General features: G+C 35.9%; 1 protein-coding gene across 1 annotated transcript; it reads left to right on the top strand.

Annotated features, from left to right (window-relative positions):
* Positions 1–31,694: 31,694 nt before the first annotated feature.
* Positions 31,695–101,260, top strand: LOC128497297 (cadherin-10-like). Its single transcript, XM_053467283.1, has 11 exons — positions 31,695–32,053; positions 61,754–62,048; positions 64,295–64,414; positions 66,127–66,294; positions 67,240–67,427; positions 75,730–75,983; positions 81,311–81,447; positions 92,654–92,775; positions 98,051–98,159; positions 98,409–98,660; positions 100,168–101,260. The coding sequence occupies exons 1-11, from the start codon at positions 31,826–31,828 to the stop codon at positions 100,656–100,658; spliced, it is 2,364 nt and encodes a 787-aa protein (XP_053323258.1). The 5' UTR covers positions 31,695–31,825; the 3' UTR covers positions 100,659–101,260.
* Positions 101,261–144,179: the final 42,919 nt, after the last annotated feature.

Genomic DNA, 144,179 nt, shown 5'->3' on the forward strand with positions numbered 1-144,179 from the left:
AATGGAAAAAAAAGCATTTCCTTTGCTGCCAGTTAGAAGCTCTGCATATATGACATTGTTTGCTTGTGTTTTGTTTATTACCTGTGGCTGCGTTCCATTTGCTATGCCATTTGCTATGCCGTGTTTAGAACTTCTGAGCAACATTATTATTGCACCAACTTTCAAACATAATTTATTCGGCGGCATGCCTGAAGCTGTCAATGTATTTAAACATTCATTCGGAAAAAATTATCCTTTTCCTGCTCATCATCAGTCACGATGGTATCCATGCTACGGTAAACCAAAGTGTCCCCTTCTGGTTTATTGCGTACACCTTTGTTTTTGGGGCAAAGTATTGCACGGTCTGAGAACAGCCGCGTAAAGGAGATGCCAAATATTTTCTCTACCAAACAGCCATTACAAATGAAATTTTTCTGGGATTTCTATAGTCCCTTCTGAAAGACGGTCATCACCAAAAAGTTTTCTATTACCTAGCCTTAATAGCCAAGTCACAAAACTATTTTCTTAATTTAGTTTTTTGCCAGCTTTATTGCATTTCAAACTGTTTTAAACAGTTGTAACTTTGTTGACATGTTTAGTTTAGCAGTTACTGTAGCTTTAAAAAGCTGTTAAAGTCTTTAACGAGCTTTTTCTGCCTGAAAACAATCCATTAACATCCTGCGTTACTTACTTAGTTACCCAAGTCTGTCTGCTGGACACCCAGGCTGCTGGATATTGTTCAGTCATGATGCTTATTAAAACTGCATGTATTCTGTTCATGTTCATCTCTGTACACAGAGGTCTCATTACACCAGATGTGATTTGATGCACCAGGCATCTTCTCTGCCTGACAACTATTTTTTGGTCATAGGTAAAGGTCACTTGTCAGACCTGACAATGCAACTTGTTATAGTAGATAAAGATCACAGATCCCACAATGGGACACGCTTTGTCTTGTATTGTGTTGAATCTGGACACCTGTGTATGTGTTTGAGAAATAAAAAAAGCTCAATCTCAGTGATACTCTACAAAAGTACACTTTGATGTATTTTTCAACATATATAAAGGATTGCCCCCACAAAGTACTTCCTCCCTTTTTGAATCACTTAAACAATGTTTAAATCTATGCTACAATTTTTAGAATGCCAGAAAACACTACATTATACAAGATTTGTACACAAGAACATTTATAATGTATGGCCAAAACACATAAACTAAGTTTCTAAATCACCTCTAAGCTTACCTGTACAGCATAGGAAGTGCGTGGTAGTTAAGTAGAAAACTTTCCTGGCAGAAGTGGTAGAGGCTAATACAGTGAGAATAAACTATAAAATTATCCTGAATCTAAGGAAAAAAGATTAGATGGGTTTAATGGTTCGTAACTGCCATCAAGCAGGGCAAGACTGGGAATGAAAAGTAGACCTGGAAATATTTGGACACCATCTCCATATATTTTATTGCGTGGTCAAGGTCACGTGTGAAAATTCCCCCGGGGCACCCCAACATGTCCCACAGTGCCACCTTTACCCCCAAACCTTGGCCCTGCCATTGAGTTCTATATCATTAACTCTAAGTATGAACAATTCATAAGCTATAGAAGCTTGGTGTAACCATGTTTCTTAATGTTTTGGGTTGTGAGCAAGCATTGGGTTGCTCACTTTGTAAAGAACATTGTAAACATTCCAGTAAGCAACATAGATTTTAAGTCTAGTTGTTGTTAACGTTGTTAATATGCCACACTGGCAACCTTAACAGACTCAATTTGCATTTTTTCAGATTAAGCATGTTGTCTGTATACCTTGTTGCCAATATCTGACATAAATAATTAAATGTGCTAATCCTCTTACTTGAATGTTTAAGACATAACTACATATTTAATATTTTTTTAGCCAGTATGACATTGGTTCAAGAATTGCTTTACATAAAAACAAGTATTGACCGCCATTAACAAGATGTTTCCTACGGTAATAACAATACATCATTTCAAAAGCTCGAGTAACACAAATGATCACTTGTTACAAAAATCAGTGAGCCAGCTCAATATCCTGTAACACTGCACCCAAAGAAAAGCTAACAACAATAAAATGTCACGACACTATGAGAAATGCATGTCAAGCATGCCTTTGCATTTAAACATTGAAATTTAGCCACAATAGACAATACAATCCAGGCATCCATTATACACAAGCAGTATATCTCTGCCCTTCTTATGTGAAGTTTATACACAATATGAATGTTTTATTAGCCATTTATAATCAATAGTCAACCAAATTTTTGAATAAAGTAATATACAGTAGTTAATATAGATGATAAGGACTATTACTGAAATCCCTTAAATCATTCTTCATAAAGCATAAACTACTACTTGTAGTAAATTCAATATGGGCTTATAATTCTTTAATTCAATAATTATTTAAATGGCATGCTTCATATATAGTTGCTTATTATTGTAATCTCCCCAACCGGCCCATTTATGCTAAGCCGGCATAGCCTCAGGTGATGATGTCATACCCTAGCGCTCCGCAGCAAGGATGGTGGTTGTGAAGGAGTATTTTTTGTTGTTGCGTATATTCCCTGTGTGTGTGTGCTTGGTATTCTAATGAAAATGGGATTTCTGTTAAAATGTTTAAAACGATTTATTGATAGTACTTAATTGTTTAACAATTTAATACCACCAATCTGGCTTGCTTAATTAGTATTCTGCTTAAAATGGATTGCTGTGACATTATGTCCATTAGTTAAGTATATGCATTACCATTTTTTCCATGCTAGAATATTGGGTTTGATTTCTATCTTTCTTCACAGATTCAAATTGATACTAGTGTAATTCCTTCTGTGTTTTTCTTTTTGTATTTGTTTTAAATCTCAACTAACTAACTAACTTTTCACTAATCTTTTATATTGCACATTCATTTGAAAGTGATCCTCCAAATAGAAGTTGAGGGATTTTCCTTTTGCGTTAATGCCCAAGAATTGGAATTAAGGGCTACTTTCCTATGTTCCATGAAATCCCTTAGAATATTACATGTAACATAAAATTACACATATAATTAAAAGCCATTATTTCCTATAATGCTGTAGAGATAATGTTCTAATGTTTATGGCCATGCTAATTATTCTTTTAAAAACACACCAGTCCACCTTGTCAAAACTAAAACAGTCTTCTTAAATGCAAAAAAATACTAGCACACTCTGGCCGTATACTTTAAAAGAGTAGAAATATGAAATATTATTATTACGATGAACAAGTGCACAGTTCAGTAAAAATTACCTGCCAAGAAAATTCCGATTTATAAATCCCTTTTATATGAACGTGACACAGATAAGGTGCAAGCATATTTTATATTTTACAGCTTATAAATTGCTTTTTCCCTCTACATTTGTTAACAGTGGACAATTTTATATAAGTCTATATTTTTATTGGCAACAATGACCACTTCTAATATTACAAACAGAAAGGAACAACTAAAGAATTTTAACACTAAAAAAAGAATTGATATTTCTGTAATGCTATATGTAGTTATAATATGTACTGTGAAGGTATGTTCCATACCACCTAAGTTTTATTTGATAACTCTTATCGGGCCAACTGAGGTCTCTTCTTCAAGATGAAAATCTGATTCCATCTGAAGAAGAGACCTCTGTGTACCAACTTCAACTAAAAACTAAATTTTTAGCGAATGCAGTTATAGTATATTGTACCTCATCAAGAACTAATTATGTAAGTTAAAAGGCACACATGTATCCACTATATGGCCAAAAGTATGTGGACGCCCCTTCTAATTATTGAGTATAGGTGTTTCAACCACACCCATTGTATTGTGTATAAGGTCAAGCACATAGGCAGCCATCTCCACGAACATTGGCAGTAGAATTTTTTGTACTGAAGAGCTCAGTAACTTTAAACATGGCCTTGTGATAGGATGCTACCTTTGCTAAAAGTCAGTTTGTGAAACTTCGGCCCAGCTAGGTCTTCACTGGTCCACTGACCACTGGTGGTATTGTAGCTTCACTTACTACAGAGTTGCAAACTGGTTCCAAAAGCAACATCAGCACAATCACTGTGTGTAGGGAACTTTATGAAATGGGTTTACATGCACAAGCAGCTGCACACATGTAAAAGATCCAATGCCAAGCATCAGCTGAAGTGATGTTAAACACACCCTCACAGGAAACATATTCTCTGGAATGATAAATTATGTCTCAGTATCTACAATACTTGGAATACAAGCTTGGTGCAGAAGGGATAATGATCAGGGGCTAGGCTCATTAGTTCCAGTGAAGGGTAATGTTAATTCTACAGTATACAAATACATTTTAGACCATTGTATGCTTCCAACTATGTGGTGCCAGTTTGGGGCAGGCCCTTTCTTGTTCCAGCATTACTGTGCCTCACTGTTGCACAAAGCAATGTTTATAAAGACAGTTTGATGAGCTTGGTGTGGAGAAACTCAACTGGCCTGCACAGAGCACTGACTTCAACCTCACTATACACCCTTAGAAGTAATTGAAATATTGATTGCGAGCTAGGCCTTTTCGTACAACAATAGTGCTTGATCTCACAAATTCTGTTTTGGCTAAATGGGCACAAATTCCCCAGACACACTCCAAAATCTTATTAAAAGCCTTCCTAGAAAAGTATAATAGCCGTAAAGAGGGGACCAACTCAATTTTAATGCCTATGATTTGATATGGGATGTCCAAAATAGGGTTGATGGTCACAGGTGATCACATACCTTTGGTCATACAGTTGATTATATATATATATATATATATATATATATATATATATATATAATGAATATTTGTTTAAGTACATTTCTTAACTGATTATGAGGAGCAACTGAAGAACACAGTAATTATATCACACGGACTAGTGCAAACCCCATGCCAGGACATTAAGTAGTCAAATATCACTTATCTTACAAATTTAATATTGTTTGTTTTGTAATGTTTTCTGCAACTCTTGGTAGAACTCTCACAGGTACTATAATCCAATTACTATTGCATTTGATCAACAGGCATATATCTCCTCCATATTAAGGTGATGTTTTCCCCAAATCCTATATTTTACATTTTTGTATACATTTTTGTACACTAAATGTACTTCTGTAGTGGTGGGTATGGTCAAAATATGCTGAATATGATGGTGCTATATAAAACAAATGTATAAATATATACGTTAAATCTAAAATCCATATGTTAAATGTATAACCCATCCTTTTGTGTATAACAACAGAACCACCATCTCTATATGGAGGCTATGCTGGCTCAGCGTGAGTCAGTGTGTTTTAGCATATGATGTTATATATTATATATATACTTTAGAGTGAGGCTGTGTGTTAATGCATGGTGTTAGTGTGTGCGTGCGTGCATGTATGTGCATGGTAGTATGCGTTAGTCTGTGTGTAAGTGTGTGTGCTACTTGCAGGGAGGGGGTGCCAAGGAAACCCTAGGTGCCAATAACAAAGCCTCACCCCTGCTGGGGAAGCTCTCCTGGGTTTAGCCAAGGCCAGCGCCTCTGCTTGTTGCTGTAGATTTGTTAGCAATCAACATGTGTTATAAGAGTGGGAAGTTGAAACAAAAAGGGGATATCATGATACAAAATCAATAACTAATGCTATTTTTGCTTACTGAAGTTAAAACAGGAATCGATTGGATGAAATAGCAGCCAACATAAAAGCAGCACCTACAAAAACTAATTTGAAGTTAAGTGAAACTGTCAAATATTTGGATGTTTGGGTCTATTTTAGGTATTATGCAAAAAAGTAGTTACATATTATGATAGAAATTGCTGGCATTTATATACCAGTTTATTATCATGCTGGTTGTATGTAGAGTTTTTATCTGTTTGCAAATTCTATATGACATTTTTGCTTTGTGAGATAACTTTTGTCATAAATGTATACACCATTTGCACCTTTTTCATAAAAAAATCATTGTTTTGAAATGACAGGTATACTTTAAGCTTTGTCCATGTAAATGAGCTTTTCTATGCTTTCTACATATAATAAGTATAATATAAAATGATTTCTGTACTGTATTTTTCAATTAAGTATGTTTAAAATACTAATATCTAATGGGAGATTTTCCTGACTTTAGATTGTTTAAGCACTGCATTTGTTACGCATTACAAAGTACAACTAAACCGTGAGAAATGCAAAATCTACCCTCTGGCAAAATAAGACTGCATCTTATAATTTCCCAACTTTGATAAGCATTAACATACTTTCCAGGATTTCCATGCTACAGCCACATAACAGCGGTTAGATGAGATTAACTAACCAGCTTGGTGATGTCAAATGTTTAGAGTGCAGATGCTTTAGTCCAACGTATTGCTTTGCTAAACTAAATGTCATCTACAGTTCAGACTTTGCAGATTTGCAGAAATGGTTAATAAATATGTGGATGGATAGACAGGCAGGTAAAAACAGATAGATAGATAGATAGATAGATAGATAGATAGATAGAGGACTGTGTGGCCAATTGGTGATTCCGGGCCTGGGTAGATACATCAAGCACACTCAAGTTTTTATCGTATTTGATCTTACCATACTGAATTTCTTTATCTTAATAACTAAGGCAGATCCACTGAAGATCTGTGGGGAAAGGGTCTTCATTATAATAAGCAGGACTTCATTAGTGCTGCCACAATCAATTAGCTCACTGTGTTTTTTAAGTAGGAATTGTCACATGGCTGCCTTTGATTAAAAAAAAAAATACCTAGAGAATCTTCTTTATAAATCATTATATTAGGTGTGTAAAAGAACAACTTCAGTGCATTGTTTGAAAATAATTTTATCAGACATTCAAATGGACCATTTTGTCTTTGCAGGAAATACTTTTATACTCCTTAATGTAGCTAGGCCCTAATCCTTTACATTACCCATGTATAAAAACAAAGCACTTCTGCTTCAAAAATTTGTTTTTCACCTCATATCTACTCAACAGAACTTGGTATGTTACTTTATAGATATACATTGTGCATTTAATGCACTCAGGAATAATACCAATGCAGGTAATCCCAGTATTTTTTACATTATAATGTAAAAACATAGTAAAACCATTTTGAATTTGAATATCACACACAAACTACCAGCGCTCTGGAGCAGTCAGCACAATAATAATAATATAAACTCCTTACTGTATTATAATTATTATTATTTGTAGTAGTGGTAGTAGAAGTAGAAGTAGTAGTAGTATAACAAAAGTATTAATCTTGAATATATTATGTTTCTGTAAGACATACTGCATTCTTGGGAGATTAAGAGGCACAGAGAATTCTGAGGTCGGGAGTTCTGAAGGTCAGTGTTTTCATACACATTCACTGGCCACAGATCAATGACATTTGATGTTAGAATGGCCTTGGAGGTAATAGAGTGTTCTTTTACATTTACTGTTAATTTCATGGAGTAAAATCCCTTTTAAATGACAAACAGTAGTTTTCTGTTTATAACAATCTCATTCCATCCAATCCTACAGAACACATTGCATACCTGATAATGATTATATTCTTGGTTTATTTTTGTATGTCTTATTGAATATTGACCTGATAAAGTGGCTCCTGCCAACTATAATTGTGCAGCTTTATTCATTGCATAGTTAAGGCTAGTGATCAGTGCCAGTGGCAATGAAACACAATGCATTTGAAAAGCTTGTCAACTAGACCTTGCTTTCTACCCTGTTTGAGTTCTCTGCCTCCTTAAATCCATACAGCCACCTTTTTCCTATAAAGGGCAGATGAGGGAGACGTCTGAGGGATGCATTTTAAAGTATGGAGATACTTATCTTGGTATCCCAACTGATGTTAAAATGTAACCCTGTTGTTGAAAGAGAAAAATCAGTGGACCAAAAATCCAGTGCTTTCTCAGATGGAAAAGGGGAATTAAAAAAGTATGGTTTCCCCTTTTTGGCTATGTAAAGGTGAGCAGAGCATGCTTAAAGACATTCATCTATTATTTCAGTGCAGATGTGATTATGTGATATACAATGGCAGACTATCACAGGCCCGCTACCAGACACACAGGATATATATATATATATATATATATATATATATATATTAATACCCTAAAAAGACAGAAAGGGAAGAACTGTGAATATTAGATGTTATATAAAAAAAATATCCTTCAACTACACATACAAAACAGAATGTTAACCATACATGGCAGACCAATTTTTCTGGGGGGACAATCCAGACAACCCTAACTTTAACCCAAATTGAAATATTTTTTGCAATTATATTTTTATTACACATGCTCCTACAAACGTTAAGCCCTGTCTGACAACCATACTTAATGATTGGTGGAAATGGGAAAAACTTCCTCCAAATATGCAATTTGCACTTGCTGCCCTAAAAGAAGGGAAAGAAGACTACAGTTCAATCATCATTTCTTTTAAATAAAGATGTTAAAATACTTACTATAATATTAGCTACTGCTTAAACCCCACATTGTCTGGCTTTGCCCACTCTAACCAAGTAGCCTTTTTTTTTTTTTTTTTTTTTTTTTTTTACATAAATGCATTTCCAAGTCTTATAAATAGCTGTCAATAGATTACAAAGTCTCATAAATGGTCCTTCTTTGGCCATTTTACAGATGCAGAAACATTCCTGAGCTGGCAGTTCATTAAGCATCATGCACGTAGGATGCATCATCCACTAACTACCATAATCGCAATAGCAAAAGGGTCACTCCAGGATAACAAAGGGCTGCAGTTTGAAAGGCATGATGAGAGAATAGGGGAGCAAAAGGCATAGAGAGAAATTACATTGCTGCATTGCGACTTTATAAATGTCTTACCATGGTAAGACTTTAATGGTTAGTTACATGAATATTCTACTTCAAAAAGGTGCACTTTAATAGTTTTATTTTTTTTGAACCAATATTCTTGTACTAATCTGTTTTCCAAAAAAAAAAAAAAAAATGGGTCAATCCATTTTGTATCTTATTTGTCTTGCCTGGAAAGTAATTGTGTGATTATTGTTGTATGTCTCCATTCTGCAGTCGCAGGAACTAGCATGAATGCAGCGTGCTGACATAAATGAACATTTCATCAAATCACACAGTCTCCTGAGCAGGCACAATTCCTCAATTCAGTAACGTTTCATGCTCTGCTGCATTGTCTCTCTCCGTTCTACCCAGCTGCACGTCTCCAACCTTAATTCAACAGATAAGTGTCTGATGGAAGATGCACAAGCCCTGTCACTTATGCCTAAAGAGAGACACGATATGAAAGGGTTAGTGTTAAATGTGCTATATGTTAACCTTTATTCACAGAGGTTTGTTGAATGTAATAGCTTTATTAGATTAGAAGAAACAAAGCAATCTGATGTCTATAACGTTCAAGGTAAATCAAAATAAATGAGAGAAATAGGCCAAATGGCTTTAACTGATAAATTAACTAGGGAAATAGTCAGTCCCTGGGGTACTGTTGCGGTAACTCTTATTTCATTTAGAATTGACTAGCTGCTTATTTTTAAGTGTGTTGTGTTCAATTAGTAGTGAAGTGGATCACACTCAAGTATAGATTGCGGTGACAGATGAGAACTCAATGAGTCATTTAGTCTGTCTATTGTGATATCTTGTTTGCCTTATATGTTGTTTTGTATGCATTCATCTTTCACATTCTTGAATGAATTTATTGTATTAACCCATATATTTTCTACATGAAATAAACACACATGAGCTCTTTATGATAGGATTTACTCACATTGCATCCAGACACCTTTCCTAAGGCAAGTTCTTAACAAGACTAAAGCTTACAGTTGACGCGCATGCATAAATATTTACATATACTCCTATGCATACTGTACTATGAGTTCACCTGTTGATTATATTCTTGCTCTTTATCTTTAATATGCCCCCTTTTGCAACGCTAGTTGAATACAAAAGCAACTCTGCCTCTTTCCAAATTATGTAAGTGGTCTTTAAATATGTGAAATGGAAATATTTAGAAATCTGGTATTAATTAAACATTTTATAGAAATATAGTTAATATTGTATTGTTTTTCAACTAACTCTCTAACCCTGCAAATGTATTCTGAAGAACTTTAAACAATAAATGAAGTCTTGTGTTGAGGATTTATAGCCCTCTTTTTATCTGTTAAAATTTCAGCAACGGTACATGAAGCTCATATTAGTAAGAAGAAAAGATACATTTTGTATGTTCAACTTTTTCACGCTTGACATACAAAGACCACTTCTAGAGGTGACTGAACAGCTCATCACAAAGTAAATTGCAGACGCACTCAACTAGCTATAATAAATAAATGACGCTATGCGGCTTGCCATGACACAGATCATAGGTTTAGAGGACTGAGCTCATGTAAATATAATTTATTCAAATGAAGTTTCTCTCCATGAGCCATATCAGGAGGTACATGATAATAAGTGCATATAATAAGAAGAAGCAAACATCAGGCAAAACAAATGTAGTTGTTTTTCCCAACAGATTAAGCTAAGGCTAAATAGCATTTTGTTGCCTGAAATGGTTCTTGTTATCCTTCCTTCCATTTTGTCTTACAAAAATAAGAAAATAAAAATTGCTTTTTTTACCAGTACCTAGAAAAGCTTTTTGGGGACTTCAGAAATATTGTCTTCAGATTAAAAGAATGAATAGGGGAGCTGCAGGAAAATGGCTGTGAGAGGGTGAGAGCTGATGGAGAATGAAGGCTAAGACAAAGATGAACTGTGTGAGAGAGCGAATGACAGAGTGTATGTATCTGATGCATGGTGTTAGTGTATGTTGTTAGCGGGTAGTGTTAGCATGTGTGCATGTTAGTGTGTGGTGTTAAAATATGTGTGTTTATGTCTAGTGTGAGTGTGTATGTGTGTTAGCATGTGATGTTAGTTTATTTACATGTTACTGTATAGTGTTGTCATGAGTGTGTCAGGGTTGAGCTTAGGGTTACTGAAGCCTAGGAGATTGGGAGAGAGAGAGAAGGGGAGATAGTTTGTGTATTTGTAAGGATATGGTGTTAAAAGTCCATGTTCTTGTTAGTGTGAGTGTTAGTGTATAGTGGAGTGTTAGGATATTTGAGGGTATAATGCTAGTGTGAGTGGGTGTTAGAGCAACTGAGGACAGCAATCTTTAGGGGGAGCATATTCACCCCCCCCTTTCAGCTGCACAAGTCACAACAGATATAGGGACCCTGGGTGCTCCTGCAGGCTACCCATGATACAAGTGGCCCTTTTTTGATTTGAGGACAGAAGCCACACAAGTAAGTTTAAAAACAGTTGGGTGAAGGTATAATATCACATGTATATATAAAGCAATAGCAGAAACAGCAAGATGATTACATGATGTTTTAAATGGGGGCCTTGCAAAAGTCATGTCATGTCATCCTGTGCCTCGTACCTCAATAGGGACGGACCTGTCCACCAATATAGCAAGAGCTGGTCCAAAAAATGCACCAAACATTATGGTTTGGTCCATATGCCATCTCTTTTACTACAGTTAGGTTGTATGATTCAGGAGAAAACCTATGATTTTTATGTTGGAAAAGATAACTGAAGGAAAATGTTTTAAATTGGTCAAACAGTAATCTGCATGTCTGATAGTTTTCATTTGGTCCCAGTAAGACATTTGTGAACACTCATTTCATGCTTTCTTAACAAAAAAAGAACAAACTGTGCTGGGTTCACTTTTTGTTGATGTCGGTTACTAATCCTAAGGGCTTTAACAAACAACTGAATTACTCTTGTTTCATAATACTTCTAGAAGAGTAATGTAAGCAGAAACAGCATTCACTAGAATTGATTTGTTATGTTGGTTTAATTGATGCAGGTCATGACACACAATCTCAGCAAACTAATCAATTACATTTTGAGAAGCCTCCTTACAAATGTTCATTATGCCTTTCACTAGAAGGTTCAATTGCTATTTCCTGGGTACAAATTTAAAATGATAACATATTCTTACTTGCAAAGGTATCCGGTTTTCTCAACATGGTGTTGCTGTATTTATATAAATACTTAACTGTGGCAATTTTTGATGAACTGCGTGCTTTTTAAATACGGTAAATCAAAAGCATTCCATTGTACAAAAGACAGCAAGCAAAATAAAATACACTTATGCCAACCTTGGCATGTCTAAGATACACTCACAAAGACACGTGAGGCCTGATTCAAAGAACTGAAGCAAAGAACAAGTGGTACTCATTGTTACTCATTAGTCAGCAACTCAGATCATGGAACACATAGTCAACTAACATGCACAAGTAATAGCTTAAAGCGTGAATGGAAGCAAGAGTATGTTTTTGACCTAACACTTTTCCAAGAAACTGGGGAAGGCAAAGAGGTAAATGAACATGGATAGTTCTACAGAATATCCCCAATGCATTTTGCTACACAAAAACATAAAGGGACTACTCCGCTATCAAATGCATCTAAAGTTCATATGATGGTTGAAACGTCCCTTAATCTTTCTACCTTTCGTCAGTAGTAATTAAAAAATACTCTGAAGAAAAACATTTTTCTTTTCAAAATAGTGTTTGTATATCAATCATTATTATAATGTGTATTGTTATTATTATTATTATCAATAATCAGTATTCAATTAATTTATATACATATGCAATACGTACACTATACCATTCTGTATTGCAAAGCATTGATTACATGTATTCTGGCAATGAAGGATAATTTGGCAGTGGTACATTATAATTAAACAACTCTGTGCATGTGCAGTATGTTGAGTTTATCCTTTTAACCTTTGGTTGTTTGAGCATCTAAAAACTCTACCGAAATCTTCTAAAATGTATCTATTTAATATTCTGTTTTTCTACAGACTCTATTGAATCTCTCAAGTGCAGATGGTTCCATTTTCTTTACATGTAGCATTTTTAGTGGTCTTCTAGTTTCTCTGCTTGATTTCAGACAGGTCATTGAGTTGCAAACCATGCGTTATTCACCTCCATTAAAGCCAATTAAAGTTTAGACAGGTCATTGAATGAAAAAAAGTGATACAGTTTATCTCAGTTATTGTTATCCAATTGTTATTCAATTACTTATGATAGAACAGGACATGTGCATAGAAGAGTTAGACAGACAAATACTGTATAGCTCTACTACCATCTGTGTGTGATATATATATGTACTATATATATATATATATATATATATATATATATACATATATATATATATATATATATATATATATATAGATATATATAGAATACATATATATATATATATGTATTCTATATATATCTATATATATATATATATATAGGGTATATATATATATATATATATAGATATATATCTATCTATCTATCTATATATAGATATAGATATATATATATATATATATATATATATATAGATATATATTCGTAAAACCTTTCCTCACAAGAGAACTCATTGGAAATAACAATTGGCTATCTTTTCGAGGATCCTAATCGCACAGTTGCTTTAGACAATTGCTTTATATTCGCCATATACCGATGTATTATCTGAAGCTGTGATGTAGCTGGTCATGAATGCTGACTGATTTTATCTTCCCCAACACAGTGTTTTGCCATAGGCAGCTTAAAGTAATAATTAATCATTGTGCTGTGTAAAAGATGCTATCCACCTGGGGACATTCAGTCAGTTAGCAACAGAAGCTAATTTTATTAACCCCTTAATGACAAAGCCCGTACATGTACGGGCTCAAAATGCATTGTTTTCAATGGGTTTAGGGACCGCCCATTGTCCTTAAGGGGTTAAAAAAAAAATTGAACGGAATGTTGCGAAAGCTCTTAAGACTGGTATGGTAGATTCACTTAGAAGCCAATAAAAGTAATACACTGGAATATAGCAATTTATGATGCAGCCATAATCGCATGGACTGAGGTTTTTTTTCTTGTGTTAGAAAAGGCACATTAAAAGGAATATTCTTGCTCCTTCAATGAACAGAAATAAATAAAAGAACAGCACCAAAAGAAGCAACTTCGAATAAGAATGCTGACCATAGCATTAAAAAAAACAGTGATTTCTGGCAGATCGGTGGTGTTGACGGTAGCCAGAAGTGTATTAGTAGTTACTTATTTATTTTTTATGGATTATGCATGGTCAGCAAACAATTATTTCTCAGGAAAAGCTGCAGGGAGGCTGAAGATGAAGAGCTTCCTTTCAACATTACATCTCACACTTTACTGAAATTCTGGTTATTACCTCCAGTGTAGTATTCATTTTGATGTCACTTAGTGTAGAATTACTGGTTTAATTAATCTTACATAAATGAATGCTTGTCGACATTACTATTTCAGATGCTTGAAATTATGAATAAAAAACATATATAATATATATATATATATATATATATATATATATATATATATGTGCAACAAACCCCTTTTGATCTGAAGGTTTGGGAAAAATTGAATATTTAATGAAATATGTATTCATATTTATATTCGAATGAAGACATCAGTGATCCATTTTAACTATATGTTTCATAAGTGAACATACTTGTATATTTCATGTACTCCCCAATTCCCCAACTGAGCACAAAATCTCTTTTATTGTGTTTCTTCACTGTTGGAAATCCAAAGTGGTATTTGATGAAAGGCAATTAACTCATACTATTGAGAATGCTATTGATCGATATGTTCAGAATTTGATCTGTATACTATATTCTGTATCAGTGGGCAGCATTGTGGGTTTTTAAACAGACATTTGAGAGGGAGTGTGTAAAAACACGGGCTGCCGCATGCAAAGATCGTAAATCAATAATACATAGTACCTATTTTTGCATCAAGGCCAAGTTGCCTGTCACTTACATTTTAAACATGATCCATTATTGGTGCCCTTTAAACCATCCCAGAAAATGTTACATGTTTTGTTGACCTTCTGTTTATTTCCCAGTTGTTTAACAGAACAATGAGTTATTTCTTTTTCTTATTTTCTTATAAAAGTGTTGCTATTTTTAAATACTAATGGCCTTATAGTTTATATATGTGTGTGTGTGTGTGTGTGTGTGTGTTTATACTAGAAAAGAAAACCAGAATGCAAAGTGAATATTTTCTTTCTGCTATTGAGACAATTATTTGTCCAGCGTATTCAGAAGTCAAGGACAAGGCCATAGAGATCTTTTCTATCTACATCACCTCTTTTAATATTTGTTTTTATTTATTTCCATGCTGATAAAACTCTTACCTATGTGTCCCCTTGCCCTCTATTGTAATTTGCACCACAAACTGCCCTTTAAAAAATGGAATAACTCTAAAGGTGAATATCTCAAAAACTGGGATACTGACAATACCCCCTCTATCCCCAATTCTTAATATTGCCATCATATGTTGAGATTTCCACAACATACCTTTGCTTTTTTGTCTTAGTTAATTACTCAGTTCCTTCCTTCATCGTCAATCAATTATGCCACATGCAAAATATATTTGAAATGTGTCTTTTTTGATACCAAAATGCCTTCTCATTTCCCATCTGCATTATTACAACTTTTTACTAACTAGACTCCCCTCTCCAGCCTTTCACATCCAATCCAAATATATTTTCTCATCCTTTACCAGATGCTGCATTGTGTAAGGCCTCCACTGGGTCCTTGTATCCTCCAGAATAATTTTAAACTATTTATCTTTACTTAACAGCCATGCATCCCCTATATATGTACTTATCTCCAAATGCTTTCCTAAATGTCACAACGGTGACAACGGTCTTCATGATTTAACCTCTGCTAGATCTATTCTCTTTAATTTTCCATATCTTGTTCTCTAAGACTCTATACTATTTACTCCATCTTGAATTACTCATGTAAACATACATCCACAACATGTAATCTATCCTCTTACTACCCTAAAACCTGCCTTATGAGTTTCTAAGATCTCTGGCCCACTGACTTCTGCATGTGAGCTTTGCTACAATCAAGTAATCCTTGCGCTATCAAGACTTAGAATAGTCACAAAGATACAGTATAGTGTTTTGTGCATCTAGCCAATGGCATTTAAATGTGCATACACAGTAAATATTCTAAAATTTACATTTTGTGACAAACCATTCTTTTAGAATAAATATAAATTTTAATGTTCTACTATAAATGTAATCAACCATAACGCTTTCTGCTCTTATAAAAAAAATGTTCAGACCTATAAAAAAATTCCAGGGGTCAATGAATTTAAAAAAAGGTCAATGAAAGTAATTTTGATCATTCAGTCTATTTTATAGTCTAAAGACTTGATTGTCAAATATGATTATGTCTCTTGATTATTTTTACAAGCCAGCATGAATATAGGTACCTTATTTTAATGTTTATGTGCGTGTATAACAAAATCTAGAATATACTTTTAAACAATATATTTAATTGCAAGTATATAATCTTTTTGCAATTATGTATTGTCTCATAGCAACTGATAGGTATGTATGGTTGGTATGCATGGCTACATATGATCAGGGATGTCAGAAAATGTATGTGTTGTACACACTTAGCAGTATACCACATTCATAAATTTACAGCGAGTAAAACAATACTGTTTGTGTGAAAAAGAAAATACATCTTCTGAATTCTATGGTTTTACATTTCAGGACATACTACTAATCCTATATTCCTTATCAGGTCTAATTATTAGGTAAATGCAACCTCAGATGAACAACACGTGACATATTACACCGTATCATGTTTCTTCAATAAAAAAACACCCTTACTGCTTCCATGGGCATTAGGGTGCTAAGTAGCAGACAGGTCAAATTCCCTTGATCAATTGATCATCAGCAAGTGTAACCACCTCTATAAAAGCTATAATTTCAGCAGTTTGCGATTCTGGAGCATTCACATGTGTGTTAGCACAATGGCAAGGATGAAATATATCAGCAACGATCCTAGAGAAGCAATTGTTGCTACTCATCAATCTAGGAAGGGTTATAAGGAGATTTCCTAACAATTTAAAGTCCATCATTCAGCAGTGAGAAAGATTATTCAAAAGTAGAAAAGATTCAAGAAAGTTGACAATCTTCCAATGAGTGGATGTCCCAGCAAATTCACCCCAGACCATGGAATGCTCAGAGAAATTGCAACTCTCAGACTCTACAGTCCTCAGCATGTTAAATGTTAAAGTTCATGACAGTACAATTAGCAAGTGTCTGAACAAACATGTTTTTTTTGGAAGGGTTACCAGGAGAAAGATTATTCTCTCTAAAAAAAAAAAAACATGGCAGCACAGCTTAGGTTTGCAAAGTTTCATCTGAACAAACCACAAGGCTTCTGAAACAATGTTCTTTGGACAGACAAGACCAATGTGGAGATATTTGGACATAAGGCACGGCTCCACATTTGGTGAAAACCAAACACAGCATATCAGCACAAACACTTCATACCAACTGTTAAACACGGAGGTGACGGGGTGATGATTTGGGCTTGTTTTACAGCCACAGGAATCTTGCAGTCATTGAGTGGACCATGAGCTTCTCTCTATACCAAAGTATTTTAGAGTCAAATGTGAAGCCATCTGTCTCACAGCTAAAGTTTGGCTGAAATTAGGTCATGCAACAGGACAATAATCCTAAGCACACTAGCAAATCTACCGAATAGCTAGAAAAAAAGAATCAAGGTGTTGCAATGGCCCAGTCAGGACTTTAAGAGAGCTGTACATAAACAAATGCCTACCAACCTCAATAAACTGAAGCGTTGTAAAGAAGAATGGGCCAAAGTTCCTCCACGATGATGTGAGAGACTGATAAAGTCATACAGAAAACAATTACTTCAAGTTATTGGTGCTAAAGGTTGTTCTACAAGCTATTGAATCAGAAGGTGTACTTAGTTTTTCAAATATAGCTTCTCCATTTTGGCTTTATTTTTGTTGAATAAATCATGACTCGGTGTAACATGTCACGTGTTGTTTTTCATAAGAGGTTTTTTTTATGTAATTTTTAAACCTGATAAGGAACATTCTCCCTACCTCAAACTGAGGCCTCTGTTTACAAAATATTTTAGTACTTGGAAGTTTTCCATGAAACCTCACTAAATATTAAATATATTTAGAAATCTTGCTTATTGTCTTGGATGAAATGCCATGGGATACCACAAAAAAGTAGCGAGCATTGTACAAATCATATCATTTCCTGTTGAATTTTAAGCATTTATACTCATTTAACACATGATCCCCCCTCAGTGCTGATATACATTATTTGTCTGAGCCTCTATTGTTACCCAATGTTGAGAACTGAGTATAAAACTGTTTTTCATATTTCTAAATTGTATTTTTGTACTAAATTATATTATAAAGTATGGATTATTCATGATTTTTAAGTTCACAATTTCACAATGAAAGTGCACACATACACATATATATTTATATATATATATACTGTATATATTCTATATATAAATATATATATATATATATATATATATATATATATATATATATATATGTTGTGCTTTGTATTCCTGTTTTGTTAGTCTGCAGTGCATCTTTCCATTTAAAAAGTTTGTCCTTTACTTGTAAACTTTTTAAGTACCTACCAGCATCTGCATAATTGAAGGCCACCGTAAATATGTATGCGTATGCCCGGAGCATTCTAAAGGCAAAGCTGTTTCAAAATCCCCCATTAAGGCTTATTACACAGAAAGTAAGACATAAATCATGTTGTAGGCATCTTCAATGTTTGAAGAAGTTTGAAGTATAAGACTTTAATATAAGCTAGATTTAAAACTGTACTTTTTGTTTCTTAAGGAACATGTTTTCTTCCCTTTGATGTTTTACAGGCAAACTTTAAATTCAGATCATTTCCAATAAAGAGAAAATTGCGTAATAGGCTATGTGCAAGCTATGCATTTTTCAGTACCAGCAAAACAAATATTTGAAATGTGGTTTTCATGGTATTTTTAGATAACTACCTTTTTTCTTTTATACTAAAGAATTGGTGATATATCATTTTCAGTATCTCAGAACCTGTCCTTCAGGGCTACAATGTGCTAAAGTGTTTCATTTACACTTATATCATTGTGTCACTGTCTTAAATTTGAATTCCTCTTAAATGGATGGAGTTAAATCTATGACTGAAGTAACTGAAAAACAATCCTTGAATAGATTGCAATAGAAAAGGTATTTTGGTTTTTTTAATCTAATTTTTCCTTTGCAATCTATGTGAGGAATACTTTTCAATACATTGAATCCTGCTCAGTGTGATCAATAATGGAAATATAAACTACGTGATGCAGGAAAATTGGGGGCTTTATATTAAGTAAGAGCTTTTCATTGTTGTTTTTTAACGTTGACATATTTTCTATATATGAACTTTTCTTACTCTGCAAACTATATGCTAATGAATGAAAGCTGCATATGTGTAGCAAATACATCCAAAATGTTTAGACGTCATATATTAAAAAGAAAAAAATATCCTAAACCATTATTATTATTATTATTATAGTGGAAATATATATTAAAGTATACATCTGGGGACGTCACAAACTCACTAAAGTAATGTTCAAAAAATAAATATAATAAACTGTCTACGATACCTGCCTTTATGTAGTTATGTCTAAGGTTTTTTTTTTTCAATTTATGCAACATTCATATGTTGACACAGATTGATTTTACATTACAGTTTATATGCTCCTGCCAGTGCCATGGTGTTACCAAATGATCTTTACTATATTGATGATGGAGAATTGTCCATTATCATGTAAAATAAATTATGACAATAGGTTACAGGTAGTAGTTCATAACGAACATAACGAAAGAGAACGTTGGAACAATATATTCCATTCCAGATTAATTCTACTGAAATTATTGAAGTACTAAGTTAGTCACTAATATATATATATATATATATATATATATATATATATATATATATATATATATATTTTCCTTCTTATGAATATTGGAGTCCATTTTGCATGAAATTGGTAAATCTATTCTTTATCTAGTTATTGGAGTTAAAAATTGCACTTCTGTTTCATTTAACTCCACTCCCTGCTGCCTCTGGTACACATGCTTTATAGTATTCCCTTAGGAATCAATAGAAGCTGAGCTGCTGTTGAAATCAATAAGAGTAGTGGCAGCCAAACACAAGTATGCTGCATGTGATTAGCTGTCACTAATCCCATTTCCCATTAAAGAAGCTCAGTGACTATAATGAGAGTTCTACTGAGCATGTTCGGGAAGCATACTTAAGTATGCCTACTGCTTTTAGTAGTGGTAGGAAGAGTAGCGTTAAATGAAGCAGTCTGTTATTCCTACTCAAATAACTAAAGAGTGCATGCATTAATGTGCTGTGATCAAATGTGTTACTGTCTATATAACATGGACTCCGATATGCATTTCATTTGAAAACAGGAGTAATCCTTTAAAGGATGGTCAGAAATATAGGGGTATTGCATGAAAGCAAAAGACTAGCAGACTTCAACAATAGACTGCCCACGGAAAAGAACAAACCAGTAAAAGGGATTCGATGATGCTGTTTTAAAGAACAAATGAGTAGACATCTAAAAATGGGCATATTAAATTGGCTAATAAGGATTTACCTGCCATGGCATTTTATTGACCTGTTCGTGGTTTAGCATTTTTTTTTCCAAACTTATTTTTTCCAAGTTCATATGGTTCAAGAATACATTTCCATCAGGCGTGGTAAAAAGAGCCTCGAAAAAAATCATAGAACATTATGTTGTTCCACGATACTGTTTTTGCTGTCGCTGGGCAAGAGGTATAGTCTGAGTGAAAAGATCATCAACGGCATTTCATTTCACCACTACAAAGCCAGATGCACATTTTTAATCCTGTCTCTAATGGATTCTGGTGAGGATTAAAAAAAAAATACATCAGTGACCTGCTTGGTGCCTATTTATTGACACTTATATGTTACTTCTATGTCAACCTAAAATGTCTACAGAAAAAAAATGAAATAAGCTAACTAAATAGTGGCTAGTTAACAAAGAAATGGTCTACCTATGAAAGGACATGTCCCCCTGCAATGGGGTTATTCTCTGTGTAGAGAGGTGATTTCATATGTGAATTATGTTATCTGTTTTTTCTGCCCTTATTAAGACATGTGACGTACTATTACAAATTCTTAATTTACATGTAATTAAGTAAAAAGGAAGCATTTTTTAAACATATGCATCTTTATGAATTAATAATTTTGCTGTCAGCCTGGTTGTTTAATGTAACTGAAATGTCATTACTTATTGACTAACTACTAAAGCTTACATATATATTTTGCACAAAATGTTTAATTTCTCATTTCATATGCTGGTCAGCTAAGCAAATTTGCAGGTTTTTTTAATGTAAGTAATCTAAGTATCCCATATGAAAAAAAAATGTTCAAGTTTAAATATCCTGAAATCGTAAAGCCTAAATTTGCGGTTATGACCTTTCCATTTTAAGATACTACTATACATAAACCTTTTAGCCCGCTGTGACAAAATACATTTGACATTTCCTAAAACCAAGGATCAAAAGAAGAAATAAAAGCTAATAAAAACCTCCCCCAATTACTTTAAAGTTGCTACATCCATTAGCTTGTTAGTATGGTATAGAGTAAGAATGATGTATATTAAAAAGTTTGCATCTGTCATGTTACATTTCATCTGATTCGTGTGATGCACTCTCTTGCCATTTAAAGTACCCGGGGGAACTACTCTTTCAGTATTTCAGTGGTTTGTAAAACTACTTTGCATTAGCTTTCAGGTCTCATGGTAGGAAGATTAATAAAACACTGGATTACTTGTAAATCAAATCAGGCAGAAATATAGCAGTAAAGGATGAACTATTAAATATGTAAGCACTGTTCCCATAAAATTAATCCCATACTCTTTGTGTGTATTCGTAAAGTTTTTAAAACCCAAAACTTCTACAATGCACGTTAATGAGTTCTAGAATTTATTCCCACACTTTATGTATTTTATATCCAAGTCTCCTGAAGCTAGTGTTAATTTATATATGATTTCAGTTAACTCAGGCACATAGTTAATTTGTAATGACTGGAAGAAATATTGCACAGAATAGCCCAAAGATGTACCCCTTTGTCGCTTGTGTAAAGTTAATTATACATTGTCATAGCATATCATTTAAAATATTGTTATCTACCACAAATGTATCCTTGCATTATAGTTACATAGTTACATAGTTACATAGTTATATAGGCTGAAAAAAGACATGCGTCCATCAAGTTCAGCCTTTCCTATATCTGTTAATTTGTGGCTGTTTGATCCAAAAGAAGGCAAAAAACCCCAGTTTCACTCTTTCCAATTTTGCACTAACCAGCAAAAAAAAACCTTCTTGACCCCAAAATGGCAGTCAGATTTCTCCTTGGATCAATAAGCTGTCTCCCCATAATTAAAGATTATATCCCCGAATATTATGTTTTTCCAAGTATTCTTCCAGTTGCTGTTTAAACGTCTGTACAGACTCTGATAAAACTACCTCTGCAGGCAGAGAATTCCACATCCTTATTGTCTTTACTGTAAAAACCCCTTTCCTCTGCCTTAGACTAAATCTCCTTTCTTCCAGTCTGAACGCGTGACCACGTGTCCTATGCATAGTCCCGTTTATGAACAGATTTCCACACAATGGTTTGTATTGGCCTGAAATAACAGATTGTGTTTTCGTTTTTGATATTGACTTAAAGGTTTATTTATGTAATATGTATTCTACTGTCATTTCCATTTGGCACAAAAAAAAGATTGGTAATTATCAACCCTTTAAGTTTGGGGGGAAAAGAAAAACATACCTACTTTAGGAAGAAAGGGCAACTGCAGCATTCCCTTTGTGTGTTTTGTGCCAATGATAGAAAGCATCTCCAGCACAGAAAATAGCTGGGTGCAGGGTGAATGTATATGGAGGTATTCTGCTAGCTAGGGGTCTCTTTAAAGAGTCAGATGAGGTAGTGATGAAAGAGAGAGCTAAAATACTGAATATTTGTTCTCCCCTGTTTACACAAATGAAATAACCTCGTTCTTGCTAGGTAAAAAGCTAACTCAAGAAAAAAGGGTAAATCAAAAACTACGATTTATAAGGCATCAGGTGCTGGTGACATTAGCCCAAGGGTTCTTCAAGCGGTCAGCGAAGTTATCGCAAACCCTTCATTTATAGTATTCAGGGATTCTGTATCCTCGAGGTTATTGTCACAGAACTCATACCAGGACGGATAACTGGTTTTAAAAAAGGGAGCAAAAAGTTGTTTTAAATGGATACATGTAAATGACACTAAATTTAGAAGGAATATGTTATGTTTGCAATCATTGCCTATTTTCTAGATAGCAGGAAGACATGTAAAAGAGCCAAATTTAAAAACAAAGAAGGACAAATTGCAAACCTCAGATCCAAGCCTACACATTTGTATTTCAATAAACTTGGCCTAATTTAGAAGGGTTAAAAATTAAGCTCATGGTGGAAAATGGACTGAGAAAATGGGAGGTGGTAATTCATCATTGTAAAGTATTGGGTTGTGAAAAAAAACAAATGCTAACTGTAAGTTAACCCCTTCATGACCAATGATGTACCAGGTATGTCATGAGAAACGGTCCCTATGGGACCAGTGACTTACCTGGTACATCATGAGTAAGAAAATGTCCCCACCTTACCGCCATAAATGGAAAATCACTGATAAATAAAGACATAGAAAAAACATTTAAAAAATGCTGCTGTCATGTATTTCAAAAGTCGTAAATTAAACCTGGTACTGATGGGGTTAAGTGTGGTCAAATTGTGAAAAATATTTTGGGGTTCTAATTGTTTGTTGTTTGTGGCCTTTGTAATACTTTATCAAGTAAATTTATTAGTTTACCTTCTACATGGAATAGGTTATTATTTTGGCCATGTACAATGAAAATGGAAAATATTTAAAAATATTTGGGTGCACATCATTTTATAAATACCTGATAAATTCAGTTTGGGCTTTATTTTTATGTGACTATTTTATAATGTTATTGCCCTTCTACTTATGTATTTATTTTTTATTTTGTTATTTTAATTGGAATTATTCAAATTCCAAACAATGATTTACATTCTAAGGCGTACGTGTGTGAGTAAACTTGCCCGCAATGGAAGGAAAGCATCCTTGCTGACAATAGTAATGACCAGCATATTGACAATAATTTTGTGCTGACTTGGTTCCACTTCATACACCTTCCATCTTCATTAAAAAGGAACGGGGCAGGTATTGGACTGGGAATTAGCCAGGAAACCTTACAGCCAGTGGCTGATAAATAAAGTAAAAATAGATAAAGTGCGACTGCTAGCTGGACAAGTCGTGGCCACCTTCTTGAGCTGTCAGTGGAACATTGGGGGACTGGATCTGCTGCATTAGCTGTAGTAAAAGTAAGTGAGTGTGGCCTTTGGGCACAGGCCCATACATGGCATTTGCTAAGTAATGGCTTGTTGGGCCTGGACCATCACCAGCTTGCCCAGCTGTTGATATGTTTTGCACCTCAGTACTTCCCAAGCTGATGGCATTTGTATATTTCACCAGTAATTGGTTAAGTTGCTGTAAATTGTCTGTTGAAACAACTAAAGAAGATCACACGAATAGGCGCTCTTAACATGTGAAAACCTATGAATTGGTCTCAATGTCAACAAATGGAAGACAAGGCCCAGTTCGGGTTTTAAAAGTTTTGATTAAAAATATTATTTCTATATTGTGCTAGTCAATTCACCCGTAAATGTGTGTTTATATCTATATATAGAAAGATACAGATGGATATCTCCTTACTATGGTTTCTAAGACTTCTGTGACAGTATTTATCTGTGATTATCCTCCCCAATCTGTAAAGACATTGCATGAAACTGAAAATATATATGAGAATCAGGCATTTTAACAATACATGGAATAAGTAGGTGGTTAAATTAGCTATAATCTGTTACAGCTGCAGAAACAGCATTTTAATAACCCAGAATTCAGGTACAATTACAAACTCCCTACTATTCAATGTTAACCAGCAGCTAGAAAATAATAATGGTCATAAAAATACCCTTAACAGGATAAAGTTCATTAACACAAATCGGTTTAGTCATGTCTAGTCATGAGACTGGAAATGTAGTCATGTAATATAGGATAATGCAGCAACTCCGTCCTTACCCATTACAAGTGGTGTGATTGTGCTACAGATATCTGTACAAAACTATATGTCCTGTCATCCTGAATCAAACAGGGCGAATTGCTTGCATTCTCTATTTAAATGGTTGGTTCCAAGCAATGGTATGTTCCAAGCAAGATCTACTAAGATTAAGTGGGTTATGCCCTCATATCAAAATCCCAAAAAGTGCAGGTTATTGAACACTGACCATTTATAGGAGTAGAAATGAGACATGGAGGAAAGTTTCTGAAGAAGCTACAGATCAGTGAAGAAACATGTCAAATAAATCTTTCTTCTAGAATACTTTGGCCAGGTGTTTATTTCTGAGAGCATGTAACAATTCAATCTATGTGTTTAAATAGCCAGGTCAACAAGTTTTAAGAAAAACTATGAATTCTTCTGGTTTTTTTTGTTTAATAATTTATGTGAATAATATTTCGGTGTGACTTATTAATTTCGAGTTAAACTACTAAGAGAAGATAACTTATCTCACCTGCTAAAAAGATTGCATGATATCATATAATTGGAATGAGCATTTGATAAGTAACATTTAGATCTCAGTGTTTTTTATAAATATTTCCCATTTGACCTGTAGTGAATAAAGGTGATTTTGCACAAATAATCTAAAGCTTATATTGAAATACTAGTAGCATGCAGCAAAGTTTCAACCCATTTTCCTCTCCTCCTGAACTCTGATTACTGAGATATTGAAACACCTCAGGTCTTCCAGTGGCCCAGATTGCATATTGCACGGGATAGTGCGCAACAGAGATGTTTTCTTATTTGCACAGCTCAATTAACTTGTCCCCATGCTGATTTACTAAGCCGCGAGGAAGAAACAGATGTGCATCAATGAGTGATAAGGGTGAATGCTATATATAATTAATGTATTTTTATATAAAACCAAAAATAACCCGCAGTTGCACTCAGCAGCAGTGCACCTGGGAGTCCATTATAATGATTACAAAAAATTCCTGCCCCAGAAAAAGTGCAATGTTTAATTAACCAAATTACAATTATTTTCTATTGTGAATAAGTAAATGCATAACAATTCATGGCCGCTGCTTCAAATGCTGCACTATTCTTTGTCTGAACCTGTTGTTTGCCTCTTTGCAAGAGTAGTTTTAACAATCATCCCTAGAGAGATTATCATATGTTTTAGTACCTTCAAAGTGTGTCATTGTCAAATGCCACGAAAAATATATATCTAGGGATATATGTGTTATATTGGACCAGTGCAAGTTCGGTTATCCTAAAACCTAAAAGCAGTTTCCATCAATTGGGACTGTATTGGTATTGAGTCTATATTGGTTCAAGGCCTTGACCATTAAATAGCATATGTGGCCACCACTACACTGTACACACATTTTTTCAGAGTGTAGTCACGTGTATCCGTCCAGCTGGACTACATGAAATGGCGGGATCTGTTAGGTTAGTTTAAGCGTGATAAGATATATATATTTAACCCCTTAATGACAAAGCCTGTGCATGTATGGGCTCAAAATGCATTGTTTTCAATGGGTTTAGGAACCGCCCATTGTCCTTAAGGGGATAAAGACATATTATAATGCCTTGCTGTCGTATGATACGCTACAACTACTACTGACAATTTTATCCAATTCCGGATAAAATCCATCAGAGAGGCAAAGTCCAGTGTGCGTGTCTATGGTATTTGTAGTGTGTGTGTTACGTGACTGTATAGTGTTTGTGCTGTGAATATACAGCGTTCATGTGGAATCCTTATTCAGTGCATGTGCTGTGAAAGTTCTGACAAAGCCAGACATTTTGGCCCAGGTACCAACATTTATTTGAAAACAGTACTTTTACATCAAACTTAAAGTGCAGCCTTCTAGTGTTCTAGTGTCGCTTTAAAAATACTTTTCGTTTATTGAGATCATATTAATATGTGTTCGTTTTCCATTTCGTAATCCCTCTGATCAAAGAGATTTAAGGGTTATTAGCCGTTTCATTACATATCGTATTAATAAGAGTATGTGCCATCTAGTTAGTGATCCTTGAATTATCTCAAAATTATCTCAAGTGGCTTGGGGATTTGGTTGGCACTGTCAAGTTTCTACGGCAAGAAGGACTGATCCGGCCCTCCATAATGCACTGCTCGAAGAGTGAGGAAACTTTGAAAAATAAGAATGCTATTGTTTGCTGAGATGTTCTTTGGGTCGGGTTATCACAAAATGCTCTAATTAGTAATTATGCCCTCTTTTGCTTTTGCTAATAACGAGTAACAGAGGCCTCAGTTGAGAGCTATAAGCATGATATGAAGTAGGACTTCTCTGCTGAGGCTATACCTTCACGATGTTTCTTAATGTCTCAATTTCTTTAAAGAATTTATAATGCAATTAGTATTTCTCAGTGATTTAAAGAGTATGAAATCTATCTTAGTTTATGCAAACTTTTTTTGCTTCACTCTTAAGACGGCTAACACAAGCTTCCACAGTTGAGGGATGTTCCAGGCAGTATTCAAACAGAAAATCAGGTTATAAGCTTCTTAGACTCTTTTAGGTAATTTGGTCATTTTAATCTATTTTAGTAGTCCTCCATTAAAAATCGTTTAATCTATTTTAGTAGTTTTAGCAATCAGCCCTAAAGAGATTATCATATACTTTAGTACCTTCAAAGCGTGTCATTATGGAACACCACAAAAAAGGAAAAAGGCTGTTTTAGGGGAATTAGAAAGTTTGCAATATCTACGTATATATATATATATATATATATATATATATATATATATATATATATATATATATTTATTTATATATATATATTCCTTTTAAAACATATCTCAGACCAATGCAGATTTAGTCAACTAAAAGTTAAAAGCTGTTTCCATCAATTGTGGTATCCAAATTATTTTAGACATGTCTATTCCAAAGTAATATGACATTTTTTGCTATGTGTTTGCTGAATTATGAATCACATTTTTAATATTTATTGCACCAATGTATTTTTTTGCAGAACAGAAAATGTTTTCTTCAAATATCTTATTTATATACTTGAACATCAGCAAAGATCAGTGCGTAAATCGCATAGATTGTGCAGATTCCTAAAACTAAACCCCTATTCTACCCCAAATGTAAAAAAAAAAATATTTAAATAACTATAAAATAGAAAAAAATACTCACTCTTTCCTCGCTTCACGATCAGAGGTATAATCACTAGTTTGCATTCCTAATGATGTTCCATGTCATCATGAATTTCATGTCACGCTATATCCATCGTAACAACATAAAACATACGAACATGGCAACCTGAGACCTGTAAATGTTAAATGCTATTAGCACTATATCAAAACTTGGTGGACAGGGAATATGCATATTCCATATCATATTCCAAAGTAGAATACAAGATCATTCTTTGAGTTTCGGTTAGACCCTGCGATTCATACAAATATTATATGATGAATTGAATAGATAATTGTGCTGTAACGCTATTGTCTATTACTGCTTAACGCAGCAATGAAATGGCATTCTGACATCACCTGACGCCTCACACGTTGACATGCAGTTGAGAGAGCCGAGTGTTAAGCACAATCTTGGCAAATCTGTTCTAGCTAATATGTTAGTGCAAATGATGCCAACACTTTAAAATAGGTAATATATCATCCCAATAAAAGAGATTTGTCATTGCCAGATAGAGCTATAAAAGCCTTACTGACGTATAATGTTGCAGAGACTACACTCGTAACAATCACTGCATCTGACTTATGCATACCAATGTAGCTGTCAGATATTTGACGAGTGGTGAGAACAGTTGATAAATTATCTGGATAACAAATCCAGATCTTCTGTCACTTTCCAAGTGTTATCAACTATTATCTCCTCCATATCAAATAAGGTGCAATCCAAAATCAGAATTCTAAGTTCCGCATAACGACAGAGCTTGAGCTAAAGCATTTTACTTTCTGCTCTTTCAGTTTGGTGCAGTGCATATAACATTTGGTAAGCTGATTCCTCCAGAGCAAATAGAGCTAATGAATGCATTTTTCAGTTTAAAATATATGGGATATTCGATGGGTTTTCAACCATTTTTTTCAAGATCAGTGAACTGTGTTTTGTGTGTTCAAGAATTTCATCAGCGGGTATAAAACAAAGGAATAGGACCAAAAAGCACCCAAAAGACTCTGTACCTAGTCCTCTTTTCTTTTTAGACTTGGTCTATTAAACTGGGATTTTGTGGGTTAAAAATGTCAACAGGCAACTTCATGCATTATGATGAGCCACGATATAGGAGCCTCTGCAAGAAGAACAGACTGGCGACACATGGCTGGCTTTAATCATGAGAATGATTTGTTCTATTACACTAGAATGGGTTATCCTTTCTGAATCAGACTGCAAGAACACTCAAGATGCTAATGGAATCAGGAGACAGTTCAATTTCCCAAAAGGCAGTAGTTGCTGTTAGATATTTGACTAGGTTGAAATGCCCTGATGCAAGTCTCATACAAGTGTTTGTGTGATTATTTACTGTATGTTCTTTCATTTCACATAGCTTTTTAGGCTGTGGATTACATGACAATTAGCATAAAGTTAGCTGTTTTTATGGAAAGCTAGGGCATTTGTAACTGTCCTAACATAATTTTCTAATGATCTATTAGCGTTCTGAAATGATAAACTTAGATAAGCCAACAAAACGTGCAATTGGAACACAGGCATGATGGTTGCTGATAAAGGGTCTCTGAAGGAAGATATTCCATTAAAAATCAGCCGTTTTTTAAATAGTCATTTACAACACTAACAATGTCTAACATCTAATTGATGTTAACTAGACAAAGTTTGCACAAACTTGGACAATTCTAAGTGATCCTAGACTTTTGAACAGTAGTGTGTATCTTGACAAACACTGCAGTCTACACTTAGAGAAAAGATTTAAGATTCAACGACTGGGATGTCAGTTCAGGCATGGGCACACCCGGCAAATACGCAGACTCTGACCAAAGGACACCTTGGGCTCGGATATTATTGAAAATTATGGAAGAGCAGCTAGTTCTGAACAATAGCTTCCTCTGCTGCCTGTTAGCAAGAGTCTATTCAAAGTTCGAGCAGTATATTTCTAGGGTTTTTAACAAGAGATTTCTCAAAAAACAAATAAGGCACAACACATTCATGAATATTTCACTTTTCATCCTTCTTTATTATTGACAGGTAAGATATCAGACTACCATTTGGGAAGTAGTTGGAATCAGTCTTATGAACTGTTTGGTTTCTACACATTTTTAGGTGATTTGTACAACACAACAGAGTAAATTTAAAACTTAATTATTTAAATAGCTAAAAGACTATCAATTTTTCATTTGGAACAAGTAAATACCACCACTGATTTGCATTTCTGCACTCAGATATCCATTGATTAATGTCTATTGACCTAAATGTTTGGCTATCTGCCAAGGTATTTAACAGATTACTATGTGCATATTATGCTTCGGTGCGCTGATATCTCTATTTCTGATGTATATTATTTTATGTTAATACAATAATATAAGACATTTTTGGGTACTGGATATCTTTGTTTTATTGACTTATCTATATTTTTGGGAAAACTGAGAGCACCCTCCTGCTGTTTTGTTCTAATTATGGCAATTTTGTGTTTGGAACGCTGATTATTGTACCCATGATTATTGACCTTATTTAATTGAATCAGACCTGCCTACTTTGTCAGATCAAACATGAGATATATACATACATGGGGAGTCTCTGGGTATGACTTGCTCCCAAGATCTGGGTCATCGTGCTTTTTCTCCTCCTTACAGTCCATTTAAGGTTAGCTGTGTCTTGTGCACAGCTACCGCCCCCCCCCCAACGCATGCCTCCTCACAAAGCTACTGCACCAAAAGTGGGGTGCCTATCCTGGGAAATTCCTATGTATGGATATGTGCAATATAAGGGTAAAATTCAGGTAGCCAACAAGAGCTATGCACAATACAATTACTGTATTTTATGAAATGCAAGTATATTCATGTCATCCAAGTCATCAGAGCATCATTATTATACGTGTAAAATGTCTATAATCTTACATTAGTGAAAAGGACAAATGTACAAATTGCACGACAGCCGCAATTCTCATTTTTCCTGTTGAAAAACATGTATGTATACACACTACCATTCAAAAGTTTGTGGTCACTTCAAAGTTTTCCTATTTTTGAAAGAAAGCAACCATCACTCCAACAGCACATTGTGTTAAGAAATTCAAGTTTTAGTTTAAAAGGCTAATTGATCGTTAGAAAGCCCTTTTGCAACTATGTTAGCACAGCTAGAGATGTCTTTGTTTTCCCCAAAACAGCTAAGTGACCCCAAACTTTTGAACAGTAGGGTATACAGTATATATATATATATATATATATATATATATATATATATATATATATATATGTATTAGCACTATAAGACAAAAAAGCATTTATCTTTAAGTATAAAAATACAGAATCCCGCAAAGCTAAGCCTCTATCAACCTTGAAATTGTACCCTTTCTGATAAAAAAAGAAACATAGCAAATCCTTTAATGGCATCAATCATGTTAAATTGTTTAAAGTGCCAGGGCCAGCTCATCATTGCCAATCTGGCCCTGGTATCTTTGTTTATATCTATCTTTCTAGATCAATAAATATATATTGTGCTATTTACTTTATCCATTTATTATTCTGTGTGCTTATATACTAATTCCCTTTTTATTTTGATTTTAACAGATGTTTGAGACCATGGGAGAAACAAAGATGAATAAAATTGGTGCCAACTTTAACTGATGAGATATAATAGCAACCCCAATATAAATAACTACGTTCATTACTTGTACACATTGGTGAAACCCCTCTACAACTATGTTATCACATTCACTTCTAGTACTTCTTCTCTGGATTTCCAAACCAAACCCTTGCCATACTGAACTTTACTTTAAGAGGACTCCTGGTGATCAACCTAAAGAAATCTTGCCACATTTTTCAGTGAATGATGGTAAGCTACTTAGTCGGCACAAGCGGGGCTGGATGTGGAATCAGTTCTTCTTGTTAGAAGAGTATACTGGATTTGATAACCAATATGTTGGAAAGGTATGTTATCGATGCATGCATATTTAATTAAAAAACTGGTATCTTTATACAAATATTACATAGATATACCATCATAAATTTTATTATATATATATATATATATATATATATATATATATATATTATAGTCTTATATACGTGTTATGTAAGGTCAGTCACAAATGAAACTATGATGCGCAGCCTGGTGCAAAGCTAAATATGTACAATTGTCTAAGTGATATATTTTAACCTAAACAAGCACAGTTAAGGGATGTAGCTATGGAATTTAAAATGTCAACGGGCATTCTTCTTCATACATCCTGCAACCATTGTTAGCCCCTTCAAGACCGGGACGTACCTGGTACTTCCGGGTCAAAGGTCACCGGCAGACCAGGAGGTACCAGGTACGTCATCGATGATGCACGATCCAGCGTGGCTATGGACGCTGGAATCGCGAGGGTCGGCTGCTACTGACTGCTGGGTGTCCCCAGCGATCCGTAGCAGCCACTCCCCCTCAATTCCGTGCACGCGATCGCTTTGCAGCGAATCACGAGCACGGAATTTAAATATTTTAAAAAAAACTGCGGTCTTCAAGGGAAGATGCAGTTTGCCAACGCCGGTCCTGAAGGGGTTAATATGTGAACAATTGTTTGTCTTTCATTGTGAAAAAACATATTGATACTTATGAATTCACTTTTTTTTTTTTAAAAAAAAAAAGGGCAATAAATCTGGTAACTAAATTAAAGGGCAGTCTAAACCATTTGTGTCAGAGACATAAACTGATTCATGTCTTACAACTAACCAGGAAGTGTCTTATGTGGATCAATGGTACAAAAAGGGTTAACGGAGCATCTTGCCTGTCCATGTAGATATGTAAACACATGGTTATATGTGTAAAATGTTTATAATCTTAAATTAGTGAAAAGGGCAAATGTACAAATTGTGCAACAGTCATCTAAACCCCATCGCTAATCTTAAATTAATGAAAAAGGAAAACTGACCAAATAGTATTGTAAAGCCAATTTCCAAGACTGGAGGTTTTTTTTTTATATATGTATTTTACCATCTGTTTGTTAAACCATAGTTCCCCTTTTCCATACTTCAAGTACCCACAAAAAATGTGTTTTGTGAAAATCATAGAAATACATAAACTAGAATTATAAGTGATAATAGGTTAAAAACCCTATGCTAAAATGCTTTTTTAGAATTTATATTTAGAATTTAATATATATATATATATATATATATATATATATATTTCTTTTATGTTGAAAAGGGCCACATCTATCCATACTTCATATATAATTTTATTTTTTATTTTTAATACTACTGGCTTCAGGGGGTTAAGGATAGTATTTTTTTAAAAAAAAATAATAATTTTATACTTGCAGGGCTAAACATTTTAATGAAAAAAAACCCATTTTTTTAGCATTTTTCTTTTCTTTTGCACTGTAAATAAGACTGACCAGTACTGCCTCATTTTACTAATTGGTTATGTTTCTGATCACTAAAGGAAAAAAATAAAAGTTGGAAGGTTGGGAGGGAAATTTTTTCATCAAGAATGGGAATTATATTAAAGAACATACCATACTGTATGTGTAAAGTACATGTACGTTGCATTTTTTAGATATTTCTAATTTATTTCTCATTTTTTGTCGATTTAAATTATATTTTTCATTTATAAGTAAACATGAGCAACTAGAAAAAAAAAGTAAGCAAGGAAAGCAAACATTGAAAAAAGTAGCCTGAAACATTAAAAGTCAAGGGAATTGTTTGACAGGTTTACTATCATATAACTTTTAGAACAATGAAGAATAGAGGGAGGTAAATATTAAGCATATTAAATGAACGACCTTGTATTGTTCTCACAGTTTAAAGAATCTATTATTGTTTTACTGGCATTGAAATCTGTTGTGCAAACTTCTCAGAGTTTGATTATTAGCAACAGAGTGTTCAACTAAATTTAATGAATAATACATATGTGGCAAAAATGATAAATATAATTTTACCAAAATACACAAAATAATCTATTGTACTATGTGATAAAAGAAAACCTAAGCTATACTCATAGAGATATACTGTGAAACTGATAATTTTTTTTTATCTTTTATCTCTTGTTAAGCTTCTTTCTATGCATATATAATTCCTGCACAATCTAAGACTTTCAATTTCCATATTAATAATTGCAGTCATTAAAACATTATCAATGTTAGTATAGTAAGAGCTGATCATAGTATCATGCATCCCAAGCAGCTGCCTAGGGTACCTGAACCAGTCCCAATAATGGAGGACTATACCTGTCAATAGCTTAGAAACACATTCACTGCTTCCATAATTTTAATGGTGCTATTCCACCCACACTGCCTAATTTAACACTTTTATAACTAAATGTAGCATTAGAAACATCATCCCTAGTGCCCAGACCCTTTCCGAGAATAATTCTTTAATCGTGTAAAATTTTTGTCTTATTCATATTTTTTGCTTCTGTTAGGTTGTTGCCATAGAAACCATATAAATCTAAAATGTAATATAAGTATGTAAAAACATGAAAAAAAAATGACAAGGAGGGACCAGACAGTATTATTTTCTGGGGCGCCATTTGATTATTGACTGGCTCTACCAACCCCATTACCTCTTGATCTGCTCCACATTGGAGGGTGCTCCTTGCACACCTTGATTCAGATTAGAGCCAGTGTAAGGTGGAATACAATGGAGATCTGCATACTCCAAAAGATTGAGGGTGTGACCAGACTTCTCCTCTCCCTCCAACAAAGTAATATAAATTCATGGAAAAGAATCAGATTACCAATCAAGCAACCAACCTTTATCCATGTGGTAGAAGCTACTGCTTTTTGTTATTCCTTTTTAAATTCTTGCCCATTTCTTTAGTGTCAAAATTCAAGTCGTCTGGTAATTGTAATGTTAAGAGCACCTAAAATAATATTAATTTAAAGTTGTTATGCATACCCTGCAGTGCATTTTAAAGTATCTAGGGCAAAAATACATTTTGGCACCCGTCCATTTTTGATAGCATTGTGGTTTTAACACATTGTTGCCTTACTATTTTGTCTAAACATTATTGTAACTTTAAGGGCTATAGAACCCTATGATATACTTACACTCACCAAACATTCTCACATCTTAGAAATAAGGGACATCAAGGAAAGAAATAGGGGCACAGGGGTATGGTCCCAAATGGGACATCTAGGAAATTGTGCCAGGGGCTGCCACCACTTTGGATATATCTCTTTAGGAAGAATAAGCTGCTGTTGCCTGGGGTGCCTGGTGTTAAAACCGACCATGGCATTAAGCATAGCGTTAATTCTTCATGTATATGGATGACTTGCATTAAAATGATTGGGGAATTAATCCATGATTCAAAATTTAAATGACGGCAACTCACAAGAGTAAGCACCCATTTAAAAGGGAACTTTATTTCTTATTACTAAGAGACAACTCAAAAGCTACAACATGAGCTAAAATATACTAGAGGCACATGCACACAAAGTGTTAAAAGTACACTACATGCTTCTGTAAAGATAGCAAGGGGAGAAATGCATAATGATTAGAAGGTAAAACGGACGCCAAAGTGAAGCAAATCATAAATAATCTATATTTAGGGGACTGTACTATCAAAAGAAAAATCAATTTAGCCATACCCAATATCGTTACAATTTGACGCTATAAAAAGCTATAAATTATTACTTAGAGGAGAGGAGGATGTCATATACTGATTATTTTTTCTTCCAGTCGCAGTAATAATAGCAAACACCCAAACAGAAATTTGTAACACATGGGAAAAAAAATCCGTGTTATTTAGCAATAAAGACCACCAAATTAAATAGTACCTAGGTACTAGCTTTGTATTACCATCATAAAATAGCAGAGTTAAATTGGTATCTTTTTTGATTAGATCTGTATTTCAAGACAATAATCTAACTCAAGGGACATACGCAATCGAAATAAAAACCTCGCAATAGAAAGGAAATTGTAAGGGAAATGTTAAAAGTCCTCAGGTCCATACTATTATAAAAGACGATGCTTAGGGGAAGACACATAGTAATGGCTTCTTATTTTGTATCCATCACTAGACCCATTTAATCATTCAGGTAAGGCTGTTGTAAACCATGTTTGTAATTTATTGCTGCTGTGTTTCAGTAAAGCACTTTGATCGCCGTGCCTGGTGACACTTTCATTGACTTACCATTGTATGTGACCTCTACTTCTTTTTCTGGGTTCTGCAGCACATTGAAGTCAAAGTAAAGCTACTTAAACAATATGTTCTACTAAAGTTCCTAATCTATTAAAAAAAGAAAAAAAAATGTTACAGTCACTAAAGATTCAATTATCACTTGATTTCCGGAAGAACAATTTGGTGCAATTTGCTGTTGTCAGCTTGAATCACAACATACAGTATAAGTTCAAGGAGGGATGATAGACCATGAGTTAAATTGAATTGTTGCATTTTTCAATTGACACATTGTTGAGAACATGTTATCTTTAAAAACATCCCTCTCCCCCAATTAGAGTTTCAAATAAGTGAATGGATATAAATAATAATAATTATTATTATTATTAATATTTACAAAAAGGGATACCTAGTAACAAAATGGATTTATCTGGTTGATTCAATGCATTCATTTGGAAACGGTGAGTGGAGAAAGATGCTTTGCACTTGTTTTTTTATTATGAACCTGTCCTACCTTCCTTGATCTGAAAGCTGTCTGACCATCAGTCTACTGTGCCCCTTTGTTATGTTTCTTTTAGACGTTGCCTGTGATTTTGCTTAGACCTAGATTTTGCTGAATGGTTCTTTCATTCCTGCCATTGGGATCCTTATAATTCTGAGCCATTACAGGGACCTGATTTCTTTAAATCTTACTTTACCCTATGTACGTAAGGTCCCAAACCAGCCAGTCTTCAAGTTGATCTCATATTGCTAAATGCTGGGGTGCCGGTGCCACAACTAGGTGTGGTACACGTGGCCTACTAGGCTGTGGGCTTCAGGGAATTAAAATTGGCTGATTTGGAGTTAGTTTGCTAACAAAGCACCAGTTAGTGGTTAGTGCGGTTAACATGATTGTGTGTCTTTCCCACAAAAGCTTCTTGATGTTGCTTGTAATTTTTTTCATGCTCGGTGACCTATGCATGTTTTCTGCTTCCTTGATTTCTGACATTCTTTTTGTGCTGGAGACCCATCAGTTCGGTATCTTCACATTCTCTTAAAGATTTATTATCCAGCTCAAATATTTATACTTATGCTGGCACAGCTGTAGATATTGATCGTTTATCTTCACATGCTCCTGGTACTCAGATTTGTCCAAAGAAAGCCCTCAGACATTCTACAACATTAATAAAGTAAGTGAAAAATGCTTTTGTAGTAAATGCCAGCGGTGATGTTAAAATGGTTTAAAAGAACAGTTTTATTGTATAATAATATCCATTTTGCTCTGGTAACCAGAAAGAACTTCAAACTTTTTATTTTTTTTAACTGTACCGTGAAAGGAGGTCTATCATATTCTAGAACCAAGCCCACTCTGCTTTGTGTGGAAGAGGATAACTCATAAAAAACTGATGCTTAAGAGGTCAACATACAACAACTTTTTCGTTGTATAATGAAATGTAATTGTCTAATTACTGCTTTTGCAGCACTGACCTCAATCACAGCTCCCACATGACTTACTAGTCTTCATTTTGACACACTGCAGTAAGGTAAGTGCATGGCCCACCCAAATTTCCACCTGCATCTAACAATGCCCTTCTACAAAGGAGTCCAACTTTGGGCACCTAAATGTTGGGAGTATGTGCTTATATTGTAGCACCAACCCTGAGTGCTACAAAGACATGCAGGTACACAGCTGGTTTAGATTAGCTCAATTATGAACAGGGAGACATTTTAATAGCCTATACTACAGTGTATCTCTGCTCAGGAGAGTCTCACATTTTAGCCCACTTAGAGAAAATGCCATTGCAGGGAAAAAAAATCTCCTTCACCATATCAGTTTAATTCTACTCACACATTCAATACACAAGTGAAAGGGGCAACCCCCAAGATAGACAGCGGCATGCCCGAGACTTGGCTTTACCTCTTTATATTTTCAAGAGGAGGCGTAGTTGATTGGGGACACAGAATGTTGCACTGTATGACCCCAAAGATGGGTTGGGCTTTCCATGCTAAGTGTGTTTCTTTTGTGTGGGGATGTATGTGTGTCTGTCTGGGTATGTTAGTGTGTGGGTATGTTAGTGTGTGGGTATGTCAGTGTGTGAACATGTGTCTTTGGGTATTGTGTGTGTCTGGGTATGGTAGTGTATGAACATTTGTCTTTGTCTGGGTATGTTAGTGTAAGTGCCTGGAGTTGTTAGTGTTAGTGCCTCGGTACGTTAGTGTGTGTGTATAGTATCTTAGTGTGTGAGCATGTCTTTGTTTGGGATGTAATCATGTGTGTCTGGGTATGTTAGAGAACGTGTTTGTCTGGGTATGTTAGTGAACGTGTGTATGTGTGTTAGTGAACGTGTTAGGGTATGATAGTGAACGTGTGTGTGTACAGTATGTCTGTGTGTATGCTAGTATGTAAGTGTGTGCCTGGGTATGTTAGTATGTGTGTGAGTGTCTGGTTATATTTGTGAGTGTTTGGGGGTATTTTAGTGTATGAACACTTCTTTCGATATGTTAGTGTGTGTTTCTGGGTATGTTAGAATGTGTGTTCATCTGGGTATGTTAGTATGTGTGTGGGTATATTTGTGGGTGTGTGGGTATGTAGATAATATAACTTATGTAGGTTTCATGTGCAAAAGGAAGGGTCAGAGGTGTATTGTTTAGTATCTAGTATGTATGTGCATAGGGTAATGTGACTGTATAGTATTGTATAGATGTTTATAGTCTTGTGTGACTACACATGTATTGTGTAGTGTAACTGTAAATTGTATATAGAGTGACTGTGTATAGGGTATTGTTATTGTGTATTGCTTAGTATGCTTGTTGCTAGGGTAGGACTGAATTCTGTACTTGTTATAATGTATTGTATAGTGTATTGTGTAGAGGGTAGTTCAACTATGTACAGAGTGGGAGGTATGGGCACAAGGTAGTGTCACTGTGAATTGTTTGGGACATATGTCTTTAAGGTAGTGTGATTGTGTGTAGAGTAGTACGCATGTATATAAGGTAGGGTCCATTTTTTAATATGCTTGTATAGGTGACTACATTGTGTGGTTTGTATGTGTTTAGGGTCGAGAAACTACAGGGTAGTATACATGTTCACAAAGGGAGAAAGGGTGAGAATATCGCCCCCACATTTTTTTCAGACTGAAAGCTCAGGAAATTCAATTTGCTTTCTGAAAATGAATGCAGAAAAAAACCCAGACATACATAGATTTTAGCTTTCAACCGCCTCATCAGTGGAAAGCAATTGATATCCTTCTAGTCGCATTCATGCAAGGACTCACCATGACACTTGAAGAGTGATTCATATTTTTTTTCTGGACCGCCCTTGTAAAATTATATGCTGACAAAGTTTTTTCCTCTGCACAGGCAACAAGATATGAGACTAGTCAAATCAACTTACATTTGAGTAAAAATCCAAGAGATCCAACACACATATCTTGATAGCCTGCTATATAATGCATCCTTACGCTCCCGAGACATTACAGGGATCCGGAGTGCGCTCTTCTCTAATTCTACCCAGTGCATGTAAGGTCCCAAATCAGCTAGCTGCCAAGTTGATCTGATATTGCTGACAGCTAAGATCCTGATGCCATATCTAGATGTAATACAAGATGTACACATGTAGACATGCATGATGCCCCAGGGGGAGCGAAGGCTGGCCTGTGTGGTCAAATCCAGGAGACGAGCTCCAATTGCTGAAAAGGTTAATGCTGATAGAAAGGTGTAAGAACACAGAGTGCATAACAATTTGTTGTTTATGGGTCTGCGTAGACACAGACCAGTCAGAGTGCCCATGCTGACCCCTGTGCACTGCCTAATGCGCCTACAATGGGCACATGAGCATAAGAACGGGCCCACGGAGCAATGAAAGAAGGTGGCCTTCTCTGATGAATCACATTTTCTTTTACATCACATGGATGGCCAGCTGTGTGTGTGCTGCTTACCAGGAGAACACATGGCACCAAGATGCATCCATGGAGGCCCCACTTCTCAACTTACTTAATGGACCTGCTGCTAACATCTCGGTGCCAGAGACCACAGGACACCTTCAGAGGTCTAGTGGAGTCCATGCCTTGATGGGTCAGGGCTATTTTGGCAGCAAAAGTGGAACCTAAACACTATAAGGGAGGTGGTCATAAAGTTATGGCTCATTGGTGTACTTTTTTTCACAGTTTGGGGTTAGTCTGTTGACATGAATGAAACATTTGAATGGTTTACAGCAATTATAATTGTACATTATTCAATTGGATTTAAATATCGTCTCCCCATATGTATTTGTTTCTCTCCCTACCCCATAATTTGATAACCTGATTGGCAGAAAGTCAGACCTGTGATATACTTACTGTCAACCAGATCCACCACTGCCTTAGCATATGTCACAGGGGGTCATCCCCTATACATGCATGGAAAGGGCTCCCATTGATTTCAGTGGCAACTTCAAGCAGCCAAACAATGGTAAGTTAAAACCCTGATGAGATAGGGTCTGTAGCTTTTACCTAAGGTAAGGTTTTTGTTTTATTCATTGTTTACATTTTAAAGAATGCATATTAAAGTACTTCACTCTGCATTCTTCTTTGGGAGGCTGTCAAGGACATCAAGCTGCCTCACATTTGATCAGTTCAAATCGGTGTAACATTTTCCATATATAGACCAAATGAGATCTGTTTTGGTAAATTAGTAAGATTACACATAATATTTCCTTGTAACCAATTCATGAAAATGATTCATTCAATTCCAGTGTTGCATTTTTTAGCTCTTTGAACTCCTCTGGATTTCTACTATTCCCATGGGTTGATTTGCTTATCATAATGGCAACTCCGTCTCCATGAATTTCAATAAGGAAGCATGGCATTATGTATAGCAAATAGAATCAGTGAAATGTAAAATTAATTAAACTCTTAAGAACAATGTGGCTTCAAACCAAGAAAACAAAAATCAAAGAGTGAAGGAAACCACTGGATTTTTTTTTTTAAAAAAAGTTAGCTTTTAAATGAACAATTTAAGGGGTGTGATATATTCTAAGAAAATGAATGCACCCTGTCTGTGGCCTAAAATAATGTAAAGTGTATATATTAGAATGATGGTTTACAGAAAGGCTGAACTTCAGCGCTAAAATTGAGCTTTTACAAGTTTCATATTTCATTATGCATTATAATGGGCATAGCCCCGTACCCTGGGGGTTGGAGTTTTCAATAAAAAATGTGTTAGGTACTTTTATAATTTTGTTTGAAATTAATGGAAAAATAATGAGGAGGATATTTTTAAGAGGCTTGTATTTTTTTTATTGTGATCCATTGTTTGCCTAACTTAAGTTTATATTGATACAGTATATTAGACTTGTACACATGGACCAAAAAATATTCATTTTTTAGATATTTAATTTTGATAATTATAGTTTGTTTTGGATATAATTTGGAGGGCTTTTTTGATTCAGCAATAAAATTAATTGTAACTCTCTCGCTCACTCTCACTCTCTCTTGTTTTCAGTCGCACATTCTTACTCTCGCTTACTCTCTCTCTCTTAATGTATCCCTTATCTAACAGCTGCTTTTTATCTCCACTTTTCCATCTCTTTCTCTGCAGCTCCTTTTGCATCCAATAACCTACAATTAAAATGTATATGTTGCTTGAAACATATTGCTCGTAGAATAACCCAGTTATGAAACAATTATTATTATGACCTTTTAACAATTTAGTTTATATGATTTATTTATGTGTGTTTGCTCATTAAAAGTTCTTTGGCACACATCAATTTATGGTTAACCACTTTCACTTAAATCAAGAACCCAACCGTAATTTAGTGGGCTTCTTTTTTTACACTTTCAAAAATTCAAATTAATCTCATTCGTTGTATTTTTGCGCTATTATTGACAGCCTGGGATATAGTTTGCAGTATATTGCAACATAATTATTTTGTCTGCTCTGTTCTGTTATGAATTATAATGTATTAGGGACATTTCCATTTTTCTCCTTCAGCTGCTGTAAGCTTTTAATCCACCAGTGATAATGGAATCCCTTAAAAAAGTTTAGGACAAATTCAAACTATAATTAGGTGCTTTATTTACTTGAAAATATTAGACATGCTACAATGGAATATTAAATGTATAGTCATTCTGAATATTTTGACTTTTAAATACCTTTGTTGACTTAACCAAATGCATATGAGCGGTCACATTGTAATGGGTGAAAATACAATCACTCCCTGTATTTCTCCATCATGTTGGCAAAGACACAAGGCAATTATATACCCCACATGGACGCCTGACCATTACATGATGACATCTCATTCTTAATACATAGACATTAATATGAAGTCGATCACCCCATGTGCAGCTATAAAAGCTTCTAGGAAGTCATCTGGGAAGGGTTTCCACAAAATTTTGGTGTGTTTCTGGGGCAATATTTGCTTGTTGGATGAGAAGGCCTGGCTTGCAATGTCTGTTCCAGTTCATCTGAAGGGTGTTTAATGAGGTTGAGGTCAGGGTTCTGTGCTGGCCAGTCAAGTTCTTCCACACCAAACTCATCCAATTCATCCAAACTCATTATTGACCTTGCTTAGCAAAAGTAAACATGTGAAAGGTAAATATGATGCCTAATTATCTAATACCTCATTACCACCAACTACTTGAATATTGTCGATGCCCATTTTTCAACTCTTGACAAAAACATTTGGCTATACTCCACATTCAAAAGTAACTGGTTGCTAAATGTGTAAAAAAAACCACAATTGTATTACAATCCTAAATTATTATATTTATTGATTATATGATCACCATTACTTGTATACAAACTTTAATGTATAATATTTGTAGAATATTTGACCTTATTTTTATCATAGTAATCCACATACACTCAAATACATACGCTGATTTTCCATCATAGGGCATACATAGTAAATGATGCATGCAGAGTTATTGAATAGGGTTTCATATCTGCAAAGGAAATTGAAAACCTGCGCTAAACACCTGCACCAGATTTGTTGGGTTTCTGTGTACTATTCTAGGTAATGATTTTGCCCTGCCTAAACTCATATTTTACATCAGGAATTTAATCAGCAGCATCCAATAATATTTGCACAGACACTGTAAAGGGGGGAAAGGTAGACATCAATATCCAAAGTTCAGGAAAACAAATTTGTGCCTGTCAAGACCTAGTCAACACATAGTTAAGAAAATGCATTCCACCTCTCGAGTTGTATAGAAGGTCTTCCAATTCTTGACCCAGCATGGCTCTTTCTGTAATAACCCTCTGGAGAGATGTTATATACAATTTATTCCAATGCTTGTCACTTTCATTCAGTTTCATTATTCCTGTAAGCATAAAGATGGCTCTCTAGAGTTGTGTCTGTTGTCATGGACTAAAAATACATATGGAACCATATGTCTATTTAATCCAATTTTATAGGCTTGCGAGTTTGTTTTACCTCGCGGTAACCAGAGGGTATTTTATCAAGTAAATTACTTTTCTACTGTTACAAGAAAAGAAGTTTCTTTATTACCTCTCATACATTATAGAGTATATTATAGTCCTGCATGTATGATTCTACTGCAGTGGTTGCTGCTAAGATTTTTTTTTTAAAGTAACTTTATGTTTGTTAATCCGGCTAATCATGCCTTTTACAACTTTTTACTTCCGGTAGTCTGCTTAAAATTCTAAAAATAAATTAAAAAAAAAATAATATTGTCTACTAAAAAACCTTTGAAAATGTACTTCATTTCTAATATACCTGTGTACTTTGCATAATACTTGCACTGCTCATAAGTATCACAGGTGGCTATAGTAGTAGTACACTCTATTATTTCTCCTTCAAAATGACCTCTGTTTTAATTAACTGTTTAAAAAATGAATTCTTTAACTTACTTTAATGAGATACCTTTTGATATTTGTAGATCTTAAATGAAAATGTAGCCACCTATATTTTCTTTATAAATTCTAAAACAAAATCATATAACCTAAGACCCAACGCAGAGGCTTCCTGTTTCCAGCTGTGGATGAACAACCTGCATATCAGATGCATTTTCTATGAAATGTTACATTTTATGACAATAATAGTTACATGAGTGAATTTGCAGGAATCATTAACTATAATGCTTGTTTGGCCATTTATCTTCTCTGCTGCAGCTGTGACCTTTCTTATGGAGGTCGCTTAAAGACATTTAAAGTGAAGGTCTAAGTGCACTGGTAAAAAAACACAGTGTATTTGAATTATATTATGCACAGTATAAAAGTGATCAAAGCAGTTATCCATATCATAAAAAAAAAATCCAGAATACCTGACAGCAAAAAGTGACATATAACATCTAAGATTGTCCTGTAACAGCAGAGTCCTCATTTTAATATCCTGCTTCGTGATATATATTTGTAGTTGAGCTCACACAATTGTAAAAGGGTTTTCTAATGATCAATTAGCCTTTTAAACTTGAACTTGGATTAGCTAAAATATTGTGCCATTGGAACACAGGTGTGGTGGTTGCTGATAAAGGGCCTCTGTAAACCTATGGAGATATTTCATTACAATGCAGCTGTCTCCAGCTACAATATGCATCTTATACACCATAACCATGTTTACACTGTATTTCTGATCCATTTCATGTTAAATTAATGGACACAAAAAAAAAAAACAACAACTAGGACATTTCTCAGTGACCCCAAACTTTTGAACAGTAGGGTGTGTGTGTGTGTGTGTGTGTGTGTGTGTGTGTGTGTGTGTGTGTGTGTATGTATATATATATATATATATATATATATATATATATATAATCATTAAGAGTATGTTTATATATATTTAGTCAAACATTTTATTTTGTTAATGGTCTTTTTACCAATTATCTTTTGTATCATAGTGTTTTAGTTAACTTATTTTGTACAAAAGGTGGCTCTACAAAATTTACTACAAATAGGACCAGACATTAAAATAAGCTGTCATTGTCATAAGACGATACACCATAGAGGATAAATTATACCCTGTATTAAGTTGCTCACATACTTTTTTTACTATAAAATAATGATACTCTGGGTTATTCATTTTTACTATCGGGGCTTAACTAGTTCTGTGTCCATCAAAGTTCTGCAGACTGCTTAGTTTCCTAGCGCACACACGTGTTAGGATATGGTTCATGACTTTTTTCTTTCTGCTTTGGATATCAGTGTTTCTTGTAAGTCTTTAGTGCTCCCACCAGCCTAATGCAGTTAAAGAGAATATGTAAATATTTCCGCAGTTTTATTATCTATACTGAAATGAATTGTTAAAACAGTAGAATGTATCTAATCAGTTGTCTATGGACAGACTCGATGGGCTGAAGGGATTTGCTTTCACATTCTATGTTATATGTTAAAATGATTAAAAACTGGCTTAAATGAAATACAGGAAAAAATAACAGATTAGCTTTATTTTAGTTTCCAAAGGTTTCATCTACAATATGAGTTTCTTGTCTCAGGTATAAAACAGTGATCTATAACAATACATAATTATGATCAATAATTATGTTCAGGTGATATTTTTATACATACATTTAAAATGAATGAAAAAACTAGATACATTTAGAGAGACTGCTAGGAAGCTTACAATCTGGAGGGTGTATATTGGTACAAATTGCAGTAACTAACTAGTTAAACTAACACATCTTACGGAAACAGTTAAAGTTTAGTGATGAAGACACAGGGAAAGACTGGAGAAGTGAAAGAACGCACGTTACGATAATTTTAATTGATTTCTGTAATGAAAACAACCATGACTTAACCCATTCTTAGTATTTTAATAAAACGAATACAAAAGTCAAGATTGTGTTGCCAATCTGAAGGATATGTAGTTTTTCTACGGCATATGAATCGATTGTAGGCTAAAAATCAATGGAATCCCTTGGTCCTTGAAGTCTTGCAAGCCAAATGGAAATTGTGTTGACAGATCCCCCAAATTGTTTAACTTAGGGAAAATCACACTTATCTCAACCAAATTTCAAGAAGTATATTAGGTTTTGTTGTTAACACTTTGGGGAAAACAAAACTACTCACTGAATAGAGAATTCAGCCAAATACAAGTGCATTCAATTTGTATTTGAAACATATTTGCAATGTAATCTATTCAGACAAAACATTTACTGACCACTCTAGCATATTCACCAAAACATTTAAATAATCAAGTATTTCTTCCCATTTTGGAAACATGACAAATGCTTTGGATAATATATTAAAACTAGCTGTTTTGAAAATTTGGTATGCAGGGACATCAGCGAAGTATTTACCACAATGTCCTAGGTTTGACCTAAAACAGGGACCCCAGCCTCCCTCTCCTCATTTGTACTGCATGAAAACTCATGACATGCCTTTAATACATTGAAGCGAAAGTGGGCCTCCACGGCCAGCTATATAGGACATAATCGGCAATTATCACCCTCCACAGCCCCATCAGCGGCCTTTAGCTGGTTCAAACCCCCTTCACACAACAAGGCAGTCTTTTTCATGAAGAAAGCTGCATGATCCCCATAGGTGGCTTCAGGGACAGGTTGGAGGGTTTCTCCATTCCCCACACGAGTGTGAGGCCCAGCCCTGACTCTCTTAGCTGAACTATTGCCCTCATAGAGCATTAACCCCCTTCAGCGTCTATGGAGCACTAAAATTTATATAGTTAAAAAATTATTTTTGACATCCGTGACCTGGAAGTCAAAGGGGGTCAATCGCTATCAGAACGTTCAAAGTTCTGCACAGGCCCGGACTGGGACAAAAAATAGGCCCGGGCATTTAAGTCTGAGCAGCCCATATTTATTTATTTATTTATTGTTAAAGCCCACCCTTCATGTACCATCTTTGCATTTAATCATTCACACAAATCATTAACACATTCATTAATGCAGTCTCACAAATCATTCAAGCAATTCATCCTCACATGAATTCATTGTCATACGCATTCACACAATTCATCCACACATTTATTCATTCATTCTCATACGCATTCACACTACCCCCTCTCTTCATCTTATCTGCCCCTTCTCACTATGTTCCCCCTTTTCACTATGTAACCCCCTTCCCCACTTTTCAATATGTACCGCCTCTATCTATCCCCTCTCCCCCTTTCTCACTATCTAACCCCCCTCTGCCCCTTCTCACTGCACCCCCCTCCCTCACCCTACTTACCTTGTTGCCGGAGCAAGCAGCAACTGCGACCGCGCCTGTGCCAGGGCAGGATTGACTTAGGGGCTGATGGAGCTGCAGCTCCAGGCCCCCACCTTAAAATAGGTCCAGTCAGGACTGGACTGACTGGTCCTATATGGCCGCATTAACGCAGAGAGACCCTTAAGCCCGCCGCAACTACCCCCCGCAACTACCCCCTCCTAACTATCTACCCTCTCCCTCTTTAAAGTTCACTTACCTTTCAGGAGTCCTGCGGTGGGGGTGCAAGGCCTCTGCCTCCCAGCTCTGCCACTGTATGGAACAGTATAGAGTGATGGGAGTTATGATGTACTTTTAGAGCATAATTAGATCATGAAAAAGACATTGGAAATGGTACAGCATAACACCCATCACTCTCACACACTTACCAATCCACACACATACCAATCCACACATATACCAATCCACACATACACCAATCCACACGTATACCAATCCACACATATATACCAATCCACACATATATACCAATCAACACATATATACCAATCCACACATATATACACTAATCCACACATATACACCAATCCACACATATATACTAATCAACACATATATACCAATCCACATATATATACACTAATCCACACATATACACCAATCCACACATATATACTAATCAACACATATATACTAATCAACACATATATACTAATCCACACATATATACCAAACCACACATATATACCAAACCACACATATATACCAAACCACACATATATACCAAACCACACATATATACACCAATCCACACATATATACACCAATCCACTCTCACTGAATGTTTTCCTACCTTTCCTCTTTTCTCCTTACAGCTCCTTTTCCTCCTCTTCGCTCCTCTTCTTCAGTTCTTCTGTCTTCTCTGTCTTCTTCCGGGTCACCGGGTCGGTGGGCGCGGCTTCAGTGTTGTGCGCCGGGATCTGACAGCAAACCCCGGCGCACAACAGCTGTTGCCGCGCAGATCACAAGGGACCGGTATCGGAGGTCTTTAACAGACCTCCGGCTCCCTTGAGTGATTTTAAGCCGGGTTGAACCCGGCTTAAAATCACTCAAGGGAACCGGAGGTCTGTTAAAGACCTCCGATACCGCTCCCTTGCGAGCCTGCTCCTCTAGCGGCGGACATTACTGTCCGTCTCTGGAGGAGTGCCGGGTGCCGCAAGTTGGCAGCCCCTGATGAGCGGCACCCGGTGCGGACCGCCCCCCCGTCGCGCCCCCTGGAGTGTGGCGCCCTGCTCTAAGAGGCCGGGAAGCCCCCACCAGGGCCGGCCTTAGGGGTCTGTGGCCGCACAGGGTTTAAATTAAAACATCGGGGTTTTTTTTTCAACTTTATTTAACATCCTCCATGTTAAATAAAGTTAAAAAAAAACTTTATTTAACATGGAGGATGTTAAATAAAGTTAAAAAAACCCCCGATGTTTAAATTTAAACCCTGTGCGGCCACAGACCCGTAAGGCCGGCCTTGGTGGGGACTTCCCGGCCCCTTAGAGTGGCGGACCCGGTCGCACTTGCGGCGGGCTTAAGGGGCAGGTGCCCCTTATGCCCTGCGTTATTGCGGCCGTAGGTAGGTTAGGGGCCTGGAGCTGCAGCTCCATCAGCCCCTAAAGTCAATGCGGCCCTGCCGTGGCCCGGCCCACCGGGCAAATGCCCGGTGTGCCCGATGGCCAGTCCGGGCCTGGTTCTGCAGAGTTAATCAGTAGTGTGCTGATGATGGTCAGATCACTCCTGACCAATAGGAGCCACTTGATGACACCTCCCATTATTGACAGCTGTCATAGAGAGAGATAGGTCATCCAGATCATACAGGTAAAAACAAAACGCACACATATTATAAATAAAAAAAAATATTATTTTACTATTTTTTACATTCATTTTTACTGTCTGATCACTGATTAGGTCATAGATTATTTAGTGGTCTCAACAACTACACCCCTCACATAGAAAGGGCAGGGTCTTTGAAATCCTTAGGTGATGTGTTTTCAGGGAACATATCATTTGTGGGCGTTATTTTGTTGTTTAGTAGTAGTTGCACCCCACAAAATAGGTACCTGGAAAAAAAAAAGTTGAAATCCCTTTACACTCCCATGATTTCTGAATCTCTTATGAGACTCTAACACTGACATACCACATACACATGTTATCTATGTGCTCAGGAGAAGTGGAAGATTTTAAATTTAAATTTTTTAGTTTTCTTGTTCCAGGTTGTCCAGCATACAGCATCTGTTCCATAAAGTGCCTGATGTGTGAAAAGGTAGAGAAAAAACCCACGAGGGCGATCTGCTGCCCTAGGCTTAGGCCTAGTCAGTATAGGCTAGGATATGCCAGTGGGTGACAGTATCTTTAATATAATTTACAAATTCATAAAAAAAGGCAATCTAGGCTGTTTTACAGGGCAGTGTTATTTGATAAAATATTCTTTGGGGTATTTTAAAACCCCAGATATCTTCCTTGCAATTAGGTGGTCCTCCTAAAGATGTCATAGTGGGATTAACAGTTTTTAATAATTTATTTATAAACGTCTTTTTATTTCTTAATTTAGTTTTTATAATTAGATTTTTTATTTTTTTTATTTTCCCTTCTTCACACTCAATGATCCATTCACATCTTTTCACTTGTCTTTTTCTCTCTCTCTCCCCATTCATTGTATATAAGTTTTGCTGAAACATTTATAGTATATATTTAATACATTTAGATTATTATAGAAATAATTACACTAATAATAACACAGGTATACAGCTAAGTAAGACTTTTGTAATTGTCTATCGTTTGTACTAGATTATTCAAATATGGCTATTATTATCATTTACAAAGTGCCATCATTATTGTTCTACATGCAGTTTTTCAAATAGACGTTATATAAAAAGAAATTTGTAAAATATTTTTTAAAGATTTAGACAATAGTAGAAGTTAAAAAGTGTGAAAGCAAAAAATATTTCCATCTACTCTTTACATTTTAACATCAACTTTAACACTGTCTTATGTCAGTCTATCTTCCTTTACTCAAGTGCTACATTATTACCCCCTCTGATTATCTCTCACACGTTAGTTATTGTTGGTTGCTGATTCTCATTGATTGGTTGAAGCAGTCTTTGTAACACAAGTGCAATAGATTAGAGTATATTGGGAATCTACCAAAGCAAAGCTGTGTTTCCCACACTATCAATACTGCATCATGTTTACACAATTAATGGCCACACACAAGGGTATAAAAGCAATATTTTAAGTTAATGTTCCAATAGTATAAATTAATTATACATAGAAAATGCAAACTAATGGCATTTTTAAGAATGTATCAGTAAACCAAGAAAACAGACATGTTGAATCCCCATTACATATTGTAGCACTTTTACCAAAGGAGGATAGTTTGTGTGCATTCCAAATTGCTTACTAAGAATTATAAACACAACTTAAATATTACACTAACCTGTGAGTGCTTGCGAGTTGGCTAAAGGTGCAATTCTGGCAGAAGTTTAATTCCCTGCTTCAAAAAAAAAAAACACCTTTTTGACATAACAACTGACATCAAAGATGAGCTTCGTTTCTTAAACAATTCTCTGTCAGGGAAGACATGCTTGGCAAAAAATGTGTAAAATCAAGTTGTAGTAAAACAAAACCTGGAGAACCATATGTTTCCCAGACCTGAGTTGGGGGTTTATTTGCTAAAGCAGGCATATCCAGACGAATGTGTAGGAAATCTAGAGTTTCTCTGCAAGCAGAGATGAGTTCACTCAGTATAATTAATAGTCAAATACGTTCTTGGAAGTTAGATCACTAAATTATGCAAGGCCATCACCGCTGCCTTGTAGGAGAAACTCTCCAGGGTTCGACTTATTATGTATAATAAAGCAGGTGAAAGCGCAACGTTCCTGCTAACTTGCCTGTAAACGCCTGCTTTCGTAAATAAACCCCTTAAAATATACATATATTTTATGTGGGCAATGATGCAATTTATAATATGGGAAGCATTGTAAGGAAGACATTGCTGTTCTAATTTACTATGGCTACTTTACAAAATCTGTAAATACTGCTACATAAATTATACCTACTTAAGATTTGTAACAGCACTCAATTTTATTTATTAAACAATGTGTCAAGTAGATAAATTGCTTGCGAAGTTTTATCTATTGTCAGCACTAATGGTACATTAGGCACAGGATTCTGTTAATAGAAAAAAAAAAGATATTAGCTAAAGCATTCAGACATACTGTAGTTTTAATTAATGGTCATGGAAAAAATATATCTTAAAGAACTAATAATAGATGTTACAAGTGATGCTGAAGCATACAAAGACGGATGAGTAAACTGACATTGGTAGATGCAAATTTTCATGTAAATGAGAATAAAATCCAGTAGCGGGTTTAGATTTATGAATATATTTAGTAACAGTGAAATTAAGGAAAGCAATAATATTATATCCTACAAAATAGCCCTTTGCAACACTTTAATAAATGGTTTTCATTTGATTATGTTGAATGTTTAATCTGCGACTTAAAGAAAGTAATTGAAATTTTAATTATTATGCGTTCTGTGCCTCACTAAGATAATAGTTTGCAACTAACATATTTCTAAAGCAAAGCAGTGACTGTATTCGTCTTTCTGGAATGCATAAGATTAGTAACAATTAACTGGGTTATTTTGTCACCTCGTGTATGTAAAAGACAGAGGAAAGTCTAAAAAAGTGGTATGTTTAAAGGTACCCATCTATTCACATGAATGGTAATGTACAGAATTGATCTCACGAGGCATTATTTGCTATATGATACAAAGGTATGTTAAAGCTTCTAACTGGCCAAAAATCTATTCACACAGACCTTCACTTAAGTGCTCCCTTGTGGCGCACGCCATTTCATCGATGAGCATTGGGATATAACCTCATATCCTGGCGCTCAGCATCAATGGCCAGCACACACCGTGAGGAAGCGCTGAAGTGAAGGAAGAGATGATGCACGCCCACCACAGAGCAATCAAGGGTTAATGCAGGTCAGAATTAAAAAGGGGAAGTGAGAGAGTGTGAGAAAAGGAAGAGTGAGTTAGAGAGAGAGAGGAACATGGAAAAATAAAACCAAAGGAGTAGGGGAACACAGTAAGAAAGGAAGGACAAGAATATGAGGGAAAAGGAAGAGAGTGAAAGAAAAAAGAGGCCGGTGTGAGCCTTATAGGGCCATCCGGAAGAAGGAGAGATTAGGAGAAAAGGAACTTAAGGTAAGCGGGAAAAGGAAAAGCATGGTGTCTATAGGAGGAGGTTTATGATAGGATCATTATGTTTTGGACCTTTCTAAAGATCATACAATAATTCATTCTAACACATTTTTAACCTAGGGGAACTAGAATAGTATTTTAAATTGGGGGAAAAAACCCAAAACAACTAAAAGGTGTTCCTTGAAAGAGTCCAGTAATGTTAAACATTTCCGCAAAAGAAAACATGTCTGCAAATGGGTAGCTGTATACCATTCTATCATGTATTCCATTCTATCATTTAACTTAATAATCTTTTTTATATGCTTTGATGGAATACATATCTGGAGCTTGTATAACTTTATTATTTACTTAGTTTAACTGTCTGTGAGGCCATACGTTTCACTTGTCTGTAGCAATGCTGCCGGTGAATAATGTGAATAATGCTGAGCAGCAGCGAGGTCGAGCGAACTCCCGGTTAGAAGGAAATCTATGATCTCCCCGACCGGTTTCCCGTTCCTCCAGTGGCAGGCGGTCCAGCCATCCACAGAGAAGGTGTCCTCAACTGATCTGTGCCCAAGGTCGGCACCAACCTCGCCTGTAGGCAAGAAGATACATTGTTCAACTACAAAAAAAAATCTTTGGTTTTATTTTTTAACCTAGGTTTTTTTACACACCGTAACTAATAAATATTGCATTATATGTATTAATATGATTTTAAAGGAATGCTTACATGTCCTGAAAAAAAGAAAGGAAAAACATGTATAATCTGCGTAAGCATAGAATAAGGGTGATAATGGTTTAACAAACATATGGCAAAAATGGCAAAATGTTTATACCTTTAGGAAATAAAAAGCTTTTGGTCATGAATGGTTTAAGCAATCAAACGCTAGGCCAAACAAACTATTAACTGTAATAAATTAACAACAGATGCAACCAAGCAGCATATTCTCTCATTCACTATGTATTGTGTTGTTATACTGAACAGTCAACCAGTGTGTTAAATCTTAATGTTTGATATTTCTGAATAACAAACATACATAGTTATTCATTATTATTATTATTATTATTATTATTATTATTATTATTATTCTTTATTTATAAAACATTGACAGATTCCACAACGCTGTACAAGATGAAAATTTAAGAGATAACAAGTACAATACAGCAATTGACATACAGATACAAGAGGAATGGAAGGCCCTGTTCCCGCAGGAACTTACAATCTAGGTGGATAAGGGGTGAGAAACAGGAGGTGAGGACTGTGTGGTAGTGAATGACGTTAATGTAGGGTGGGATAAGGGTTGTAAGTGGGTGAGAGGGAAGTTTTGATGTTTATATCAGTGGTAGGCTTCCCTGAAGAGAAATGTTTTTAGGGAGCGTTTGAAGTAGGGTAGAGTTGCTGAGAGTCGGACAGCACGGGGAAGAGAAGTTCCAGAGGGTTGGTGCTGCGTGAGAGAAGTCCTGTAGGGGGGCATGGGAGGAGGTGATGAGTGAAGATGCAAGGAGCAGGTCATTGTTGGATCTTAGAGGCTGGGCTGGAGTATATTTGCTGATGAGGGAGGATAGGTAGAGGGGAGTGGCGTTAGTGAGAGCTTTGTAGGATAGAGTGAGTATTTTGAATTTAATTCTGCAATGGATGGGGAGCCAGTGAAGGGACTCGCAGAGAGGTGTGGCAGATGCAGAGCGTCGGGTGAGATAGATTAGTCTGGCAGAGGCATTAAGGACAGACTGGAGGGGGGATAGCCCTAGCTATAGATACAGCACTGTTAAAGGTATTTGCCCCTTCAAGATTTCTTGCATTATTGCTTATTTGCCACATTTCAATGTTTCAGATCATCCAACTAATTTTAATATAAGACAAAGACAACACAAGTAAACACAAAATTCAGCTTTTAAACAATCATTTCATTTATTGAAGGTGAAGAGTTAATTGAAATATGTGTGAAAAAGTACGTGCCTCCCTAAACCTGATAACTGGTTGGGCCACCTTTGGCGGCAACAACTGCATTCAAACACTTAGAGGGTTTTCAAGCATTGACTGTCTTTTTAAGGTCATGCCACAGCATCTCAATTGATGTAAGCCAGGATTTTGACTGGGCTACTCTAAAGTATTGAAAACCCAATTAAAATTGACCCAGTTATGAATAAAATTTGGTTAATTGGTAGTAACTTAGGGAGCAATTACTTTTTCTCATAGGGCCAATTAGGGTTGTATAGCTTTTTACCTTCTGCACATGAAAGTTTGATATAGTATGAGAGATTTAACTATGGCAAATATGCAAAAAATAAAATAAATGGGGATAGGAGCAAATACTTTACACAACACTGTATATGTTTGTGTCCAAAATTTAGCAATAAGATGACTTTTAAAGAAGGGCAAAATTAGATCAGGTGTGGCTTTGTGGCACCCCAATCCAGCCTCCTGTTTGGTGACCCTGGCTTAGGGGTACCCCTGTAATGGAAATCCAACTCTAGATACAGCACAAATACAGTAATATATCTGACTGCCATTTTGAACTTTTGATAAACCACTGATGCATTTCAACAGAAAAGGTTTATTTTTTTAATTCTTGAACTACCTATATGTGATTTTAAATGTCAGAGACCATTAAAAAATATCTGTATATAATTGGTCAACACACTGTGTTTCGATACAATGTATTAACTACACAAAGATGGCTAGATCAAGATTTGTACTCTGCTAAAAAACAAAAACAACAGCAATAAAAAGTATCTAAAGGGTTAAACTGCAGCTTTATTTTTTCAAAATGCTAGTTATTACACACTTCAATAAAATTTACAACCCCATAAATATTGAAGGAATAATTTACACTTCATGGAAGATTATTTCATTTTTTATTGAAAAATAAATAAGCAAATGTCAGAAGATAACTCAGCCAGTTAGAAGTCATTAATAAATGGAAAACACTAGATGGTTGAAGATGCTTCTGAAATTCAATAGTTCTGATAGAATATCCTGGAGCCAATGTTTCTCTGTAAGGCTAGGTTTATCCGAAAAGATTTTTGTAATTATTGCAACGAAAGGGAAACACAATTAGAATATATATACAAAAAACTTGATACAGGAACATCTGAATCCTAATTTTACACTTATATACGTCAAATGTATCAATAAAGTCACCTATGTTAATTTCTAATGGGCTGTATGAGGGTGCTGCCATTCAACACATTTTAAATTGCTGTTCTTAGATTTGTTTACTGAGGGGTCCTTGGAAATGTCGTAAACTTTGTATGAAATCCCTTGTTGGGGCTGTAGTAAGCGTCAGATTCAGTTGTAGTTTCATCTCTGATGGGATTGTTCTTCCTTAGAAGGATACATTTATGTAAAATTTTATTCTCTAGCCTTCAAAATCTTTAGTTGATACAGCACTATATGTGGCCTTCATTCTAAAAACATGTCAGACCTTCAATACCCAATAGTACTACAATGGACCATTTTTAAGGAAAAGTGGTTAATCAGTCATTAATCATGTTGGTTAATCAGTCATTTGTTGGTATTTATTACACTCCAGGAAATCTTTGACAAGCTTGATCCTTCTAGAGAAAACAAATACTGACTGATTCATATATTGGCACCTTTGATGGACCGTTCTCCCTCTATATTGGCCCCACAAATTCCCAGTCTCTCATTTAACTGTTTATTAGAATTGGAAGCAAGTCACCCTGGCCATCTTTCTTTGTGTGTAGTCTTAGGGTTTCTGCTTTCTCATTGATCCATCATGTGCTCTAATGTCTGATGCATACTGATGCTATATAGGTTGTCCCTAAAATGAAACTGGAATTTAATATGACATCACTATTTCATTTATTTCTTGGACAGCATGTATATGCAATGAGATAAGTGTCACAGTTCCTGGTCAAAGTTCAATACCAGACTCTTTGGTTGTAGGGTCTGAACACTGTTGAGAGATGTTTTTTTGCAACTGAGAAGAAGGCTTCTTGCTTAACTCTAGCTAGGGCCCTCACATACGTGGAAGATCAGAGTATCAGTTCTAGCTGCTCCTCATTTAAGCCTTTAAATAACAGCATAGACTGTCAGCCTTTGCCAGTGCATTGCTGGTGATCTAGTTCCTGCTTGTTTTGCACGTCTTCTGATTTATGGCATCCAACCTTGGCGTTAGCATTCAATTATCCGATTTCTGACATCCTGACTTTGGTATCGACCACCCGATTTCTCCTAACCTGACTTTGTGTCTTGACTGACTATCCGGCAGTTATCCAACTACCAGATGGAAAGAGGCACTTGAGGTTCCTGTTGGATTATCAGTAAGTCCCAAGGCCGCTTGAATCGAAGGGATCAACCTGAAGGGGAACCAGTTAGAGGGTGAAAATATACACTTTGATTCTAAAGGTGTCTCTCTTCTTTTGATATACATTGAGTGCCACTGAATGGTGTCGCTTTGACACGGTGATCGTAACTGTATGTATTTTAGATCGATAGTTTTATTGATAGATACAAAGCAGACAATAAAAGCACATATTTTAGTGTATATTTGTTACAGTATTTTATCAATTAAATGATGCTACTTTATGACGTATACAGTAGATGATCGTGTCAAGATGAGCTAATTTTTTATCACCCTGGAATAAATATAAATATATAAAAATATTCTGAACAATGAAACTTCACATTGAAAACCTTATTCAATATTTGTATTTCTGACAACCTTGTAATCTCTATACAAAGACATACTGCATCAAGCTGTCAGATGTTCTCCACATTATGCTCCTGTAAGTACAAATGAAAGAAATGTAGAGCAGGTTAAAGTACACTGCAGCAGTTTTCAACGTATCTGTCTAAAAGGATATTGTTCGATGAACCTCACCATCACTTTGTATAAAGTCACAATAAAGATGAACCAGCAGTTGGACAAAGGAAGCAGTCCTAAATGTCATGTAAAATAATCAAGATGTTACATTTTTTTACATTAAAGGAAGCATTACACAATAAGTGGAATTGTTTAGCGTTTTTTTTTTTTTTTTTTACTTTGGAAATATTTCAGAGCTCTTAGGGAAAAAAAGATGATTAAAAAACCACCAGATCTCCTTCAGCTTCATAAAGCAAAACCAGAGCCCAGAGAACCCAGAGAATTAAATGCATTCACACATGCCTACTTTGCTCAAATGAGAAGAAGAGATGAAAAGAAATAGATGGCTACATTTCCGTTTGCCAATGTGCATATAATCAACGTTTTTTTATGTAGTCATGATTTAAAAATAACTGAATTGAATACTATGTACACACACACATCAACCTTAATTTATGTTTAGTGTTTAATAGCAATCCTTGTAAGATAATATAATGATGCCCATTATATACCCACTGCCCTTAAAAGCACGACAGTAGGGCAGCTACTAGGGACAGCAGAACAGTTCCTGAAAATTGGGACTGCCTCAGTAAATCTAGGGCTGTTGGGAGGTATTTTAAAGTACTTAATTCGCCTGTGGCCTCTTTACTCTTTTACTGTGTCTACATTTCAAATTAAACTGGTGCTCCCATGTTGTGTCTGCCCATTAGGCAACGCTGACAAACGTATTAGTACTAAACTTGTATAAATATAGCTTTATACTTGTGCTGATGTTATTATATGTACTTTAAGAAGAGCTACGTAAATTGTTGGTGCTTTATAATATAAATATATATATATATATATATATATATATATAAGATGATGATAATAATAATAATAATAATAATAAGAAATAGAAAATGTTCTCTTGAATCGATGCTATGGTTCCTTTTATTGGTTAAAAACTATTGTGTTTTAAGATATTTGCAGTATATTTCACATGTATATAATTGCTGATTCACAAAACGTGTGTCATAGGTATTTATTAGTGGATTTTCCCAACAATACAGCAATGCGACACTGTGCACACACAGACTTCACCTTGAAGACATGTTCTTTAATAAAATCCATCCTGTAAGCTCAACTTTTTCACATTCAATGCTCAGGTTTTCAGATATAAAAATAATAAAGTGGATTACAATTTCAAATATTCTTTGAACTTGTTTCTCGATATAACTCGCTTTAAACATCTTCAGCTAATAAATTACTTTTATGTTAGATAGTATTTTGTGACTCCAGGGTGTTTTTTTTTTTGCCATACTCTTCATTGTCTGAATTTATAGCATAATATATTTCCTTCAGAATGTAAACAGATAGAACGCATACATTTACATTTTCATGTCATGAACTTGGTGGGTGACTTGACATTTTTATCTATCGCAAATGATATTTCACAAGTATTTCCGCAAGGTGATGAGAAGAAGACAGGACTCTAGGTGGTAGGAGCTGTACAGGCGGAGCAATGGAGTTTGGAAGAAGAAATCTTTAATATTTTTAGTATATTTAATATATTAAACCCTATTCGCTTGCGTTGGTGGTTTTCTGTATACAGTTTACAAATATGTTCCTATGATGAACCTAGTGCTAAAACTGATTGATTTTTTATTATGGCCAAAATCAGGCAATCACATCTTATTGTGGAGAAGACATTCTAAAGTGTCACATCTCATGTTTATTGCAATACTGAGTTTATATATATATATATATATATATATATATATATATATATATATATATATATATATATAGTGTATACTGTATGTGTACTTTCCTATTTTAATTACCGCTTACTTCCTAGTAATTATAAGAACCAAACATGACCATCCTTTCTGTGAACTATATGAAAGTTAAGTTTTTTTTTCTGGAAAAGCTGATTCTTTGGTAGACTGGAGATTTATTTGTGCACTATAGGGGCATCAGAAAGAACTGAAAGATGTAATACTAAAGGAAACATAACTTTGAGTCAGGCATGTTCATGAAAGCAAAAGAAATATATGGTTCTCTGGAGAGGTGTCAGATATTGTAAGGCTAAGAAGAAAGCTTTAAGAAATATACCATTAGGCCTAGGAAAAAACGAAAGAAGAGCCTATATAAGCTTTCAAGACTGACCTTATGAGCCCTAAAAAAAACTAAAAATATGTAAGTATTTATAGATTGACACATAGTTAAAGAAAACAAGTATTCTACGTACCCATTATATATAATACAAATGGCATCAATAGTTATAAAAGTGGTGTAATGTACATAATGACTCTGAAATAATCTAACACGAACAACAAAGGTTCCAGATTATTGGAGATTTGTTAGTGTCATTTTTGGGCTAATACTTGTTGAAAGAGACTATGGCAACTAGCAATTGTAGTGTTTATGTGTTAATGAAGATGCTAAAATATTTGATAAAGGCAATGTGTCAGAGACCACCTTTATTTATTAAAAGGACATTTATACTGGTTAACAAGAGTAGTAAATCAATGTCCATCTGCTTATGCTAAAAGAAAAGGCAGTGATCTCATTCACATATAACACTGATTAATATGAGAAAAACAATCCTATACGAGAATTTGTAATTGTAATTTGTGTCATTACACATCTTGTAGCTTCTATAGATAGATGTAGACAAAGGGACGCTCCAGTTTCTTAGGCAGTGCCTGTAGGATTGTTGATTTGACCTATGACTAATGACACCATCTATTGAATAGACTTTAATACATGGAACTGAAGGATGCGTCTGTTACAGAGTGGTATCCTTCTTTGTTTTAGGATTAATGTTTTTTAGTAACAGTAACAGTACAGTTCTTTTTGTTTATTATTTTATTTGTTGATGGGTCTCTTTTCTTGAGCTAGAAATGAGGATTGGTGACTTTGCTTGACAACACTTGTCATTTAATTTTTTTTTACAGGCTGTGCCCTTTGAGTGTGCCAAGGGAGTGGACAGGGATTTCAGCTTTCTACCTTCCTGGCACCCTAAGGGTGCATTGGATATATCTCATTGATTGATAGCATTTGAAAGCATGCGACTTGAGGGTGGTCAGACAAGTTAATCCCTCACTCAATTGACCATTTCAATTTTTAGTTAACCGAAAGCATATAGGCTTGTTAAAGGACCATGACCCTAGACAGCTTTTCGTCGATGGATAGTGGGTAGAGTGTGGAAAGGCAGTGGAATTGGCAAATGCCATACCCGGAGAAAGAAATCATTGACCCAGAGACCCTGGGAAGCAGGGCTTCAACAGGAGACTTGTTGTCAGGCCCAAGTATCCCAGATATGGTTAGACCCCAGAAGACTAATGTTCTGTTGTGAATAATTTGGTCAGTTCACCATTATTAGAAATATTTGTGACGACTAAGGGTCAGCCTAAAAAACATGCTGTGTGATTAGTGTTAAAAGTTCATATACCAATTTACTTTCCTAGGTTTTTTTTGGGCTATCTTAATAGAACCTGCAGAGGGACCGATAGAACCAATGAATATCAATTTGCAAAGATGCAAATGCTGTCTTGGTATGTAATGTTTCTTAAAGCCATTGTAGCTATTTAAAAAAGACAATAGATAATACAAAACTCAAACTATTACCAATAAAATGTACCACAGCTGTCGGTAGTTACACGCAAATAAAATATTCACAATGTTTTGACTTTTGGTTATCTGTTTACATGGATCTGTGCTAGCAGATGTCGTGTAAGACAGCTTCTAAAGACTAGCAAGGATTGGATTCATCGCCATCAAATAAATACTTGCAGGGACTTATCTACGGGAAACCTATCAATCTTGTTTGTCAAGTACAACTGGATTGTGATTTTGTCTGGGAAAATATAGATCATATTTCTCAAACAGCAAACAAAATTGTTTGGCGTTAGAGACCTGACAATAGCCTCGGGGGTATCATTTTACATGTCAATGTTATTTACATTCTAATTTTGGACAACAAGAAAGCCCATTAACTAAGATAATAAAACATATTTAAAAAAAATTTTTTCTTGAAAAATATAGCTGACAACACTATATATATGTATATATATATATATATATATCTAAGTCTAAGAAATGATATCATATCCTGGTGATCTGCTTAATCCAGCGACATTTGTTTGACAAACAATCTGATGTCACAGCAAGGACATTGTTTTCCATATCACAGTAAATTTATCAAAAAAAATCACAAACTTGCAAGGTGAATAATTAAAGGTTATAAAATAATTAATAATAATTTACAATTATTGATTAACAATTTACAAGTCTTTATGATCTAACACACAAATGAAGAATCTGCAACTCTTGATCAATGAGTTATTTTTGATAACTGTAATATATATATATATATATTCTTTGTGGTTTTTTTTCTTCCAGCTTCATTCAGATCAAGATAAAGGTGATGGAAGTCTTAAATATATCCTCTCAGGAGACGGAGCTGGCACACTTTTCGTTATTGATGAGAGAACAGGTGACATTCATGCAACACGGCGAATTGACAGGGAAGAAAAAGCCTTTTACACCTTGCGTGCCCAAGCAATAAACAGAAAGACAGGGAGACCTGTAGAACCGGAGTCTGAATTTGTCATAAAGATACATGACATTAACGATAATGAGCCAACATTTCTAGAAGAGATTTATTCTGCCAGTGTCCCTGAAATGTCTGATGTTGGTAAGTAAATTGGTTTTATCTCAGCTATTTAACTTGCGCTTAAGAGGGGCTTTTTTTTATACACATTTAAATATAATATACATGATGGCACAAATACAGATAAAAGCCATTTTTACTGAAATGTAAAAAAAAGAGAAGATTGATTAAGAAGAAAGGGTTTTCTGATGACGTGACAAAGTCGTTCTTTGCAAAAGTGAGTTTACGCTTTAAATGATTATCACTCCGTTGAAATTTCTACAGACTTAATTTGAGACAGGGAGGTGGAAAAATAACTGTTAAACATAGCAAGTATTTGAAGCTTTGCAAAGATAATGTTATTGTAATACAAGAGAACAAAGGAGATGAAGAATCAATGAAAGAAAGGTATTACAGATCAACAATATAGCACTGTTTCACAGCAACTGGCTTTTTAATTAAATCCAATGGCAGGGCTGTACCTTCCATGGGGTAAGAAAGATAGCTGCCAATGGCATATAATTGTTCTACCCGTTGGAACAAGGAGACAACTTTTATCTTGGAGGACAGGTCCGGGACAGGAAAAGATCCCACTAAAAGATATATAAAAAATATAACATATAACAGAGAAAATTAAGTTTTTGTCACAAAGGGAATTAGTTCTTGATTTTCTAAACAGCCACTATATGTTCTATTGAAGCACTCCCCAAAAAGTAATCATGGTGGCCCAATGACTTTTAAATCAGGGCAGCTCATGGGGTATTTCTCATGTGCAGTCCTTGTTAATGCTCTAACTTCTCGTGGTCCAACCATTTGGTCCAACGTGGCAGTGCATGGTAATGGGGAAGAATAAACAGTTCTTTTGAGTGTTTTTCATAGAAACACTTTGCCAGGCACAGGGCATATGATACTGTTGTCTTGAGCACTCTTTCCAGCCTGGGAATAAAATTTGACTAAACAAACTTGAATCAATATTTATTGCACCACTTTATACTTAAAAGGTGCATTGTAAAGACTAAAACCAGTTCGTTTTTTTTTTCCGTTCTCTAAGAATTTATACAATAAATTAAGTGAATTGCGTTCCAAAATAGCAATCAAACAGGAAAGGCTGCTTATTTTTTATTGTAGCTTGTCATAAAGTTATACGACTGTGGCTTTGGGTTCAATATTAAATGCATGACACCTTTAGTGCATTATAAATAAGATCCAAAATAAAGATCATACATTTTCAGATTTAACATGAAATAAATTCAGTTGACATCAATAATTCTTTCTTAAGTATATAGTTTAATTGAAAGATATCTGAAGATCATTAAAGTCTCATATTTTGAAGATTGAAGTACTTTGTATATATTGTACTTAAAAAAGTCCACTTAGTTTATGTCTTACTGTGTATATAGGGACACAATACATTTTAGGAGCTAAAAAAAAAAAACATAAATCTCTATAATAATGAATGTTTGAGACATAATGATGCTTCTTTACAATGTTAACAAGAATTGCCTTCTTTCATCTTCAAAACTAAGATGAAAGATCTTCTACACACAATTAAAAGCTGCTTTGGAGTACCGGCGTATGGCTATTCTTTCCTACCATTTTCATGTCACTCCTTTTGATTACAATTTCTTGTGAGAAGAACTCTTTTTTTTGTTCTTGTGAGACTTTTATAACAGCTACACCAGCTGTAGAATCAATACAGTTTGCCACTCACTGAGAACGGAAGGAATTGAATTCCACTTAATTGCTATATAAGCATACAGGGTTCGGGAAACACTGTTGCACTAAAACATAACTTTTATTAAAGTACACTGGGGAACAGCCAAAATAAGAAAATTAAATAGTTAAAAATAAGGGTACACAATTATCACTGGCAGGAAACCATTTTATATCACCCCATCATGTGTCTAACTTTTTCCAGATAAATAAATTTCCCTACCTAAAAAAAAAAGAGAGCCATGGTCCTTTGAAACAATAAACAGCACTAACGTAAGAACGTTATTCTTATTCTTGCGTCTCAGGACTCGGTGACCCCGCTCTGTGACTTTACGTGGTCTTCCGCTTCGTGTTACTGCTGTCCCTAAACGATTCCACTTTCCAACAATACCACTTACAGTTCACCGTGGAATATCTAGCAGGGATGTCATTTCACAATTTTTTTTTTTTACAAATGTTTGTAAATTTAGACTGCATGGCTTTAGGACTTGATTTTATACACCAGTGATAATGGATCTGATTAAAACACCTAAACCTAATAATCAAGAGATGTGTCCCAATACTTTTGTCCACTACAGGTACATTTGTTGTGCAAGTGACCGCAGCAGATGCTGATGACCCTTCTTATGGAAACAGTGCCAAAGTTATCTACAGCATACTTCAGGGACAGCCATATTTTTCTGTGGAGCCTGAAACAGGTAGGTGTGTTTTCTAAAGAATAAATATCAACCTAGGGCAATTGATCCCTGATTTAGTATTTGTTACTAAGAATTATATTAAAAAATGGTAAAAACATTAGTAAATGTATATGAAATAGTGAATGCTATAGAATATTGTTAGTAAGGAAACTGGGAGACAATTGGGTATATGCACTCTATTCACTAAACCTCATATAGGTGGCAGCCAATGTAATTTGTAATAAGAAATACCATATATATATGTTTTGTTGGCACTCATATTCCTCACCAATAACAGTGTGTGATATAAAACGTTAGGCTGCTCTATAACAGAAACATACTAATGTTAAACCAAGTCTCCTGGACTAATTAATCAGGGCACTCCAACATGTCAAGGCTTCATATGGCAGGGAATAGGGTTTATTAAACCCACGAGAAAATCATGCCATTATATTGGTTTAGTTATACGGAATGTTAAGCAGGATCATCTGCTTACATTTTGAAACGTAGCTTTATTTACTTTAAAAATGCCATAATATTGACCCATCGATGGTGGCCAGGGCAGGAAATGTCATACCAGAACGATCTAATTGTTGCTCCAAGCATAGTTGAGGATGGCGGACTGAAGTCTTGAAATGTGCCATACGATTAGCATTCCCTTCACCCTACCGATTCCATTCACAGGTCTCTTTACAGAAAATAATAAAATAAACATTGCCGAATTATGAATGAGTCCTCTGAATTCCCTTTGCAGACAATGCTATTGTATTACAATAGCAATGCCCCTTTTACAAATATTTCATTGTAGCATTGATTAAAATAAATATCCTGCAGTGTAGCGATCAAGGCAAAACAATATGTTCTGAGAAATAAAATAAACTTTTTTTTTTACTTCACTTTTAATTGCATTTTTGGTTGTTTTGATTTGTTATTTACAACCCTGCTGTTCTAAAGTAGATTACAGCGTTGACTCTGTGATCTTGGAGGAATACATGCTGTGAATTACTTGAGTACTAGGACAAATTGGGATACAATCATTATAGATGTTTCCTTTCCTTAACCCGCTGTAACAATTGAAATTAAAGCGGCTTCTCTCCTTGTAATATTAACATGTATTCTGCAAAAGTTGCTGCTACATTAGGAAGATACATTTCCTAGTTTCTTATCAGGTCCCTTGGGTTTCTGTGTAACTGAAAGCTTTTTTATTAAAATAATTTGTTTTCCTTGTCACTTTTCCGCAGGAATATGTGAATACTGTTCAGAAATTATGAATCCACCCTGGTTGTGTATTTAAATGTATTAACATTAATTAAAGTCATGTGAATGCAAAACTAGTCGTTTAGACAATAATGAGAATAACAAAGCAACAGGAATAAATATTAATTTTGACTTAACCATTGCTTTGTCTTTTAAAATAATTTAGACAGATGAGGGGCTTATTATGGACCAGATGTATATTATCTACCAATATATAACACAAAAAGTGAAATGCATTTTTATCTCTGTTTATAGCGTACAGACAGTGTTGCAATTTACACATATATCATAAATGTATGTGCATGATGATAATTATGAAGGGGAGATGCCAAGTTTTTTTTGTACAATTTGTAAGGCCAAAATATGTGCATACCAGGAACCTTTTTAAATTAAGCAGTCTTTGTTTTCTAAATTGCTAGACATGCTTTAATTGTGTGTTGTTAAAAAGCAGATTGCATGTTTCTTTTATAATAAAGGTATTATAAGAACTGCCTTGCCAAACATGAACAGAGAAAACAGAGAACATTACCAAGTGGTTATTCAGGCCAAAGACATGGGCGGCCAGATGGGAGGGTTATCTGGGACCACCACGGTGAACATCACACTGACTGATGTCAATGACAATCCTCCTCGTTTCACTCAGAGTAAGACATTTAAGGATTATTGTAATATAAAAATATAAAATCAATTCAAAATATTTTAATTGTGATGTAGCACGTGAATTATTCTAATTTCATAGTAACTGGTCTCCCCCCTCTTACACTGCTCCAATCTGTCTTCAACCCTGACCTGCAGAGACCTTAACAACTCCGCATCACCATCTCATGACCTTTGTCTCTCTTCTACTATCATTACCTCTTCCCACTCCTACATCCCAGATTTCACCCGTGCTGTTCCCCTTCCCTGGAATTCCCTTCCCCATTCTGTCAGATTTTCTCCCTCATATGCAATTTTCAAAAGCTTTCTGAAAACCCACCTTCAGAAAGCTGAATATATAATTTGTGTAAAGTAAAAATCTCAGGGGTTCTGTGGACCTCAAGCTACTAGAATGAAATTTCAGTGTGCGCTACTGCTGTGAAGGCAGCACAAGGTTCCCCGTATATAACAAACAGTGACTAGAAAATGATTGTTGCCTCACTCAGCTGCCCTAAAATATGATATTCCTAACTTAACAACTAACAGGTAACGTGTATGATGTGTGAACCGTTAAGCCCAACGCATTTGTCTGTGACCGCCATCGTGGCTTCGTACCATCTTTTTACCTCTGTGATTAAGTTAGGAATCTATTATTTTAGGGCAGCTGAGTGAGGGAATATTAGTTTTCTTTTCAAGCCGCTGTTTTTTTATTTTTGGGGAATCTTGTGCTGCTCCCACAGCAGGAGCGGAGACTGAAATTTAAGAACTGGTCGTTGTCTGAAAACGAATGAGCCGAAAATGAAACAAAACATTTGTCCGAAATTATTTTGGCCCTCATGCACAAGTCTATTTAACATATTCTGAGTAATCTTAAATATGAATTGCAATCAGGTTCTCTTATCAAGGATTAAATACATTTACTAGATTCAATACACATTTTTAATAATTTGCAGATTTATACCACCTAAGTGTCCCGGAATCTTCTGCTATTGGGAGTACAGTTGGTCACATAAAGGCAACTGATGCTGATATTGGCAAAAATGCTGAATTGGAATACAGAATCACAGATGGAGATGAATTGGGAATGTTTTCGATATCAACAGAAAAAAGTACCCAAGATGGCGTCCTAACCATTAGGAAGGTAAGGGAAATATGAGATTAATTTTTATTGGAATTTATTTCACAATGTGGCAATCAGGTTTTATTTCAAAAGTAAATATTTGTCAAGTAACTTTTCTCAGTGACACTTTACTGTTTTATATAATAAGTAAATCCAAGTAATATTATTTTCAGATATGATGAAAGGAGAGTTAGGTGTGGCGAGTGCCCTGGTTAAAATAAAACAAAGTAAATAGCATTATTGGCTACTGGTAGCCAACAGGGTTACTTACCCTTGTTGCTTGGACATCAGTACTATGTATGGGGGTCACTTCACATGATCCCTCAGAAGGAGATCAAGGTGTATGACTCCCCACCAAATAATGGTGGTGCTGGCTCTGCTTTTGTTGCTTGGCATGCACATAAAATATTTATTTACTGTTGCTGGCATTTTGTTTTATTAAATCTATTAATGTAAGGTATTTGTTTTAGTCTTAGTATAAAATGCATTTACTGCGACAGCTGGCTATTTTTTTTTTAATTTTAGTTTAGAGTATTTTATTTATTCTAATAGTTATGTTTTTTTTATATTTTATTAACTATTGTGCTATTCATTAACATCAATTAAATTGTTTTATGTAAAACTATACACAGCTGACATGTTTAAAAAATCCATCTAAATAAAAGGTACAAAAATCTCCTAAATGTGTGTGTGTATATATATATATATATATAAAGTCCAAAAATAATTACCGGCACTCCAGGGACTTTGCAAATGACCACACAAACAACTTCGGTTTTTAAGTCAACGTTTCAGTCTTGTTTATTACAGACTTTCATCAGGACCTGTCCTGATGAAAGTCTGTAATAAACAAGACTGAAACGTTGACTTAAAAACCGAAGTTGTTTGTGTGGTCATTTGCAAAGTCCCTGGAGTGCCGGTAATTATTTTTGGACTTTATATTATTTACTGCTGCAGTTATTTGGCACCGGGCAGAAATTTGGCATTTGGAGTGCAATTGTTAATTTTGGATTTTATATATATATATATATATATATATAGATATAGATATAGATATAGATATAGATATAGATATAGATATAGATAGATATATTTATATAGATATATGCGCAGAAGCCAATAAAGTTCTTAATCTGGCACTGCTCACCTCTTCCCTTCGGGCGCGTATAACAACGTACGGTATAAGTAATGTACCATAGTTATCAGATATATCTGAAACAATTACATAAATTAAAAATAAAGTAGTCTTAATAAACAAATTTAATAATTGTAAAAGCTGTGAATGTGCTTAGAGCTTTTGACGATGTGGATTTAGGATCAAAACAGGCAGCTTAAGCCAATATGTAATTAGTGCAAAGTCAATGGTAATGTCCATAAAGTATATGTTTTATTATATACTTATACTTAGATATTATTGCCATATATATTTAATGATATATGTTATATACTATTATTTCACAATACTTAACTTAAGTAATACGAATAAAATTGTATATTTTAGTTCAACAACAGTGGAACAATCTTGAAAATTGACTTTTAACTGCTATTTTCATTTTGCTTATGTGTACATATTTGCGAAGTTGGTTGTTTATGTATAAAATGTTTTATTGGCTATCACTATGAGGTTAGAACATAAATGTCTAAATTGCGGTTTATGAAATGCTATTAGTGTTATAAGCGTAGATTCTGATTTATAACACTATGTGCAACAAAAATATTCAATATTATATGGAAATTTAGAAAGAAATGTCATTACCCAACATGTAAAAAAATGTTTATGCTAATCATTGTGGTTATCAGCTTCATTAAGTCTAATAAAAAAAAAAAGTTTTGGAATTCTCGGAAATAATATTAATTAATCAAATTGAATTGCATGTAAATTAGCAGTATTATTGCAACAGAGAACAGCGTGCAGTAGAATACAATATAACAAAGGGAAGCTGTCATTCTAATGAGATGGCAACAATAAATTATCACAAAGCATTTTCTGTGCCTAATTTAACACCTCAGAGAGAAGTCAACAACAGCAAGAGAACACTAAGTCCCACAGGCTCTGCCTTTAAACACAGATTTGAAAATTTATGAGCAATGAATTCCCAAACCAGAAAATACAGAATAAAAATTCATTAAAAAGGTGAAGATGAATCACACAAGACAAATCATACATTAAGAACTATACATCAAAATGTGCAATAAAAAGTTTGCATGGAAATGGTGTTGCTTAACTTACCTTTAGTATTTAACTTTAGGAATTCGAGTATGTCTGGTGTTACTTTATTTCCTAGCCAGTGTAGCAAAAAAAAACCCCACATAAAAGCAATTTACAATTCTTAAACAAGTAGTACGATACACGAGAATTTTTTTAGAACTATCACATTACACTATTCATTATATGTGTAATTGTATTTGTTGTGAAGGAAAATATTATTTGATCCCCTGCTGATTTTGTACGTTTGACCACTGACAAAGACATGATCAGTCTATGAGTTTATTTGAGTATATAAGTTATGCATTGATTTGCATTTTATTGAAAGAAGTATTTGAGCCCCTATCAATCAGCAAGGTGTCTGGCTCCCAGGTGTCTTTTATACAGGTAATGAACTGAGATTAGGAGCACTCTCTTACCTGTTTGTTACCTGACAGACACCTGTCCACAGAAGCAATCAATCAGATTCCAAACAATCCACCATGGACAAGACCAAAGAGCTGTCCAGGCATGTCAGGGACAAGATTGTAGACCTACAAAAGGCTGGAATGGGCTACAAGACCATCGCCAAGCAGCTTGGTGAGAAGGTGACAACAGTTGCTGCGATTATTCGCAAATAGAAAAAACACAAAATAACTGTCAATCTTCCTCGGTCTGGGGCTCCATGCAAGATCTCACCTTGTGGAGTTTCAATGATCATGAGAACGGTGAGGAATCAGCCCAGAGCTACACGGGAGGATCTTGTCAATGATCTCAAGGCAGCTGGCACCATAGTCACAAAAAATAAAAAAGGTAACACACTATGCCGTAAAGGACTGAAATCCTGAAGCACCCGCAAGGTCCCCTGCTCAAGAAAGCACATGTGCAGGCCCGTCTGAAGTGTTGTGGTCAGATGAGACCAAAATCAAGCTATTTGGCATTAACTCAACTCGCTGTGTTTGGAGGAGGAGGAATGCTGCCTATGACCCCAAGAACACCATCCCCACCGTCAAACATGGAGGTGGAAACATTATACTTTGGGGTTGTTTTTCTGCTAAGGGAACAGGACAACTCCACCGCATCAAAGGGACGATGGATTGGAAATGGGTCGTGGATGGGTATTCCAGTGTGACAATGACCCAAAACATGGCCAAGGCAACAAAGGAGTGGCTCAAGAAGACGCCTAACCATAGAAAATCTGTGGAGGGAGCTGAAGGTTTGAGTTGCCAAACGTCAGCCTTGAAACCTTAATGACTTGAAGAGGATCGGCAAAGAGGAGTTGGACAAAATCCCTCCTAAAATTGCCAACTAGAAGAAACATCTGACCTCTGTGATTGCCAAGAAGGGTTTTGCCACCAAGTACTAAGTCATGTACTTAAAATCCAAATCAGTTTATAACTTATTAGAAATGCGATATTCTGGATTTTTTGTTGTTATTCAGAAAGCTATTGCCTGACGAGGGCTACTAAAATGGTGAATGGTGTGCAGGATTAAAATTATCAGGAAATACTATGAGATCTCAATATGTATACCTTGGAAGAGAAAAGTAAGAAAGATGTGAAAAATGTAAATACATAAATGATTTTTTCAGAAGGGGGTTTATTTTAAGGGAAGTAAAATGTAAGGATCATCTAAAACTAGAGGCTTAGATGTAAGGTAAGGAAGATTTACTTTACTGGGAGGGTGGTAGGTAAGTGGAAAGCCTTCCAGCAGAAGTGATAGAGGTTAATACCGTGAAGGAACATGCATGGGACTGAGATAGAGCTATCCTGAATCCAAGATGAGATCAAGGACTGTTTAAGGTTTGATCATAGAACTAATCAAAGTCTCTAAAACAGCATTGCTTGTCCTGCCTAAGTGCCTAAGGGTTTCCTTTAGATACAATAATGATACTTCAGTGGCGAAGTATAATACATATTTAATGATTTCACTCATGGGATTTAGGTATTAAGAGGTTGAATAAGGTTACATAAACAAGTAAACAACTCTGCAAATTCTCCTTTCAATTCCTGTTTTAGTCAATAAACCCTTCTCCTCTGTTGCTATCTCTGTACTCTGCTTATGTGCCTTTTGATGTTGTCTTGTTAAGGGTCCAAACAGATGCAAGATCTAACGGTGTTGCATGTGTTTATATAGGTTATGAGTTCATAATAACATACACATTTTTAATGCATACAATGTCCTTTTCCTTTGTGAGGAGCAATTTGTTATTTAGCCCTGACCCTATTGAATGTGTCTTTTTGAACCATGTTTTATATGGTTGTGCAGCTTATTTTAAATTGCATCTCTGCTAAACATGGATTCCAGGACTGACTGATAATGCCCAGTTGGTATTTCTTTGTTCGAGTATAGTCGCTAATCCATGTAACTGGAATTAGCTGCAAGCTAGATAAGTATGGTTCTGTGTTTTATGCCACATCACCAAATTGGGCCCACTAAATCTGAAGAAAGAAGTATCACACAGCAGTAGATAACTAAATAAAGACATGTACTTGTTAATTTTACTAAATTTGTCAGAATATTTAAATAGAAACCGCAAACAAGGCAGCCTGGAACATTTTAGCTATCCTAGTTTTTTTGGCATAAAATATAAATCATCAATAAAATAAATGCATCTAGTTTTAGAACTTAAAGAAGGACAATTTACTATGATCAATTATTTAAACATTTTACAGCAAAAATGCAAGAGACATTTAAAAGTAAATGTTCCAGTTATTGAACAGCTATTGAATATCTATACACATTTTCTATGCTACAAGTCTCCCTCTGAGCTATTGTACGGTAAGCACACACACTGTTCAATAAACATAGACAAGTCCAAATTAGAAACACAGTTTGTTTTTCCTTTTAGTTCTCTTTGAAAAAACAATGTTTGGTTTTCTTTGATAATTTATTTAATACCAGGAAAAAGGGAGTGAACGGAAGACAAAATGCCAATGACACATTTCTTTACATCACTCTGCTTAATGAGTTAGTGTTTTAGGGTTGTCTCATATTTTATACTGTTTGTTTTTCAAAGTTGTCTTAATATTTCTTAATTCTATACATTTTGGTTATGGTTTATTATTTATTTTAATTGAACAGTCATATCATTTTGTTTATGGACAAGAAGGCCTGGCTTGCAATCGGCATTCCAATTCATCCCAAAGGCCAGGCCACTTGAGTTCCCACAGACCAAACTAATCAAATCATGTCATTGTGGACCTTGCTTTGTGCACATGGGCACATCCATGCTGGAACAGGAAAGGGCCTTCAACAAACTGGTCCCCCAAAGATGGAAGCATACAATTGTCTAAAATGCCTTAGTATGCTGTAGCCTTAACATTACCCTTCAATGGAACTAATGGGGATAGCCTGAACTTAAAAAAACGACCCAGACCATTATACCTCCTTCGCCACACCTTAGTGTATGCACTATGTATTCCTTTAGGTAGTGGTCTCCTGGCATCTGACAAGTACAGATTTGTCCACCAGACTGCCAAATAGTTAAGCATGATTAATTACTCCAGAGAATACATTCCACCCCTCTAGAGTCCAGTGGTTGTATGCTTTACAACGGTCCAGCCGACGCTTGGCATTGCGTCTATTTAGCCCATCTTCAATGCAGATCACACACGATGCAAGCTGTCTCGCTACTATTACAGGGTCACACAGCATGACCTTGCTGATCCTCACCTCCTCCAGGAAATTAGGGACTATAAAAGGTAAGTCTGTGACTCTGGAGTTACTTCTATATGCCTACCACTGAAGCATACCACTAGAGGGGGGGGGTCTGCCCAAGGTCCTTAATCTTGTCTAAGTGATATTCCATGCATGAGCCAAAGAGAATACACATGCAAAATAAGGAAATACACTAACAGCTATTTATACACATTTTATATAAGAGAACTGTGAAACACTGGCACCAGAATGCACAAATACACTATGATAAAATACTGAATACTTCAAAAGGACCAAATCGGGAAAACGTTGGTTCACCAGTTGATATTTTAGGAAATATGGTTCTAAAATTCTAAAATAATATGATATAATGTAAAAGTTGTTTATTAATGAGTTTTGTTTTTTTGTCCCAGGATAATGTTTGTCCACAATCATAAGTCTCTGTAACTTGATTTTCCATGGGAAATAAAATGAGCACTCATTAACATAACACTTCCAAGATTTCTTGATATGTCGCCAATTTCATTGTAATCTAGTCCTTTTTCTATTTCCATCAAAGCTTCCATCAACCATAACCTATGGATTGGAATTGTTTTAGGCCACTACTGCAGAAGTGTAGAGGGAAACAATATTGATTTTTTTATCTTTTTTTTCTTTTTCATTTTGTGCTAAGGCTATTGAGGATTGAAATATCCAACTAACGGAATAAGTAATTTATTGATTTGTTTTCCTATATTTTGCTACTGTCTATTGTGGATCAGAACTGAGAATCCCCCCCCCCATAATCAAAAAGATGAAAATTGTGGATATCTCTTTTTTTTGTTTTTATAATTAATTTGCCCAGTCGTTTTAATTTTCTTTTCTGATATCTTAAATGTTTAGGTGATGTAATACAATTCATTATGTTATGCTATTTTCTATGGATTCCTTTTAATACTTACCTTGGTTTTCTTTACTTTTATTCAGATTGTGTTCTCTGAATGTTAAGTACAACAAAACATCAAAGAAATTAACAGTCATAACAAGTAACCAAGGACAAAGAGACACAGCAACAAAATAGCCAATTCTATATTCAATAGTAACCTTGCCCCATTTCTAATTATAATGCCAAATAATGTTATTCATTTCCCATGCCATTATTTATAGCACTGCAGCAATACTTAATAACAATACTTATCACTTATGGGCAACTTGTAATCACTGCACTTTTTTTCCTTCTTTTAATTACCTCTCTGTAGGCTGACTGGGACAATTAAACAGATTCCGTTTTGTGTCAATATCAAATCTCTCTTGTAACATCTGTAGAATGTTGATCTGAATATGATTTCAAACATTGGTGGCTATAGCACTGGCTGAGGGAGTTTTCACATGGCAGGCCGTTACATTATATTTAATTAGATTTTATTCAAGAAATACAATCATAGATAATCTGAAAATGAGCAACCTATTTTAGCCCCTTGAAATATAAATTGAATGTCAGTACTTTTAAATTACTGTCTTATAGCACTTGCCATGACGGTTTATTGTCTTTAAGCCCATGCCATCATTTTCTCTATGCTCAGATACAGGTCCAATTTCTTATAGTCTTACCCTCATCTACTGTTATCTTAGCATTAGACCCCAAGGCCTTCATGGATGGTATGTTTCCAATAGGGCCATTTTTCTTTTCTGTTTTGCCTTGGGATATTTTGAGTAGTAACCAAATAGATTAGCGCCAGTCCTTTACCTTAAAATCTTCTTTTGTGGTTTAGGGAGCCCCACACAACCCTTCAGAAGGTATGTCTTTCTGATTGTATTAGACATTGCCTTATTGGGGTGTATTTCCACAGATTTAGGAAAAACAGCAATTAATGCTGTTGCCCTTTCTTAATTAAATAGTGGTGAAAAAATAAAAAATAAACCAATGTAAGGGCAAATTAGCAGGCGTTCTAAATTATTATTCTCATGCAAGGTTTTGAAAGTGGTTTATTACCATTACAACCATTGAAACGTTTCTGCTGATTGGACTGTACTATTGGTTGCCATGGTGATAGGACCACCTCCTAAACGTTGCATAAAAATCCCTTTCTATACAAAACCCTTCTTGTTGCTTTGGGTTAACATTTGATGTTGTGAATGGGAGTCACTGAAGAATGGTAGTAATATAATGCATCAAGATAATTTAGAACACCCTAGGTTTACCCTGTAGAACCTTTTTTATCTATAGGTTTTTCCAGCTTACTGTTAATCATGCCCCTCTGCTGCACCCTATCGTCATCTGAGGCCCTTATGGCCTCACTCAAGATTTAGGCTGAGACCAAGGTATAATCATAACTCTATGGTATATCTAGAGTGTTACTCAAAAGTAGGAAACTGCTCCATTACTAAAAAAAAACACACTTAAGACACTGCGTTCTGTTGTCCAAACTGACACTCTGTACGTGTACTATGATTTATTACTAATTGTCCTGGTATTTCTTCTTCTTATCTCGGAAACAGAGATTGGACTACGAAAACAAAAGATTATACACATTGAAAATGGAAGCAATGAACACGCACATAGATCCACATTTCTATTATCTTGGGCCTTTTAAAGATACTGCTACTGTGAAAATTTCCGTGGAAGATTCCGATGAACCACCTATGTTTAGCCGAGCCAGCTATATGTTTAAAGTGCATGAAGATATTGAAGTTGGGACAATTATAGGTACTGTGATGGCAAGAGATCCTGATGTTGCTTCCAGTCATATAAGGTATGTTTGATGCTACTTTTTTATTCATTTAAGTACCAGGTTCAAATATTAACATTAATTGAAAAATGGATATGATACATCGCAAGTAAATTAAAACTGGAACGTTCATAGGAAAACATAATAAGAATGATTCAGTATAATGTTATATTTGTGCGTGTTACTGGATTATGAGATTATTTACTGAATTGCATCAAGCCCTCATATTTCTGATGATCATTTGCAATACTAAGCAATTTACAACCTGACACGTTTCACCGACTACACAGCTTCTTCAAAAGTGAGATTAAGTGAGCTCTGAAGAACTCGCGTAGTCGGCAAAATGCACCAGGTAGTAAACCATTTAGTATTGGGCACTGCACAGGATCATCAAAAATATGGGGGTGTGATGAAAGAATACATTAGGACACATAAATATTACTTTATCTTGAAAATTGTTATTATGTTATCCTGTGAATGCAGTCTGTTTTTAAAACATTTTATGATGTATAAAATTAGATTGTAGAATTGTCAGAACTTTTTGACATACAAAGCATTAGGTTTGGGCATGTATGTTAGTGATCTGAGTACGTTAGTGTGTGTGTGTGTCTGTATATGTTAGCATGTGTGGGTCTGGTTGTGTTAGTTTCAGTATATGTGTATATTTGTGTGGGGGTGTGGTTGTGGATGTTCATGTGTTCATGTGTGTTAGTCTCAGGTGTCTGTATGTTAGTACTGAGTGTCTGGATGTGTGTGTTAGAGCTAAGAGTCTTGTGTTAGTGTGAGTGGCTGTGTGCATGTGTAAGTGCAAGTCTTGTGTGCTAGTGTCAGATCAGGCTCTGGATAGATCCCCTGGCTTAGCATTTAAGCCATACACATCAAATAGAGCAGTGAGAGAGAGGCCTCACACTCCCACCACCACAGGTACGTGATGAGGAGAAAGGGAGAGAGATATAGTGAGAAAGGAGCGATAGTAAAAAAATTAAGAGCTAAAGAGGAAGATATAGGGGTAGATAATGAGGAGAAAGAAAGGAAATGAATTGAAAGAAGGGTGCCATGATGAGAAAGAAGAGAAATGTGAGAGAAATGAGAGTTAGAGATGGGGAAAAGATGCAGAGAAAACAAGAAAGGGAAGAAATAATGAGGAGGAGAGATGTGGATAAAGTTAAATGAGATAGAGGAGAGGAAAGAAGAGATAAATAAAAAAGAGAGTTAATGAGAAAAGAGGGGGAGATTAAAGAAAATGGGGGGGCTATATACCTATGAATGAGCAGGAGAGATTAAAAAAAAATGACAAAGGGAAAATGGTGGGGTAAAGAGAAAAAGGAGGAGAGATAAAGATAAAGAGGAGAGATAGAAAGAATATATAAAGATAAGGCAAGATAATGAGAATGGATCAAAGAGCATGGAGAGAAATAAAGAGAAAAAGGAGAGAGGAAGAAAAGGAGAGATAAAAAGAGATGGGAGGATATATGTGTGCTGGGGCAAGTCCAGTGTGTACAATATGGGTGCTGGGACCAGTCCTATGTGCGCAATCTGGTTGCTGTGCCAGTCCTATGGGTGCTGGGCCAGTCCTGTGGATGCAATACAGGCACCTAGGCTGGCCTTTGTGGTGTATGATCAGTGGTTTATGCCTACAGTGTAGGTGCCGCCAACACATGGAGGATCATGGGTATGATGCACTCATATAAGGGGCCAAACTATTCGCCCATTTCGTGGAAATTGGTTGTAAATTAGCAAATTTCACAACACATACATTTCAAATGTCATAAAAGATGTGATGTCCCTCATCGCTTCAGTAGAAATTGCTGCAAAAGCAGCTGAAAAAGGCTAGCTCTTTGTAATAACTCTGACAGATGCAATTTTCAACATTTCACCCAGCTCTATTTATGAACCCATTTGCAGGGTAAAATATTGAGATTTGGGTAATTATATTTTGATTTACTGTGGTTACTGCATTGAGTTGTGTTTCTTTCCAACTATTATATTATATAGCAGAATAGCTAACACATTTATGCTTATTTAAACAATTATTGTGCCTAGATTACTAGTGCAAACCAGTGATTGTTTTCACTCTTGACATTTATAGTGCAAGTTACATATTTTTATTTAAGTTGCTCCAAAAACAATATTCTGACCTACCCTCAGATTCAGTGAGAAGATGTAATGCTTAATATAAGGGGAGGATATACCATAATACATCTAGGAGTGCACTCACGTGCTTCTGCTATTTATTTTCTGCTCAGTATAAAGGCTGGAATAATTATTACCGATACAAGTGTTCTTCACAATAACAGTTTATGTCCACCCTTTAACCCTACAATTATGTGTCCCATCCTGTCTATTAGCTGACCCATTTTGTCCATATGTACAAGAAAGAAAAAGCCTTTGTCTGATGAAGAAAGTATAAAAAAGAATGTTCTATTCCATTCTTTGGTTTACCCTTAACTGTTATTTGAAATTGAGTTCATGGGGTATAAACGTAAGCCTCCATGTTCTCAAAGCATTTCTTTTGTTAAACGATTTGATAACAGCCTTTGGCTTGCAGAGTTAAAATCATTAGCTAATCACAGCAGGGAATTGCTTCATGTCACAGAAGTTATACATTTAAAGTGGCATCTCCAGCTTTCATATTTAGGGGGGGGCACATGGGAGGACAGGGACCAAAGTAGGGGGGAGGGCAATTTTAAAATGCTACATATACACTATATATATATATATATATATATATATATATATATATATATATATATATATATATATGCATCAGACGTGCATTTTTAATGTGTACTTATCTCTTTGAAGTAAAGATCTTGATTGAAATATGATTTAAAAATAACAGCTGAACTAGCAGTTATTGTTCATTCTTTAATATTAGACGCTGCTGCCGATATATATTTATATTAGCCCCTGCTGCCGATATATATAAATATTAGACCCTGCTGCTGATATATATAAATATTAGACCTTGCGGCCGATATATATAAATATCAGACCCTGCTACCAATATATATATATCTTAATATTAGCCCCTGCAGCCGATATTATTATATATTATATTATATTATTAGACCCTGTTGCCAATATATATTAATATGAGACCCTGCTGCCAATATATATATATATATATGTCTGCATCCATCACGCAGACCTTCCCCGGCTGTCAGAGAGGAAAGTTCCCCGCACCGCTGGGGGGAATTCTCTCTGACAGCCGGAGGGTGTATGCGCGATGCACCTCTCCTAACTTTCAGCAGCCCAAATATTGTATACTCACAGTTAGATGAGTTGCTGAGCCATGTGGACGCTATAGGAAATGGGCGTGGCCAATCGGCAGTGTGACTGCAGGGAGGGACTGGGAGAAAAAAGGAGCAGGGCCAATCATCAGAGTGATTGCAGGGAGGGACTGTAAATAGTAACTGCTGTGAGTCACACTGAATGAAACGGATTATAAAACGAGGGGTATTTTTCAGAACATTTGCTGTGAAAAAACCCTTATTTATAATCGATAAAAATCGATTTTCATTATCCATTATTATCGATTTTATCGATTAGCTGTTGCAGCCCTAATATATATATATATATATATATATATATATATATATATATATATATATATATATATATATATATATATTAGCCCCTGCTGCCAATATATATATTTATATATATATATATATATATATATATATATATATATATATATATATATATTAGACCCTGTTGCCAATATATTTTATAGTGAAAAAATTGGACCCTACCCAAGCATTTCCTTGGGCCCCGCTCCCTGGCATGCAATTACTCCCTCCGCTACCACACCAAAAAAAAATATTTCCCACACTGACTGCAGATTAGGGGAAGACTGTGAGAGTCAGTGCAGTCTTCCCTCCTTCTGAATGCACCAGGACATAGAGATTTCCTCTCCCCACGTAATCATCCCCTTTGTCTCCTCATTCACTAAGCCATACCTCTCTTTTACTTACTCCCTGTAGTTCAGGTATAGATCAAATAACCAACACATGGAAACAGCACGTGCAACTGAATAAAACATAAAAACCCTGTAGTTGCAGGTGTACATAAATAATATATGAAAACATAGCATTGCAGGTATAGATTAACAGAAAACATAAACCCAGCATTGCAGCTATAGATGAACTGGAAATCACATGTAAACTCAGCACTGAAGGTATAGATCAAACAAACAACACATGGAAACAGCACTCCAGGTATTGATCAACTTAATAAGACATACAAACCCTGTATTTGCAGGAATACATAAATAATGTATGGAAACATAGGATTACAGATATAGATTAACAGAATAACACAAAAACCCAGCTTTGCAGGTATAGATCAATTGGAATTAACATAAAAACTCAGCATTTATGGTATAGATAAAACCCTCTAAATTACAGGCATAGATCACAGGTTGCACACCCCAAAAGCCAGCCTTGGCATTCACAGTGCCCACATAGAACCTGACCAGTACCCAAATTACACACACACAGGACGTGCCATCTTTGTCCCCAAACAGCCCAGAGTACGACATCTACCCCATCTCCCTCTTACCTATCTACCCCACCTCCCTCCATCCTCACTATCTAACCCCTCTCCCTCCCTTCTCCCTATCTAACCCCATTCTCACTCCCTTCTGCCCATATACCCATTCTCACTAACTACCCCTTCTCACTCCCTTCTCCCTATATATCCCCTCTCACCATCTCACTCCCATCTCCCTATTTACCCCCTCTCTCCCCATCTCACTATTTACCCTCTCCCCCCTTCTCACTATCTACCCTCTCCCCACTTTGAAGTTCACTTACCTTGTAGAAGTCCTGCGGTGGGAGTGTGAGGCCTCTGTCTCGCTGCTCTGCAGCGGTGCTTGCTGCTTCACTGCTGAGCGCCGGAATATGACGTCATATTCTGACACTCAGCATGTAATGCGGCACCGTGACCACGACAAAGGCCACTCGGAGGAGCGAGAGAGGCGCCAAACGGTTGCTGAAAACTTATTCCTGAGCAACCTTTCAGTGCCTCTCTCCTCCGCGTCTATCACGGCTGCAAAAAAAGACAGTGTTTCAATTGGGGGGGCCACACGGGGGCCCCCTGCCCATCCCCCCCCCGCCGACACCACTGCACATTTGACACCACACGTATACATGCTTGGCGGAAATGTTTTACTATTTTTTAAAAAAAATATACAAAAAAAATATTGCATCGATGTTTATACTAACTTATTTGTTTTCTTTTATATTACTTAATAAATAGAACATTAGATACTTTTTAGGCTGTACAGATATACAATGTGTCACTAGTACGTGTTTTTCCTTCTAACTTTTTCTACTTCATATTAGGTTCTCTTTGGATCGCCATACTGACCTTGACAGAATTTTTAATATACACTCAGGAAATGGATCAATTTATACTGCAAAACCTCTGGACCGTGAAATATCCCAGTGGCATAATCTTAGCATCATAGCTACGGAAATTAGTAAGTTATTTCATAATCATTGTTGTTTACTGCATTTTTCAATTCAGTAGCATCTATTGCTTTAATCACTGAAAACCTATACTGTGACCGTCTTATATTACAACCTCCTTTAAGCAAGCATGAAGAACCAAAGAAGGACTTTCTTTTCATTGGGAAAGGCTGGCCCGGAAACCAGGTTTTGACTCTTGGACTGCTTTTATTTTTAAGATTCTGGGCCACTGCCTGAAGCTTTATTGTATCTTTTCCTTGGATGTCCACATACCACCACCAGGGTATCAAGGAAGAAGTGATTTGCAAAGGGTTTTCTCTTTGACATAAGGGATTGAGTGTGAGTTTAATGGAGGGACAGAGTATGTGCAGTATGTATGTATAATATATGTATGTTAGTGTGAGAGTGTATGTATAAGTTTGTGTTCTAGCATCGATGTGTAAGTGTGAGCATTAATGTGTATTTGTAAGTGTGTGATACACATACATATTCATGCTATCACACACTTACACATACATATTCATGCTAAGTGTGTGATGGCATTAATGTACATTTGTAAGTATGTGTGAAGGACTATGTGTTAGCATGAGTGTTTAAGTATGTGTTGGTGAGCATGTATAAGTTCGATGTGAGAGCGTGTGTAAATATGTGTGCCAGTGCGTATGTCCATAAGGCCACATGGCTTTACCTGCCCCCTGGCCAGAAGGTGCGAGCCCTCCCCGGTCACCATCATTACATAATTAAGTAAAACACAGAGAGGCCTTATGATTATCCCCTAATAACATTGTGGCTGTGAAAAGACTGATTTGTGAGCTGCCATTTAGACCCCTTAATAAAAAAAATCAGGTGTATGATGGGTAAAATAATATTTCACTAACAAACTTTGAATCTACTTGCTCCTTGTGTTACAATTTAAAACCACTATAACAAAGAGTTGTGTCTTTGTTGTGTTGCTGTTAATGTATATCTTTACTGTATGTTTAAACTATAATCCTGCAATCTGGGAATTTTAATTTGGAACACAATTAGTTGTAACCTGAAAAAGGACACATTTATTTTTTTTCTTACATTTATCGTAGGGTTGCATTCCTCTCTTTTTCTATTCTGTATGCGAATAGTACAACAGCAGCCTTTTTTTATATGGCTCGGTTATGAACATAAAGCTAGGATTAAGGCTGATTAGCTGTTATTTAGTATTGTACCAGGGATAATTGGCACACCGTTGCCCGTTTATATTTCTTAAGTAAGAATAATAACCAAAGCTGTTGTAATAGCAAGTGATGATTTTGTTCAAACCCAATTTTCTCATTTAAAAAAGGAAATGTAATTAAACAGATACTGTGAATGTTCAGCAATGATTGTAATGTTCAAGAGTGTTCTTCCTATACTCTAATCAAGGAAGCATATTTCCTTGATTGCAAATTTAAAAATAGACAATACCAGAGCTAGAGACCGCGAAAGGTCTTCCCTGAAAATGTGCATAATATGTTATGCTTGCTTGCAGAGTATGAGCAGAAATATTAATGGCTTTATGGCGTCCAGTTTTAATCCAAGGGTTAGGTTGAGTTTAGTACATAGCTTCACTATAAAGCTACTATTTCATCTAAAGCAACATTGTTCCACATTCTATTGGGACAAATAATTTCAACTGACATGGCACCCTATATATTAGATTATTTTTATCCACTTTGACCATGTGCACAGTTTTCTTAGAGGTTTCCAAAAAGCTTTGAAGGATAAATAGGTTATAAAAGGCAATTCCATTGGAAATATTGGAGTATTTGGTATGCCAAATTTCCCTTAGTGGCTGGTATAACATTTATCTATGATAGGTGATCCTTATCATGCCTATAATTGCATATCATTTGAAGTGGTTGCGGCTAAGTAGAAGGTGTCCCAAGTTCATTTTTTTTTATATTTGCAAAGTCGCCATTATCATGTGACTCTGACCTTCTTCAGGCAGCGGCCAACCTTCTTAATCTATTGTAGAACTATGTTGACAGACCCCAGATATCTCCAAGGTTATTTCTTCATGCTATTAAATGCTACATAAGGTACATAGGAAATGGAAACTTCCCTAGTCTCTTCGGTATATTCACTGTGCATGCAAATTGGCAAAAAAACTCTAACTTACTCACAAAAAGTAACACTCAACTCACACACAGTTATAGTAAAGAGTTAGAAAAATGAATAAAACATAGGGGCATCCTTGCCCCCTACCCAGTGCGGTAAGGCACGTCAAAAAGTAAAATAAAAAAGTGATCTGTGAAGCTATGAATTCATCTAAAAAATAATATAAAATAAATTATCCTGATGCAAAAGAAAAACAATCCACCAAAAAAAAAATCAAAGTAATTCATCTTCTTTATTACCATTACCTTTTTGTTAAAGCAGCCTTATAACTTATGCAGTCAAATAAATATTCACATTCCAATAAATAAATATAGTATATATATAATGTTAGAAAGGCAAAATTGATTTTATATTCATAGTTCAATATTTTATGCGATTGCCTTTTCCATTCTAATTTACAGGGTATAAGAGAGGGCAACAAAATGTAAATAACTAAAAACTGAAAAATGCAAAATAATGGAACATTTCATGATAATGAAGAATTCACAGATGGTGTTTGATATGCTCATGAACTTGCATTGGAAGGTATATCACAATGGCACACACATGAAAGCAATTACTCAGCTTTTCTCATTTTCTTTAATTTATCCAGGAGAAATCTTGCCAGTGGCAGAGCAAATGTAGCCAATATCCAGTTTTCCCTAAAATGTTTTGTGGCAATTGTGTCTCTGTATGACTGGAATTCGGTGTATTCATTGGCGCACATAGGCCATAGGTGGGATTAAAATTAAATTCTTTATTTATAGTCTTTATGAATGCAAACATCTTCTAAACAAGTCCACACATGCTATTGAACTTGCTATATAGTGGTTATACTGTGACCCAGACTCACTCCGCCTTACCCTGCCTCTTTAGCATATATATTTTCACACACTGGCCCCCATGCATGCAATCAAATGAACAGAGCAAATGGAGGATGAGAACCCCTATTGCTGCTTACTTGTCTTTGTGTAATTTCTATATTACCTGCACTATACATCAGAAACATGGTGTTTCTTGTGTCGGGTGTTGCGGTGCAGCAGGGTTATTTGCAGAGATCCGGTCAGTTTACATTTCTGCAGTCTGATTAGTCATATCAGAGGGATATTCTGCAGTCAGTTGAAGTGGAAGCCGCATGGATCAGCACTTGTAAGGAAAAGTCAAGGCTCAGGGTTACTGTGTCAGGTTTCTCCAGCCTGCATCAGACCGCTGTGACATTTTATGGGGATGTCTCTGTATGAGTGCATGCTGCTTTACTTCTTCAGTGGCTAGATATCTGTGTATGTGAGCATATGCATATCTGTGCATGCGTGTATTATGCGTTTGTTTTTGTATGTATATGTATCAGTTTAGCGACACAAACAACGATAGAATATATATATTGCTATGACATATGTTAAAACAATGTTTTCTTTGGTAACTTTTATTTATTTCTGTGAGAACATACGTTTGTGAGACAGTGTCCCTGGGGGTCCTTCCTTGACCCCTTAAAATTTTTTTTCTAACCAGGAGTTTTGTTCAGCATGTTTACCAAATGCTTGTTAAACTATGATTGCAGAGGTGGCACATGTAGGCTTTTTCAGGGATATAGATAGTACAGGCAGGCTGCTTCAAGGCCAGAGGGGGCTCAGGCAGGCCATTTCAGGGGCAGGTGGCACAGGCAAGCTGCTTTAGGGATAGAGGTGGCACAGGCAGACTGCTGAAGAGGAGAGCCCCTTAGAAGAGTATTAGCCCAAGGCTTTGCGTGATATACTATCCACAATTAATTTTAGAATTTCTTACCAAGCTGTATGTGTGTCGTTTACAGTATACCGGCCCCTGAAGGGTTGATCCATATCCAAATGTGTTTGCTACAATTGATTTATTGGAAACATATCAATTGCTACCAACAGGTGATGTGAGCCACACTTGTGTATAGTTATGTGGGTCACCACAAATCAGTTTACCTTATTTAGGGTCATCACTTAATGTTGCGTTGGACTTGATTAACAGCTTGGTTGCTAATATCCCATGTGCACTATGGAATAACGCATGGTCAGTAGCATATCTGAATCTCTAGCCAGGCAGAAGGAAATGGCTTTGATGTTCAACTACAACCATTGCCAACAACCTTGTGTGACCTTTCTGAAAATCAGCATGAGAACCAAGTTTACAAACATGACCGAAATATGAGTCTTTGGTCACTTTGTGCGTAACAAGAGTGGGAAATGCCTTATTTTCACAAATGATATACCCAAATCTCAACAACAGTTATACACTTGACAAATAAGTCTTTCCCACCTTTTTTACCTTGTGCAAATAAGTCCTATATATATATATATATATATATATATATATATATATATATATATATATATATATATATATATAGGAAGCTTGTTTTGCTGTAAATCATAATAAAGGTGTTATGTTTGAACCTACAGTAAGCTTAGGTTACCCACACCCTTTACTTAATTTGTCTCTCTCTGTAGCATCCTGGTTTTGTTCTTGACTTTGCGTTTATTCACCCTCAGCCCATAAGCACCGTTTCCTCCTATGTTGTTATTCTTCATTGCTTAGTTTAGTCACAAAATGTTCTGGCTCGAACTGAAAAGATGTATTCTTATGCATGAATTTCATAACCATTAATAAACACTGGGCGAAATATTGTCCCTTTTTTATCAATTAGTCTCCCTACACAACTTTTTATTTTCTTCCCTTACACGCTGTATGTCATTTCTGTTACATCGACGGGTCTCGATTATATAAAAGAAAAATGCCCAAAATGAATAGTTGCATTTCTGAGTCGTTTTTTTTGCTCACATTTTGGCAAATCAAAATTATTGCAGATGTCAGGGCCAAGCTTCATGGCTCTGATGGGAATTTCAGGTCATTTCATATTTTTAAAGGACATTGCAGTAATCTATAAAACAGTTGCTTCAAATAAAAATCTTAAGTGATTAATGGCTCAGTACTGTTTACATCTCACTGATAATATTTGTATTATACCAGTGTTTTGGACACTTATTTTATTTCTGTAATACATATACAGTGTTTTAGATGAACAGGACCATTTCCAAATGCTAATAGAAACATTCAATTGATATTTAATGTGCATACCAATTAAACATAAGGAATATATATATATATATATATATATATAATGTATATATATATATATATATCTATCTAACGCATTCCTGCTTCAGGAGATATACTATACTATATGATTACATGATTAATTTGCACAAATCAAATAACTTTTTAATGTAATAACAATAATAATTGGAATAAGTAATATAACTTCAGTTTCTGCAAAACATCTGCATATTTACATCATGAAAGAACAAAATGCACTTGCAATTGATCACATTGTTGATAGTAAAATATACCTTTACAAGCACAGATTGCTCAGTGAAGTCAACCATCTGTCTCTGTGGAATAGCCAACTGGCAGAACAACTTACACAGGCAATAGGTCAAAAAAATAAAAATAAAACTGTGTGTGATTTATTTCCATATATTGTCATTTGGCATCTATTAAAATAGGAAAGAAAAAAAAAAAGAAACAATTAACAACCTGCATGATAAATTAGACAAATGTATCACAAGTAGTTAAATGGCAATTTTCCCACAAACTTTAATCAGAAAACATCATAGATATTTGAGCTCAGAACCATTAACTTTGCTAAAATGCATCACTGCTTTTTATCTCATTTTTTCCATCTAATTATTTATGATCGATTTATCTCCAGCAATTGAATCCAACTCGCGGTGTCTTACAGCATATCTCTATCTTGTCCAAACAATAAAATATAATCTACTGTTTCTGGAATATTAATTAGAACTATTTATTTAAAGAAACAATTTTCTCTATCTAAAATGTATCTACTGAATTCTTCCCAGGCAATCTGTGAAAGATACATATTTTGGAATAAAGTTTCATAATGCAAGTTAACCCCTTAAGGACAACGGGCGGTCGGTAAACCCATTAAAAACAATGCATTTTGAGCCCGTACTTTGTCATTAAGGGGGTATTAAAACAATTTTATAAGAGTGATAATAATTATTTTAGGGTCAACATACAGATCACATGACATGTTTAGTGCTCCACACCTTCTGTTTGCATCTTGGAATTGTGGTTGGGAATATCTGACTTTTCAGCATGGTCTTTAGATTTTTCTTAATCTCCTTTTAAAGTAAATTTATTGCGAAATTTATTTTAATTTGTAGAGCATGTGCCTTTACAAGAAGCCCATAAACTTAGCTTACATTTGTTTAACCGGGAATTGTTATTGAGATGGAGAAAATGAAGGAGCACTTTATAGACACCCCGGGATACTATGTCTGGAAAGGCTGGCATGAAATACACAAGACATTACTGAAGAAAATGCTTTATTGATGGTTTCTTTGTAATGCCTATGGCAATTATTAATCCCTTGCACTTTCTTGATTCACATTTATCTGTAAAGAACAGGACTGCTGCATAGCGTAAAGGGGTGAGGAACTTGTGACATGAATTGCTCGGCTTCTGTGTTTGCTACAAACACCATCAGAACATGAATACTGTCAGGAAGATATATGAGCAAAATTACATCGCATTAGTATGTATTCCAACGGTTGGTAGAATTTTAAAGTAAAAAAAAAATTATTATGGGTACCTACGTAATGGACAATTAAGCTAAACACTTGTGATCCCCATCTTCCTTTTGACATAATGACATAAAATCTCTAAAATATTTTATGGATAACTAATCAAAAGTCAAATTCGTGTTATTTTATGGTTCTCAATTTGTGCAAACATTTTCAGCGCGAAAAGAAACAAAACCGTTATTCCTGTAAAAACTTTATAAAACCTGAATAACATGGACAGGATTTACGCTGTGAATTAGTACAAGTGCAGTATATGTATAAACATTGCATAATAAGAAATACATGAATGTCCATGATCAATGAGAAAAAAAATCAAATATTCTCATTGTTATTTGTATTGATGAGATAGCAAAGATAAATGAATGCACTGCTGAAAATGATCAATATCACAGGGTAAGAAAGAAAGGTAGCGGATTTATTTATCATTGATTCATTGATACAACACAGTAGTCCTCAAAGAGGAAGTCTCATGGAAAAAAATATTTTATCCCCTGGAGTGCAGTATACGGTAACGTTGAATAGCATTGGGAAAAACAGTTTTTAGCTCATTTTGTTCCAATAACCTCTGCAGACCTGGAGGCTGCCATTGTGGTCAGTCATGTGACGTTTTGGGTGACTTTCCCTACTCAAACACAACACAGATATGATTATTTACTGCAATGCTAATAAAAGTTGTTGCTTCATAGTCATTCATTAGTCAAATTGTCTGTATTGGCGATTAAGACTAAGCCATTCTGTTTATCACAGGCAGTGAGATAATGTGGATTACGCTAAGGTATCAGTGACAGGACACAAACAATTGGCTAATTGTTATATTGTACAAAAACTGTAACTGTCAAAAACACGTTTGTAATCATATACTAACAATACAAATGACTGATGTACCCTTGGTGTCCAGGCCAGGCCCACCCAACCAATCTAACTACCCAATAATTAACGCAACACCAAATAGTGGAGTTGAAACGGCCACAGCCGATTTATTTATTTAGCCAAGCCATTGCCAACCTAACAGAGCAATGACACCCAAACTGAACAAAAAAACAACCCTAAATATAATAAATAATTAACATGAATAAATAACAAAAACTGAAAACACTCTTAACCTCACCAGGCTATTCAGGTACCACCAACACAGGGGAGGACATACCCGGATGCCCAGCCCCGAGGCTCCGAGCACCACCAGCAAATGCTCTCCCCAAAGCATACACACCCTAGATGCCTGGTAAGTTTCTGTTCCCGACTGTGACAAAATTACTGTGACTGTGACAACAGCACAAACAATAGGGAGGGAGGGAAAAACTACACGAGGTAGGGTGACACGAAATGCCCCTAGTCTAAACAATACCGTCAGGCCTGGCCCTACTCGGCATCCCAGTCAAGGCCCACTCAAGATGGTGGGAGTCTGCTATTAAAGGCAGCAAAATTAATAAGGGAGAAATGATTACAAGACATGTCTGTTTATAAAGTAAGGAGGGTGTAAAGAGCAATTACAATGCAATGTAGTAAAGGTGGTAAGCTAAAGTATACAGACCCCAGTTTAGGCTAGTTTAAAGTAGATATGTTTCAAATGGCAGAGAGATATATTCTTTAGTTTAACATTTTCAGTAAAAGAGAAACTAAGATCACACACATTAATAACTGAGTTCACGTGCATTCTTTGAAGTGTAAATAATTTGAATATTCTCCTGGAGCAGAATTACACATGTCCTGGCTGTTCAATAAAGGCAAAATGTCATGGATAAGGCATCCGTGGTACAGGGCCTCGGGAGTGCCAGCTCAAATGGTATTGATTTCCAGGCGCAAGGTGAAAATAGGTTAATGAATCTACAAAAGTGGTGTGTTATTAAGATGTTTGATATCAAGCATTTTCTTTCCATGTTAAGACTGGCATTTGCTGTTTTATGTTTCCACCTAACTTATGAATAGTGAATATTCACCGTTGTCCCTTTTAATATTAAATATTGTATATATATATTCCCAGGTATATTTACTCAAAGCATGTACATATTCATCAAAGCATGTAAAATAGGATATTATTGTGCCTAAGTATGCTCACCATAGTTCCTTGAAAAATTGTGAGACAATGTAGGGATATGCTGGACATCAGACATGTTTTATACACTTCACTTGGAATTAATATATTTCTTAAGAAAAGCTCATGTTTTGCATTTTATAAATGCTATATATATATATATATATATATATATATATATATATATATATATATATATATATACCGTATTTGCTCGATTATAAGACGAGGTTTTTTTCAGAGCAAATGCTCTGAAAAATACCCCTCGTCTTATAATCGGGGTCGTCTTCTAATCAGACCTCAAATAGAGGTCTGATTAGGAGACTAAGATCCAGATCCCCCGCACCGCTGCAGGGGACCTGGATCCTCCTGTCGTCGCCCCCCCCCCACACACACTTACCGGTGCTTCCGGAGGTGAAGTTGGCAGCGGGGGTTTGTATGCGTCCGTCGCAAATACCTTCCCCGACTGTCAGAGATCAGAGTTCCAGAGTTCCTGATCTCTGACAGCCGGGGAAGGTATTTGCGACGGACGCATACAAACCCCCGCTGCCAACTCCACCTCCTTCCGGCTGCCGCGGAATGAGACGTCAACCCGCTGCCCCGGCAATACAGCAGGAAATTGGAAGCACCGGTAAGTAAGTGTGTGTGTGTGTGTGTGTGTGTGTAGGGCATTTCTGGAATGCCTTACACCCCTATATGCCACTCTGGCACTTAGGGGGTTAAAAGGCATATTATGGGGCAGAGTGGCATATAGGGAGGTATAAGGCATTTCAGGAGGCAGAGTGGCGTTAAGGGGGCATTTAATAGTGCACTCTGCCTCCTGAAATGCCTTATACCTCCCTATATGCCACTCTGCCCCATAATATGCCTTTTAACCCCCTAAATGCCAGAGTGGCATATAGGGGTATAAGGCATTTCTGGAGGCAGAGTGCTCTATATAATGCCTTTTAACTCCCTTAATGCCACTCTGCCTCCTGGAATGCCTTATACCTCCCTATATGCCACTCTGCCCCATAATATGCATTTTAACCCCCTAAATGCCAGAATGGTATATAGGGGTATAAGGCATTTCTGGAGGCAGAGTGGCACATAGGGGGTCAAAAGGCATACCATGGGGCACAGTGGCATATAGAGGGTTAAAAGGCATATCATGGGCCACAGTGCCATATTGGTGTGGCAAGCCTGGGGGCAGATGTGCGTAACTGGGGGACAGGTTGGAAAATACAAGAAATAAAAACAAAAAAAAAATATTTTTCTCAATCATAGCTTTTATTAAAAAAAATAGTTTACATGAATTAACATTTACTGGTAAAACTTTTTTCCTTTAGGGTCGTCTTATATTCAGGCTTTTTCTTTTTTTCCTAAGTTAATATTCAGATTATGGGGGGTCGTCTTATAATCAGGGTCGTCTTATAATCGAGCAAATACGGTATATGACAACCTTTATAATGATAGGGCTGAGAAGAGTGGACTTCTGAACAGAATCTAATTATCATGCCATCTGTGTCAAAGTATGTCAAGTTTTGCCACATGTACAAGCCTCCCTGAGGTAAAATAGTCTGCTATGTTTATGCCGAATAAGTTATAAGCTATAATTATTTTAAAAGTGAGCTTAACCGAGCTTAAATCTGTGAAGGTTCTTTACTGTCAACTTTGCCTGGATCATTTTAGAATTGGTCACTGAAGTGCATGGATACCAAGTATTATACTTTTTTTTGCCAATGTAATATAATTGTTTTAATTGCTGCAAATAAATGTATTGCCTGTGTGTTACTTGTGTCATATAGTCAACAAAATCTTAATCATTTATTAAAACTAATTAGAGTGACTCATTTTTTTCCCTTCATTTTGGACATCCTAGTGTCCAAGCATCCAGATTACTTTCACAGGTTAAATGTTATCTTTCTGATACCTGACATCAATTAACATACTGTTGGTCTTCTGATATTTATATTTGAGGTCTGCAGATATAATCTATATCCATAGAGCAAAGAGTACGCATTATAATGTTCCGCATTATAATATGTAATATGTCTTTCACCTTATCTGCCTCCCTGCTATCTACATCTTATTAATTGTAAGACATGACTAAGGTTCTCCACACACAAGTATACAATGCAATGAGTGACATTCCCGCCTTGCATTCCAGTGAAGAATAAAAGACTGACACTAGATGACATTCCAGTTAAAAGACAGGCTGGTTTTTCCTGTGCTCTGTCAAGCAGAGAACGCAGTTCAATACTTTATGAAAAATATGTCTGCTATTGTATATATCAAGTCATCACATAAAAATAGAAGCATTAAGTAGGCTGTTGTCAATTTGCGAGCTCGGCGAGGAAAAATATCAAAATACCGAGATACGAGATCTAGGGAAAAGTATGCATTTTGTTGTGGAAGAATCAATCATATTGTAACAATCACTTGTTATTATTTTTTCTCCAGATAACCCCAAGCAAACTACACGGGCCACGGTATACATTTTAATCTTGGATGTCAACGACAATGCACCACAATTTGCAATGTTCTATGACACGTTTGTTTGTGAAAATGCAAGAGCCGGACAGGTATCTATGTGAATAATTAGAAATATGCTTTTAGAATTTCATTTGTATTATGCTTTATTCAAATGATACACACGTTGCGTGGTTTACACTTTATTAATAGTAAAACTGTTTATGGTCCTTAGGTACTTTTAGGTTCATTTCTGTTACCATTTATTAGGAAATTCCATTTATTTCCACCTACTTAGAGGTAAAACCTATCAAGGAGAAACAGTTTTTTAACAATGTCATGTTTAACAAACAACATCTCTTTATCCAATTATTATTAAAGGGGAAATTGTCTATTGGAGGAAAACATGGAAGCTGTATGAACTGAGTACAGACGTAGAGAAACCAAATGTTTGAGACACATATTATATATTACTAATTACCTTAATGGCTTCCACGCCCAAACTGACTCATGCATTGAATTGTTAGCATGATCGTAAATGCTAAAATCACAATTGTAGAAAATTCCCAAATCAATACATCTTTAGAAGACAGTGGACAACTTTTAGTACCAGTGAATGACAAATATTAAGTGTAGAAGAGCTGCTCTTTATGTTATGTCCACTAGACATCTTAACCTAACAGTAAGACACCTTTAAATATGCCTATCTCAAACTGAAATTGAAAGGGCATGTGGTCTGCATGTTCTTTCTTTTTCTCTGAGCTACCAACAATTCCTTATATTTGTTACCTAAGAACCTATGCTCAGTCATCAGTTCTCACAGGATAATGTAAGCCATGGATCTGATTCAGATAGTTACTTCTATCTAATTTTACACTCCCTGCACATTATTTCTTCCTATTATTTTATATGCCTGTCACCATGGATATATCCCTATATATCTTGATTCTTATTCTCTTGCTAGTATTTTATATACAAATCTTTATTTTCCTACTGTAACAAAGCCCTGTATCCTTCAGGTATCCAATCTCCTACAGAATCTGGCATAGACTTTTCACTGAAAGGGAGAATGGAGCATTGGCCCATCCTTCTCTCTAATTGGTCCATCCATTATTTTGTGTTCCTACTAGCTTCATCATTTGCATTTTACAAACATTGTTTATCCAGTCCATATCCTGGGTTTGCTTCTCTTCTATACATGCGAACACATTATCTTTCTTTTTCACTCCCAAGTATAAAATAAGACGAAACTTGCCAACTAATCAGATTCAAAGTACGGTAAATTAGTCATGGCCAACTCAACCAATCTTGCAGAAGAAGCTCTCTGGGTTCAGCCCTTCATAATGCATTCTGTAGGTGGCTTTATCAACTCCATCTAAACCATAAGAAGCTATGATTAATTCTCTCCTTTAAAATACATGTCCAGATTTGCATAGGCATGGTTTACTACACTGGAAAAGTTCATAATTCAAGTAAAGAGAAAAAATAATAGATCCATAGATCCATTATAAAGAGATGGTTTATAACTCATACAGATATGTAAATAACCACATTACTATTGTTTGGTCCTCATTAAATGATTTGTTATGACTGTGTGTATTTCAGTTTTGACTTCCAATCTATTTTTCTTTTGCAAGGAAATTACCCTTGGTATTTATAAAATATTCTGAATTAATTTATATATATGTGTAACAAAAAAAGGAAGATGCATGGTAAGATTTGTTTTTTTTTTAATCGTAATAACATGCTTTTTAATAAGCATTTTATAATTGGAAAACATTTTGGCATGGCATTTCATTATTACAGTGATAGATTGCTTTCTATCATAGTGAAAATGTCATGTAAGCCTCTTAAATCTTGAAACCTATTTGTCACAAAGTTGCAGTATCTTAAAATGGAAAGGAAATGTATTTTTTTTTCAAACCAATGTATATGTTTGTATTCTTACAGGAACAGAACAAATTGTGGAAAGTATTTTATTTAAAGTTTAGGTTAACACTGTTGATTTGTTCACTGGTTTGGAAAGAGGGTTATTGATGCATGCAAGAAATCCAACAATACTGGACCATTAAATGCACTATAAATTTAATAGTAGCCACCTGGTGACCTAAAGACACTAACAGACACATCTAAAAGGTCAAAAGACTGTGCAATATTTGCGTGCTATAAAACACATAGCTAGTTAACAATCCTCAGAAACAAATGAACTATTTAATTGCCTAAAGTTTTATTATTATCTTAAATAATATCTTTATTTATGTCTCCCACTCAGTTAAGGTAAATAATGGTCATATATGGGTATCAGTTTCAGCAGCATACTATATTTGCTTTTTTTTTATAATAATTATTATAGTATTTTCCATTATTGTAACGGAAATATAATGTTAACATCTACGAACATGGGTTCGTAAAAATAAATCTAGAATTGTACTTTTTGTCTGAGTGTAGATATCTTCGATAAATAGGTGGATTGATACATATCCAGGAAAAGTGCATGTTATAAATGCAATCATTTTCTAAATCCCAAATAGGCAGAGTTCCTAATACAAATTAAAGATCAAAAGCATAGACATGCAAATATGGAAGCAAGGCTTGTCAAGGTGCGAGTGGCATTGCATAGGCCAATGTTCTATCTATGTCCAGCTGTTCTTATTGCAATCTAGAATTTCACAGAGAATAAGAACCATACGGACCATCTAGCCTTCCCATTTTTCCTTCTGTAAACACTGAAATTGAAAGATAGCATTTGAAGGCTGATAACATTCAACCCATCTAGTTTCATTCTTGTTAGAGCTCATCACTATAGGCTAGAAACATATCTGTCCCATTCAAATAAATCTGAAAATGGCAGTTACCCAAAGAGTTGGTGCCTTTCAGAGATGTTAGACATGATCCTATTCACGTTATTGCTTTTCTAGTTACTCAACTTGTTTTTAATCAATTTGCCAAAGGGGGTAAGCATTTCTAAATCACTTAATCTTACCAGTTCTAGCTGTTTATGTTGCTTGGTCTTTAGGTAGGGCAATTGGTTTAGTATCGAGGCAAATCAAGAAAGTGATAGGTAATGAGAAAGTGATTAAGTTAACGCAGTGTAAAACATGACCTCATTTATTATAATTGACCTTGAAATGCAGTTTACTGAGGGGTTTAGGGTAGTTAATAGGAAATTGATTCACTTTAGGTTTAGTTACAGCTGATTAAGGCACATAATTAGATTAAGGTCTATTGATACAGAAAATACAGTCAAGTAAAGAACAGCCAAATATATGAGGTAGCAAAGCAGTTAGATATTGCCTATCTGTATTCTGTCTTATTTTTCAGGTATCACAAATCACAAAAACAATCACAAGAATGTCAGTGTTTATTTTAACAGCATCTTACTGTAGACATTTGAGAAATAATCTTCAAAGGACGAAAGTCAACTAGTCCTTCTCCTTTTTTTACATGTGTCTTCTTAAGACCCATAATAACGTATAATCTAAATAAAATGGTTAACTACGCATTTGGTTCTGCTCTAGCAAAGTAGTTTCTAAAAGTGATTTATTATCTGTTCTTATACCATATGTCATTGTCATAATGGAAAGAAGGCTGGGGACCGAATGAGAATGTCTACATTAACCCCTTCACTCCCGATGCTTTTTAGTACATAAATGACCATAGTTTTTTGACATTTCTACCATATGTGGGTCCAATTAAGATTCCTCTTTTCTGTGTTTGAGGTACCCACACAAATGATGCATCCTTTTTTCACACAAAAATAGAGCTTTCATTTGAAACAATAGAATCATGCAAGAGTGTTAATATAAAAAAAAAACTATAAAACACGTAAACAAATATTTATTCTACGTGGTAGGTGCCACTGATGAACCAATTTATGTTTGGCAACAACCCCTGATTACAGACGTACCCCACATACATATTTTTCTATGTTCTAGAGGGCCACATACATCCCTTACATAGTACCATGTAAGATAGCATTTTTAATACTTCTGGCTTAGGGAGTTTGGGGGTATTGAACAGTGGGGGTTTTCCTTTTATATGTAGTGCTAGGGCAATGGAGATTTAAGGCCTTTTTTAATTCATTATTATTACTTTTTATTTTATTTTTTGCAATATGGAAAGGCATCCTTTTAGGAATGTTATGTATGCCAGTGATGTCATTTTTTAAATTTCTCGTTTTCATTTATATTCTGCTTTTTTACTTTTTCCCTTTGTGAGAAGAGGGAGAAATATCTCTTCCCTCTGAGACCCCCCCCCCACCAGTTAGCAGCATGCAAGGTTCCATTGAGTTGCATTACCGGTTGCATTGCTGATCAGCAGCGACATCCATCGGAAGGTGAATCAGGCATTCATTATGTAATGGTGTACCGGAGCTCGCCATTACAAGTGATCAGGAAGCTGACTGCTGCTGGCAGGATAGAGTCCAGAAGTCAAAAGGCAGGACGTACCGGTATGTCCTAATAGGCTTTTATGCACAGTTTTTTCAGATGTACCGGTACATCCATATGGGAGTGAAGGGGATAAAGACAAAAATCCCAGGCTTCAAGTAATAGAATCTAGGCCTTGAATGAGCATTAAAAGCCACATGAAAGGTGCTGGCAAGGATTTTTTTTGCTTTAAGTGCATGCTCATCTTTTTTTTAGGTGGAACATCATTCTAATTGACGGCATGACAGCTAAATAATTGGATTTAAAGTATTGCTTTCTGAAGAACTGTTAGTAGCAGAAGGTTGAGGTTAACCTCAAACATGACAAGATCTACTTGAACAGCTAATCAGCTGTTTTGTATAGCAGTAAATCTATGTTTAGAGACAATTGTTTTCCTTTTTTAATTTACTCTCATATAAAATATAAACATTAACACAATTTTGTGACTATTTTGTTAATTTCTGCTAATTTCTGCCAATTTTAGATTCTGCACACTCTTTAGCTTTGAGTCACATTAGTTTCATCAAAACATAGAATTTATTTTGATAGATAATACAGAGCTCAGTGGCTCTGTTCAAGAGAATTAGAGCCAAACTTATAGTAAATGCTTGACCTGCAAAGTGTTTTTATATGATTATTAGTGAATGAACTGTGAATATTTACTCTTTGATGTAATTACCCAGAGATACTATTTATTATTTAGCAAAAATAGTTAGAAAAAGAATGTTTAGGTTTTACTACTTTAAACATCTGAAATCCATTTTTTCTGTGGTTGGGATTGACAAAATTTATTTTTTAAAAGTTACTTCTTCTTTTCAACTGGAATTCAAATGATCTGGAAGTAGTTTGGCATTGGTCAGAAAAAAGTACAAGAGCCAAATGTAAAAACCCAGTAAAGTAGACATTTAGATTGAGATCATAACTCTTCTTACCATTCTACGCTGTCTATTTTCTTTTACAGTTAATACAGACAATAAGCGCTGTGGACAAGGATGAACCTCCTGGTGGGCAGAAGTTTTTCTTTAGCTTGGCATCTGTTAATCCAAATTTCACTGTTCAAGATAATGAAGGTTGGTACAAATATCTACAAAATATATAAGGACAAATATGCATATTCCATTCAGCTATAAGAATTATACATATCCTGGATGATGCGTAAAAAAAATCATCACATATATCAATGATATGCAATATCTACATATAAAATCAAATATGTAATATTGAGCGCTTCTATAATTTTATGTGGACTCTTTCTGTCATATCTATGAAAATATATGAATTCATTTATTTATTTAGTTTGTGTTTATTTTATCTTTTAGATAATACTGCCCGGATCTTGACAAGGCGAAATGGTTTTAGCAGGCATGAAATAAACACATATCTTCTTCCAGTAGTCATTTCCGACAATGACTACCCCATCCAAAGCAGCACTGGGACATTGACTATCAGAGTCTGTGCTTGTGACATTCAAGGCAACATGCAGTCCTGTAATGCTGAAGCCTTGCTTCTACCTGCTGGTCTCAGTACTGGTGCTTTAATTGCAATTCTTCTCTGCATCATCATACTGCTTCGTAAGTATAATTATTTCATATTTGTTACGATTAACAGAATTTTTTTGTAATTTGTTCATCTTTTTGCTCAATCATGATTCTTTTGTATAATATATTCACACAATTTTGTTTGGTATACTCACAGAATGTGTTTCAACAACCAATAGGCCTTTCCCTTCGCCAAGTGTGAATAATATGTCAAATATTATTGTGGTCTTGGATCCATGTGGTAAGACCTCTCTTTAGGCCAGTTCTCATACAGTGGTGGGATCATTTGTTTGGTGCATGGCAAGTGTTCTTTATTTTTTTGTAATCTATTTGTTAACGGCGAATTTATGTTTTATACTGCGTCATTGGCTCTCTGCCTGTTCCTTAACGCAGTGCAGATTTATTTTAAGCAATTAATTAACTTAAGTCTATTAGAAAACCACTATACTTGATTTGTTTGTGAACGTATATTTAAAATTCCACTCACGGTCATTTAATCACATAATTACACTAATGAGGGTTTTGCTGTTTTATGGGTGTGCCTTTGGCCCTTTTTTTTTATTAGGTTACACACATTTGTGAAGGAACGTTTCACCTTTGTAAACAAAGCTCAAGGGCACTAGAGCTATCACCTCTAAATTATCAGCAGAATCCCCCTTTGCATTTGCTTCTTTCTTCTTGCATCCCCAGCTTCTTGGCTAGCATCATGAGATGTATTCAGCCAAACACAACACCTGTTTGCCATTGCATATGCGCGCAATACTCACCACCAGCCTGCTCCACTGGCTCAAGTGAGGGTTCCAGGGAGTCTAATAAGACACCCCAAGCACATGCGCGAAAAAAATCAGTGAGGGTGCTTTCCTGCAACTGCTTTCGGACAAAAGTGTTGTTAAAAAAGGACCACTAAGCGGGTGATATACTGCAGCTCTGTATCTGCAGCTCCAACTTGCCTAACTTGCCTGTTATACGGTGCACTGGAATATCAGACAATTATTTTATGATAGGGATAATTATCTTGACTTTAGTGCCTCATCAAGCAAGTACATTTATTTTGACAAATTAGATATTTAATTGAAAAATAAGAATCAGCAATATTCATGTATTATAATTTTTTTTTTCACGATATTTTTGCTTATCTAAAATTGCAGACGAGTATTAAAATAAAATTGGAATATTTAGCTTTTGTCTTTTTTTCCCCCCAAGTATATGAAATCCAGAATGCATTGTTACAAAGCTGTTAATAAGAATATATAGTATATGTTGATATGTATGTACCTGATTTTTTACAAAAATATATTATATATACAGTATAAATGCTCTTCTGTAACAAAAAGAAAATGGAAATTAAAAGCAGAATTGCAACTCTTGTCAAATAAATTTCCTTAAACACACACACCTCTTTCTTTCCATATGTTTATATATATATATATATATATATATATATATATATATATATATACTTGGAATTCTATCAGATGCACGCATATACACTCATGCAAATATAATATGTGTCAGCTATATTAATTATGTTTTTATTCAGTTATAGTGGTACTGTTTGCGGCTTTGAAGAGACAGAGAAAAAAAGAGCCCTTGGTCTTGTCAAAAGAGGACATCAGAGACAACATTGTCAGTTACAATGATGAAGGAGGTGGAGAAGAAGACACTCAAGCTTTTGATATCGGGACACTAAGAAACCCTGGCGCAGCTGACGATAAAAAACATCGAAGAGATATCATTCCTGAAAGTCTACTGTTACCACGGAGAACTGCTGCTGTCCCAGACAATACTGATGTTCGTGATTTCATTAACCAAAGGTTAAAAGAGCATGATAATGATCCCACAGCACCGCCATATGATTCCCTTGCAACTTATGCATATGAAGGCAATGATTCAATAGCTGAATCCTTAAGTTCTTTAGAATCGAGTACAACAGAAGGGGACCAAAACTACGAATACCTCAAAGAATGGGGTCCACGGTTCAACAAACTAGCTGAGATGTATGGAAGTGGGGAGAGTGATAAAGATTCCTAACTTGGACAATAAATGATCACTCCTTTTTTTCATTTATCTTATTTTTATTTCAAGCTAAGTGAAAATACATTTGCGGGCACTTGGAAAATGATTAACATTTTAAAATACCTTTTTCTGGCACTCAGCACAGTGTTAAAATAATAACAATAATACATTAAAAAAAAACTTTTTAGAGCATTTGTTTCTTTCATCGGTTTTTATTCTCTGTAGAATATCACCTTCTAGTATAAGACATACGTTTATCACAGACCATGGCGGTAAATCCATGGAGTTTATGTTGTTTATCAAAAGAATGTTCATTTGGAAAACTTGAACAGAAGAATACTTCCTCATGCAAATTCATGCACACAGCTTCTTTGGAGTACACGGGCTGCTTTTCCAATTGCAGCATATTGGTTTGTTTTTTAGATGGAACAAAGAATAAAATCCTGAAGCGTTATGTACATTAACATTTATTGAAAATGTACAAGTGATGTTAGTGTGATGCAGCTGGTGAAGATATATGTTAGTAGAACATCATTTCATCGAATAGTATCTTGCCAATGTTTTATATTTATATTTTTGTATTTATTTTTAAGAAATAAACCCGTTTTTACAACTTGCTTAATGCCTAACTGATTTAGATCTTATAAGCTTGTATACTGGGGAAATAAAAGTACTAAAAGCGATAACGTGTCTCAGCTGGTAAAATCCAGTGTTTACAATGCCCTAAGTCTATACAAATAATAAAAAGAAACACATTATTGTGCTTATGAAAGCTGTTGTTAATACAAAACATAGCAGAAATACGACATGCTATAATACCCTAGTAACCCCTGCTGATGAGTCCTCAGTCAATACTTTATCATACCCTGTCCAGGAGGGGGAGAAGGAGATATGTGCACTTTTTGGCTCATATTCATGTGTCTTTTGCCTTATGGCATCCTGTTACATGATGTCATATACTTGCGTTAACTCAACGTGTCAGGCTAAAATTATATGTGCCGTACTGTCTATAGCTACCACCGCAGACACTAGGTGCAGAAATCACAGCTGGTGCAGAGCTGGCTAGACTTGGAGTTGTGTTGCAACACAATTTATGTAGTCAAAACAGGCAGGTAAAATGCCCTGTAAAACAATACTTTCCTTGGACTTCTGTCTCTCAGATGCTGTTTGCGTTATGAATGCAAAACTTGCATTTTTAAGACTCTGCATTTTTTCATTACAAAGTCTGCAGTGTGCAAATGAAAAGCACAGTAATGACATATATATGTGTGTGTATTATTGGTTATAACTTTTTCAAAACGTTTTATCACAAAAGCCAAAAATGTGGCCCGTTCTAAAATGTATGATATTTTACACCAGGGAAAACATTAAATATAACTTTATGTTTACAATTTTCCTTTGAATGATCTTCTACTGGCAAAGTAAGCTTATATTAAACTAATCTTAATTCTGCGTTTTAGTGTGAAATATAGTATACATAAATAATTGCCCTTTGGACCTTCAATTAATTTATTTTCCCTTTTTTCTCATAATTATCTACTGGCAGCTTAAACATTTGTATATGTTATGTTTGTTTGAACAAAAAAACAATATCAACAATATTCTAAAACTTTTCTTGTGATGTCCACTTTTGGTATTTGGTATTTTATCACCTAATGAATAATAACCCCAAATTAAAATAAAAAGAACAAACGTTGAAAGTGAAATAAATGCTTTAGAAATTTTATCCTTTTTCTTTTTGTAATTTGCTGCATGATGATATGTTTTGTTTACTTGTTTTAGGGATTAGTGGATGTCCTATTAATTTTATTAGAAATTGCATTGGGTCACGCACAGTGAGGTTGGAGACACTGATGCAGGTAGAACACAGGGAGCAAACAGGTTCAAGGTCAAGGTCAAGCTGAGGTCGGGGTACCAGAGGTCAGAATAAACGATAAGCAAGCTGGGGTCAGGAATCCAGAGGTCAGAATAACAAGAACAAGCCAAGGTCAAACAGTAAAAATGAAAACCAAAACGCGCACTGAGGAGTGGCACTATGAAACATAGGCACGGCCATCAGAGGGCAAGGTCTTAGTGTCCATTGAAGGTTTATAAAGGGATGGGAAGTCACTAAGCACCAATTGGAGGTTTTAGCGCCAAAATCGGAAAAGTCTGACGTCACTTCCCGCTTGGTGGAGTGCGGCAGCCATCTTGAGTGTGGCAAGACCGTAACCTAAGTATAGGTACCTGCAGTACTGGGTCTTACCACCAGAGGTGGATGGAGGTCTTCCTCTCCTCCGCGGGGGCTGCTGCGGCTGCAAGCTGATGGAGGGGTGTCTCCCTCTTCTCCGCGGTGGTGGCTGAGGCTGCCGGCTTGCGGAGGGGGGGTCTCCCTCTCCTCTGTGGTGGTGGCAGAGGCTGCTGGCTGACGAAGAGGGTCTCCCTCTCCTCCGTGGTGGTGGCGGAGGCTGCCGACTGGCGGAGGGGGGGCTCTCCCTCTCCTCCATGGCGACAGCTGAGGCTGCTGACTGTCGGCGGCTGGTGATCCAGGTAGGTGACATATTGCTTGCATTTTCCCCCAGAGTACCATAATAATGCATAATTTCAGTACACAGTTGAATGGGATGTTTATTTTATTTAATTCAAGAATATTAATTTCCCAAATATTAGACTGTATGAGAACCACACCAGATATTGAAAGCATACTAAGTACCTTACAGATGGATATTAGATTTTTGGATACTTATGTAAGTGAAACTCTTTTTTCTATATAAAAATACAAAAATGTATTCTGCTAACATACCCTAATCTCCAATGTCCAAATATTGTTGTTTTCCGAACAAAAGGAAAGTTGCAGGCATTCGGTTATCTAGATGAGTTGTATTAAAGCTATAAATATGTGCAAACAGGGAAAAGAAAAAATGTCGGTGTGCTAAGCTAGTCACAGGCTCAAATAATACAAATGTATAATACGAGGCCTACCAAACAGGTGTAAGCATGCTGCAAAAACAGTGTATTGGCTGTACAATGTATACAAAAACAAAAACTGTCTGCGCTTCTTACCCTAATAAAGTTGGCAACAAATATATAAACATAATATAAATGAGAGGTTTTGGTTATATGAATTGGCCAAAGCATAGTTAAGCTCACCCGCCACGTCAAGGCACACTCTCAATAGGGTGAGAACCTACTCTCACCTCCTACATGGTGGGCACACAAAGCAGTTTATACTGCTACCAAAACCTTATTAATGTGTTGGGGGAGGTGCAATTAAACCTCCCCCCTATTAACCCCTGGACAGCAAGCTGCAACCAGACTGATGAGGAGCCATGTTGACGTGGCGGGTGAGCTTAACTATGCTTTGGCCAATTCATATAACCAAAACCTCTCATTTATATTATGTTTATATATTTGTTGCCAACTTTATTAGGGTAAGAAGCGCAGACAGTTTTTTTTTTTTTAAACTATAAATGCTTATTTGAATGCGTGTCAAAAATAGATATATATGCACTTCACTGCTTGTTTTTTTATTGATAAACCTCCAATAATTGGAAATGGTTGGTGCCACACTATCAAGATATAACAATATCTGTTAGTACTTAACACATATGTAGCTAATTGCTTTTGTTTTTATTTTGTCCTTATACTATACTGCTTTAGGCAATATGGTTAATCTGCTAAACATGCAAAAAGTAATTAAAGCAAGGATATTTACAATTTATTATTAGTGTTCCAAAATACATAACTGAGAACAGATCAATGCTCATTTACATAATACTGACCTTTTTGCTAGAAGGGTAATGATTTGATTAAGTCTAAATGCTTAAACAGGATATTTGATGCAGAATAAAATGATAATGGAAAGTCTAAACAGAAAAAAAGGCACAAGACGTGAGTGATAAGATATTGTATGTAACAGAGATTTGATATTAGAAAGCACAGCAAGGAAAATTGTAATTGTGGCACGAATAAAAAGGAGTATTAAGAATAGCACACAAAAAGCAATCAGGACGAATACAGTTTTGAGTAAATGTAATTAACACAAATGAAAAACAAACTAGGCCACTGGTAATTGCCTAACTGCATACTGTTTTGGACTATGTTAAATAGATTTTAATTTTCTCCAATATATTTTTAAATATTGATTTCCTATCGAGGCAGACAAATGTCAGGTGGGGCTCAGGAGCAACCATGTTACAAGGTACATTTCTATAACATAATACATAAATATATATAAATATATAATTTATTATATTATATATTATATTATGTATATTATATGTTGTATATATATATATAATACAACATATATTATATAGTATATAATACTATACATATGTATTTATATATATATAGTTCAGGGCCAAGGATGCAGGCCATGGAAAAAATAGGGGTGCGTCATTCTGCATGTTCCCACAAAGCTACATGGACACCAACACTGAAGTTAGTGTCCAAACATAAACAAGTTTCTATCAGGCTAGCAAGTAGGCATGACATCTTTATATATGCCAAGGAATCAGAAATACTTCTTGGTTCCTTGTGCTAGTACACATAGACACTAGATAGGCAGGTACAACCCATGCATCCATCATCAATCTTCCAGAAATGCATACACATATGCGTGGATCCACGTTCCTGCACAGAGTATTTCTACTCCTGTCACTACAGATTGGAGGATGTAAGCCTTGCCATTTACAGCAATTCTTACTGACTTACTGTGGCCGATACTGTCACACGAAAGGAACTGAGAGCCTTCACTGATCATGCTCTAGAAATAGAGTCTTGTGTATCTGGAAATACTCCTGCTAAAGATGAAGCACCCTATGCACCAAGTAGACCATTATCTTTGCCCCTGCATCAACTATAAAAGGAAGTACTGTGTTCCTGACGTGCAGTGCAGGAAAGCATAAATGGCACAACAGCAAATGGGGACCACTTACCACCAGGGGCCCTGGAGAAAAATACTCCTTTTGACCCTGTACTGTATATTTGTACCTGAAAAGTATTTATAACGTGGAGTATGAGGCATTAACTGTTACACATCTACAACCTTATAATCCAGTGCTCTTTTTTTATGAGTTCTGCCTGGAGAGCCCCCCAGGCTGTTTCTTTCAAAAGTGTGCGTTATGTACTTTTTTAAGGATTGGCCTTTAATGTGTTAGTCATCTAGAGAGAGCACTGAATATTCTAATATGTTCATCAAAAACCTGTCAGAAATAGATCTGTACTTTATTGTTTTGTCAAGAGGTTTAAAATAAAACACAAATGATTGATGCTTTTTTTGTTTTACTATTATGACTAGAAACCTTTCAATCTATCAACCATGTATCCAAAGGTATTCCATTGAGGAACAAAAATGGAACATGATTAAATAATTATTTTAGTTGTGGTGGCCATTTTTGAAGGATATAGGTAGTATAGATAGAGTCCTATGAAAACCTAAAATGTCTCAGGGTTTACAGGATAAGGATACAGTAAATAAATACCAAAGACTCAGAGGAAGGAGACATGACATAATGTAGAAAATTAAGCATAACGGTTGTTAGATATTCTTTGTCTTGAATACCTAAACTTTTCCAGTGACCAAACAGCAATCAAGACAACAGCTTCTAAGTCTTCTTAAGTAGATTTCTTTAGTAACAAAGTAATACACATACAGTACTGATTGATGAACAGATGGTGATTGTAGGTACTGTAGACTCAGTATTCTTGGTGAGATGAAGGTGATGTACTCGCAGATGGCGGCAAGATCCTAGGCAATAGGACAAATCAGGGCCAGAGGCAGAGGCACGAGAACGAAACAAACCAAGGTCGGGGCAGGCAGCGTAGAAGCAGAATCAGGAAACAAAGCCAAGGTCGGGGCAGGCAGTATAGGAGTGATATCAGGAAACAATAGCTGAGGTCTGGTACATGGAAATCAGGCAGCAAAGTTACAGGAACAAAAACACAGAACACACATACAGAGCACAGTAATAGTGACTCGTTGCACGGGCACTATAGCACAAGGCAAGGGGGTTTAAATAAGGCTAGAGGCGGGGAAAACAGGAAACTGGCCAATGGACGCGCGATGCCATTCGCGGGCGCCGGGCGCGATGGCAACAAAACAACAGGCTCTGTCTGTGTTACCTCCGCGAGCGACGCGGCGGCGCCACATAGGCAGAAGCGGTAATGGACGAGCTCGGTAATGGTTCGTTGGTAACCACCCGATTGCCGCAGACATGCATTTCCTGCTGGTAATGGACCTATGAAATCTATTTGCAATGTAGACCATGGACCATCTGCTGGTGCTATGTGTTGAATTGGTGGTTTTTGTCCTTTGTCCTTTAGGCCTAGGATTTACTTCTGCACAAACCTGCTGTACTGTACTGTTTCTTCCATTTGTCCTAATAAAATTTCTCGTTTAATACTTCTAATTACCTCTTTTGTCCTATATGGCCTAAGCTTTCATGATTATACTGTGTAAAGAAAGTCTTCAAATGTTCAGGCATAACAGGATGTAGTTCTCCATTTTGGTCATAACACAAAACCCCGTTCTCATGAACAAATGGAGGTTTCGGATCAACCCGAGCGGCAGCAAGGGATGGATCCTTTGCTTGTTCCTCTGCAAATGAGGGAGACTGCGTACTTGCCTTTTTTACCAATGCTATGACTACAGATTCAGTTTGATGTATGGGTTCACCTGTTAAAGCTGCCTGTTTGGCTAACATGTCAGCTGTTTCATTCCCTACACTGTGAACATCTTTGTCTTTTCTATGTGCTGGCATCCTGTACATTTTCTGGTATGAGACTATGTCTTTGTTTATCTTTCCTTATAATTACACAAGCTTGTTTCAAGTCATTCTGCAACTTTGAAATTAGCAAATTCTTAATTTCCAAACAATCAGACAAATCAGAAATCTCTTCTGTTAATAACGCACATTTAGGACATTCCTTTTCTATTGTACACACATTGTGCATCTCACTTTTAACTACGTCATTACTCTGTGAATTACTTTGATTAACATTATTAGTCAGATCATCACCACCAGCAAGTAATGTATGAAAAATCTTTATCATTTTAATTACATTTCCCAACTTTTGTTTCTCCTTATTCACAGAAAATATCTTTTTGTCTATCTTATTTGCATCTTCACATTGACGCCATAAATTATGCCACATACCTGAGTCACAAGCAGTATAAGGAAAACATTTTATTCAAGTTTACTTGCAGAGGAAAAGGTATCAATAAAATCCATACTTACCGTAGATCAACTGCTTGACCTCAATCTGCTATCAGCACGGTACATGGTTCTGGAATGGTCTTTCCTTCTCACCACATGGTCTAGTAGTGTAGAATCACTCTCTCTTGTGGTCACTGCTAGGTTCTTTAGTCAGAGAATTTGATCTTTTCAAACAACTGCACAATATTCCCCATTTGCTGGAAGAGGAAAATCCAAAAAGAAATGTGCAGTAGAGGCTTGCCGCAAAAAACACTGACTGAAGACTGGCTGGCTCGCCAATTTGTTAATGACCAAACAGCAATCAAGACTAATTCTAAGTCTTCTTAAGTAGATTTTCTTTAGTAACAAAGTAATATACATACAGTACTGATTGATGAACAGATGGTGGTCGTAGGTACTGTAGGCTCAGTATTCTTGGTGAGATGAAGGTGAAAGAAAGAGAGCTTGCCCTTGGAGCCGTGAGTATGTATACCCTTTTACATTCAGTTAGGGTATAACTTACTATATATAGGTGACATATGAATTTAAGGAATCCTATTGACGCAGTCATAGGGTACACTGGCATTCCACAGAAGACCCTCTAATAGCTACATTACGTGTTTGAGAACATATGTTCCCAGCACTCAGGCCTAAAGTGTGTTGAACAGAATAAAAGTATAACAGGTAAAAATATTAGGGCAAAGAACAAAATCTAAAAGTAGAGGATCATTGGCTAAGATGTCAGAAAGTAAGACGATATTTGAAACCTTCTAAGCCAGGTACAGTACAAACTACAAGCTAAGCATGTGGCAAATTCTCATTCAACAGGGTTTCGAAACATTTTGTTTTCTTTTTACTTCTGGCATTACATTGGTAAAATGTTTATCAGGACGACACTGATGCCACTCACAAGAGCAGACCCAATCCAAAATCCCTCTAAACAAGACATGAATTAATTGTGAAATGAATTAGGCTCAACAAGAGGGAAGAAATAACTTAATTGGGAACAATAATTATGCACATCCTGAAGATGTCGCTGATCCCAATGTTATACAGATATAGCATTTTGTATTATAAAAGCCATGATAACTGCAATGAATATTCCATTATTAATGCATTGTTTACTGCATCCATAATATTTGACTTCAAATATATATATATAATAATAATTGCTATGTTTAAATAATTCTGCTGCATGGGTGTCTACTCTGTGTTGTCTACGTTTCAACAATGTTGTCATAAGAAAAAATGACAGATCTTTAGTTCTAGTTATGTAAACCATTTCTATACCACGAAGAATACAATTTTATATTTGCTTGTGTGTTGTTTATACAACTAATACAAGGTTTACAATTTTCAAATAAGAAATAGGTCTAAATTACAACTGTAGATAATTTCCAGGTTTCCATCAATGTCCATCAAAAACATCAAGAGGCAGACAGCAATATATTCTGTACTAGACTGACCAGACCTGGTCCAGGGGCAGAAGTCTCCCACCATAAAACAAGGGGCCAGATTACCCTCTTGGGGTTATCAGAGGCCCTGGTCTGCCACTGCTGCCGGTTCAGGCAGAACTCTCAAGCTCTCCTTGGTCTTTTATATATTTATATATCCATTGTCGGCAGGAGTCAACACAATTTGAGTTCAAGAAAAGCTATTTAAATGGAGTATTGATAATGAAAATAGAAAGCATTTTAATGTAGATATAGGGAAAATGCACTTACATTTGCTAAAAGAGGACTAACCGAATAGCTGGAGATCACAATTTAATATTAAAAAGCGACTTGATTCAATGACCTGTCTTAAAGTGAATTGATGTATATGGTGGTTGAAAGGCATTGGTTTGTTATTCAACTCCTTAACTAATCTCCAAATAGGGCTTTGAATAGTACTGCTAAAAGCTAAAAAATGCATTGATATCAATGGAAAGCAACTTTTGCCGAGTGCTTCAAGCAGTGCACAGTTTATAAACACAACTAAAATTCATTTTTTACACAATCCATTCAGACATGGCTAAACCTACCATAAAAAGCTGAAATAAATGGTTTGTACATGCACATACCCGGGATTATTTAACCCTTTCAATGCCAGCAGATGGATTGTAGTTTAACAAAGTATGTAATTTATGTAATTCATTTATGTAATGAAAATACAACTGCAATAATACAGTTAAGTGAAAAGTTAGGATTGTAAAATATATATTTCCATATGCCTTATCTATGGCCCATGGGATAAATTTGGCAGAACACATCTCTGTGCATGTGATATACTCACTTCCAGTTCACTCCAATATTGGCATTTGAGAATTTATATAATACAAAAATAACTGCCTAAAGCCTACCCTGCAGCCAACTCTCACAAAGCACAATGACCATGTTGATACACAATCTTATAGATTATTATCAAACGCTACTACTGCTACACTGTCCCAGCTGAGACACAATTATAACTAATTGTAGAGTATGATGAATAATGTACCAATGAAGGATGAGGTCACCCTCTCCAAAGTGCAAAAGTCGATAGTATATTGCCCAACAAGGTTTCCTTGACAAAAGTCTGCAGCCTAGCGGTCTCCTTGTGCTCGGGTTTATTGGAGATCACACAAAAGGCCTGGTATATGGTAAATCTGTATGTCAACTTTTATATTGTGTCATGGTTTCACAGCCACACAGATTGCTCTAGTGTCGTGAGCTCTTTGCCTTTTCACTGCTTGCCGTGGGCAGTTCTTTGAAACTCTATTTTTCTCTGGCTACCTAGTACGTTCCCATGTTCCAGATGTTCCTGTGTATGACCTAGGTTCATTTATATTATATATTATATATGCCTACCTTTAATCAGAGATTAAGGGTTATGGTATACTCTGAGCTAGTACCATGGAAGACAGTTAACAAAATTTCAATCTAGGTTCTCTTCCCTGGGCACCTTAAAATGGGTAAACCCAGAAAGTACCCTTATGCTACCGGATATATCGGATATATCTTCATGATATGCCACAATACCTAGGCCCTATACACCATGCTTACTTAGGCCGCACTGGGGAGGAATGCATTTTACTCCCAGCGGCTACTTATGCAGCATGTTGCCACTGAAGACACTGGCATATTGGACATTTCCATATTTTGCCTGATGGCCAGTCTAAGTCTGAACACAATTATATTTGCAGAGTGTCTGATTTAAACCCTCTATGCCGTATACCGTGTCATGTCCCAAATCAAATGCAAAAGACTACAAAGATGCATGGCTCTTTCTTTTATCGTGGCCTTCTCCAAAATCGATGCAATGCAAATATATGCTGAAATAATAGCAGAAAAGATGCTTGGGTACCATTGAGGTATTTTGGTCCAAACTTTTGATTCCAAAGTTGTTGATATTCCTGGATAAAATTAACAATGCTTTAGTGATAGATAAGCTTCTTCATGCTGTGCATGATGCCACTTCATAAGGTTGGGGGCCACTTGATTTATGAGTGCATTTGAGAGAGATAACCAGCATTGCCGCTTCTACCCTGTCTTTAACAGGTACCCCTTTCATACCAAGCCTGTCCCTTGATTCAGTGTGTCTGCACACATCATTGTCTATTTAATTGGCTAAAACATTACAGATTATATGAGAGATCTTTATTTAAACAACTATTGTGATAAATTATTTCTGATAACATTGTATTATTTATTTTCTTCATCGGCTCTTCCTTTTCAACTGTTTTGTTTTTGTTTCTTTCTTATTTTATCTTTTCTCTGATTTGTTCCCTTATGATACCAATATGATATGGAAATGCTAGGATATATATGCTTTAGATATAGCTGCCTTACAATGTATGAGCCTTCTTTTCTTGAAACAAGCAGAATATTGTTTTTCTCTGTTTTGTTTTTCTCTGTTTCTATAATAGAATAATCTGAATCTTGTTAAACAAAGATCTATTAATATTTAAATTGACAGTACCATGCTAGCTAGCACTGCTTACACAGAGGATTTTAAAAAAACAAACATGAGCACTTTATTCTCCAAACTTCTTCTGTCTTTAGTGTGAAGTAATAAAACATTAACAGAGTGACAGCTTCTGGAACCCATTATTCATGGAGTCAACTGTTAACAACTTTCTACTATGAAAGAAACATAACTTACAGTAGATATATAGTGTTTGTTGATGTTTTTGATTGCGAGGTCACATTGTATGCTATTAGTTTGCTATAATTTGAGCCATGTGTCCTAAAGCTGAGGTTTGGCATAGACACTTGTAGATGTAGCTGTAGATTACATATGTATAAAAAAAAATTATGTATTTCGTAAATTAATAAATTAATCTGGGGGTGCAGAAAAAAAACATATTGGTTCCACATCAAAATAAAATTCACCACTGATGCAGAAATGTGATGCCATACTTCACTGTGCATACCAGTAAGCCAGGGAGCCACCAGGGAAAGGGTTATCACTCTTCACATAGCATGATAGAGTGGGCAAGTCTGACAAACTCTGGTTTGTATGAATTCCACTATGAATATCTATCATTTTTATAAAAGGAGAAGTAATGATCGTATAACTGTCATATCAAAATAAACAAAAACTTCCATTAAAATCCATAGATCAAGTGTCATTCCACGATACATCACTAAGGCTCATGTCCCCACTGTTCCAAAAAACTAAAGATGATCACTGTACATATATATGTTTTAATCAGTGGTAAACATACTATAGATAAAAAAAATGTCTTTCTTCCAGCACCTAAAATGTTTTTTAGGGAGTTTAAACATGTGTGGGATAGGCATACAGCTAGCCTGAATCTATCAGGAGATCAAAGACTAGTTGGGCTGAATAATTGTTATCTGTCATCAAATTGTATGTTTCTATTCTCTGTCATAAGAATAAAAAAACTGATTTTATACAAATGTCTGCTTGTTTTAGCATTATTACGTATTATCAAGTATTATGCAAAGGATAGAGAAATTGTAAAGTTTATGTTCTCTCCGTGAGCACAGATTGCAAACCCTAAAGGCTGATATTTAATCCATAAGTGTACATGAATCAAGTTTTACATACTAATGATGTTTCTTTTATATGCCTCTATTATATAAACAAAAAGTTAAATACCCCTTTCTGTTTCTTGTGCTGCCAATTTCTTAAATGTATTACAATCCTTTTATAACTAATTGCCAATTGTATTATGATATATTTCAACAGTTCCGTTGGGTTCTAGACTCAAATCACCCAACAAGACACTCTGAATAATGAAAGTCTATGGAGCAACAGACTCCATTATTATTGCCATAAAGCGTCGACATATCGGCGATTATTCACCCATTCACCCAGAATATAAAATGATTACAATAGCAGCTTCCAGGTCTGTAGAAAGAGAATGTTTGTATACAGCACTGTATTTTATGTGTAAGTTGAATAATATTTTATCCACTGGACTTCCCCTTGGCATTTGTCACCATTCACTGGCTATAGAATCTCATTTATAAACGTCTCCTGCCAATTTGCTAGCAATTGTAACACATGTGAGGCAAAACACATGTATGTATAATAAAACAGAGGCGTGCATAATGTGCCCGTGTATAGAAGCAGGACAAACTCTCCTAGTGCCTAACAACTAGAAGGAAAATCTACAAAATAAAATGTGCAGCTAAAATAAGCTCCAGAAATGATGTCCTCATCTCAGTTTATGAAGCAGGATCAGTTTGCTTTCATAAGGAATCAGAACTTCAAGGAAAAGAAAAATAAAATAAAAATAAAGTATATAGTGCGGTATTGCCTGTTTCAAAACTAGGCATACATTAAGAAAAAATGCATCGCATTCATTCCATAGTATGTTGTATGCAGGGCCGGCCGAAGACTTAACGCCGCCTGGGGCGACGTCGGGGGGGGGCGACATTTTAAACTTCGTCGACGCCATAATCTACCCCCCCCGGTACTTACCTTTAAACAGTCCTGCGGCGAGTCTCCCTGCTCTGCCACGGTGCCGGCTTGTAATGCTGAGCGCCGGAAATTGACGTCACTTCCGGCGCTCTGCATTACAAGCCGGCACCGAGACCGAACAGGGAGACTCGCCGCAGAGGGAAGAGAGAGAGAGAGGGGCGCCGAGCGGGTAAGCGAAAACCACTCGGTGCCCCTCTCTCTCCTCCGCTTAAAAAAAAAAAAAAAAAAAAGCGCTTGGGGCGGCAAAGTGCCGCCCCTTCTAAAGTGCCGCCTGGGGCAATTGCCCCAGTCGGCTCCATTGTAGGGCCGGCCCTGGTTGTATGTTGACAAATGTATGCTATTGATATATCAGTTTATCAATTATGTGTTTCATGCCAGAAATGTATCAATCTTAACCTGTGAAAACCCACTTGAAAATAGAATATCAAAACACTTACCACTGATACATTTCTAGCAAGCAATTCATTTTCTTTTGATGAGAATGTTTTACGTGATACTTATAGTGATACTTTCCAGTTATAGAAATGCTTCAAGACTCTGATGTCTACCTTAAACCATTATCACTTCCTTCCACTTGATAATCTCCAGGATTATCCCTGAGCTGGTCCTTTTCTCTGGAAATCCCTATCTGCTTCTGTCAGACTTTCCCTTACATATCGAGAGAAGCAAACAATCTGTTTAACTGATACCCACAACCTACATCCTGCAAAAGAAACCATCTGTTCTCCTGACCTTTAAGATCTTAACACCCCTGACCACCACTACAACTGAGTCATCTTTGCCCATGCAGTCCCTGATGTTCTGCCTCATTCCCCTCAACCTCCCTTTTCAATGCTGGTACATATTTATTCATCTCAAATGTACATGCACAAGTACCATCACAAACAATTCCCCCCAAAACACATCATAAAAGTTGACAATGCACATTTTGTTAATTAAACTTTATTATGAAGTAGATGATTTTTGTTTCCTATTTAGTGCAATAACCGTCATTAGCATGTTGATGAGTAGCTTTTAATAACAGCTGTGGACGCTTGCATGAAAAATATTCTCATAACATGACAGTCCTTGCTTTTCAAAGATCATCTCTGACACATATATTTGAGCTCTAAGAAAACAGACTATAGAGAAAACGATTGATCATTTACATGGGATGACATCTGTCAAAACAAAAAATAATTTCTATTTCTATAACGTTGGAAAGGAAAATATAGTTACCTGACAAAAGTAACTTTTTTTTGGATTACATTGGTTGTATAATTTGCAGCAAAATTATCACAGGAAAATCACTTGAAGTGAAGATTTTCACATTTGTCTCTCTATTCTCTATGTCTATGAATCAATCCATCTTTCCTTTGTAGTCGTGATTACTGAAATGTAGCCTAGCACAATAGGTAAAAATTCCTTCAAGAAAATATTTTTGTATATCCAAATATGTAGATTAAAAATGTAATTCAGTTGTCATAAAATGCCATGAGTAATGCCCACAAAGGCTTAAGATAATTTGCCAATTTCAGTTTTATTTCTAGTATTGGCTATTGACAATGGCTCTGATAAACTATACCAAAGTATATGTAGATTTTGCACTCAATGCTCATTCCTCTTGGTGGTTCCAAGTGGAAAATGATGATGATAATATGTTATCGTCTATTATCATATTAAAATGAAATAAGAAAATGAAATGCTTAACAAATAAATATATATATATATATACATATATATATAACCAAAAGCATACCTGTATGAGCTTGTTGGACATCTGATTCCAAAACAATAGGCATTCATATGGAGCCTGCCCCCCTTTTGTGAATAATACAGCATCCACTCTTCTGGGAAGGCTTTCTACAAGGTTTTGGAGTGTATCTGTGGGTATTTGTGCCCATTCAGCCAAAAGAGAATGTTTGGAAGCATGAAGGACTGGCTTGCCAAGATATTAAATGCGGTTAAGATAAGGGCTCTGTGCGGGCCACTCCAGCTCATCCACACCAAAACCTGTCAAACCATGTCTTTATGGATCTTGGGGCACAGCCATGCTGGAAGCATACAATTGTCTAAAATGTCTTTGTATGCTGTAGCTCTATATTACTTGAACTAAGGAGCCTGAAACCCCTGAAAAACAGGCCCAGACCATTATTCATCATCTTCATAGTAGGGACAGGATCCCACACAAGGACACAGTCTAATAGTGGAGTCCAGTTGCAGGAAATGCATACTCTTGTAGGCTATAAATCACACAAGCCGTGTGAGTAGGCACAGAGATGGGCCCAGTTGGATAATCAGAAGTGTATTCAGACGGTCCCGATTCAGCACAGATTCATAGTCAGGTAAACAAGCAAAAAGTAATTTACTATATGACAGGCCACAGAACAAGCTCAACAGGGAAATTATCACTGAGCAAGGAATTCAGATGAGAAGCAGGTTTAAATAGTCAAATAAACAGGTACCATGTGCCGTGACTAGTAATCAGTGGCTGCAGGTGAAAGAGTTCAACAAAAAAACAGCAGAACAGGTGTTAACGTCAGTACAGTGGGTCAGGAGCACAGCTTGACACTGAAATTCAATAATTAAGAGAGGTGCACACATACTTTTGGTCATATGTACTGTATATAACAATACTTATTAAGATGTAGCTGAAAAGTAAAGTGGCTGATGAGATACACTGTAACAACATAAGCCAATTTATTTCGTACTGTCAATTAAACTTAGTGTGCAGTTTGTGCCCTGAAGAACTGTAATCATGTGAGAAACAACAGACTAACCCTTGAATCAATGTACTTATACATTGATTTTTCCTGGTATATTGTTACATTTTCTATGTATAGAAAAAGAGAAAAAAAATATGATGTGATATAGCCTTGTTGGTTAAAGTTCAGATTAAAATGAAACCTATGTGGGGCACTCTACTTTCCTAATAAATATATATCCCTTGCAAAAAGCAGAATGAATAAAAATTATGAAATTATTCAGACTTTCATTCATTTCACTTTTAAAGGGAAATAAATCAGACACAAATATAGTTACTAGTACAACATGTCTGGTTTCTTCTGTCACCAGAATTTAGCTTTTCAATGGTTTGAAAACATCACAATAGAATGAAAAAGTGATTGAGCAACCATAGTGGTCTATTGAAGTATTAGTGTGGATGCTATCATTTCAAACTCAAAATAAGGCAGATTTATTTATTAGTCAGTCGAGAGGTATTAAATGGACACTCCAGCCATCATATGCACTTTAATGTGTAGTCCCTTTAAACTCTCACTGTGTAATTTTTTGTAAACGGATGGAGGATTCTGCAGAACCCTGTCATATGCATTTGCCCTGCCACCCCCTTACTAGTTGCTGCGCAGGAGATGCATGTGATATACTGGCTTGGAGAATGGTACAGATGGGGCTATCCAATGCGTCCTTTTGGTGCCATGAGGATCTACTGTCCAGCACCTTGGCACTCAAAGGGAGCAAATAGTTGGGAAAGATTTTTACTCTAAATCATGAAATTTTCAGCAACCGCTCGGCCCCCTCGGTCTCCTCTTCGAGGCCTCTAGCTCAGTCAGAGCAGGGAGACAGAGGCCTTGCACTCCCACCGCAGGACTGAGAAGGGAGGGAGAGGGGGTAGATAGTGAGAAAGAGGGAAGAAAGAATATTAAAATAAATAAAGAGTGAGGATGAGTGAGAGAATGAAATAATTAATGTGTGGATGAGTTGTGTGAATGAGTGAGAGTATGAATTAATGTGTGAATGAGTGAGTATGAATTGATGTGTGAGAATGCATTAATGAATATGTGTAAATGATTTGTGTGAATGAGTGCGAAAAGAAATGGCTCTGAATGAATTATGTTAATGTAAGTGTGAATTAGTGAGTGACTGTAAAAGTGTTTGTGTCACGTCCTACCCAGGCTGCGGAGCTGCATATCTCATTCTTGCTTTAGTTTCCCTGTTTTGCTTCGATCCATTCCTGGATTTCCTTTTGCGCTGTTCTGATCTCCCATTCCTTGCTTCTGCTTCAGCTCTTTGCTTCAGCTCTGTTTCCTTTATAAGGTGTGCCCCACCTATGTGTTCTGTTTGTCTCAGTCTTCAGTCTAAGGTATGTCTCAGTGCTATGTGTTTGGTTTACATGTTTGGTTTGTTTCGTACCACTGTCAGCAGGGATTAGCGTTAGGACCCACCGTCATTGGAGTACTTTGGCGTAGTGGTGGGCTAAGCATACTATGGCCATAAGATGTGACGGAATCTCCAATAGTTATCATACAGTCCTAGGCTAGTTTCTGTATTTATCTGTGTCAGTCTGTCCTGTATCCCCGGCAGTGGGGTGTCCTGTCTTGTCCTTTGTTGTGCCCTGTATCATGTATATCTTGTCTAGTAATGTTTATTCCTTGTCTGGTTCACTGTAGTGCCCTGTAACATGTATGTCTTGTCTGGTTATGTTTAGTGCCTGGTCTCCCTGTCCCTTGCTTGTTATGTTTCTGCTATATCCTTTGCTTAGCTTCCATACTCCCAGCCTGCAGCATCCCGCACGTGATTCTAGTGATATGTTTCATGCCTACTCCAGGGTGCCTGCAGGATATCACTTCGTTTCATTCTGGACTTCATCCGCTGCTATATCAGGGCGCTGGTGTTTGGCTGCGCAACCCTAGGTGCTTAACACCTAGGTGAGTGTGGTCGCCCTGCAACCAGGCCCTGTCCAACTCCACTACTGCACTGTGACTCCTGCATACAATCATCGGGCGCGCTGGGTCCTTTCAGTCATCAGTTTGGACCCAGTCCGTGACAGTTTGTGTGTATCATAGATGTATAATTAATTTGTGGAAAGGCAAAGATGACACAAGCAGGGTGTTTGAGCCTTGGGGACCAAGATGGCACAGGCAGGGTGTTTATGGGACAAAGATGGCACAGGCCGGGCTGTTTGGGGACAAAGTTGACTCATGTTGGGCTGTTTGGGGACAAAGATGGCAAGTCCTATGTGTGTTTTCTTGATGCTGGTCAGGTTCTATGTGGGCAGTGTGGATGCCAGGACTGGCTTTGGGTAGTGCAACCTGAGATCTATGCCTGTAATTTAGGGGGTTTTATCTATACCTTTCATGGTGAGTTTTTATGTGAATTCCAATTGCTCTATACCTTCAAAGCTGGGTTTGTGTGTAATTCTGTTGGTCCATATCTGCGTTGATATATTCCCATACATTATTTATGTATACCTGCAAATAAAGGGGTTGTATGTCTTATTCAGTTGATCAATACCTGCAATGCTGTTTCCATGTGTTTATTTGATCTATACCATCAGTGCTGAGTTTACATGTGATTTCCAGTTGATCTATACCTGCAATGCTGGGCTTGTGTGTTCTGTTGATCTATACCTGCAATGCTATGTTTCCATACAATATTATTGTATACCTGCAAATACAGGATTTGTATGTCTGATTCTATGCCTTCAGTGCTGAGTTCACATGTGAATTTCAATTGATCTATACATGTAAAGCTGGGTTTGTGTGTTAATGTGTTTTAGCTTTTTTTGCGTGGGAGTGGAGCGAGTGATTGCATGCTAGGGAGCGTGGAGCTGGGCCCAAAGAAATGCTTGAGTAGGGTCCAATTTTTTCAATATAAAATGTATTGGCAGCTGGGTGTAATATTTATATATATTGGCAGCAGGAGTGAATATTTATATATATATATATATATATATATATATATATATATATATATATATATATAAATTAACTTAGCGTATCATTAAATTAAATTAGCTGGGCTGTCAATATAGTGTGACTCTGTGGGAAATTCGATACAAGTTTCACCAGTTTATATACTGTATATATACAGTACTGTGCAAAAGTGAAAAAATGCTGTAAAGTAAGAATGCTTTCAAAAAAAACATGCTAATAGTTTATTTTTATCATCAAATCAATATTTGGTGTGACCAACCTTACCCTTTGCAACATTATTTGAGTGTTGCTGAAATGAGCAACAGCTAAATACTAGTTGATGATATACACACAAAAAATGTAAATGTTATTTCATTATTGAATCACAGAACACTAATATTCTATTTTTTCACAACTTCTTAATTAAAAAAAAAAGTTTTTAGTAACCGTCTAGTTCTATAAACCTTCATGAACCTTTGTCTCTTATTGATAAGTCTCATTTTCTTGCTTCTGCCAGCAGTCTTTGTCATAACCAGAGATTCAACAGGGTCAGCAATTTTAATAAAAATCCCAGAAAATCAAAACATTCATAATGTGCCTAGTTGACCCAGATTATTATAGTAATTGTAAACTGACAGGAATTTGTAATGAAGGCACCTTAATATTGTATTAAACTTTTTATGTCCTCTTTCTGGTTGTATGAAAGCAATAATAGTATTGTTTTCTTAATATTGATAGATCTTTATATTAACACTTAATGAAACATAAAACAAGGGGGATGAAAAAAGTGCTAGACAGGACTTTCTGAAGTTAAATCTTTGTTAGAAACATATTAAACAGATTCTTGAAAATCCTAAAAGTGCATAAAATAGAGCAGCAACCCACTTGCCACTTCTTGGCTTGATTAATAGTAGACATTCACAAAGAGGGTTTTGGTTGCACTTCAACAATAAAAAAGTAGAAAAAAGAAAAGTAGCACAATGGATAGCACCAAGGATATTGGAGCAGCAAGTGTCCTTCTTGATAAAAAAGAAAATGTAAAAAGGTTATTTATTTATACTTTACAGAATAAAAAGTAGAAAATAATATAAAATAGCAAAGGCTTTTTCAAAGTGTTAAGGCTAGAACACTTGCTGCTCCAATATCCTTGGTGGGGATTATACCACCTACGCCCGTAGGAAAGAGCAACCTTTAAATTGCTCTTAACCATGATTTTAACACCTGAGTACCACACCATTGCTGCTATTTCATACTTAGGCGAGGATTGTATCGCCCATACGTGGATTTTGGAGCTTGGATAGAGTACTACATTTTTATCTTATTTATCTACTGCCTGACTCTCCAACATTTTCATTCATTTCCAAAATGATTAATCATATTCCCAACCAGTTTCAGCGTTTCACCATTATCAAGGTAAGTATTCAATATTTTTAAAAAAAACATACTATTTAAGGGGATAGGCTCCACCCTCTAATTTAAATATCTACCTAGCGCGTTATAATATGTTATAGCAACACAGATCAGTTTCATTCCCTGTTCAGTCCTGCCGTACAGGATGTAATCCATTAAGCTCTAGGATGCAGAAAGTCTCTTTTCTAATAAGTGTGTTTTTCTATCACATTCTCTGTTAAAGGGGCCCATGTCCAGCCTCTTTACAATGCACATAATGTAATAGATAGATTCTATATTTCTTAAACTCGACATATGTTGGCAAATACAATCTCATAAAAGTTGTATAGTGCAGCCTATATGGAACCTTGCACATGGACACGTAAGCATGGATAAAACATACTCTGTTGCACAGGAGATAAACTGTTTTATGTAATTCTTGTATTCTGGCACTGCTTACAGTGTCCAAATTTGAATTTTCCTTTAATCTGTCTCCCAGCAAGCCTACAGTAGGCATAGCGTTCATGCTCGTAAACATTTTTTTCCGAATAGGTACTAAAGACATCACACGTATAGCTACTATGGACACTTATGCTTTGTACATGAATTTTGAATTGCCTATTCTTATTTTACATGATTTGTCTCTTGGAAATACATTGTTATATGCTTTCCTCTGCTTAATATTGATGTGACATAATCAAGTGCCTCATATGACATATATCTTTATTGAATTGAATCTAATTTTCTACTTTTAAGCCGTCCTTGTGTACTCATGTTATAATAATGTGGGACATTTTAATTGTATAATCATCTGTATGTTACTAGCAAATATACATTTTTGGTATAGTTTAGAAATTGCCTTCCTAGCAAACCAAAAAAGTCCCTCATGATATTGGTATAGTTCTAAATTTGTTAGTAAGCATGTTTGATATACATAATGTAAGTGATAATTACTGTTTCGTATACAGTATCTCACAAAAGTGAGTACACCTCTCACATTTTTGTAAATATTTTCATGTGACAACATTGAAGAAATGATACTTTGCTACAAAGTAAAGTAGTGAGTGTTCAACTTGTATAACAGTGGACATTTTCTGTCCCCTCAAAATAACTTCACACAGTCGTTAATGTCTAAACCTTGGCAACAAAAGCGAGTACACCCCTTAGTGGAAATGTCCAAATTGGGCCCAATTAGTTATTTTCCCTCCCCGGTGTCATGTGACTCATTAGTGTTAGAAGGTCGCAGGTGTGTTAAATTTGGTGTTTTCGCTCTCACACTCTCTCATACTGGTCACTGGAAGTTCAACATGGCACCTCATGGCAAAGAACTCTGAGGATCTGAAAAAAAGAATTGTTGATCTACATAAAGATGGCCTAGGATATAAGAAGATTGTCAAGACCCTGAAACTGAGCAGCAGCACGGTGGGCAAGACAATACACCGTTTCATAGGACAGGTTCCACTCAGGACAGGCCTCGCATTGGTCGACCAAAGAAGTTGAGTGCATGTGCTCAGTGTCATATCCAGAGGTTGTCTTTGGGAAATAGACGTATGAGTGCTGCCAGCATTGTTGGATGGGGGTCAGCCTGTCAGTGCTCAGACCCTACGTTGCACACTTCGAATTGGTCTGCATGGCTGTCATTCCACAAGGAAGCCTCTTCTAAAGATGATGCACAAGAAAGCCCACAAACAGTTTGCTGAAGGCAAGCAGACTAAGGACATTGATTACTGGAACCATGTCCTGCGGTCCGATGTGACCAAGATAAACTTATTTGGTTCAGATGGTGTCAAGCGTGAGTTGCAACAACCAGGTGAGGAGTACAAAGACAAGTGTCTTGCCTACAGTCAAGCATGGTGGTGGGAGTGTCATGGTCTGGGCCTGCATGAGTGCTGCCGGCACTGTGGAGCATGATCCGCTCGCTTTGGAGACTGGGCTGCAGGGCAGTATTCAAACATGATAACGACCCCAAACACACCTCCAAGATGACCACTGCCTTGCTAAAGAAGCTGAGGGTAAAGGTGATGGACTGGCCAAGCATGTCTCCAGACCTAAACCCTATTGAGCATCTGTGGGGCATCCTCAAACAGAAGGTGGGGGAGCGCAAGGTCTCTAACATCCACCAGCTCTGTGATGTAGTCATGGAGGAGTGGAATAGCACTCCAGTGGAAACCTGTGAATCTCTGGTGAACTCCATGCCCAAGAGGGTTAAGGTAGTGCTGGAAAATAATGGTGGCAACACAAAATATTGAAACTTTGGGCCAAATTTGGACATTTCCACTTAGGGGTATACTCACTTTTGTTGCCAAGGTTTAGACATTAATGGCTGTGTGTTGAGTTATTGTGAGGGGAAAGCAAATTTACACAGTTATACAGGCTGTACACTCACTACTTTACATTGTAGCAGAGTGTAATTTCTTCAGTCTTGTCACATGAAAAAGATATAATAAAATATTTACAAAAATGTGAGGAGTGTACTGACCTTTGTTAGATATTGTACCTACACTTGGTACAATAGTGTCGATAGAGAAAATGGATTATGGTATAGATTTTGTTACTGCTGAATGCCACATTTCACTTAAGATGTCAGCTTGGGTTGAAAATATCATGTAATTTTCAGACCATTATATAATAGTAACAGGTCAAATAATTAAATAGGTGTTCTGTAGATCAAGAACTCCAAAAAAGAGACAACTCCATACTACTCTGCAATTTCGTTCTTTCTGTTTTAGCTCAGGTTATATTCCAAACTCAGGCTTCATGAAGAACTTGCTGTTAAACACACTACACTTAATCATGCATCTAGCTGGATGTTTCCTCTGTCCCTATGTTCATTGAATGTCTGCTCTTCAAAAGAATGGTTGTCCTCTTCTGGGGTCTGTAATCTCAAATCTACCACTAGATTTCCTATTAGCTATGCAGTCCTAATGTTGACAAAGTGGTCCTTAATTATAAAACCTTTTTTTCTGTAGAGTACAAACAGAGGTCTGAACATATATCGTAAGGTGGATATAGTTGACCGCTGATTCCATTCACTGATGCCACAATGCTTTTGACAACTCAATTGACTTCATGTAATGTTGCCTGCATTATGATGTAAACATCAATGAATATGACAAATAGCCTTGGAAACTATGCATGATAGAGCAATAAAAAATCTATAGGGCACTGTTTTTCCCAGATATCTTCTAGAATAACAGATAATCAGTACAAGTTAGAGAAACTTAGAGAAACTTCTGCCCACCTGAATTACCAAGTCAAGCTTCCATGAAAACAATCTTGTCTCCAGGGATGAGTTTCATATGTTTCCACACGCTTTCTGGTAGCTTCCACCCGCTTTAAGGACCGGTGCTGGTTGAAACCAAAATGTTATTTGTTTTTGTGTAAACATATTAAAAGTACCTTTTTGTCTACCATTAAGATATTTAGGTACTTGATATAAAAAGAGGCATTGGCCCTGAACACATTTGTTATATGTTTTCCATTCTACTGATCAAGTTATTGATTAGCAAGCATTGCTGGGTGCATACTGGACATTAGAGTATGTCGTTTGTATATATATATATATATATATATATATATATATATATATATATATATATATATTGATTTATATATTTGATTTCCCCTTAAAAACTTTGCTGAATTACAATTTTACCTTCACCTTGAGAAAAGTCCTAAAAACACACTGACAAATATATTCCAACATGGGAGTTTGAACAAATTAACTAATGTTAATGCCACCTTCCATTGGTTTCTAAAACAATTCACATTTCTGAAAGTCAAACCATGGCTGACAAATTGAACTATTCTCACTGTATTCTGGTAGCCTACAAGAAGAACTTGTCTAAGGTTCTAAATGATACAAAATAGTGTCCATGTTGTGCAACTTATCAGATGTCATTTAAATAGTACATATTCATAAAATGTATTAAGGTGAAAACCCTTAGATTTGGCATTAAGCCATCTTATACCATTACCAATCATATTTACTCTTAATAACCTAGGTGACTACATTTGATTACTTCAAATACTTAATTCCATCATCTAAAAAACAGAAATGTAAGCTACCTTTTGACTTTGTGAGTAAATGTCTTCCTATTATCAGTGTGTGACAAACCTATGCTCAGTTGATTCTATATATTAAATTACACTATTGGTTATTCATAATTTATGGTTACTTACTTACGAAAATGTGCATTCTGCATATCTTATTTTGAAGATTTGTGAAAAACTCAGTCGTCAATACTCTTCCTCCAGCAAAAATATCTATTACAATTTTGAATTATATACTTTTTCTAAAATGCCAAAAATGCTGATATACTGTGTGTTGTGTAAAGAAATATTGAATACGGCTGCATAATTACTCATTAGTTTTCTTTCCTCTGGCTCTTTTCATCTTTTTTTAAAGTATTCTAGATAATTAGAATTTTCAAAACAAGTCTTTGGTGCTTCTTCAATTTTGTATCTGTATTTATATATTAATTATTTTTCTCGGTCTCTGTAATTATTCTTTTGATTTTGCTTGAATATCATAAACTATATATTGTAAACATCAATGTGTTCAAGTGAAAAGAGGCTGCTATCATACTGTGAATCTAATATAATCATGTATACTAAATGCAGTTTTGTGTGGTTTGAATTATTCTTTTAAATATTTATCTAACAATAATACATTTCAGAGCAGTAATAAATTAATCAGAAGTTATTTAGTTTTATACAGTGTATTCAAAATGTGTGAGATGTTTTTAACTTTGATGCTTCAATCTATAAATTGTGCTTGGGAAATTAATAGATCTAAAATTAAAATGGAACAATAGTTATAGAAATTAGCAGTTTTAGTTTTCTACATAAACTAAAATAATTTGTGTGCTATTTAATAAAACAACCCTAGAACAATTCATACAAATCAAAATGAAGTCAGATCAGGTGCTTAATTGGGCCCACCCACTTTGGATACGGATTCCACCCAAATTGAGCTACTGCTGGAAAACTCTCAATATACACCAACAATATACACCATAATAACATTATGACCACCTACCTATTATTGTGTAGGCCACCCTTTTGATGCCAAAACAGCCTAGACCTCTGAAGGTGTGCTGTGGTATCTGACACCAAGACATTAGCAGCAGATCCTTTCAGTCCTGTAAGTTGCGAGGTTGATCCTTCATGGATGGTTGATGCCAGACGAGCCCCCTGGTCTCGATTGGTTGCCGGCACGAGCTCACTGCCAGCGACTAATAGAGTCCTGATGAAAGTCAGCAATGACTGAAACGTCGACTTGACTTTGAATAAAATGAAATTGTCAATTTAAAGACCTGGAATGCTGACCATCTTTTGAAAGTGTTTTGTATGGAAACTGCTGGTTACTAGCACCGGGCTTGGAATATTTGGAATGGTGTGCAATGGACTCTGTGAGTAAATATATATATATATATATATATATATATATATATATATATATATATATATATATATATATATATATATATATATATATATATATATATATATATATATATATATATATATATATATATATATATATATATATATATATATATATATATATATAGGTTAGACATGCATTTTTTAACTACATAATATGTACTTATCTCTTACCAAAAATACCATGATTGAAAATTCATTACAGCTGAACTGGCAATTAGTTTTCAGTCTTCAATATTAGACCCCTTCTGCCGATATATATTATTATTAGCCCCTGCTGCCAATATATATATAAATATTAGACCCTGCTGCCAATTTATATTAATATAAGACCCTGCTGACAATACATTTTATGTTGAAACAACTGCAGCCCAGGAAAGCATTTCCTTGGGCCCTGCTCCACCCTCCCTAGCATGCAATCACTTCCGCCGCTCCCGCACAAAAAAGAAATATGGGCACACAAAGCAGTTTATACTGCTACCAAAACCTTATTAATGTGTTGGGGGAGGTGTGCCCACTATGTAGGAGGTGAGAGTAGGTTCTCACCCTATTGAGAGTGTGCCTTGACCTGGCGGGTGAGCTTAATTATGCTTTGGCCAATTCATATAACCAAAACCTCTCATTTATATTATGTTTATATATTTGTTGCCAACTTTATTAGGGTAAGAAGCGCAGACAGTTTTTGTTTTTTGTATACATTGTACAGCCAATACACTGTTTCTTGCAGCATGCTTACACCTGTTTGGTAGGCCTCGTATTACACATTTGTATTATTTGAGCCTGAGACTAGTTTAGCGCACCAACATTTTTTCTTTTCCCTATTTTGGGACAATGGCTCTTTTAACATTTTTCAGTGTAGCGGTAATTTTCTTCTTTCTCATTTTGTGCACCCACACACATTATATATTGTTTTTTCTCAGGAGAAACAGGGCTTTCTTTAGATACCATTATTTTCTTTCATATCATCAAATTTACTCTAAAAAAATGATAAAACATTGTTTAGCTTTTTTCTGCACTTTATGGGGCAAAAGGAACCAGTAGAGTTTTGCTTTTTCAAAACCATTTTTTCCCCAAACTTGGTCATTCTGCCCCATGTTCTATTTCAGGTACCTTTGAAGACGGCCAATATAATTTACCCCATCAAAACCATATATTTTTTAAAACTAGACACCCCAAGGTATTTCAGATGCTGGTATTTTAACCCTTTCCATGCACTAATTCTACCACCAGCTTTTATGGTAGTAAAATATTTTGTATTTTTTTCACAAACGTTGTACTTCAGGTATGAATTTACCGCTCCTGGTATATGTCAAACAACACCCCAATATGTGTTCAGCAACATCTCCTGAATGCAGTGATGCCCCACATGCATGGGTTTGTTGGATTATTTGCAGATTGCTGTTTTAGCTGGCCGCAACTGTGATCTTTGATGATCGGTGCAGCGGCGGCCATCGGTGCAGCGGCGGTGGCCGTTGCATGATGGTTGCCGTGGGCAGCTGTGCCGAAGATGGGGACGCAGCCCACCCCGCGACAGAGCGTGGCACGCAGTGGACACCCCGGGTAAAGGGTAAGGAGAAGGACCGGGAGCCTGACAATGTTGCTTCAGTTCATTGAGTAAAGCATTTCAATTGGGTTGAGGTCTCGACTTTTACTGGGCCATTGCAACGCCTTGATTCTTTTCTTTTTTAGCCATTCTATTATGGATTTGCTGGTATGCTTGAGATCATTGTCATGTTGCGTGACCCAATTTCGGCCAAGCTTTACCTGTTGAACAGATGGCCTCATATTTGAATCTACAGAGGAGATGCCTGAAGGTCTTGTGGCTGCAAAACATGCCCAAACAATCACCCATCCACCACCGTCCTTGACAGTTGGTATGAGGTGTATATGCTGTGTTTGGTTTTCACCAAAGGTTGTGCTGTGCATTATGGCCAAACATCTTCACTTTGGTCTTGTCTCTCTAAAGGACATTGTTCCGGAAGTCTTGTGGTTTGCTCAGAAGCAACTTTGCAAACCTAAGCCGAGCTGCCATGTTGTCTCCTGGCAACCTTTCCAAACAATACTTGTTCAGTCTTTGTGTAATTGCATTTTAACATTTAACATGCTAACTGAGGACTGTAGAGTCTGAGATGTAACTGTTTTTTTGAGGGGGAGCATTGCATGGCCTGACCTTGGGGTAAACTTGCTGGGACGTCCATACTTGGGAAGATTGGCAACTGTCTTGAATGTTTTCCACTTGAATAATCTTTCTCACTGTAGGATGATGGACTTGTTTGGAAATAGCTTTATAACTCTTCCCAGATTGATGAGCAGCAACAATTACTTCTCTAAGATCATTGCTGATGTCTTTCCTTGTTGGCATTATGCTTACACACACCTGAGTGTTCCAGACCAGCAAACAGCTAAAAGATGGTAACACTTGCTTATGATGAATTAATCAAGGGGATTTGATTAGCAGCAATCTTAATTCCTATGGAAACACTTCACACATGGCTTCTCCATTTTGGCTTTATTTTGGTTAAATACGTTGTGACACAGTGTAATATGTCACGTCTTGTTGTTCATCTGAGGTTATATTTACAGCATTTAATATTTACACCTGCTAAGGAACAGATAATTGTTATTATGTTTTGATATGTAAAACCATAGGTAGTACCTTCTCTTTCACATGGTCGCCAGAGACTACCCCCAGTTAAATGTATTTAGCAGCAGTATTTAGATTCTTACTTCGTCTTTATGTAACAATAGATAATTTGATAATCTGATAATCTGCAAATAATGGTTTATTTTTAGTTACTTTTTATTTGTTATGCTCTTACCTTAACAGCTCATATAACTCACTATGAGTGTTGCCAAATACAACAATAATAATGTAGTAATATGCTGGTTAGTGTTTCTTTCCAAACAATTTGTACTTGACAGATATCTATCAATGTGTGGCATAAAGTTTAAGGACGGGTAAATGGCTTTATTTCTTTAAACAATGTCAGGCATCTTTTGAAATAACTCTTGTGAGAATGTGATATCTTCAATATCTGATGTTATGACGAAGATAACCTAAGTCTCAATAGAAAAGACATTAAACAAATTGTCAGCATGATTTACATACAAGTTGTCAACAGCATCTGGGTTGCCTTTCGTAGGAATGATGGGTAACAGATGTTCAGGGAAATGCTGCCATCTGCCCTATTTGGATAATATCTATCAAGATATTATATATATATATATATATATATATATATATATATATATATATATGTATATATATATATATATATATATATATATATATATATATATATATATATATATATACATATATATATGTATATATATATATATATATATATATATATATATATATATATATATATATACATATATATATATATATATATATATATATATATATATATATATTGTTCAAAAAGTATGACCTTCTTTTGTAACATCAGCTCATATGGAAGTAATATAAAGTGCTGTTTGCAGCACAAGTTAATTTGTTACAATGTCAGTCATATAATGAGACACAAAAGAGTTTATGCATGAAATCAAAGCCTCAGAACATATTTTCATATGACTTTGCGCAGTGAATTTATACATACATCTGGTTGTCTGTAAGATGATAATTTAAATATGTTCCAATTATTTTTTAAGATATCTTAAAATACAAAATAGCCAAAAACTGTGCTGAATGAATATAAATGAAAAGTCAAATGATGCCAGAGGTAAAGTTTTGATGTTCACATTCTATATTTTGTATTCCTTTTTTATCTATAAAATGCATTAGAGAATGTATGTATTTAGATTAAATTAAGACTGTGTCGAGGTTAATAGGAATGCTGAATAAAATAGTTATTAGGTTTTATTTAGGTTTAAGCTACAACGCTTTTATACGAAAGCTTTCACTAAAATGTATTACCGAACTCTGATTTTCTAGAAGCTGTTTTTGTATCTGTATCAAAACATCAAACTAAATGGCTACATTAACAGATGTGTTGTATAAATCATATTGATCTGATGTTTGTTATCCTAAAAGTGTTGTAGGTAAGAAGGCTAGGGAGTGGTATCATTGGACCACCTCATCTCTGTTCATGATTTTTGTTATGCAAATCCTCTATTTGACATAAGAAATGTCTAGAACATTTTTCATGGAACACAACCAGATGTTTTGTTTTTTGTTTTATTTTTTAAAGATTTGATTAATAGTGTCAGACCATATCTTTACAATTCCACAACCTGATGTTTTAATCAGTTTATTATAAGCACAGGATGCCTAGCAGCTAAAATGATAGTGAGGAGGGTAATCTAATGTAGTATATTATTATTTGGAAGTTTTAGCTGTCTATTGGGTCAAGTGACAAGATGGCAAGACAACCAAACTCATAGTTCAACATTATGTATACCACTAGTTCATTACTAGAAAAGTGCATATCATATCACAAATTAATCAATAATCCTAGAATTGTCCTTTGCGGTTCTCAGTAAGGTTTCGTAGACATTGCTCAAAGCATTGTGAGTAAGGGTCTACAAAAGGGTAAATTGAGTTTTCAGAAAGATTTTAACTGTACATTTCTGGGAGACCTATGGAGGTAAAAATATATATTTGGGGTTGCAGTTTAGGTTTAGCCTTTGCGGATAGGGTTAGTCTGATATGCTGATTTTTACAATACGCTTAATAAAGTAAATCTTTGGATTTGCAGATAAAACATTATTTACAGTTGTCCAAGTGGCCATAGTTATACTGTTAAGTATCCATGGGATAGAAAATAAGAGAAGGTCAATGATAAAATAAGGGGATTAATTCAATAACATTTAAAAAGCAGATTTTGTTTAATATAAAATGAGAAAAAGCATGCCAAAATAATAAACACGATTAAGCAATTCAACTCCAGGGTCTACTTAACCCATAATTCATTAGCATATAATAAAGCATTTTATGCAACTCATGTGTTGGAATTGGAAAGGTTATATTGGCATATTAAATTGGAATACTGCTTGTGCCTCTAAACATATGCACAGGGTGGTAATTTCAGCTTTTTATGGTGCCTTATGTTTCTTTAGAATTGTCTTGAGGATTCTAGAAAATTTTGTTGTGGACTGGAATGTAATTGTAAAAGTATAGCCATTAAAGTCATGCTAATACGTTGTCTACCGTTTTCTAACGGTTTCCTGTTTTTACTGTTGAACAATGGGCTATACAGATGATACCAAACTTACACAGAGAGAGAATATTTGAGGAGCCACGGTCATCACACCTTACAGTTCAAAGCATTAGCTTTCCTAGGCACAGTACTCGACAATGTATATAAGCCAGTTACAAATGAGATCTGTGATCCCTGCAGCCAGTCCATGGAGGAGTGGTAAGCTAGGGAGCCAGATTTCCCCGAAGGGCAGTGTCCTCTGCTTATGTGGCAGAAGAGCTGCAGACCTAGCTTTTGGCCTAGTTGACATAGGCCATAATATGCCACTTTATATGCTTAGCTTTGTATGAAATTGTCCACAGGGAAACAGCCAGGTTGCTCAAGAAGCCCAAACTGTCTCTGAGTTATTTTGATTCATTTTATAGAAATGCATTTGCACTTTGTTATGAATATATATTTCAGATAACTGAATTGGGAATAGACTAAGTTAAAACATCAATACTACTTTTATTTTGTAGGTTTGTTTAACAACAAAAAGATTTTCAGTGCTCAAATTATTTTTTCTCTTATTTCTTTCTGCTAGTTTGAAACTATTTCAGAGGAACACTGAAACATTAAGTGAGAGTGGTTACTGCAGCAAAAAAAAAGTCTATATTCGGTAATGACAGTAATGACAAAATGTCTAATCAGGAATACATTTAATCACATTGTTTTTTTATAATCATTGCAGAGGTACATTGAAGAGGTGTATTGGGAACTGTTTCAAAGATGAAATGTTCTTATAAATGAGTAGTGTTGCTAATTTAAGTATCCAATCTGCAAATGCATATATAATTATATTTGAATCAAGAAGACCATACCTAAATGCATCCATATGAAATTAAACAATCTCTATTGACAAAAGTGAAACAAATGTAGCAGGTTTTAGTGATTCTGAAGAACAATAAGGGTACACATTTAAATTAGCAAAATGGATATTGATATTGATATTGAAGAAGATATAGATGGAAATGTCTCTTATTCCTGCATTTTATGTGCATCTACAAACCTATGGTTTCTAGCATACCTTACAGAATTTGATTACTTTGACCAATAACTGAAACAGCAACAAATGATAGCTTCAAAATTCCAGCTGCTTACAATACATTTTACTACATGCAAACAGGTGCCGTAGGTTTGTTCAGGGCAACAGTGAGGCAGGTGTCGGGGGGCACAGCATCCATGTGGGGTCATGTAAACATGCATTACGTAACCCCATTGCAATAGGGAAACAACGGTGTGGCAGCTCACTTAACGTGCGTGAACTGCAGTGGAGACAGGATTTTGTTAGGTAAGTGGGAAAGGGGAAGGGAGTGGGTGTAGTGTTTTTGTGTGCATGTACTGTCCTTTAGTTAACGTTAGTGTGTATATATGTATAATGAGAAGGTAGGGAGGTATTCACAGAGAACATGACAGAGAGTGAGTGAGTGAGAGTGTAAGAGAGTGTAGGAGAGTGACCGTGTGAGAAATTGTAAAAGAGCAAGAGAAAGTATGTGAGAGTAAGTGACAAGAAGTTTAATTTCCAAATGCAAACAGCTCTACAATTTATGTCCTAAACAAAGAGCAGAAAAAAAAATTCCGAATGGACCTAAAAACAAAATGGAAAATGTATCCGGATCAGTTTTGGTCCATTTGCACAAGTCTAATACATACTATATCTATTGTACTGGAGGGATACCACTCAGGATAAAATGTATTATTTTTTATCAGAACCACCTAACCTATAGGAGTAATTAAAAAACATAGGCATGCCATATACAGATCAGTGAAATTAAATGTGGAGCTGTAATTTGATGCCACCTCTGACAAATTCACAGAGTACTGAAGTCTTCTGTAGCATCACTCACCATAGAGTGAGGGGGCTTCATGAAATGGGTATCCAAATCAGAGGTCCGCCATAAGATATATAAAAAAACTTTACTCTAACTATAAATTAACTCTAAAATACCAGTCCTGCATAGATTACAAAATGGTAATTTCCTTTGTATTATAAAGGATTTCTACTTTTTTCATTTTGGTTGTTTTCCTGCATTGGGGACTTTACTTGTATTGTTTAAATTTCCTTATTATTAAAAATGTATTTTGGCCCTGTTGCCCCTGTTGTATCATCTAGTGATCTGTTAAGCGGAGTAGGCCAAAACCGTGGCCTAAAGTTCCAACAAACCCCAGGAAGGACTTCCAGGTGTTGCCCAAACATCAACATAATGCAGTACACCTGTAGAGGGGAGGTAACACCTGTAATCCCTATGAACTATCCACCAATGAAGGCCACATACAGAACTAATGAACCAGGTGCTATGGATTCACCCCTGTCTGGTAAATAATCCAGTAAGGAGCTTGTTCAGCACAGGGAAGTAGATACCTGCAGTACTATAAAAACCCCTTCAACTGTGAACACTTTACTCCAGTGTTCCAGAACTTTGGTTCCTGTATGTCCATGGACTTTAACTTCCTGTTCTCTCCTGCTCGCTCTGCTACAGACCCTGCCCTGACCTATTGAACTGTTTACTGACACTACTTTGAACTATCCTCTGCTCTTACGCTCCCGGCCAAATCCTGACATGATCTTCCATCAAATTGATTTAGTAAGATCATCAGATATAATGGTCTTTCACCAATACATGCATGGGACAAATTATTTTGAAAGCCTGCAATATGGCTGCCAAAAAGGAAACCCACCACTTTGAACTGCCAAAAAGGCAACCCAAGTTTTCACATTTATTAATCATATATGAGGACATTGGCATTGGTTAATCATGCCGTTATCTTGGGTTTCTCTTAAACGCCAACATAAAATGTACATAATTATTGAAATGATCCAAATAATAACAATCAAATATTAAAAGAAATATGAAGCCTTTGTAGAGTGAAAGAATATTGGTACTTTTTCATAACTGTATAGTGCTTATTATTATTTCTTTATTTTTCTCTTATTTCCCTTTACAGCAGGTGGGAAAGGTGTTCAATTTGTTCTTCCAGGAACCTAGGAATCAAAGAACATCCACCATCTCCATCAATATACAAAATTCATAAGCGTGATCATAAGCAAAATCCTGCACATATTAAATGATCAATGAACAGATCTATAAACATCAAAGTTGCATGACAGAAAATCCTCCGCAGCTTTACCATAAGTTGGCTAGAGAAGGCCACAGTGTCTCGTGAAATATCACCTCAAGTAATTCAATAAAGTATTTTTTTCATTGAGATTTGTAGTTTAAAATTGTTTCTGCTCTTTGAACTTGGACACTTTCCCATTATTTCTTCAGATCATTTCCCATTGATGTCATGGTGGAGTGCTTAAGGAATCTTAGAGCTACATTGTACAGTATACAGCATATTCTTCACTAATTGCTTAATCTGTGAGCCCAATTAAATGAGAAAGCACATAGGGTTTAAAAATTGTCCTTCTTTGAGGGTGGCAGCTAAAGGAGAGTATTGCATAGTTTATATTTTTTCATCTGCCAAGTAAGGATTGGGCTGTTGTGCCAATAGTTAAAAATATACCTTGCGTGATCCCTTACAAGTTAAAAAGTACATTTGAAAGATAACACATGCATTACACAAAAATAATAGAGAAGAGGTTTGGACAATTCTAGGCCATTCATTAGCTAGTTACTACTGTATGTGAGGAGTTTTGTAGATTCAATCACATGCACACAAGGTATCCACAGATAGCTCGGAAGCAGACATGCCACAATGATTTTGACATTGCTATTATTAAAGCACTCTGGACAAAAATGAATGACTACGCTCAATGTTTAAATCTTACTCAATTTAATCTCATACCTGAACTAAACAAATTACCCATATTCTAGTGGCAGCAGCCAACAGGATGATAAAATAAAATAGGATAACACCTACCCATAAGCTAACATAACATAAATAATATGCAAATGGTAGTTAACCATTTAGTGCCTGTAAGGAAAGCTGTGCATTAATTTACCTCTACAGACATGCATGGATCATGTTATATTTTATGACATCTTCTACTGAATGCTTTTATTGAATGCCTCGATAATGAGGAATTTCAGCTACACCAGTTGAGCAAGCTCATTTAATGCATGACGTGCCAGACAAAATTGGTAAAATTCATACAAATTTGAATGCACAAGCCTAATATGGTGCCAAAAGTTTGAATGCCCTGGCAGAAATTGTGAAATGTTGGCATGGATTTTGAAAATATGACTGATCATGCAAACTAAAACCAGTTTAAGGCTAGTGATCATATGAAGCCATTTATTATCACATAGTTTTTTTGGCTCCTTTTTAAATCATAAGGATAACAGATATCACCCAAATGGCCCTGATCAAATGTTTATATACCCTTGAATGTTTGGTCTTGTTACAGACATACAAGGTGACACACGCAGGTTATAATGGCATTTAAAGGTTAATTTCCCACACCTGTGCCTTTTTAAATTGCAATTGTGTATAAATAGTCAATGAGTTTGTTGATGCACTGAACAGGCTAGATACTGAGCCACGAGGAGCAGAAATGAACTGTGAAAAGACCTGCGGAACAAGGAACTTTATGAAGACGGAAAAGGATATAAAAAGATATCCAAAGCCTTGAAAATGGCAGTCAGTAATGTTCAATCACTTATTAAGAAGTGGAAAATTTGGAGATCTCTTGATACCAAGCCAAGTTCAGGTAGAGCGTGGGGGGCCGTCCGCCCCAGGTGCCGCTCATCAGGGAGACAGACAGTAATGACAGAGACAGACAGTTGGCTGCAGGAGGAGAAGTCTCGGTCAGGGAGATCAAGGATTTCCCTCTAACCGGCTTAAAGCCAAGCAAGGGAGCGGGAGGTCTGTTAATGCTCCATTGCGATGCGTGCAGCAACTGAGAAAAGTGACAGAGAAAAGGTAGGAAAACATTCAGTGAGAGTGAATTAGTAAGTGTGTGAGAGTGATGGGTGGTATGCTGTAGTTTATGCTGAATATTTGTGAATGAATGTTTGTGAATGAGTGTGTGATAGCATGGATGTGTAAGTGTGTGTGGAGGGGGTAGCATGGCACAGGGAGGGAGGCTGTTATCGCATTCCTATCATACTCAGGTTCCAGCATGTACTGGCTGCCTGGGCATACTAAGAGTGTGATTGTTGTTAGCAATCATATATATATAATATGGTTGTTGATTTTTTTGTCCAATTTTGGTGTGTTACCCACACTCTATCAGCAATCACACTCCTATCATGCTAAATCAGCCAGTACATGCTAGAATCTGGGATTGTGTAAATATTGTTATTGATTTTTTTTGTTGAATTTTGGTGTGTTACTGTAATAAAAGTTTTTTTTTTTATGGGGAATGCAGATTTTTCCGTTTCCATCCAGAATTTTCGGTGCACCCCTACTATATACTAAGCCAGACACTGAAGTGGTAGGTCTACACCACATCAATGTTTGGCTTAGTATATAGTGATGGGGGTTATGCTGTACCACTGTCAATGTTTGCCTCAGTATATAGTGATAGGCGTTATGCTGTACCCCCGTCAATGTTTGCCTCAGTATATAGTGATAGGTGTTATGCTGTACTACTGTCAGTGCGTGCCTCAGTATATATTGATAACGGTTATCCTGCACCACTGTCAATGTTTGCCTCAGTATATAATCATAACAGTTATGCTGTACCTCTGTCAATGTCTGCCTCAGTATATAATAATAACAGTTATGCTGAACTTAAGGCTGTAATGAATAAGGGTATAGGCACATCCAACACTCACATTCAGCTTTCCTGCAAACCTTTTCAACTGAACACACAAGTGAAGACAAATTTGTGTTTCCGGCACACCTTCTGCCCACAAAAAGCATATGGCAGAACAATGTTTCTCTTTGCTGCAATTAATACGTTTTGTAGGCATCTTCACCCCAGGGTGAAAACTCTTACACTAAACTACAAGGGCAGTCGGCTTGCCAGATAGAACTAGTCACATGACACGCTAAGACATGACCAATTATTCCTCCTCCTGCTTTCACCATAATATATATAAAAGTGGGGAAACTCACTAACAAGGTGGGGTTGCTGAATGTCAAAAGTCAAACAACATGGCAAGACTGAGAACAGCAACAAGACACAAGCTATTTACCCTGCATCAGCAGGAACTAGGGTGCAGAAAAATGGCAGCAGGTGCCCTGGACTGATGAGTCCAAATTTTAAATACCTGGCTGTAGCGGAAGGCAGTGTGTTTGCCGACGGGAGAGGTACAAGAAAGAGAGTTCGCTGTGTGTTTGGTTGGGCAGCTGTACAAAACACTACATGGACCCGAGCCAGTCAATTAACAAAGACTTGCTCACACAAGTTTATTGCATTCTTTTGGTCAATACCCCTACACATAGAGTAAAGAGGTTTAAAGTAGCTTTATTCAGATATTCAAGTAGTGGATGAGGGAGTAGATAAATGCAAAGCAATTTTGATTGTGATTTCTATTGCCCTATTTTAATTAATTATTTGTTTTATGTATATCCTCCTTCAGTGAATGTACCCCTCACTCATTCAACTTTTTTTTTTTTTTTATTAAATTTATTTTCCTTTCATTTACCAAACCACACTATTTCCACACAACATTTGTAAACAAGAGCAAACAATGGGGGAAAAAGGTAACCCTACAGTTTTGAAATCTGCATGGGGTTACTTTGAACATACTCAAGTTCATTAGCGCCACCGTGGGTAACATACCATAATAGATTGATGTATTTAAATGTTTGTCAGTTACTATAATATATTATGATATGTACTTGTAGGGATCTGGAACAGATATACTAGTAACTACACTAGAACAAATAGACTAGTAGCTGCTTGACATTGTAGGCTATGTATTACCATTTTAATCAGTTAAATGTTAATTCCATGAGACATGCCTGATAATTAACACATTTTGAATTGTATTTAGGACCTACTGATCCAACAAGGCCAGCCCTATAATAGGGACTTAGGGCATAGGGGTGGTAAGAGTTTCTTTTGTCATCCTCTGTGTGTAGTACTAAGCCTTCAAACCCAATCTATGCAATAAACTGTCCTATCGCCATTAACATTTAACTTTATTATTATCCACTAAAATAATTTATATAATAGTCCTCCTTAGAAAGGGAATGTTGCAAATTGGTCATTCAGATTTGCTACAGAACTACTGAATTGCTGTAGAGCACAATAGATTCTTCAATAATATGCCATTTAGATCAACCAGGATCACTAATGAGAAATAAACTCAACACATATCATCATCACGGGTGAACTCCCACCCTACATATTTCTTTACTGTAGTAGATGAAAGCCCTAAATACAGCATACAATCGTCTTGCTCGATAAATAATCCTGAAAAAAAAACTATGAATGAGTAAATCAAGTTGAATAGATATCTAAACAATAAGTCAGAGAATGCAGATGTATCAAACATGCAGATTTAAAGAATTATTATTTTTATTTATTGGTACCAGAACAAACATATAAAAAAATAAACAAAAACAAATAAATAATCACAGGTTTATTAAGATGTACTGGAGGTGACAGGAAGGAACAGATATATTTCTTTTCTTATTTATTCTTTGTACTAGATCAAATACTATATGTCCTATTGTAAGACATAATAATGTTGTCTCATTTACCTGTTTGTTATACAATGTCATAACCTACAAGGTGATATATATATATATATATATATATATATATATATATATATATATATATATATGATAAAGCTATCTATTGATATTACTACAGTATATTGTTCTATAATCAATGCACATAATCAGGGTTCTCACCTAATACTTGATAACTAAAAAGGTTACTTTCAATATCACAGCAGCAATAATGTAATCTGTCACAACAGAGTCTTTTTATCCTTAAATTTGTCTTCTGCCTGTGATGCCATTCTTTGAAGTAACATCAAATGAAAAAAAAAAAGATTAAAGTGTAACAAGAATTTATCACTGCTGACATGTTGGTGACTTAGGACCATCAATTTTTTGCAGTGGCCAAAAGCCAGACGTCATCACAAATTAACTAATGTCATTCTATTGAAAGTAGTATATAACTGTCGACTTATTTAATTGCGTGTTGTTCCTTCTGTGTTAGCAATCTTGAGCTATATTTCATGTAATTTATATTCTGTAACAAATTGCCACAATGTACATCCAAAATTTCTTAATGTCATATTGTCAAGTAAACTTTTACAAAGTTCAACAAACCTTCCACTTAATAAATTGGACACCAAATAAACTTTGTTAACAGTGTCATCAATGAAAGTAGATAGTGAGCAAATACTTAATATGTTCTTAGCCAATGTGTTGAACCTTGGTATTAAGCAAAGAAAAATACAATTTGGGTTAGAATTTCATTGGGACAAGTCACAGACTCCAGTTATGATAAACCAATTTGCCAAACATGATGGATTTGGGTTTGTTAAAAAAAATAAATACAGACATAATCAAAATACAGTACAGAAATACAGATATTGCTCGTAGTTCAGAACAAGGGAAATAGTACATTTCTGGAGCAGGGAGAATCAAAAATGATATAAGAAGGTCCATAAGGTATAATTAGAAAAGGGCCAATTTATTAAACTTTAAAATTCACAGAAATCATAAACAATATTTTATGTAGCTCTTCAGTGTAAAATTTTATTTATTTCACATTTTCCTGCTAAGTATTTATTTAAATTATATTTTACGTGGTAGAATATGTTGCGATTTCTCTGGTATGGCTTTCAGAGTATTTTTAATATAGCTAATGGATTTGCTTGGATTTTTTGTTAATAAACACTGCTAATGTAACAAATATCTGGATAAATCATATAGGCATTGTATATTTTCATGTACGCTGTTGTGTCAACCATAATACAATTAGTCTATGGTAATGTCTACCAACATATTTCTTAAATATCTATCACCTTTCTTTGTTGATTCATCTATACCCCCACATATTTAAGGGTTGTCTTTTAAATTATTTTGTATTTGAAGAAACACAACCTGCCAAAATCATCCAAGCTTTATCCAAAGCAGTGGTGTACAATCCAAGTTTAGAACCAGAAACAGACCAGGAATCTTGTGTATCCTTAATTGCAAACAAGTTGAATTACATTTTTATTGATGTGCTTACACTGCGATATCCAAAACTGAGGCCTGTTTGTGCACCTTGGGGACTGAAGTTGTGTACAATTGATCTAAATTAATGCAAATGTATAAAAAGTTCACATTATGATTAAACAAATGGTCTTTTTGTGTTAATGTGATTTACAAGAGATTTTGATTACTTAAAATATTGTACATGTTTATTAAAAACACCCAAACATGGGGATGCATATTATAATTTGTGTGGTCAATACTGAAATCAAGCATTATTATAGAACCAGTATTCATTTAGTAATTCTGTATTACTATTCCACTTTACCTTAATTTACAGTAGTTCACAAAGCTTTGAGAAGCTTGGACACTCAAAATGAACGATTAAGGCAGGGTTAAGTTTTAAGATCACATTTTGGAAAATCACTCGCTTAGTGCCTAAGTGGTTATTAGAATATAAGACAAGACCATGGACCAAATATGATTTGAGGGTTTTACATCAAGAAATAAATGGGTAGACAAGATGGAATCTATGCCGCTAGATTAGAAACGATCCTTAGAGGAAAAAATCCCTTTGCAAATACGATATATGATATATGAGGTCAAATAGCAATTTCAAAGCTTTAAATCTGCCTATTCAGCTTTTGATCTCATAAACAGTTCATGCAGCAGTAAATAAGTGTGGACTTATTTATGTGTTGTTTCTTCTATGTTATCAATCTTGAACATCTTGAGCTTTAATAAATGTAATTAACATTCTGTAACAAATTGCCACAATGTGCATCCAAAATTTAAAGTAAACTTTTTAAAAAATTCAACAAATCTTCCACTTAAATACATTAAACACCAAATAAACTTTGTTAACAGTTTTATCAATGAAAGTACCGTATATGCTCGATTATAAGACCGGAAGGAGGTGCGGTTAGCAGCGGGGGTTGTCTGCATCCATCGCGCAGACCTTCCCCGGCTGTCAGAGATCAGAGTTCCCCACACCGGCGCAAGAAATTCTCTCTGACAGTTGGAGGGTGTATGCGTGATGGACGCAGATAACCCCCGCTGCTAACCACAGCTCCTTCCGGCTGCAGCGGAAGTTGCCTATGCAAATCACGTAAACGTCTACCTGCTGTCCTGACTACACACCGGGGAGTCAGAAGCACCGGTAAGTTTGGGGGGGGCAGGGGAGTGTTAAATGGGGGGCATAAGGCATTTCTGTAGGCAGAGTGTTTATGAAATGCCTTTTAACCCCCTTAATGCCACTCTGTCTCCAGAAATGCCTTTTAACCCACTAAGCGCCACTCTGCCTCCTGAAATGCCTTAAACCTCCCTATATACCACTCTTCCCCATAATATGCCTTTTAACCCCCTAAATGCTGGTCAGTAAAAAGTATGTGTCCTGGAAAACATGACTGATGTGGTCACCCTAATAACCCCACATGTGTATTGCCCTCAGCCAGCTCCACATTGTATATTTATCCCATAACCCAGCCCCCCTATAGTATTGATTTTTGTGATGCCCCCAGCTAGCACCACCTTGTGAATTAATGCCTCCATGCCCTTATGTAATGCCCCCAGCCAGTCCCACATTGTGTATTTATGCCAGCCAGCTCCTGCCTGTAGTATCATGTCAGCCATAGCACCCAGATTAAATCCACAGTACCTGCCTAGCACCCAGATTGGAAGCATAGGACTGGCAACCTTTTCCCCCAAACAGCCTGCTGGTGGCATCTTTGTCCCCAAACAGCCTGCTGGTGGCATATTTGCCCCCAAACAGCCTCCCTGTGCCACCCTTGCCTCAGCTCTCCTGTGCCACCCATGTTTCAAACAGCCTCCCTGTACCATGGCCCCACTCACTTACACTTCCATGCTATCACACACATATTCTTGCATTTACTCATTCAAAAATATTCTTCAGATACTTAATTCTCTCGTTCAGATTCACTCATTCATTCACTTATTCACAGAAACGCATTAATTCCCTCATTCAGATACTCATTCACTCAATTGTACTTACTAATTCATGCATACTCCCCTACCCCCTTACCTGAACCTCACATTTCTCTGAGTCACTCACAGGTACCCACTGCTTTCCTCTGTGTTGTTCACACTCTGTGTTCTCTTTTACCGCCCAGGGGAAGCAGGGTCATGTGGCGTAATGTGGCGTGACTCCGCTGGGTTCCTGCATTCCGTTGGCGGTACAAGAGATACTGTTTGGCCACAGGTATGCAGTAGGCCTCTGCGGAAGTGATCATATGGGTCGCCTGGGCCCATAGAGTGGTGGTCCCTGTCACAATTGCCACCCCTGCGACCGTGGTTGCTGTGGGCTCAAGTAGCAACTGCTATGGGTCCCCTGGGGATGACAGGGCCCAGGGCAGCTGCCTCTTTTTCCACACGTTAAAGATGACCCTGGCGGTTGGCCACTTCGGTGCTCTATTGGCCCTCGGACTGGCCAATCTCCCAGTTTTCCAGTGGGCCAATCTGGCCCTCATTGAGCTTATTTTCAGGTAGGGGCCTGGAGGTGCAGCTCCATCAGCCTCTACGTTAATCCAGCCATGGCATCTACTAAATGCCAAAAAAAAAAAAAAAAACCTATTACTTTTCTTTGGTGTAGCTATATCTTATCTTAGTAACACAGGGTCTTCAGTACTAGGATGAAATCTGCCTAGCCATCTTCTTTTGCATATGCCTCTATTTTGTAAGTCAGGCTGTTAGAGCAATGAGATATTTTCCAGAATTTTTTATAGCTGTATTTAATGCTTCTGTCACATGTGCTTTCAAGTTTGAATAATGAATATACCTAATGGTTACAATATGGAATACCATATAATATAAATGGCTGAATTAATTTATTAGTGCCAATATAATTTAGTCTCAGCTGGCAGTTTTATCTCCTATATATTCTTAAAATGCAGCTCAAGCTCTCATGTTCTTGGCTGCACGATTATTATTTTACACTGCAGGCAAAGACAGGCATGCTAAAATATGCTGAGTAGAAACGAGCCTTCCAGAATCCAAGGCAAATGCTAACAGTAAATCTAGCAATAATTTTAGAAAGAGTTATCATAAGAATCTGCTGGGAGTGTAATGCAGTATGGCTGTTAGGCTAGTTTGTAGCCAGATGTATCTGCCATACACATTATGGGTGGCACAGCTCGAAAATGCATCTCTTCTAGCAGTTTCTAGATGCCCTCACCCTCAGTCATCAGTGTGTACGGGTCCCCATAATGTTTAGGTAACTATTGCTTCTCATCTTCTTCTATCTTGGCTTCTCATCTGTCTTTTTGAAACTTATGTCCCTGTTTTGAGCGCCTTGTTAAGGCAGCATTGTTTTACTATGTTATTCATATACAAATGGCAATTATGTAAGTAAGATTTCCAGTCTTGGCATTGCACACCCAAATTGGGGTTTGTATGTCTTATTCAGTTGATCTATACATGCAAGTGCTTTTTTATGTGTTTATTTGATCTATACCTGAATTACCGGGAGTAAGTAAAAGAGAGGCATGGCTAAGTGAATAAGGGGACAAAGGCACTCTGAGGATGATTACGGGGAGAGGACCTCTCAATGTCATGGTAGGGTCAGAACGAGGGAAGACTCCCACAGTCTTTCCCTGATCTGTAGTGAGTGTGGCAAATATTTTTATGGTGTGGTAGTGGATGGAATTATTGCATGCTAGGGAGTGTGGAGTGTGGCCCAAAGAAATGCTTGCATAAGGTCCAATTATTTCAATATACAAT

This window comes from Spea bombifrons, chromosome 5 (genome assembly GCF_027358695.1).
Source record: "Spea bombifrons isolate aSpeBom1 chromosome 5, aSpeBom1.2.pri, whole genome shotgun sequence".
Classification (NCBI taxonomy): Eukaryota; Metazoa; Chordata; class Amphibia; order Anura; family Pelobatidae; genus Spea; species Spea bombifrons.

What these genes read in the sequence shown, in the direction of transcription:
- LOC128497297 (XM_053467283.1), top strand. Translation starts at nt 31,826, where the DNA reads ATGTTATCACATTCACTTCTAGTACTTCTTCTCTGGATTTCCAAACCA. An exon ending in TCCTCCTCGTTTCACTCAGA is followed by an intron (nt 66,295 to 67,239) that starts GTAAGACATTTA and finishes AATAATTTGCAG; the next exon opens with ATTTATACCACCTAAGTGTC. An exon ending in GCGTCCTAACCATTAGGAAG is followed by an intron (nt 67,428 to 75,729) that starts GTAAGGGAAATA and finishes TCTCGGAAACAG; the next exon opens with AGATTGGACTACGAAAACAA.